General features: G+C 40.5%; 5 protein-coding genes and 1 long non-coding RNA gene across 10 annotated transcripts in view; 3 read left to right on the forward strand and 3 right to left on the reverse strand.

Annotated features, from left to right (window-relative positions):
* Positions 1–587: 587 nt before the first annotated feature.
* Positions 588–5,306, reverse strand: LOC131106296 (WD repeat-containing protein 82). Of its 2 annotated transcripts, none has more exons than XM_078798547.1 (9): positions 5,248–5,306; positions 4,159–4,256; positions 2,970–3,036; positions 2,787–2,886; positions 2,607–2,723; positions 2,373–2,528; positions 1,609–1,678; positions 1,226–1,368; positions 588–804 (listed from the first exon to the last, which is right to left on the reverse strand). In XM_078798547.1, exons 1-9 carry the CDS (start codon positions 5,289–5,291, stop codon positions 775–777), a joined length of 825 nt encoding a protein of 274 aa, XP_078654673.1. In that variant the 5' UTR covers positions 5,292–5,306; the 3' UTR covers positions 588–774. The 2 variants fall into 2 exon arrangements, with proteins under 2 accessions (XP_078654673.1, XP_057911202.1); XM_058055219.2 differs by lacking the exon at positions 5,248–5,306 and adding an exon at positions 4,540–4,925.
* Positions 5,307–5,802: 496 nt separating this feature from the next.
* aurka (aurora kinase A) lies at positions 5,803–11,318 on the forward strand. The gene is made up of 9 exons (XM_058055217.2): positions 5,803–5,978; positions 6,166–6,231; positions 6,489–6,852; positions 6,925–6,967; positions 7,042–7,233; positions 8,267–8,405; positions 8,528–8,676; positions 8,751–8,925; positions 10,832–11,318. The coding sequence occupies exons 2-9, from the start codon at positions 6,169–6,171 to the stop codon at positions 11,000–11,002; spliced, it is 1,296 nt and encodes a 431-aa protein (XP_057911200.2). The 5' UTR covers positions 5,803–5,978; positions 6,166–6,168; the 3' UTR covers positions 11,003–11,318.
* A 1,177-nt stretch (positions 11,319–12,495) lies between these two features.
* Positions 12,496–18,428, reverse strand: slc32a1 (solute carrier family 32 member 1). 2 transcript variants are annotated; one of them, XM_058055216.2, is made up of 3 exons: positions 18,270–18,428; positions 17,519–18,195; positions 12,496–15,021 (listed from the first exon to the last, which is right to left on the reverse strand). In XM_058055216.2, the coding sequence occupies exons 2-3, from the start codon at positions 17,909–17,911 to the stop codon at positions 13,834–13,836; spliced, it is 1,581 nt and encodes a 526-aa protein (XP_057911199.2). In that variant the 5' UTR covers positions 17,912–18,195; positions 18,270–18,428; the 3' UTR covers positions 12,496–13,833. The 2 variants fall into 2 exon arrangements, with proteins under 2 accessions (XP_057911199.2, XP_078654665.1); XM_078798539.1 differs by having other exon boundaries at positions 17,519–18,428.
* Positions 18,429–39,765: 21,337 nt separating this feature from the next.
* On the reverse strand, positions 39,766–64,136 carry arhgap40 (Rho GTPase activating protein 40). 2 transcript variants are annotated; one of them, XM_058055545.2, is made up of 15 exons: positions 63,886–64,136; positions 62,039–62,265; positions 59,148–59,356; positions 58,971–59,052; positions 57,405–57,541; positions 55,467–55,632; positions 55,163–55,254; positions 54,090–54,164; positions 53,451–53,610; positions 52,949–53,031; positions 49,212–49,418; positions 49,000–49,143; positions 48,775–48,926; positions 47,991–48,046; positions 39,766–42,020 (listed from the first exon to the last, which is right to left on the reverse strand). In XM_058055545.2, the coding sequence occupies exons 1-15, from the start codon at positions 64,020–64,022 to the stop codon at positions 41,914–41,916; spliced, it is 2,034 nt and encodes a 677-aa protein (XP_057911528.2). In that variant the 5' UTR covers positions 64,023–64,136; the 3' UTR covers positions 39,766–41,913. The 2 variants fall into 2 exon arrangements, with proteins under 2 accessions (XP_057911528.2, XP_057911527.2); XM_058055544.2 differs by having other exon boundaries at positions 58,971–59,055.
* Positions 64,137–74,944: 10,808 nt separating this feature from the next.
* Positions 74,945–81,776, forward strand: LOC131106461 (uncharacterized). 2 transcript variants are annotated; one of them, XR_009120081.2, is made up of 3 exons: positions 74,945–75,248; positions 75,753–76,094; positions 81,723–81,776. It is a non-coding gene; the product is annotated as an uncharacterized LOC131106461 (long non-coding RNA). The 2 variants fall into 2 exon arrangements; XR_009120080.2 differs by having other exon boundaries at positions 81,727–81,776.
* Positions 81,777–88,997: 7,221 nt separating this feature from the next.
* The window catches only part of ppp1r16b (protein phosphatase 1, regulatory subunit 16B), a 69,230-nt gene continuing 14,048 nt past the window's right edge, over positions 88,998–144,179 (forward strand). Inside the window, exons 1-3 of the mRNA XM_058054677.2 lie at positions 88,998–89,178; positions 113,646–114,066; positions 137,083–137,153. Coding sequence (XP_057910660.2) covers positions 113,799–114,066; positions 137,083–137,153 — 339 coding nt within the window. The 5' untranslated portion in view covers positions 88,998–89,178; positions 113,646–113,798. The remainder of the gene's footprint in view (positions 89,179–113,645; positions 114,067–137,082; positions 137,154–144,179) is intronic.

The following is a 144,179-nucleotide window of genomic DNA, read 5'->3' on the forward strand; positions in this document are numbered from 1 at the left end:
AAAATTGTTGGTCTGTCTTCAAAATACACACATTTGGTTGAATTTGGGGTTAAAAATTTTATTTTGGCTCCAAAAAAAGTGGTTTTCATGGCTCTCTCAGAACTGTAGAACGTTACTGCCCTCTACAGCCCACACCCTGAACAGCATTTCAAGTTACACAATACACATTTGTTTCTTTGTTGTTTGCAGATGCAACGGAGCCCATCCATGTGGGCAACGTATGATTCAATTGTTCATGAAAGAAACATGCTTCCCAAATTAATCAACAAATTTCAATCAATAATTAGTCAATAAATCTAATAATTCACACTATTACGATCATGTAATGGCGAGAGCTAAGTGTCTTTTTTCATTCCATCGCCATTGCTATTGAAGTGTTAATAGTCAATAGTACAGGTATCAGTGTAGTACTGGTAGTCAAGGAGATCGATATTGTTTTACTTCTCTTCTATATTTTCGCAAAGATCTTGCATCACAATCCCATTGTTCACCTTACCACCATGTTCTCGCTCATGTGTCCTTTTGACCTTAACATGAAAAATGAAGAATGGAAAATGAATAACTGTAACTTATAAAAGACAGAAGCCTTATACCATTTCCAAGGAATGTTTTTAATGTTGAATAAAAATATATAACGTTTATTTAAAAAAACAAAAACAAAACACCAAGACATAACTCTACTTCTGCACACATCATATTTACATTTTTGTCATTTTGACCTGACAAACACATGAACGTGACGTTCGCTGCAGCGGTGCCCCCATTTGGTCAACTTCAATCATCTATGGTAGGAAGCCAGAATGCCTAAGAAGGGGAAAAAAAGGCATTTCAGAACAAACACAAATAAAACAGTTTTGTGTTGTTTTGAGTTACAGTAACACTTTGTGCTTCCACTTTCACGGGTTGACAAGTTTTAAAAAAATATATTAATGAATCATGCTTTTTTTCTGGTTGAATACAGCCTATTAGTCATAAAGCATGCATATTTAAAGGGAATCTATTATACTAATTTTTGGCGCTTTGTATTGAGTTGTGGATTCCTGAAAAGCCACTACACACAATAATCCGTACAGAAAGATTCTCCATCTTCCAGATTCTGCACCTCTTTCTACAGTTTTTCCATGGACTTCCTGCCTCAATCACGATCAACGTGGGATTACTGTAATGGATTTTAGACTTTTTAAGATCCCGCAAATGGACGAAGATGGTGACACAATCCACCTACCATGTTGGAGCAGGCGCTTGCAAACGTCATGAACTTGGGGTTAAACTGCAGGCAGGTGATGGGCCCTGTGTGCTTGCCGTCTAACACGGCCACCTTCATGCCGCTCTCGGCGTTCCACACGTGGATCTTTCCGTCCTCGGAGCCTACAGTGTGCAACACAACATAAGAGTTCATACTGATGGTGTATAAAGCCCTGCACAATATCAGCGTAATGTCTAAATAAAAAGCAAAGTGATGTTTGGAATATAATTGAGGGTGATGAGCTTTTCATTTACATTTCTATGATTTCAGCAATTTAACAATTCATAATTTCTATAAAAAACTGCATGTTGTTCAGTATCTTAGTCTCACTTTCAAAATAATAAACGATGCAAACAACTTACCGATAACAACAAACTGAGAGTCGGGTGTGAATGACGCCTCCAGCGTTACGCCTTTGTTGTTGTTGTATCCCTGCAGGTACAAGACAGCAGCCTTAGAAACATTAATACTTCAGCAGTTAGCGCGCAGGCCTCACAGCTAGGAGACCCGAGTTCGATGCCACCCTCGGCCATCTCTGTGTGGACTTTGCATGTTCTCCCCGTGCATGCGTGGGTTTTCTCCGGGTACTCCGGTTTCCTCCCACATTCCAAAAACATGCTAGGTTAATTGGCGACTCCAAATTGTCCATAGGTATGAATGTGAGTGTGAATGGTTGTTTGTCTATATGTGCCCTGTGATTGGCTGGCGACCAGTTCAGGGTGTACCCCGCCTCTCGCCCGAAGACAGCTGGGATAGACTCCAGCACCCCTGTGACCCTCGTGAGGATAAGCAGCAGAAAATGAATGAATATATATATATATAAATGTATATAATTTCACAGACAGCCACAAGAGGGCACTCTAGACTTTTGCGCTGATATCGTCTACTCCTACTACTGAAGTCAATATTTAAACAGTAGACTAGCTTACAAAGACAACTGAGAAGGACAGAACAAAAAATGCCCCCCAAAAGAAAATCATATTGACTACAAGGAAGACTACAAGCTGCAAGTAGTGAAATTTGCAGCTGAAAACAATCGAGCAGCAGAAAGAATGTTTGGAGCAAGTGAGAAACTCGAGTCATTTCACTTGCTTATGCAGCCTTAAAACTTGTGTCTTCTCCTTACCCCAAAGGAATGTAGTACCGCCCCCTTAAAGGCATCCAAGATCCGAAGAGCGCCGCCGTTTGTGGAGAGGAGGATGAGCTTTCCGTCGTTGCTGAACTTCAGTCCCGTCCACTCACACGTCCGGTCGTACTGAAGCTTGAAAGTGGCAAAGGGACCCTGTGGTTGACATGGCACAGTATAACATCATTATTATATGTGTATGACCATACAATAAGTGTGTGGTGTCACACTCGCCTTGTCAAATGACCGCAGATCATAAAGTTTAACCATTTCTGAATTAATGCCGGCTGAGAAAATGAGACCCTCTGGATCAAAGGAGCACACTGGCTTCCCCTGGAGGTGCATGAGACCCTGTAGACAATTAAGAGGTTAGTGGAGTTCATTACCAGGAGAAGACAAGCAAGTGATGGCTACCTGGCAGTTAGGTGAGCGTAGATCCCATAGTCTTATAGTTTTATCCAAGGAACCAGAAATAAACGTGTCATCCACAGGAGACATGGAGAGGGAGGTTACCCTGCATAGAACAAAAACATGCTGTGAACTCAGGAAATAGCTTTTAAAAGGGGATTGATGCGATGCAATACGCAGACTCCTCACCTTTTACTGTGGCCAGGGAAGTAGCGGATGTATTTATTGTCATGAAGTGACAAGTATCTGATTGTATCTTCAAAAGTAACAACAACCACAATTAGTGTAAGTTGACACATTGACAAGCAGCGCACAACGGAAAAGTGAAAGGCAAACAAGCAGGCGGTGGAGATGAGAGCACTCAACCATGGGCAAGGCAGTCATTTGTACAGTTAGCTCCTGTATGGGGCACAATCACAGACCCGAAAACTGTACAAACAACTACCTCAGACCAGAGTGAGCAGTACATATGCGTCTAGTTGGAGCATCTTATAGACATAAACACACTCAGAGACCATATCTAGAAGACATAGATAAGGTCTCCATGCATGAAGGTACAAATAAAGTGACATAACATATTTTCTCAAATAGTGGCAGACCCAATCATTACTGAAGCATTTTGCACAATTTCATACTTTCTGCATGGCTGTAAAACTAAGGGGGTCACCATCCCATACTGATATCAGATATTGGTCCGGTACGACTCCAGCAATCCCTTGCCACTTTGTGCTTAGAATTTTGCAGCTTCACCCTATCACGTTTTTTTCAAAAATATATTAATAAACCATACTGTTTCATGGTTGAATATGACCAATTAGTTAAAAAATCTATTTTTTTAGCAATAACATCTATTTTTGCCACATAAATGGCTAAATGATGTAGAATGCAAATATAATGCATTCAGAGGACACATTTAAAGACATTGTTATGATATGTAGTATTCTACACTGGTCGCTTAGTGACAGTAATGTTCCTGTATTGTTGGCTGAGACACACAAGCACCAGAATTGATCTTTCTATTGCTGGTTTGAATGATCACAATAATCCCTAAAACAAGCTACTGCTGTAGCCATAACACACACCGAGCTAAAAAGGGGAGCTGTACTTTTGGGGGGAAATTTTGCCCATTATTCAAAATCCTTATGGGAAACATGAACACATTTCTTTCCCTTTTCTGTGCATTCTAACACAGGAAAACGAGTTTCAGCTAGCTAACAATGTTGTCATTGTGATACACCTATTTGGACTATGAATCCATCAATCCCAATGGCGGTACAGTGGAGGCCACAATTTGAGGGCAAAGTTAGATAACACTCATTAAGTCATCATTAGCAGCAAAACATAATTTGCCCAAAGAAAAATGATAACGTCAACATACCATCGATTTTGTTGGAACTGTAGACCACTGTGTTGGCTGCATGTGTGTACCTGATCAAATCCACCCCATACTTTTTACTGTAAAGGGTCCTCTTAGGTCTGGTAGTATATGAAACAGAGAGATTTCATCAATGCACAATAAGAATACTTAAAAGCTTTAAAAGTTTAAATTCCTGCTAGGCTATCTTAATATTTACCGGTCATCAAAGGTACATCAGAGACATGAAATATTGTGATTATTACCGCAATACTAAAAACCAGTCAATTGATTTGGTTTATATTAACAAGCAATACTCAAACAAAACTACAGGCCCGGCTAACTAGCATTAGCGTTAGCATGTCGCTCACTACAGGAGTCATAAATAGGGTGTTGCGTCCTTACTTTCCCTCTTGGCAGTCGTATAAAACTAGCGAATCGTCGTCGCTGCTTGATATGATTGATTCTCCATTTGAACTGAAATCGAAGCAGTTTATTTTGTCTGAGTTCTCCCGGAAAACCTTCGCTACCCTGAAGCTTCGTAGCACATTGTCCGTCAGCTTCATGGTGGCCTCTTCAGTCCCCGATGGACTTCCAACCCTCTTTCTGCACCTTCAAACTGCTTGTAAATATAGCCTAGGCTTTTTAACTCTATAAACAAAAATAGCGACTATTCATGGATAACCACGGTTGAAATTACTGCATTATTACAGCACAATCGTAAGGCAGCGGAACTTATTACAACGCCCGGGAACGTATACGATGCGCATGCGTGAATGCGACCAACCATTCGGAAACCACGTGACATTGCAAGACATTTGAGTGCTGTAACTCCTAAACAGAGCATGGTCACTCTCTACTGTATCGACAAAATAGTTTAATCATTTTTTTATTTAATTGTATTACATACAATTATGTGAGCAAAAAAGGCAGTAGTGCCCTCGTGTCGAAGAAATTATTCCCTGAGTTTGTAAACAATGTATACATCGGTATGTACCGCATATTTGAGCAACACTAAAACAGAGAGAAAAAACACAAGATAACTGATATCGTTTTCAAAGTTCAATTTTGCACAGTACAGTGCAATTATGAATATTGTCGCCGATGGCTTACCGTACTCTATGTAGGTTTTCCAAGATGGCGGTCAAAATACGCATGCTCAGTATGTGTTGCTGGTAGATTTGGAATGGAAGCCGAACTCTCCGAAAAACAAACATATTCATCATGACATTAAAGTCTCCACTTATTATATTTTCTTGTTAGAACAAATAGCCAGCACGTTGATATTGTCCTGAAAATATCAATGTTGCTGCTCCCTGCTGTTTTAGAATAATTTTCTTGACGTTTCGGCTTATCTCAATCCAATATACCTTTAAAAACACTCTGAATATAACAAACGGAATATGCTTGTATATTTAATCGGCAATATAATGAACCTATTGGAGCTTTCCTGACGTCACGTTTCAAACTGCTGCCAGCCAATTGGAAAGGCGTTAGTGCAATATCTCAGCCAATCGCAGTGCGTTGTGAGTTTAAAGGTTGTGAAGCGAGGGACGTTTGAAATTCAACAAGCTACTATTGGCGTCGTTTGGATCTTCATTCTCGGCTTCCATCTATACCGCTTCTTAATAGTATATATATTATAGACCATTATATATTATATGGTTGAATCGGAATTGCAAACGTCTAAAATCGAGCTGGACTTTTCGACTTGTATCTGATGTACGGCCTCCGTACACATTTTCAAACTATAGCTGCTAGCCACTGAGGCTCGGCTAACGTCACCTCACTTGTCAGCGAGCTTTTCTGGAGTTGTTTCCATCGCAGTGCGATATTGTATTTAGGTAAGTTACGATACAAAATACGTCAAACTAGCTATTTATATGTTGTATTTTCATTGTAAAACTTCCAAATACTGGCGCTTTCTGCAACGCTAGTATTTAGCCTTGCTAATGTTGCTAACCTCTACTAAAGTCAGTGTCCCTTGCTAATGTTGCTAACCGCTACTAAAGTCAGTGTTCCTTTTGGTAGACTATGGAGACTGCTGCTAGGCTGAGAGTACTGAACGAGCCGAAGCCCCAAGGACACGACGTGAAGGTAAGCTAAATAAGTCAATTTATCATACCATGCCAATTATATTTCTCGAGACGTTAAGTTTTTGAAAACCTGTCTATGACCTTCTCAATATGACGTTTAACATTATTAGAGCCCCCTAGACATGAAATAACTTCCCAATATTCATCTTTACACTCTTCTTACCCAATGTAGAAGACAAAATATGAGCTTCTAGCTGGGTACTTGAAATTCTGTATCTCATCATTGAGTGACTTCTCTGTATTTTCATCTAATTGCAGCTAGGTGATGCTGGCCCTATGCGAATTCCCGTGTCCCACCGGACGCAGACAGTGCCAAAGGTTTTAGGTCCCCCATCCCAACAACCGCCACACGTTTTGGGTGTGTCAAATGGACCTCAGCGGATTGTGCAGTCCATGACCCGCCACAAGTCCGCCACTCACATCTCTGTTGCCGCCAAGCATAATTCTTCTGCTGATGAGAATGTCAAGCCTGCTACCACAAATCCAGCAGCCCAGCCCAAACCTGGTTTCCAGTACAGCCAACAGAAGACGAATGAGCCTAAAGTGAACCCAGCAGTGACAAAAGCTGCAGTGGGGCCTGCTAAACCGACAGTGGGACCTGCCAAACCTCAGATGCAACCGAGTATGGTCACTTTAAATATGTCAGTCTGTGCTTGTGGATGTTATTGCTAAAACATGTTCTTTTGTACTTAAGGCAAACCAGCCAAGAAAGATTCTGCAGACAAGACGGCGTCAAAGTACGTCTTTTCAATTCCTGCACGTCCTATATTCCTCTGTTGTTGCTGACACATGTTTGCCTCGCATCATGTAGGAAGCAGTGGAGCCTGGACAACTTTGAAATTGGTCGCCCGCTAGGCAAGGGTAAATTTGGCAACGTCTACCTGGCCAGAGAGCGAGAGACCAAGTTCATCCTGGCCCTGAAAGTGCTCTTCAAGAAGCAGCTGGAGAAGGCTGGCGTGGAGCACCAGCTGAGGAGAGAGGTGGAGATCCAGTCTCACCTCAGGTAATGACAATCTCCAACTGAACAACACATGCAGTCATGCTAATTGATGGGTTTCAACCTCCATGCCACTTTCCGTGAGCAGATGGGGGTCTAACAAAGACTATGACCACATACACACAAATGATTTGCTCGCATCCCGTATTTGAGTAAAATTTAAAATATACCTAAATAAGGTACTACTTATAAGTCACATGCTAAACCATACGGTCTACAAAAAAAAGACAACAGAAGCAAAACGGGGAGTTTAGTTGAACTTTATTCTACTATTTAACAGTAGGCTCACTGTATTTTTACACTCTGTCCATTTTTAAAGTGGGCCTTGTAGTGCGGAAAATACAGTATTATAAAAAGCATGTGACAAATTGCAGTGTAGATTATTTATATAAAGAATTAAAAGGGTCCTAAAATGGAACCCTGAGGCACACAATTAACAGCGTGTGTTAACAACCCATCCAAACTCGGTGTTCTGAGTTCAGGTAGTCACCTGCATTTTCTGCAGTGAGTTTAAGTCTGGGATTGACAGTATCAAACATCCATCCATTTTCTATACCGCTTATCCTCATAAGGCTCGCTGGTATGCTGGAGCCTATCCCAGCTGTCTTTGGGCGAGAGGCGGGGTTAAATATGAATATAAATTTTCCCCATCACAGGGTTCACCCTGGACTGGTGGCCAGCCAATCACTGTGCACATATAGACAAACAACCATTCACACTCACATTCATACCTATGGACAATTTGGAGTCGTGTTTTTCTAAAACACTTTTAGTCTTTAAATTGGTCTTTTGTTTTTCTATCGGAGTGTCCATCTTTTTTACAATATGAGGACATTGTGCCTTTGTCTAATGATTGTTGAACTTTGTGGGATATCTGTATTACATATTCTGTATGCTAGTATGTCTCAAAGCAGAAGACCTCTTGGGGACAAAACATGGTGGTCCTCCCTCACACCAAGGGCATAACTGAAAATGTAATTTTCACTGTGTGTACTTATCACAAGGTTATTCTATACCTTTCTTGAATGCTCCACCACAGGCACCCTAATATCCTGCGCCTGTATGGCTACTTCCATGACCAGTCCCGTGTGTATCTCATCCTGGAGTATGCACCCAAAGGCGAACTCTTCAGTGAGCTGCAGCGCTGCGGACATTTCCCCGAAGTGCAAAGTGCAACGGTAAGTCTAGTTTTGTTGCCCGATTTCCGACTTTGAACAGCTGTGGTGGGTTTGTGTGACTTCTTAACTCCCAACAATTAAGAAAGGCACCCTTACTGTGATCCCTGTGTTGCACTAACTAGTACATCATGGAGCTGGCGGACGCCCTCAACTACTGTCACTCCAGAAAGGTGATCCACAGGGACATCAAACCTGAGAACCTCCTACTGGGGGCCAACGGAGAGCTGAAGATTGCGGACTTCGGGTGGTCTGTTCACGCGCCCTCCTCCAGGTATTTACTTGTATATTTCTCTTTATTCGGTACTTTACTGTTGCGGAAACATGCTGTGTCCTCCTTTTGAGCAGGAGGTCAACTTTATGTGGAACACTGGATTATTTGCCCCCGGAAATGATTGAGGGAAGAACTCATGATGAGAAGGTTGACCTGTGGAGTCTTGGCGTGCTTTGCTACGAGTTCCTGGTTGGAAAACCCCCGTTTGAAACCAGATCCCACGAGGACACCTATCGCAGGATATCCAGGGTAAGGCGTAAATGGCAGTGACATGACAATGAATTTTGACATTTGACAATTCAATTTTTTTTAGTAATGAAATTATATTTTTTTAGATGCACTAAATGATTTTTAAACCACACCTTAGTTAGAGCATGAATCCTTAACCTGAACTCCATAGATGTGTCTGTGAATGTTAGTTAACTGAATTGCTGATAAGCATTCACACCATTCTACACCATTTTTCGTCCATTTATTCCTGGACTTATTCCACCTCTTGTGTGTGTGCAAGCTAACTACTACCACATTCCCTTCTCAATCCATTACTACCTATCCAATGTAAAATGTTCAACTCATTCAAGGCATATTAGCTATCGGACTTAAAAAAAAAAAAATCCTCCATTTTCCCTTTGGAAAATTAATGTGTGCAGTTTGGTGCCCTCTACTGTTAGAAAATCAAGGTTGTTTCGATATTTGATCTTTAAACATTCAACTTATTTATACACTTCAACATTCAGTCTGTATTTTTACTTTCCATTTGAAATCAACACATTTTTACCTTTAAAATTCCACTGTTTGCCTACTACTGCCATCATTCTCAGCTGCTTCTAAACAATCCAACATCAAAATATTCAGGACATGGAGGCTATCTATCAGGACTTTGCTGAAAATTCAGATTTTCTATAATTTGATATTTTCTGCGACATCTTTTCCCGTTTGGAAATTAATGGATTTGAATTTCAACCTCGCCCCCTATTGGAGGAAATTTATTTTACAGTGGTCGTCTAACCTGATGCTCGCTGGTTCGATCCTGAGTCGGTGACTAGATTCCAACACATTTGCAATCACTGAATACTGAAAGTGCTTCATCTAGTTGCATGTTAATTCATATTTGCTATATTTGATCTTTTAGCATCGGTGAGGACCAAAATAGTGTACACTTTCACTGAAGATGACTAAATCAGACCTGCCAACATACACTGTACTCGAGGCATACATTTTGTTCAATTTCAGCTATTTTTTTTTCAAATTCATAAAATGTCAGGTTTGAAAGGATTGTCTTACCTGAAATTGTTGTTGCACATAACTTCGTTCCTCACATGGTGGACCTCCATGCCGTGTTCACACTGTTTGGGTGTCTAGTCCGTGTTCCAGCAATTACCTTTTACTATGAAGTCACTGGATGGATGGAGCCAGTGTCTTCTCACAAGGTTCACTGAGACATCACAGGGAGCTAGTGTCTCTATCTGAAACCGAGCAATCTCGAACATCTTTCACAGCTCACTTCTAAATGTGCAAACCTCATTAGCTGAAACTTTGGCATCGTTTAACACTATATTGCATTTATACGTCAGAAAAGTGGATATGCATAGTGGGTCCCCTTTGACACAAACCCCCTTTGTTTTCTAGTTTTACTTGCAGAAAGCAATGATAAATGAACATTTAAGATAACTTTTATCCTTCACTGAAGACATGACTGTTGACAAAGACACAACGTGACAGTGAGATCAACACAGACACCACCACCTTGTCTTGCCATGAGGTATTCCTTGAATTCAGTAGTGCTTCCACCTGAACTCTCCGCTATTTCGATTACACCTGCAAAATAAGCCACAATGGAGCCAAAGCAAGTTGTGAAGTGCCAGCACTTGATGATGATGCTGGGAAACTCCATTGAATTCAAGGTATAACTCACATTCACGTCTTGTGAATGTTTGGTGGCTGCCGGCAAGTCAGCAGACAAAATGGCAGCAACCCCAGGGCAGCTGTGACTACAGATGTAGATTATCACTACCAGTGACTGAGGAGTTAATAATGGCTTCACTTCATTGTGAAGCACTTTGGCTACCATGAAGGTGAAATTGAGCTGAAATATTCATCTATTCTTTTTAGCTCATGCTCATTCATGCATGTTCCTCCTGAATTTGCTCTCCAGGTGGAGTACACATACCCCGCCCAATCCAACATTGGTGCCGGAGCCAAAGATTTAATCTCTCGGCTGCTGAAGCACAACCCTGCACACAGACTGCCCATCAATGGAGTTCTCAGTCACCCTTGGGTGCTCCAAAACTCCACCAAGAAGCCCACCGAACTCAAAGACCAATGAACGTCTTTTGAGGACGAAGCAACCACTAACAAATCATTTCATGCTGTTTTTTTTTTCTTCCTGCAACTTGAGCTATTGCGCGCACACACACACACACAACTGCCCCCCCACACTCTTGCTGTAAATATTAGAGGATTTGTGTTTATGCATTTGTTGTACAAATTTTTACTGAAATACTATTACTTGAATAAAAATTGTAATTATTCATGGTGAGAGAAGCTGTATGTTGAATGAAATGATACAAATCCTATAAAAGAAATGTTTTGGGTAAATGTAAATTAAAAAGCAGCCATCACATTGCTATACAAGATCAAAAGGGAAAACGCTACAAATGTCAAACTATGTACATGAGGAAATGCATGTTGATGAAGGAAAACGGAAGTTTGCACGGCATACAGAGCCATGTGTTTAACTAAATCTACCCATTTCCTTCTGCATCTTCAGAAGTTAAACGTATTTTCTGGCCGTCTCATCTTTAAAGACCAACATCCTTCAGGTCGCCAGCTACCAGGCAAGGCGACCTGAAGGATGATTGTTTGTGTAGATATTTGGCATTTGTAGCATTTTTCTTTTACATGGTTAAAAATTGCAACATTTACCCATTGCATTTGTTTTATGGTGTTTTTGTATTTCCGACAGTGTAGTTTAGAGTTTGTACAGCAGAGACGGTCCAGAGTTGTGCACCCGGAATCGCTTCTATGCTAATGAACCAAAACACGTGCGTTTTCTTCTTCTTTGGTAGCTACTCACAATTTTAGAACTGAAGACTACAGTTACCATTTCTGTCGAAGCTCATAAAAAGTCACTACGCCTGTCATTGTGCCTATGGTGAGTCGCTTCATTTTCTGATTTTCATAGTTGCTGCGTCGCCAAGTGTATATTTTTTGTCCACAAGGTGGCGGTAGAACGACGCAAACATGATTGAGCAAACTGACGTAAAATGTAGGCCTATTTGATGTTTCCATTGGGCGTTTTGTCTGTAAAATGGTACGTAATTTTGAGGGGGAACACGTCCATTGGTCTTTTTTTTTTCAAAAGACAGCTTTGTTTCTCTGCAATTTTAGCGTTCACAGACAACGTTAGCTATATTTAATGGAGACGAGTGAAGTTGAAGCCTGATTGCCTTTGGACCGCCCACAAGCCTATTGATTGATTTGGTCCTTTTCAAATGCTAATGTGTGATTGGCCGTCCCCTCTGTCACTCAATGAGCGCCTGCAATCGCACACCAGCGTTTTGTTGGAGGTTTAAGTCTCAACCTGTACGTGTTTGTGTACCTCTTAAATGAAATGTCTATAAATATTAGTAGCATATTTACCTTACTGACATTAAACTGCAACTTTCTATTTGTATTACAGGTTATTTATTATACGACACAAGTATTAACTTCAACAGGTAAGAAAACTTATGTTTATTTTGCAGCCATTTCAAGTTAAACGTATGTGTGTGCACCCTGCTGGAAGAAGCGCTTTCCAGATGTTGCTTTGGATGAACAGGTAACAGCAGAAGGAAGCTGGCTCATGCTTGGAGCACAAAATCTGCTTCTTAATTTGAGCGCACGAATTCAATTTCCGCATGCACTGCACATTTTATATTTGTATTTGACTTCCCCACCATTAAAAACTGCCCAAAAAAACTAAGAAGCCACCTAAAAATAAATACATGAGTGCATCATTTTCCGTCCTTTATTACCGAGGAGGTGGAGGGAAAAAATACATCTTCTGACCGTTTTAGTGTTACATAAGACCACACACATTTTAGTTTTACAATATAATTTCACTTAATCTTTATTCTTTAATATTAATTTTCCACGATATATGATAACGACTTTGAGATATACATTCCATCTGTTTTGAAACCACAATAAACACACTACACGTATTGTTTTTTTTAAATAACATTTCCACAGGACCCATTTTGATTGCACAGAATGAAAAATGTCTGTATGCACGTCCCCCTCCCCTCTTGCGCTCTCCTTTTCTCCCCCCTCCCCATACACCGAATTTCAAGACAGAAGTTGTATATCAAATTCATGTTGAGAACAGGCCATGTGTTTGGAATGTGATGACGAAATGTTGCAGTCGGTATTTCGGTATTTCATTTCATCTGCCAATCGAATCATTTTTAAAAATACTAAAAAAAAAGAATCCAATCTACCACTAATAATAATGGATATATAGTATAGTTTTCAAATATTGACTAACGAGTTTTTTTTTCTTTTGTTTGTGTGTGCGAGAAATATCATACATTCAATGCATAGTTTGAAAAGATGCTTAGGTCCAATTTCCTACGGAAATCTTTCATTTGTTTTTAATTTATAATGAATTAAAATGCAGCCAATGATGTTTCTATACTGCTGTTTTGTTTTACATGTTCGCTGACCGTTTCATTTATTGCATGTTTCCTTCAAGAAATTATTTTTTATCATACATTTTAAATAATAATGAAAGTCAAACAGATTAAGGTAAAGTGACAATATTGTTTTGCACTTAACGTCCAATCGGATTCGTGAGTATTTTAATCCTGTGTTTGAATATTTTGACATGTTGATGCAAGGCCTCTCTCTCTCTCTCTTTCACACACACACACACACACACACACACTTTCTCTCACTCACTCACGCACACACACTTTAAATCCCTATGTTATAAGGGCACACTCATGGTGACCTCGCGGGTGCGCGTGGTTTCCCTAAAGCTGCACGTGTATGGTTGCGAGCATGCGCGCATTTTTACGCATGAACTAAAGAAGCCATAAGAGGGCCAGCAGATGTTTGGCTTTAGGTGTGTTTGTGTGTGTGTGTGTGTGTGTGTGCGCGTGCGCGGATCGCTCCTTATTCCTCTATGTTGTATCTGAAAGCCTCTATGAGCCCCTCGGTGGAATGGATAAAGCCGGAAATGCTGCATATACCGCCTATGACGAAGATGGCCACGTCGAAGAAGACCTGGTGCCACTGCAGCTTCCTCCACAGCAGCTTGAGGTGAAAAAGGCTGGGCAGCAGGAAGCACAGACCCGCCCCCGTCAGGCTGCCCGTCAGACCCATAAGCAGGGCGAAGTGCGGCACGTAGATGGCCATGAGCAGCGTGAAAACCACCAGGCTGCAGCGCAGCGTCAGCCCCCAGGACTTCAAGCGTCCGTCGCCGCCGTAGCAGTCCGGGAAGAAGGCGCGGCTCCCTTCCTGGAAGAAGCTCTTCTCTAGGACCTCCACGGCGGCGAAGAAGGGCAGCGGGTAGGAGAGCAAGGCTTTGGCCACCAGGAAGATGTTGACCACAGCGCGGATGCCGGGCGGCAGGTTGTCCGTGATGACCTCCTTGGTGGCGTCGGCCCACGTCAGGTAGGCCACCAGGGCGAAGAGGCCCTTGAGGATGCAGGCGGCGATGTGCGTCCAATTCATCATGCAGTGGAACTCGCTGGGCTTCTGCATGTTGCCCTCCAGCGACGGCAGGAAGATCTGCGACGTGTAGCTGAAGACGATGATGCCGATAGAGATGGGGAACTTCTTGACGTCGATGTAGAACTTGACCTTGTCCCAGGCCCACACCCGAGCCCTGGACAGGCAGTAGGCGATCACCAGGATGTTGATGACGAAGTGGGCCAGGGTGCACAGCAGGCTGAACTTGGACACGGCCTTGAGGTTCTTGAGGAAGGCGCAGGGCAGCAGGGCCGCGGTGGCGATGATGGCCCACGACTTTTGCGAGATGGGCATGTTGGGGAAGCTGTTGTACATCAGGTTGCCGCTCACCACCACGTACAGGATGCACGTCATCACCAGCTCGATGATCTGGGCTACATTCACGATGTGGCCCCCCAGCGTGGGGAACCTGGGTGCGCAACAGGCGTTGGCAATGTCCACGTAGGAGTCCCGGACGCGGACCAGGCGTCCGTCCTCGTCCTCCTCGTACAGACAGGAGATGAGGATTTTGCCCGTGTAGCAGCACACCACGGCAGCGAAAATGATGAGAAAGAGTCCGAGGTAGCCCCCGTGGAGGATGGCGTAGGGCAGCCCGAGCACGAACATCCCCTAGAAAGAACCACGTCAATACAGTCATCGACAATAACTCATCTTGGTCGTTTTTATTTGCTAATTACGGTAGACTACAGTGATTACATCCGAAATAGAAAATCTTATTTTTTTCAATAACATGCCAAATAATATCTGATTTCCTCACAGCTAGGAGACCAGGGTTCAATTCCACCCTCGGCCATCTCTGTGTGGAGTTTGCATGTTCTCCCCGTGCATGCGTGGGTTTTCTCCGGGTACTCCGGTTTCCTCCCACATTCCAAAAACATGCTAGGTTAATTGGCCACTCCAAATTGTCCATAGGTATGAATGTGAGTGTGAATGGTTGTTTGTCTATATGTGCCCTGTGATTGGCTGGCCACCAGTCCAGGGTGTACCCCGCCTCTCGCCAAGAAGAAAGCTGGGATAGGCTCCAGCACCCCCGCGACCCTCGTGAGGAAAAAGCGGTAGAAAATGAATTAATGAATAATATCTGATTTTGTTTGGATCAAGATCCAATCCAGAATAAGATGTGAAAACTATATATATTTAATAAATATTTAAAATATTTAAATTCCTGATGCCCTAATTCACTTGCAGTGCAATATCGAACGGTGTTTGATCCATATCTGATCCCGATTGAGCATTTGAAATACATTTTAAGATGTAGAAATCACTTTTATATTCTGTATGACTCTTGTTGTGACACAATTCACTATTTCTATGCAGGATCAGAAGCTGTCTTGTCAGTTACATCCGGATCGGATCCAAGTCTTGAAATGTGGTATGTGTTATTTTTCTACTTGGAAAATTTCATTTAATGTTAAACCAGAGCTGATCCACATTTGAAGTTATCTGGAAAATCGCATTTGATATGTTTTGCTGTGCAATCATCTCTGCTACTCTGATATAAACCAAAATCACCAAGCAGGGTCAAAAGCTGTCATTTAAAACCAGTTTTGATCAAGATCCAATCCAGAATAAGATGTGAAAACTTGTAAATATTTAAATTCCTGATGCCCAAATTCACTTGCAGTGCAATATGTGCCATTAAACGTTGTTTGATCCATATCTGATCCAGATTGAGTGTTTGACATACATTTTAAGGTATACAAATCACTTTTATATTCTGTATGACTCTTGTTGTGACACAATTCACTATTTCTATGCAGGATCAGAAGCTGCCTTGTCAGTTACATCCGGATCGGATCCAGATTGTAAAGTCTTGGAGGTATGTGTTATTATTCTACTTGGAAAATTCAATTTAATGTTAAACCAGAGCTGATCCACATTTGAAGTTATCTGGAAAATCGCATCTGTTATGTTTTGCTGCGCAATCATCTCTGCTACTCTGATATGAACCAAAATCACCAAGCAGGATCAAAAGCTGTCATGTAAAACCAGGTTTGATCTACATAGGATCCAGAATGAGTACATGATTTTAACATCTAAAATTCAAATTCCTTTCACATGTATGGTAAAATTCACTTGCAGTGCACGTTGTGACATCAAACCTGGTTTTATCCATATCAGATCCAGATTGAGCATTAGAAATCAATTTCTATTTAAGGTGGAAAAAATTCATGCACATTAAACATGGCATATATATATCTTTGATTATGACACAATTTACTATCATATGCAGGGTAAAAAATTGTCTTGTCAAAGATATCCAGATCTGATCCAGATTGCATGGTGGTGTTTTTTTGTGCTTTTTTTACTTGGTGAATTTAATTGAACCACACATTTACAGTCATCATATCTGCAAATCTTAATAGATGGGAAGAAACTCCAAAACTGTGATATCTAACCAAGATTAATTTAGCTTCTAATCCAGATTCAATACATATATTAAATCTTATAAATACTGTATATGATCTTCGTTCATTCATTCATCTGCGGCTGTCATGACTCTTCCTTTTATGAATGTGACGTTTTCGGTGCTATCCCCCCCCCACGTCGTGTGTGGGTTTTCCACTTCGCTTTGAGCGCGTCCGCCCGCTCTCCCGCTTCCGACGTCACTCGCACGATGTGACGTCATAGCGAGCGGCGCGGCCTTAATAAAAGGGGCTCTACGAGCGAGATTTTTGTCGCAGAGCTGAGCCGCATTGTGACCGTTGGAACTTCCTTGCTGTCGCACGAGCGATTTCAATGTTCACGCCCACTCTTTCCCATCTGGCTCGGGTGCGCAATTGTTGTGCGTAATTGCTCACGGAATGCTTTCGTTTGTGGGCTTCATATGCAATAGGCAGCGTTTTCATTTTGTCACATTTGACGTTTAAATGTTTTATGTTTATGACTGCAAAAAGCTTTTAATTGATATTTATAGAGTGTCAAAATATCTTTAATGAGTCAGACAAAAGATGTGCGTATTGTGTGGGAGGGTACGTGGACTATCTCCGTTTACTTCATTATTTACTACATACACAACTATTTTTTATTAGTAATATGCTTCAATAAAAATGCATTTATCATTTATCGATGCAAGGTGTGTGTAGTCCCAATTCGAGGCGCGTACCTGGATAGCGTTGGTGACGTTCCATCCCGCCTCCCAAGCTGTGATCTTGGGTCTGACCTCCGCCAGCTCGTCGGTCGGACCTCCGTCCTTGGATGCCGATCGCGACGGCCCGGTGCCGTCCCTCTGGTAGTGGCTGTCCCCTTCCAACCCGTCCCCGTCCCCGACGCCCTCCCCGGGCTTGTCGTCGGTCGTCAAGATGTCCATCTGCATGCCCTGCCGGTGGTCGTAGTCCAGATCGTCGCAGGCGGCGAAGCCCAGCGCCTCCTCGTCGGTCGCGGCCTGGAAGCCCATCCTGGCGAACATGCCGCTGACTTTCGCCTGCGATTTGTTGGTGACGGTCGTGGCCGCGTTCGACAGTTTATTCGACAGCTTGCTCCTAATTAAGGTCGCCATGTTTGCGCGCGGTCTTGCAACTAAATTTCTGCTTCTCCCCTCCCGCCGGTGGCCAAAAAAAGACAGGCTACTTTGGGTGTGAGCTTTGCATCCACGCTTGACGTAAGAGATGAGGGGAAAAAAGCAGAATAGCGGAATGAAGACACTGACGGTTTTTTTTAGTTGCTATCTCCACTTTTTTCTCAGTGTGCGTCTCCTCAGGTTCATTTCACCTTCAGACGTCGCTGCTCCGCTTCTGCATCTTGCTCCCTTTCTCCTCCTCCTCCTCCTCGAGCTCTGATGCTCTACGAGAGAGAAAAAAAATCCCACTTCACTTCTTTTGGCTCCAAATGCTGTGCGTAAAAGCTTTTTTACGCACCGTCGTGTGGGCCTTATGATATCCTTTTCATGCAAGATGGAAGGTGGTGCTCAGGTGCCTTCACTGATGCCAATGCGGTACCGTGGAGCCCGAGGGGGAAGGGGGTGGGGGTTGAGTGGGTGTATGGCACAAGCCACGTGTCCTCTTCCAGCCTGCAAAGTAAACCCACCCTCGCTCCGACCCACCCACCCTCACTCGCTCCTTTTAGTAGAACCCCAGCACGAGAACACGGGAGAGATTTGCTGCATTTCTAGGGGAGGTGCTTGCGTACCCCTACCACCCCCCTCCCGGACTCATAATCTATAACCCTTCAGCCCGGCATCCAATGGCATTCCGGCGGCCTCAAATCTTGCCTAACTTTCGGCGTATAAAAGGAAAGGCTGCGAGGTTTGTCGCAAAGCCAAGCTCTTTGGATGTTTTTATTGTTTACAATTTCAAAGAAAGAATGTATATTTTCTTTTTTTTTTTAAGGACGTGTATGGAGCAGCTTTGTAGTAACTGTTCTCCCTGGGATGTATCGCTATAGTGCACACGCAGCTGCGTTAAAATACATTTTGGATGCATATTTTTTTAGTAACTCGGGCTCTTATTTATTTTGTTTTATACGGCGTGTTTTTTTCTTTGAGGACGAATGTCTTCCATTCATTCATCCATTCATTCATTCATGCATGCATGGGAGTGTCCTGTTCAAAAAAGACTACTCATGATATTTTGTTAATGGAAATTATTTTTTAATGTGGTCTTATTTTTATTTTCCATTGAACAGACACTGTTCTGTTTAATTATTATAGAAATCCACGCTTTTTCGTTGCATGGCTTATTTTATTTTACAGTTGCAATTGCCTATGATTTATGCAATAATTTAAAAGAACTATATTACAAATATTCTCCCAAGCTGGAACAAAGCGGCCTTACGGGCTCGACTAAAGGATATATATTTAATGTACGTATATATCTGTACAGTAGTTTTTGACCTTGTTCTTATATAAATATATACAGTACAATAAATTAGCCTACAGACAGGAGAACGGCCATTTGTGGTGCATGGTTGCACACAACAGAATCGACATAATTTAAGTGTGATAGCTTTTTCTCACTGCATAAATATACACTCTTATTTAAAAATACTGGTATTTAAAAGTACTGAAATAAAATAATATTTACATTTTTCCCTCTTTTTGCACCACCCCATGCAAAGCCCTTTCACTACAACAATTAAATCAATCTAATCTTGTTGCACATAAGCACACGTTAGCACTGTTTTTTTTTAAATGGCGGTGCTGCTCTTATCAGCCGCATGCAGGCTGCACGGAGGGGGGGTGGGGGGGGGTCACAACACACGCTGACCACCATCATCGTCAATGGAGTGATTGTTTTTTTAAATCTTTATTGGGTGAAATGCATTCCACTCTGCACGTTTGCTGCCGCCTTATCAGTGTGAGCAGAAAGTGATTTTCTCACACACAGTCACGATCGTGACGATGACGATGATGATGATGATGGGTGGGTGGGTGAGTTGAGTTGAGGGGGGCGGGGCCAAGTCCCTTGGGGATTCACGTCGCAGTCGATGTACATCCGACCAATCAAAGCTCTTTATCCGCTTCAGGGCCAATTTAGGCAAGAAGACGGAAGCACCCTATTTCAATTGGGTCCTTTCACGTGCACACTCGAGGCATTTTTTTAGGAGCCCCCCCCCCCAACCCCTCCCAACCCTCCTTTTTCGCATTACACACATGGCTGAGCTGGCTGGATGCTATACCCCATATATCCCACCCCTCATCATCATCATCATCATCATCACATTGCAGAGTGTAACCCCCACTCCATCCTTTTTCACGGAATCCTAAAAAGTGAGGAACAAAAATATGTGCTCCACATAGCAACTATTCACGTATGTGTGTGTGTGTGTGTGTGTGTAGCACCATGTTTTACACCCCTATTGTAGCCATGTGGACATTTTGTGTCGTTCATTTTGTACAAAATGGTGTTTTCTATTTTGACTGTTTCATTCTATTAGCCATTTTGTTTTTTTGAGGATATTATGGTCTGTATCGCACACACCACACACACAAACACACAACTCGATGTGCGCGTGTGTGTGTGTACGTGGTCCTTACACACCACATAAGAGGGAGCACGTGCTCGCGTGTGTGTGTATTTCTTTGTGTGGCACCATTTTGATACATTTATGATGAATAACATTATTCGATGTGGAGACATTTTTCTCCCTGTGGGGTCATTTTGGATGGACCATAAGGAAATTCTACATTGAGCTTTCCTTACAAAATATGATATTTGTATGTGTGTGTGTGTGTGTGTCATAGCGGGCATATTTTGTCTACAGTAATCTCTAACAACTTACACTTTGAATTGCATGACATCAATTGATCACAATATATATTTTAACTAAGAAATATGTCTAGTTACTAACATATTTCTTAACATATTTCTTAATTATGCTTGAAAATGAAGCATTTTCAAGCATAATAATAGCGAAATGAAAGTCTATACAAATATAGGGCATTCAGAAGATGCATTCAAAGACACTGTGATAATATGTAGTATTCTACACTGGTCACTAGTTGTCAGTAATGTTACTGTCATGTTGGGTAAGACACACAAGCGCCACAGTTAATCGCCAGGAACAACAGGCTTTTATTGTAGGATGGAATAATCTCACAATATAGGCACATTCATTCCTAGCACGGGCTACTTTTGCGGCCATAACCTTCTCCTCTAAACTTCTGACGTCACATGCTGTTTGGCCCTGTTACAGCAAGTTTGATTTTTGTCACAAATGTCCTATTTTATATAATTATGTTGACTATATACAAGTGCAAGGGTGTCTGTAGGGATGTTATTTAATATCTAGAGGGCTCAAATAATGTAAAAACGCATATTTAGAAGGTTATAAACAAGCGTTCTATACTCTAACTACAAACATATTCCATTTATAAATAAGGAATCCTATAGGCGGAAATTTACTTACCACAATCAGGTCTGGAACTGTGATAAATGAGGGCTTTCTGTACCACAAGCTGTGTTATGTGTGTGTGTGTGTGTGTGTGGAAATAGAGGAGATGAAAGAGGGGTGTTTTGCCGCCCCCTAATCAAGCATTGTCTATGAAATACCCGCTTTGAGGTGAATAAATGCAGTATTTTATCTAAATGGGTGTATAAACAGCAGAAAGTTGTTATGGATGGATGGATGGATGGAGGACAGAAAAGGCACTCGTGTCTCTCTGGGGAGTGTGCAGGAGGATGGAAATGAGTCCATATCAAGCTAATCACACGGGCTCACTATCCAGTCCATTATTAACATTTGCATGACAATGACAGCAGGTAGAGTATAACACACTGTTGTGTTGTGTTCCGTCATGCATCTTTCAACAACACGGATGTGCAGTTTCAGCTAGTAAATATGTGTATTTGTACATGTTGACTTTCCATATACACCAATTTCCAGATAGCAATGCTAGTATTTCTAGTATTCCAAAATAAGCTACACAGACCTTGTTTATCAGCGTGTAAAGAGAGAGAGACAAATCCAGGAAAAACACTAAGAGCCTTTTCATTACTCCTAATGTGCCTGTTTAATGGCTTATTATGGCTTCCCAAGGGACCGACTCTCTAAGGGCTTTGTCCGTGTGCTGCATGATCTTAGCTTAGCTTATTTTATCTTGACAACTAGATGGAGGAGATACATATTTTTTTCCATCCACACCATTGTCAAACATCTACAGAGACACACATTCGTCATTTCAGCAGCAATTAAGGCACCATTGCAGAAAAGAGGAAAAAGGTGAGGAATTTTGCTGCATGCTTTGAACGGAAGTAAGTTATTATGGTTATTTTAGGCTAATTTAAAGAACATTTGTTCCTAATGTTTTACTAAAATATAAAATATTGACTGGCTAAAAAGGCTTGGAAATGAAAAATATGACTGGTGAAAAATGTCTCAAGGATTTCTTCAGGTTGAAGGCATTTTAGCATAGCTTAGCCTAATCTTGACGGAGTTGAGTTGATCTTAATTGATGGTATCGAAAATCTTATCATACAGACTTTTTTGTTATCTTAAATCTTTAGATATATTATATATTTGATATATTATAAATATATGTGTACATGTATTTAGCTTAGCATAGGCAAGCCGAGCTTTGCTGACGTTATCATAACTTGTTATTTTATCTTATAAACATACAAATGTTATTTTGTTAGCTTTGTTTCTTTGCAATTGCATATCGTACCAGTGAGGTGTTCAAAGTGTTGCCTGGGGGCCGTTTATTTTATTTTATTTTCTGGCAGCACATTGTGGAATTAAAATTAAACAAAAAAAGTCACAAAACTGGGCCAAAATGTCCAGTCTTTAAGTATGTATAATTTTTTTTCCAAAAAGTTTGGACACCCCTGTTTGACCATATCTTAGCTTATATTAACCTATGGTAACATACTGTATCTGCTCTTATATCCTGTTATCTTATTTATCTTACGGTATTTTGACTGCACTAAATAAAAGAGCGCCATCCATATGTGCGCTTATTCCTCAGCATGTTGTCGTTTGCGATGCCAAACGCTCCCCAGACGGCGTTTGGCTGTTAACCCACGTTGACTCTGAGCGCTCTCTCCATCAAGCATTTGACATGCGCCTTCTTTGCTCTCCTGCTGCGACACATTAACATTGTAATTGCCTTTTTTTCGAGCACAATAAACTCAGCCGCTCCACTGGGACCTGCGAGAGGGCCCGCGGCGGGGGCACAAAGGCTAACGCTGTCTATTTTTCACACATACTGCAAGCTACCAACACAATGTTTTCTTGTACGAGGGAGGAGTGGAGGGCACGTACTGAATACTTGGGAGGCTGGTATTTCCTCTGAATACTGTGGATCCCTGCACATCGAGATTTAGCGTTTATGGCCACCAACATTTGCAGATTTTGTTTTTCCTGAAAATAGGTGTTTTTTTTACCTCAGAAAACATATCTCATAGAAAACAGGAATACCATGTGATGTCATTCACCCAATAAGCAAAGAAACTTAGTAATACTAATGAGGAAGCCCAATGAAGTATTATAATCTTAAGTGATACTGATGCACAATTTGGTAAAATTCAATTGAAGCGCTGGAAGTCAAAATCCGATTTTTTTGCAACCATATCCTACACAGTACACATGAGGGACAGGAATTGCGTCTCCTGTCATGTGCTACTCACTAGACAGATATTGTGCAGTCCAGCCATTGGCTAGTGGGAGTTACAGCTAGCGATCGTGCCAAGGAGAATCCAGACCTTGAAAACCCTTTACAATCTTTAAAAACATTCCTGTTTCTGCCATTGCTCAGTAGACATGGGAAATGGGACGACAAGCTGGAACTATTAATTAAACCCTTAAGTAATAAACACGAAATTCCTAATAGTAATTCAGACTATTCAGTAACCAGGGGTTCTCCGATTGATTGTCCACTGATCGCTATCGGCTGATATCAGTGGAAAAAGCATGGTATCGATATCGGCCAATACTTGCTTTATAACACGATCATCCATCAGGCAGTGGCTATAAAGCCCAGGTCCCAACTCGCTGTACTTGCGAGTGTGGGCAAAATTTAGGGAAGTGTATGTAGCAATTTTAGTGCAGGAGGAACTTTTGTTGTGTGCGGGGCTGAACCGGGCTACACATGTCGTGTTACACGCGCATTAGTCCTCTTCAAGCACTTCTGAAGCACTTCTAGGCCCTTCCCCAGTTCGACTATCCAATGAGCAATCACCGTTTGAATGGACTGTGACGAGTGAGCGTTTGTGCTGCCCTTGAAACGGGCTTCCATTCGTAATTTACTTCATTCTAGTTGAGTGGTTAGCGCGCAGACCTCACAGCTAGGAGAACAGGGTTCAATTCCACCCTTGGCCATTTCTGTGTGGAGTTTGCACGTTCTCCCCGTGCATGCGTGGGTTTTCTCCGGGTACCCCGGTTTCCTCCCACATTCCAAAAACATGCTAGGTTAATTGGCAACTCCAAATTGTCCATAGGTATGAATGTGAGTTTGAATGGTTGTTTGTCTATATGTGCCCTGTGATTGGCTGGCGACCAGTCTAGGGTGTACCCCGCCTCTCACCCGAAGACAGCTGGGATAGGCTCCAGCACCCCCCCGCGACCCTCGTGAGGAAAAGCAGTAGAAAATGAATGAATAGTCTTCTAATTTTAATTAACATTTGTTTAAATATGCATATTTTTAGGACAAGTAGTAGGCCGTATTAAACCATGAAACAGCCTGATTTATTAATGAATATATTTCTGAAAACCCGTGATAGAGTGAAGCCGTGAAATTTGAAGCATGATGAATTATTGTATATAGGGTAGTATTCAGAGGTATCACAATACTGCATTTATGTGCGATTATAAAAATACATTGAAAACAGTTGCACATGCAGTGTATTAAGAACGCAACAAGAAACGCTATATTGTACTGTGAGGGAGCTGCCAATCCTCCCTTACTGATCAGGTGTATGCCCCACCTACACTGTCATGTTTCTATTTGTGTATATAGTTGGCTTTTGTTATTTACATATATTCTGGTTAGTACTTTGATTATATTTGGTTGCCATTTAAGTTGTTTAATTGCCACTTCAGTTAGTTTTTCATTTACAAGTCATTGGTTTTGTTCCTAATTTCTCAGTTTCTCCTTTTTTTTTGAGGTGATTGGTTGGGGCAAAAACATGGAGGCGCGCCCATGGGAGTGCAGGCCAGAGGCTGATCGCCTTAATTGGACTCTCCCAAGTGTCACCTGGAGGAGGGGAGGGATTAATTGGGTGTTAGTTTGGTAATCTAAGTTGTAATGTTTAATCGAGTGCTTAAATGTATACAGGAAGCGAAACGTTAGGGTGGGACTCTTGAAAGACTTGTAATATAAAAGAAGGGTGGTATAAATGTAAATAGGGTACCTTTTAGACGTATTGCCTCACCCTCTCATTGGGAACTATGGTTGGCCCTTCACAGGTAAATGGGGCTGGGTGAATTGTTTGTGAGAGGCCTGTTGTGTGTGCTGGGGGAAATGCTGCTGCACGGTCTTGCGAAATAAACTTGAAGAGCTCTCAAGCTCATGTCTGGTGTACATTTCAGCTGCTATGGCTATCCCGGGCTAGTAAGAGGCCATTTTTTTCCAACTGAAAATCTTACATGTACACTAACTGTATGTATGCAAAATGTATGCAAACTGAGGCAAAATTTTTTCATACATTTTCGTCATTAACCAAACAACACTGGTGTTAGTTCAACTGTACAATGTAACGCTGCACTCATAATGGATGCCATATAGTCCTCCCTCGTTTATAGAGCTTAATTGGATAAACGATAAATGAACATCTGCCATATAAGATTCAATGTTTCTTTAGGTTCAATGTGTTGTTTTTCTCCAATATCTACACGTATATCCACTTATTTTTAGCAAGCTGTGGTTCCCATTCGAAGATGAAGCGTGATAGAAAATAGATGGATGTCTCAGCAAGTAAACAAACCATTTCACTGGCTCACTTTGAGTGACATCACCGCATTTACTGTCCCCGAAATGACTGAAGTAGTTATGCAATTACGCAAACTGCTGCTGCGATCAGTCTGTGAATCATGATTCTATGTTATTAGACTGTATTTCCCATTCACTTTAATTGTTCCCAGGTCCGTAAAGGCCATCGCTGGGTCTGGATCCGGACCGAGATCGATGGCTTTTTCTCACGTCTGGTGTTCATAAACAGGCTCTAAGGACACATATTATACACTTACACACTTGTGTGTGTGAGAAATCAATAAATGATGAGATCCGAGCGGCTCTTTAAGCGACTTGTCTCAGCTTAGTTCTCATGAAAGTTTAATGCTCGGAGACGTCATGTAAACTCTCACTGGGACTGACTGCTTGAAGCAGAATACATTGACACCGCTACTACTTATTACTACTACTACTACAAGGACTGGCAGTCTCTGACCTTTAACCTTGACCTGGAGGAGTAAACACACTCAGGATCAGTGAATACAGAGACATATAATAACATGATCTAATCTGCCCCATTCAATTTTATAAGTAAAACTAATGAAAATAACTAAAGTAATAATTAGTAACAAAATCTATGTTAGCATCCATATGGCTTACGGATGACACTCCTTTTTTTTAACACACACACAGGGAGCTTTACTTTGCTAATACCAAGACTGATACTTGTAATGTAATGGTTTGGGAATAAATTCTCCTTAAATGCATGTGTGTGTATCAAAATATCGATATTGTAATCTGATGACTCAAGTGACGGAATAGTCGTCTCCCGATCTAAAGTTTGCTGGTTCAGTCCTCGGTGCTTCCATGATCATGTTGAAGTATCCTTGGGTAAAACACTGTTCTCCCCCACCCAGTTGGTCATTTGGTTATCAGTAGGTAAACATGGTAAGACTGTCAAAGCGCTTTAAAGGTAGAGTAGCTCAACTAAGTCAACTTAGCATTTCCATTGAAAATCCATACCAGTATCTAAAACCTTGATCATTCATTATTAGGGTACCAGTACCAGTACGCCACAATCACGTTTACCTTCGCTTTAAGGCCCCAATAAGAGTTTGTAGAGTGTAAAATATTATATTCCAACCATCCATCTTCTTCCGCTTATCCGAGACGAGAAGCCCAGACCAGCTGCTTCATCCAGCTCCTCCTGGTGCGTCCTAAAGTGTTCCCAGGCCAGTTAAAAGACTCTATTTCAAATTTGTTTATAAAACATGTTTCAATATGAAAGGATGCATCCTTGCTTGGTTTATCCTCAGGCATCCCTATGTTTTTTTTAATAGAACATTTGCTTTCATTGAAATGCACATCTTGAAAATCTTCACAACCTGCTGAAAGCTTTTTTGTCGTCTTCCAAGTGATGTGGGCAGGCCTTCAAACACTTTGACTTCATTTGCAATACTTGCTGGTGGAGAGGGCTCACATCTTAGCAAAAGCCATAATGCATCTAGGCTAATGAATAAATACATGAGAAAAAAAAACATGTATTCTTTTGAAACCGCTACATAACCCCCTTCGTCCCCCCCACCCCCACAGCCACTTTGTCCTGCTGACAATAGCAGTTAATAGCAGCCCAATCAAGAGTGGTGGTGGGGGACGTAGCAGTCATCATGAGCTTAAAAATAGCACTTACACTCACTCGAGTACAACACACATAAAAATCCACACATACAGGACAGCAGATGTTGTTATTGATTTGTGAGCTGATGTGCGAGACAGTTCACAAACACACAAGCCAAGAGTACAAAAGGTGTTTTTGTCTTGTGAGAGCTATAACAGTCCGATAATGACGCCTTGTATTTGTAGGCAGCGGATCAATACAGAACAGAACAAACCATTTGTTTAATCCCCTATGGTTTTCAGTGCACGAGAAGCTTCAAAAAGTTTTTAAAAAACCTATATGGAACTTATAAAACAAGATGCCGCAAATTTGTGTCATCTTACAAAACCAACTTCAACCCTAACTCTAACCATAATCCTCAAACCGTAGCCATAAACACTAAACGCGAACGCCAAGCCTAGCCTAAACTCCATTTGTAACCCCAGATGTCAGGAATGTCCCGAGGAAGAAAGACAACACTTGTATTCTAAGTAACATGGAACAGGTAGACCAGGGGTCTTAAAAACGCGGCCCGCGGGCCAAATAGTTTGAGGCCCCCGCCTTGATATGAAAGTTTAATGTTAGTGCGGCCCACGCAAGTTTGATATGGATGCTGTATGGTATCATGTACCCAGAAAAAATTATTACGTTTGATTAATGTTCATGTTAAAGGTTAAATAACTGTTAATAGTTATCCTCCCTATCCGTGTGGAAGTGGTAAGTTTTTGGCTTTTTAAGTTTAAAGGAAATAACTTGGAGGCTACCGTTTAGGTCGCTAGCTCTCTAGTTTGCGAGTTAGCATGTGTCACAAGACCCTGCAGTTACGCAATATGTTGTAAATAAAAAGAGTATAAATGTGACTATAGTCGTGTTTTGTCATGTCTACAGGGCTCTAATAATGCTTTGTTCATTTTAATCTGAAAAAATAATTTGTCTACCCACCAACTATATGTGGTTTCTTAAGTTTTTATTATTTGCCGTTTTATTATTATTATTATATTTATTTATTTATTACCGATTTATTGATTTTCTTTATTCTTGATTTGTTTATTTATTTTTCATCTTATTTTGTATAGAAAAATAAAAAGTAAGATCTTTGAGAACAGTGGAATGTTTTATCAGAGCTTTTATTGTAGAAAATCGGAACCAAAGCAAAGTTCATTTTTCTGTTTTTAATAAGTGAAACCTAACCCTAAACCTTAGCCCCAGCTCTTAGTCTTAGGTCTTCCTCCTGACAAGGTTCCCTGACATATCAAAGGTGACCTGTCCCTCCCCAGCCAATAGCATTGTAGAATTGTAGTGTTGAGCTGCATCTCAGGGGAGATGCTGGTCCCACCTCTGCACAAGTCAGTCAATATTCCCTACTCTTTGTCACTCAGATCAACACTAACCCTCAGGCTGCCTTCACTACATGGCCACCATTTTACACTGATTGCTTTCTCATACACTCTATGCTGGAACACATGCAAGTCCTGCGGGCCAGGCACACACACACAAACACACACACACACAAACACACACAAGTAATGGATTTTTGTAGTGACTTTTTTGTTGCTTTTTTTCTTCTTATGGGCCTGCAAGCAAAGGGCAGCATTTTATTATTTATTAGACTTTAGTTACGGGCCGCATAGTGGTTAGCGCACACGCCACACAGCCAGGAGATCGGGAAGACCTGGGTTCGATTCTCTCTGGTTTCCTCCCACATTCCAGGTTAGGTTAATCGGAATGTGAGTGTGAATGGTTGTTTGTCTATATGTGCCCTGTGATTGACAGGCAACCAGTCCAGAGTGGACCCCACCTCTCGCCCAAAGACAGCTGGGATAGGCTCCAGCATACCCACGCGACCCTAGTGAGGATAAGCGGTAAAGAAAATGAATGGATAGATAATTTAGTTACTCTTCGTAAGTTCGTTACTGATAACAGTGAGCTGGCATTGTTCAACTACAAGCTGGAACTATTAATGTTACACCCCTATTGAAAAGCCAGCATTTCAAGAAATGCTGCAAATGTTTGACAGACAGTGCAAATTGCCTATGTAAGTACATGTCTCAAATGCCAATTTCACAACTTTACAAAGTGAAAGATGACACACTGAAGGATGTATATCATTATTATGATGTATATATTATTCATTCATTCATTTTCTACCGCTTTTTCCTCACGAGGGTCACGGGGGTGCTGGAGCCTATCCCAGCTGTCTTCGGGCGAGAGGCGGGGTACACCCTGGATTGGTGGCCAGCCAATCATAGGGCACATATATATTATATTATATGTATTTATATTATTATGGAATCATCCCAACCGTGGGTTAAATGGTCTCAAAAAACTTACAATACTTTTGTTTAATTTGTGGCACAATAAACATTTCAAAACGCACCTGCATTGTTTTGTGACTCAGTTAAATTTAAAAGTTTGTTTGTCTAGTGGGTGATTCAGCTTGAAATTTAAATTTTTTTTATGAATCCACACACAGGACACTATGAAATTATTCTATTCATACTCAACAAGCAGGATCAAAACTAGCAAATTGCTGTCAGTGCTGCTCAATGTTTTCCTAGAATGGTGCATTCAGGTGCATCACATAACTCCTGGGGCACAAGTTGCAGCTGCATTTAGGGACACTTGTAAATGACAGTGAACACACCCACACATGCACATGCAGCCCAAAGTATGTGATATCAACAAAACCATTGTTGTTACAGAATGTTTACTTCTAACAGACATCAATGTTAAACAAACCTTTGAACCAATACAGCTTTATCATGATTGTTCAACTTACCCTGTATATTTGGTATGAAATGAATATGCAGACATAAATAAACCAGTGGAGACACACAATTAAATCCTATTTTGCACATTGTCCAAGTGTGCTAATTGAGTCCATTTCCAATGGAAAGCAAGTAAAGACTAGTATTAGTATGTATGCGCTGACAGTGTTGAATGTATTTTATCCTATCTGCTTTTTTCCACGCTAAGGTAGCCCAGATACAATCTACATGGTGTGTTTGCTGCAGATAAACAGCCCACAATATAAAACACACCTCCATATCTAAACCTTTCATCCACCCGCCCCCACACCCTCCTAGCACCGCTATTTCTCACTTATGACATGAGGAATTATAAATAAGCACATTTATATTTGATACCCGGAGAAAGGCTGCGCGGTGTTCGAGTGGTTGGCACACGGACCTCACAGCTAGGAGACCCGAGTTCAATTCCACCCTCGGGCATCTCTGTGTGGAGTTTGCATGTTCTCCCCGTGCATGCGTGGGTTTTCTCCGGGTACTCCGGTTTCCTCCCACATTCCAAAAACATGCTAGGTTAATTGGCCACTCCAAATTGTCCATAGGTATGAATGTGAGTGTGAATGGTTGTTTGTCTATATGTGCCCTGTGATTGGCTGGCCACCAGTCCAGGGTGTACCCCGCCCCTCACCCGAAGGCAGCTGGAATAGGCTCCATCACCCTTGCGACTCTCGTGAGGATAAACAGTAGAAAATGAATGAATGAATGACCCGGAGAAAGGCTGTGTGGTGTTCGAGTGGTTGGGGCGCGGACCTCACAGCTAGGAGAGTTCAATTCCACCCTCGGCCATCTCTGTGTGGAGTTTGCATGTTCTCCCTGTGCATGCGTGGGTTTTCTCTAGGGACTCCGGTTTCCTCCCACATTCCAAAAACATGCTAGGTTAATTGGCGACTCCAAATTGTCCATAGGTATGAATGTGAGTGTGAATGGTTGTTTGTCTATATGTGCCCTGTGATTGGCTGGCCACCAGTCCAGGGTGTAAGACAGCTTCAGCACTTCAGCATCCCTGCAACCCTTGTGAGGATAAGCAGTATGAAATGAATGAATGAAGCCTAAAAATGGGCTAGATGAAATAAAATAGAAATTTAAGGCATCCAGAAAACGCATTCAAAGACGTGAATGATATGTAGTAATACTGGAATGTTGGATGAGACACACAAATTGTCCATAGGTATGAATGTGAGTGTGAATGGTTGTTTGTTTATATGTGCCCTGTGATTGGCTGGCCATCAGTCCGGGGTGTACCCCGCCTCTCACCCGAAGACAGCTGGGATAGGCTCCAGCACCCCCGCGACCCTCGTGATGATAAGCCCTAGAGTTGGAGAAGGCCAGACCTTTCCCATTGGTGGGTTCCCAGGCCAGTTGAGAGACATGGTCTCTCTAACATGTCCTTGGTCTTGTGTGTGTTTGCTAGTCTTGAGTGAGGATTGGCATTCAGCAACACTAAGTACCTCAGCTTTTGTTTCCTGCTGCTCATTTTCTCTGACAGCAGTATGTCATGTCAGTAAAGCCCACATAGGGAACATCAACTGTCAGGCTTCCAAGCTCAGCCAAGTGGCGAGCACACCTCCATCTCCACCTGATCATCTCTCCACAGTAGAGAAATGGAAAATGGAAAGAAGACTTTTTCATCCGCCGCCACAGCTGCAATTCATTGTTAGCTGCTGAAACGGAGACTAAGCGGGTGGGGGGGCGTTCTGAATTAATTGCCCCCGCTCCTCTTTTAAACCCCCTTTATCCACCTCCACTTTCACGCTTTGGACGTTTGAATGTCCTGCTTTACAATTGGTGGGAGCAGCAGCTGAAATTGATTCTTTTGAAGGATTCACATGAGCTGCTAACAGCCACAGTCAATATGAAAGTCAGCGGAAACATCATTTTTGTCATTAAGATGGACGGAGGTATCACCGAGGAATTCATATGAAGTTTTAATAAAAATCCAGTATGAGTTTATTTTTATATTTTAAAAGCAGTTGTCTTCCTGGACTGCATGGCATATAAAGCGTGTAAATGAAGCATCAAGCTACTGGAGTGAGAATTCATGCTAATGTTCATGCTTGAATGTTTCAGCAGCTGCCATTCTTCTTCTTCTTCCGCCGTCCTCCTTTGGCCTATGATGATCACGGGCAGCCAATCAGCACGCTTGTTGCTGCTGCTGCTCCACCACCACTACGCCACGCTATTATCTATATGCTATACACACTGTGTGCACATTGCAGAGACTGGGATGCTGGTTTTTGAAATTTGTGTCACGTCCAAACTGGAAGAGGGAGCCTTTTTTCTGTTTAGTCCACCATCATAATACTAATAATAATAATGTGGCTTTTACTGTCTAATTCATGCTATTACTGAAATTGCCTCCAATTTGTTGCCATAGTTACTGCAGCTCTCCCTTTTTGAAGGTCTGTGCCTCCTCAGGGGCTCATGATTACTCTGTGTGTGTGTGTGTGTGTGTGTGTGTGTGTGTCAATGGGCTGCCAGGCAGTGACCTGCTAATAGTAAATGTAACCACAGGCCATATTCCAAGATAGTTGCCATGGTCACAATAATTGGCAGGCAGAGCAGTGAAGTGGTCTTTTTTTTAAAGGCAGTGGACAAAAATGATGTGAAACTATTTATTTATGTCAATAATAACAATGTTTCATACCACTAGAAATCACTAGCTATGTGAGACAAAGGTAATAACGACATCTACATAAGAATTTCTTAGGAAATAAATACATTTGACGTTTATTATCCAGTGAAGTCATTTATTATATTTATACTACCTTTATATAGTCATAATTCATTCATTCATTCATTTTCTACCGTTTTTTTCCTCATGAGGGTCGTGGGGGGTGCTGGAGCCTATCCCAGCTGTCTTCGAGCGAGAGGCGGGGTACACCATGGACTGGTCGCCAACCAATCACAGGGCAGATATAGACAAACAACCATTCACACTCACATTCATACCTATGGACAATTTGTGTGTCTCATCCAACAGGGAGAACATGCAAACTCCACACAGAGATGGCCGAGGGTGGGATTGAACCCTGGTCTCCTAGCTGTGAGGTCTGCGCGCTAACCACTTACCAGCCGTGCCGCCCCTTAGTCATGATTGCAATGTAAAATTATGTAAGTATCTAATTAACATATCCTTAATTTCAACATTTCCTTTAATTACGATTTAAAAAAAATTGGTTAGCGTGCACCCTGGTTAGCGTTGAAAACCAAAATGTTGCCTTGGTTTATGTACATTATCTGTCCAGCACTGTCCAATATCCAGGTACACTGGCTCAATTTCTGGGTAAAAAGTTGCTGAATCGTTTGGCATTGTATCGTTGTAAATGAACCAGTATCGTCCTGGAATGGTTCTTGAAACAGATCATGACACCCCTCTTTATATGCATTTAGAATTGTTTCCTACATGTAAAACTAGAATTTTAAGAGATAGCAATGCAATGTAATATTATATCCGATAATTATTGATACTGATAATTATCACCGACTACAGTATTAATTGGCCCTGTACCCTTGAAACCGCCCATGAATGATACGGGAAAAGGCCAAAATGATACTGTGTCAAAGCCCAGGGAAGTGATACTGATAAAATATAGAGTTTAACCATGTCCAGTATCAGCCCCCGTAGCTGTCCACTCAGAGCGCGCTGCTCTGGTATTGTGCCCGTGAAACAACCAATCAGAGAACAGCGCACGAGCGTGAATACACAGCATTTGTTTTGCTGCCGTCTGTGCTCTGTCAACATGTCAGCAGTTAAATAGTAAATAGTATAGTAAATATTAGTATAATAGTAAATATTAAATAGTACGTGATAATAAGCTCATGATTAAATAGTATGTGATAATAAGATCATCACATGGTTTGTCTGGTATCAGGCCCAGCATCATGCCCCCGCGTGCCAGTATCAGCCCTCGACCTGACACTTCGGGGCATGATACCTGGCCTGATACCAGACAAACCATGTGATAACCTATAATTATCAGCCCGATATCAGTATAAAAATGCAATAACAGTATCAGATTTTTTTTCCTGATCATGAAAATTGATATTTAAAAAATGCTGTGTACAACACTTATGTGTTTATTCTACCACAGGAGATATGTCATGTTACACATACCGGTATCGGTATTGGCTGGTATCGGTATCGGAAATTGAGAGCTGGACAATATCGTTTTTTCAGCAAAAAAGCCAATATCAGACATCCTTAATTATAATAAATATTACTATTTAAATGGAGTGCGCAGACCTCACAGCGAGGAGACCAGGGTTCAATTCCACCCTCGGCCATCTCTGTGTGGAGTTTGCATGTTCTCCCCGTGCATGCGTGGGTTTTCTCGGGGTACTCCGGTTTCCTCCCACATTCCAAAAACATGTTAGGTTAATTGGCCACTCCAAATTGTCCATAGGTATGAATGTGAGTGTGAATGGTTGTTTGTCTATATGTGCCCTGTGATTGGCTGGCCACCAGTCCACAACACTCATGAGGATAAGCGTAAGAAAATGAATGAATGAATGAAAGATGAAATGAAATAGATAGTCTGAATAAGTTGTCCCTTCACATCCACACAGCATCTTTGTCTTTCTTGGTGGTCTCCCTGTCACAGCACAGCATCATCATCCTCAGATCAAACACACACTTGGCCTGCAGCGTCTTACTGTCAAGTCCTTTGTTCCACTTAAAGAAACTCCCCTGTGATGTCATGGCTGTTTGTGAACATGCAGGAAGTAGTGCTTGATGACGTACATATTTGTGGTTTGGATTATGATCCGGCAATGCTGGCAACACTCATACGTCTATTTGTCAAACACAAACTGCACTCAACTTGTTTGGTGGAGCATGGTGAGGCTTCTGAGGGTAACACACTGTATGGTCTTGGTCACTGTGCTGCAGCTCACTTTCATAGGTTGGCATAGCCTACGACATCATTATGTAAAGCATAAAGATATTAAAGTAATGTCATTTTAGTCACTTAATGCTGAGATATGTATAGGAGAGATTTTTTTTCAAAACAATGTAGAAAATGTTGGGGAAATTAGATTTCGGAAAAAGCCATATGTTACCAGAATAAAGTCAAAACTATGAGAATAAAGTCAAAATCTGAACAGAATATTTACCAAAAAAAGGAAAAATTGGTGAAAAAGCAGAAAAAAACAGCTGTAATTTTATGACAATAAATATGTAACATGAGGAAAAATTATTTTGAGAAGCATAAAGCTGAAATATTCCACAAATAAGACAAAATAAAACAAAATTAAGTTGTAATTTTGGAAAAAAAATAGTTTTGGGGAAAAAAGTAAAAAATATGAATGGAATTATTATTATGAATAAATAAAAAAGTATGAATAAATAAAAAAATATGAAAAGAAAATGTACAAATATTATTCAAATAGTAAAAAAAACAGCAAAAATGGAGAAAAGGAGACCAAAAATCCAAAGAAAGAATGAGCAAAGTTGATACTAATACGCTTTTTCACCAATATCACAAAGCCAAGATGCAGTATTTTCTTGAAATACAGTATATTGTAGCATACATACAGTACATGCTTCAAAGTGGCTCAACTTGCAGTGACCAGCAAAAACACTACACACCTGCTCCTCTTTCACATCCAAGAACTTGGAATGCTAATGAGTCACATGACACCAAAAGACAAAATCGGACATCCCTAATTATAATAAATATTACTATTTAAATGAACCGAGTTTGTCTATATGTGCCCTGTGATTGGCTGTACCCCGCCTCTCGGCCAAAGACAGCTGGGATAGGCTCCAGCACCCCCCGCAACCCTTGTGAGGAAGCGGTAGAAAATGAATGAATGAATGAATGAATGGGAGGAGTGGTTAGCACGATGGCCTCACAGCTAGGAGACCTGAGTTCAATTCCACCCTCGGCCAGCTCTGTGTGGAGTTTGCATGTTCTCCCCGTGCATGCGTGGGTTTTCTCACACACACACACACACACACACATGTGGAATCAATTAACATTGAAATGAATGAAGCTGGTAATGAAGAGTGTGCTATCTGTGATTGTGTACGCAACATCAAACATACTGAAATAAAGACGCTCTTTTTAAAGACGCCACCTTTTTAATAAAATCCCATTTCCATATAAAAAGTCTCCTTGGGCAGAGTCGTAATTAAAGATAAAATGATGGCAGCTTTATCATGCAATCTCCATCACAGCAAAGATGTTTAAAGGAGGCGGCTTCCGCTGCAGATGACCATCACTGATGGACTCATTCACGCTATTATGCTATTTTAATATCATACCATGGATATTATTATGGGTCTGCTTACCGAGCAAAGCAATGCAGCCCCTCTTATTATTCTTTATACTTATTCTTTATCTCTTAGTATATATTTTCTTAGGATTTTTTGTCACAGCATGCAAATACTTTCCTCTGCAGTCCGATCATCCCAAAAAATGATGTCACCTTACCTGTAAACAAACAGCATTTTGACCAAGAAAATGATGGACAGAGATGACGAAGGTCAGACTCACATGCCTAAACACCCAAGGCTGTTTGAATCAGGTGATAAGCATGTGGAGGACTTGTTATGGAGACAAATGCATGTACATAAAACATTATATAAGTGCAATAATTTCTTTTTGTATTTTACCTTTCATGAAAAAAGTCATACCTTCAAAATAAAAGTACACCAGTAAAATAATACAGTTTCATCTTGTCTTCAGACCAGAAGAAAATGTGTGAAAAACATATTTGTTGTGATGGATATTGTAAGGTAAATTCGCCATCATTTTATCTTTAATTACGACTCTTCATAAGGAGTCTTTTTATATGGAAATGGGATTTTATTAAAAAGGAATATCTTTATTTGAATATGTTTGATGTTGCTTATACAATCATGGATCACAGACTCTTCATTCATGTGTGTGTGTGTGTGCACTACGACATGCTGACAGGACAACTCCCCTGCTTGTCTGTGTGCCCCCAGTAGGACACCGATAGGTGGAAAAAACACCCCTGGGGACAGACAGACATGTGTGATACGGACAAGTTTGAAGGGCCAAAAAGACGACAATAAGAGTAAAAAAAAAGGCAAAGCAGATGATGAAGAGGATGCTGGGCTGCTTTGTTGCTAGGAGACCAGCATGGCTGGATGCTGGAGATAAATGCTGGGGATACACTCCCCCTCTTGGGGTGGGTGGGAGAGGAAGGGGAAATGTGACAAAGACAGAGAGGAGACATCTTGTGATAAGATTTTTTTTTTTAACTCTGCCAAGGAACTCATCTTTTATTTATTCCTTGTTTGATTTGTGTTCCCTTTATTTGATTATTATTATTATTTCATTCATTCATTTTGTACCGCTTTTTCCTCAAGAGGGTCGCGGGGGTGCTGGAGCCTATCCCAGCTGTCTTTGGGCGAGAGGCGGGGTACACCCTGGACTGGTGGCCAGCCAATCACAGGGCACATATAGACAAACAACCATTCACACTCACATTCATACCTATGGACAATTTGGAGTCGACAATTAACCTAGCATGTTTTTGGAATGTGGGAGGAAACCGGAGTACCCGGAGAAAACCCACGCATGCACGGGGAGAACATGCAAACTCCACACAGAGATGGTCGAGGGTGGAATTGAACCCAGGTCTCCGAGCTGTGAGGTCTGCACGCTAACCACACGACCGCCATGCCGCCCATTATTATTATTTGATATGTAGAATTCAGTGAAAAAGCATAGCTCCATCTGGGGACAAACATGGTTGCGTTGTCTTCTGATGACACCCCTCCAGTGGACCTAACATTGAACCTTGAGGCACACCACTCCAACAGTCCAACCTGATGTCATTGACATGTTTTACTGCAAATGTTTTGGTACTGTTTTTAAACAGTACAGTACAGTACAGTACAGTAGTCCCTTGTTTATCGGCATTCATTGGTTCCACACCCGGCCGTGACAAGTGAATTTTCCATAAAATAGGATTCCATATTCATAAATGGAAAATGTGTCAACTACGTCATAGTTGTATTGCCAGTGCAAGTGACATGATATACCACAACCGAAAGCTTGAGCATTCACGTTGAGCCCTCATGTGAAGCACGTCATGATTACTCATGAATGGGAGGTAGCGGAGTTGGGGGGGGGGGGGGTCTTGGTCATGTTGGTGCCAGTGGCTCATACAAGGCTGCTGATTGCTATTCATCCACAGATTACACTCATTTCATCTGCAGCCGGCTGGCTGGCCTGAGAGGTGGGAGTGAATCAGGGGTTTGGAGGGGCTGGGGTGGGGAGGGGGGGGACATGTGCCTGCAGGCAAGATGGCTGCTCCAGATCTGTCTGGGAGGGGGGGGGGGGGTGTAGTAGTACGCCTGGCAAATCATAGTCAGAAATGAATTGAGGCTGAAAAGAAGCAAAAATGCAGCTACCTTTTTATGCAATGTACACAATCCATACCAATAATGCTTTCTATAGTTTATTTATTATAAAATATAGCAAACTATACAAATATATTTACCATGTTATTTTAATTTTAATTTTTCAGAAATATTTTATTAAATACTCAAATTACGCATTTTTTTGTGTTTATAATTTTGTAACAATTATAAAATTATACTATATAAATTATGTTTATATCGTGATTATACGAAAATATATGAAAAAATCCTGCTGTTTTGTGATTGAATACGTTCCTATAATTAGTCCAAAATATGCAAATTTAAGCACATACTACATATTGTTTGCCTAAATGAAGTAAAATCCATTTATAAGGCATTCAGAAGATGAATTCAAATGCATTATGATGTTATGTAGTATTCTACACTGGCCACTAGGTGTCAGTAATGTTACTGCAATGTTGACTGAGACTCCAACAGGCTTTCATTGCAGCTTTGAATGACCTCACAACAACCCCTAACACGGGTTACGTTTGTGGCTTGAACCTACACCAACCTAAAATCAACGCGGAACCCCTGACATTACTTCTTGTCCGCCCCGTCCGGCTCCCCTAAAGAACACATTTACATTAACGCACCAAAACACAAGTCTTATTTTCAGATATTATGTCTACTATATTGGGTAAAAGGAGTATAAAGGTGACCATAGGGGTGTTATTTCATCTCGAGAGGGCTCTAATGTATTTAATGTATAAAAAACTGTATTTAAATGCTCTACTTACTCAAATATTTCATTTATAAATAATAAATTCTACTTTGCGTATCACTGCCAAGGAACTCATCTTTTATTTATTCCTTGTTTGATTTCTGTTCTCTTTATAAATTATTATTATTATTTGATATGTAGAATTCAGTGAAAAAGCATAGCTCCATCTGGGGACAAACATGGTTGCGTTGTCTTCTGATGACACCCTCCAGTGGACCTAACATTGAACCTTGAGGCACACCACACACGGTCGGGCCTGGAAGTAATTAAACACCATAAAGAGGGATTATTGTACTAGAAGAGAACAGTAACGTCCAAGCAAGGAGTGTGATTCATCCTTTTGTTGTGCACCATTGCAGCCTTTTAATGTGTGCAGATGTAAATGATGAATGTTGCTCCGTGGTGATTCCATCTTGACGCCATATTGAAAATAATAAATCATGCTTAACATGAGAATCATTTATTGACAGAGATGACAAATCTTCCAAAAGCCCTGGTAAAAAAAAGCTGAACTATGCCATTCTACAAAACATTGTATAGAACACATATATATATACAGTATATACGTCGTAGAAGTAAACAAAGATGGCGGCATAGTGTATAGCGATGAGCCCTGTGGGATGCCACCTCAGAGGTGACCTACTTCTCCTGAGTGTTGGCAGAAGGGTGCTCCATCAGCTCGCCTTTGTACGCAGCCGCTCAACTGTGGCAGCGTGGGACGGCCCAATTGGACTCGGCGTAATGAAGCTCATCACACACATGCGTGCACACACAACACACACACACAACACACACACACACACGTGTATACACTGCTGTCATGAAGCAAGGGGGAGTCAAAATTGATAACAGCTATTTATAGCTTCCCCCTTTATCAGAGAGATGCCTGACTGCAACCGGCGGCCATTACACAGCGTGACGAATATTGCCACAAAATGGCGCCGATGACACCAAACACGGCGGCACACAAACACTCTTAACGCTATCATAAATATGTACATGGAGATATGAGCAAAGGAAGACCAGCTTCACACAGCTTTGTGTCCTTGAGGAGGTGACATGGCGTTAGATGACAGGAAGTGCCTTTGTGCTCCACGGTGCACAGGTTAGAGACGTCTTTTGTTGTTTATAAGGCCCGTGAGAGCGCCGATAAGGAGATAGCCATCAGGAGATCTCTTTGAATGGCACACTCACACACTCTAATAAAAGGCGGGAGGAGAAATGTTGGAGCCTGTCAACAGGGAGAACACTTGTGTAAAGATGATTCATTGACTTGGTCCAGACCAGGGGTGTACAAACATTGTCCAACCACAAAATTATATGTTTGACATCATAACAGTTACATGCAGGTCCAAATATATCATGGAGGTGACAATATGAATATGAACACTGGTGTCAAACCCAAGGCCCGATGTCTGGATTTGGTACGCTATACATTTCATGTGGGCCGCAAAAGCCTGGAAATAATGCAGGCAAAAATACGCATTTTTATTTAAATTTAGTTCAATTTATTTTTTATGTTTTTAAATGTTTATTTAGCAGATATATTTACATTTTTTAAATTATTTATTCAATTTTGATATATTTTTTGGTCAATTTAAAATTATTAATTCATTCATTTTCTACCGCTTTTCCTCACGAGGGTCGTGGGGGGTGCTGGAGCCTATCCCAGCTGTCTTTTTGGGCGAGAGGCAGGGTACACCCTGGACTGGTGGCCAGCCAATCACAGGGCACATATAGACAAACAACCATTCACACTCACAATTTGAAGTCGCCAATTAACCTAGCATGTTTTTGGAATGAGGGAGGAAACCGGAGTACCTGGAGAAAACCCACGCATGCACGGGGAGAACATGCAAACTCCACACAGAGATGGCCGAGGGTGGAATTGAACCCTGGTCTCCTAGCTGTGAGGTCTGCACGCTAACCACTAGACCGCCGTGCCACCCCACAATAAAATTGATCTTATTATACTTACAAAACAGTTGTTTCCCCAACTCGTTTAGATTAAAGTGAAAATGCTAATAATAGTTAATAACCATAACTGCGACGTGGCCTACAGTGAAAACAAGTTTGATGCCCTTTATTATGAAAAATTTCGAAAATGGACTTTGAGCACGCCTGTTCTAGGTGATTCTCGTCTTCTTCGCAGTGTTAATTAACTCCAGTAGTCAAAAGGGACACAAAAACGGGCGTAGTTGCAGGAGTTGTCTTTAAGGTCCTTGAGCAAGGCACAAAACTGTCCAGAATGTCCATGTCCTCTTAACAAAATAAAGTGCATTGAAGCTTGTGTGTGTGTGTGTGTGTGTGTGTGTGTGTATGCATGGCCAGAGGTGCTCTGCATGGCCATCTGCTCCATTCCACTGCCCATGATCGGCCATGTGTCCTCCCTCTCCCCCTTTTATCAGCAGGAAGTCATGAGTCACAAGACTGAGGGGCCTACAAGGCCTCCAGGAGATGGAGGGATGAAGATTTCATTTGAAGATGGTCTTACTGGCAGATTCTTCATCCTCCATCTTCTGGCCTTGTTGATGTCACCATGAAATGATGCCCCACCAATCATCCATCCGTCCTTTCATGGCCTCCATGTCACATTCCTCGGCTGCCATTGGCCTTCAGCCTGATGATCCACTCCCCTGCCGAGTTGCTCTTGTATAGATCTAGTAGGTGGGTGTCGGGGTCCAGACGATGCTCGCCTGCAGCAAACACACAAGGACACACATTAGGGGACACAATTGAATGAGATCCCAGTGCAAGACATGCTGTTCCAACACACAAGTAAAGGAGTACTTGCACTACCTAGCGGTCATGTGGTGAATGACACCCTGCTACAGAACGTGAAATTAAAGATATGTACATGTTGCTTTAAAACAGAGGTGGCCCAAGTACAACCCAGGGTCCACTTGTGGCCCACACGTTGCTTTTTAGTTTTATTTTAGAATAAATGAAGCACACAAATGTCATATTAAAAATTATTTGACGAATGATTGGCTGAGATGTAGGTTTTTCTTTCATTATATTTTATTGTTTAGGTTTTTTTCCCCATGTAATTATATATCTACTGTGGAAAAAAGGGAAAAAAATACAGTGGGACAAAGCAGTTTTCCATTAAACATACAAAAACTTGCAAAGTGAATATTATTTTTTGAATACAATAATGACCCATATTTCTAAAATTTTCCAAGCAGTAATGAAGCATTTACAGTCATCTCTCACCACTCACAATCACAGTTTTTCAAAGATATGTATATTAATTTTAAAAAATCATACTGTTTCCTGGTTGAATACGGTCTGTTAGTGAAAAATATGCATATTTAAATTTTTTTTTGGCCTGAACAAAGAATTTAAAGATAAAACTAAATATACAAATATGAGGTATTCAGAAGATGCATTCAAAGACACTGTGATGATATGTAGTGTTCAACACTAGTCACTAGGTGTCAGTAATGTTAACCCAAGATCCACTTGTGGCCCACATGTTGCTTTTTAGTTTGTCTGTGGCATTTTCTGAAAATTGAATAAATGAAGCACACAAATGTCATATTAAAAATTATTTGACAAATGATTGGCTTTTGATGATTGTCACCTGAGACGTAGGCTATGTTTTTCTTTCATTATATTTTATTGTTTAGGTTTTTTTTCCAAGTAATTATATATCTACTGTGGAAAAAAGGGAAAAAATACAGTGGGACAAAGCACAGTTTCCATTAAACATACAAAAACTTGCAATGTGAATATTATTTTTTGAATACAATAATGACCCATATTTCCAAAATTTATATCCCTTAACATGCAATTTTATGTACTCATCGAATCATTTACCACAAAGAGATTTACATCTGTGAGGGATCTGTCAATCCTCCCACACTGATCAGGTACAGTGAAGAAAATAAGTATTTGAACACCCTGCTATTTTGCTATTTCGACCACTTAGAAATCATGGAGGGGTCTGAAATTTTCATCGTAGGTGCATGTCCACTGTGAGAGAGATAAACTAAAAAGAAAAATCCAGAAATCACAATGCATGATTTTTTAACAATTTATTTGTGTGATACAGCTGCTAATAAGTATTTGAACACCTGTGTATCATCTAGAATTCTGACCCTGAAAGACCTGTTAGTCTGCCCATTAGAAGTCCACCTGCACTCCATGTATCATCCTGAATCAGATGCACCTGTTTGAGGTCGTTAGCTGCATAAAGACACCTGTCCACCCCATACAATCAGTAAGACTTTAACTTGTAACATGGCGAAGACCAAAGAGCTGTCCAAAGACACCAGAGACAAAATTGTACACCTCCACAAGGCTGGAAAGGGCTACGGAGCAATTACCAAGCAGCTTGGTGAAAAAAGGTCCACTGTTGGAGCTATCATTAGAAAATGGAAGAAGCTAAACATGACGGTCAATCTCAATCGGAGTGGAGCCCCATGCAAGATATCACCTCGTGGGGTCTCAATGATTCTAAGAAAGGTGAGGAATCAGCCCAGAACTACACGACAGGACTTGGTCAATGACCTGAAAAGAGCTGGGACCACCGTTTCCAAGGTTACTGTAGGTAATACACTAAGACGTCATGATGTGAAATCATGCATGGCACGAAAGGTTCCCCTGCTTAAACCAGCACATGTCAAGGCCCGTCTTAAGTTTGCATATGACCATTTGGATGATACAGAGGAGTCATGGGAGAAAGTTTTATGGTCAGATGAGACCAAAATAGAACTTTTTGGTCATAATTCCAATAAGCGTGTTTGGAGGAAGAAGAATGAAGAGTACAATCCGAAGAACACCATCCCTACTGTGAAGCATGGGGGTGGTAGCATCATGCTTTGGGGGTGTTTTTCTGCACATGGGACAGGACGAGTGCACTGCATTAAAGAGAGGATGACTGGGGCCGTGTATTGTGAGATTTTGGGGAACAACCTCCTTCCCTCTGTCAGAGCATTGAAGATGGGTCGTGGCTGGGTCTTCCAACACGACAACGACCCGAAGCACACAGCCAGGAAAACCAAGGAGTGGCTCCGTAAGAAGCATATCAAGGTTCTAGCATGGCCCAGCCAGTCTCCAGACCTGAACCCAATCGAAAATCTTTGGAGGGAGCTCAAACTCCGTGTTTCTCAGCGACAGCCCAGAAACCTGACTGATCTAGAGAAGATCTGTGTGGAGGAGTGGGCCAAGATCCCTCCTGCAGTGTGTGCAAACCTGGTGAAAAACTACAGGAAACGTTTGACCTCTGTAATAGCAAACAAAGGCTACTGTACCAAATATTAACATTCATTTTCTCAGGTGTTCAAATACTTATTAGCAGCTGTATCACACAAATAAATTGTTAAAAAATCATGCATTGTGATTTCTGGATTTTTCTTTTTAGTTTATCTCTCTCACAGTGGACATGCACCTACGATGAAAATTTCAGACCCCTCCATGATTTCTAAGTGGGAGAAATAGCAAAATAGCAGGGTGTTCAAATACTTATTTTCTTCACTGTATATGCCCCGCCTACACTGTCCGGTTTCTCTGTGTATATAGTTGGCTTTAGTTATGTTATATTACATATATTTTGGTTAGTGTTTTAATTATATTTGTTTGCCGTTTAAGTTTAAGTGCCACTTTAGTTAGTTAGTTTTTCATTCAGAAGTCATTTGTGTTGTTCCTAATTTCTCATCAGTTTCTCCTTTTGTTTGAGGTGATTGGTCATGGCCCAAACATGGAGGCGCGCCCATGGGAGTGCAGGCCAGAGGCTGATCACCTCAATTGGACTCTCCCAAGTGCCACCTGGAGGAGGGGGGGGGTTGACTGGGTGGTAGTTGGGGAATCCAAGTTGTTAGGTGTACGTGAGTGTTTATATATATATACAGTGAAGAAAATAAGTATTTGAACACCCTGCTATTTTGCTATTTCTCCCACTTAGAAATCATGGAGGGGTCTGAAATTTTCATCGTAGGTGCATGTCCACTGTGAGAGAGATAAACTAAAAAGAAAAATCCAGAAATCACAATGCATGATTTTTTAACAATTTATTTGTGTGATACAGCTGCTAATAAGTATTTGAACACCTGAGAAAATGAATGTTAATATTTGGTACAGTAGCCTTTGTTTGCTATTACAGAGGTCAAACGTTTCCTGTAGTTTTTCACCAGGTTTGCACACACTGCAGGAGGGATCTTGGCCCACTCCTCCACACAGATCTTCTCTAGATCAGTCAGGTTTCTGGGCTGTCGCTGAGAAACACGGAGTTTGAGCTCCCTCCAAAGATTTTCGATTGGGTTCAGGTCTGGAGACTGGCTGGGCCATGCTAGAACCTTGATATGCTTCTTACGGAGCCACTCCTTGGTTTTCCTGGCTGTGTGCTTCGGGTCGTTGTCGTGTTGGAAGACCCAGCCACGACCCATCTTCAATGCTCTGACAGAGGGAAGGAGGTTGTTCCCCAAAATCTCACAATACACGGCCCCAGTCATCCTCTCTTTAATGCAGTGCACTCTTCCTGTCCCATGTGCAGAAAAACACCCCCAAAGCATGATGCTACCACCCCCATGCTTCACAGTAGGGATGGTGTTCTTCGGATTGTACTCTTCATTCTTCTTCCTCCAAACACGCTTATTGGAATTATGACCAAAAAGTTCTATTTTGGTCTCATCTGACCATAAAACTTTCTCCCATGACTCCTCTGTATCATCCAAATGGTCATATGCAAACTTAAGACGGGCCTTGACATGTGCTGGTTTAAGCAGGGGAACCTTTCGTGCCATGCATGATTTCACATCATGACGTCTTAGTGTATTACCTACAGTAACCTTGGAAACGGTGGTCCCAGCTCTTTTCAGGTCATTGACCAAGTCCTGTCGTGTAGTTCTGGGCTGATTCCTCACCTTTCTTAGAATCATTGAGACCCCACGAGGTGATATCTTGCATGGGGCTCCACTCCGATTGAGATTGACCGTCATGTTTAGCTTCTTCCATTTTCTAATGATAGCTCCAACAGTGGACCTTTTTTCACCAAGCTGCTTGGTAATTGCTCCGTAGCCCTTTCCAGCCTTGTGGAGGTGTACAATTTTGTCTCTGGTGTCTTTGGACAGCTCTTTGGTCTTCGCCATGTTACAAGTTAAAGTCTTACTGATTGTATGGGGTGGACAGGTGTCTTTATGCAGCTAACGACCTCAAACAGGTGCATCTGATTCAGGATGATACATGGAGTGCAGGTGGACTTCTAATGGGCAGACTAACAGGTCTTTCAGGGTCAGAATTCTAGATGATACACAGGTGTTCAAATACTTATTTGCAGCTGTATCACACAAATAAATTGTTAAAAAATCATGCATTGTGATTTCTGGATTTTTCTTTTTAGTTTATCTCTCTCACAGTGGACATGCACCTACGATGAAAATTTCAGACCCCTCCATGATTTCTAAGTGGGAGAAATAGCAAAATAGCAGGGTGTTCAAATACTTATTTTCTTCACTGTATATATATATATATATATATATATATATATTCCTGTATATATATATATATATACAGGAAGTGACCCATCAGTGGGGGACTCCTGACTTATATTTAATATGAAGGGTGTTGGGAATGTAAATCGGGTACCTTTTGGACTTGCTTCACCCTCTTATTGGGAACTATGGTTGGCCCTTCACAGATAAAAGGGGCTGGGTGAAATTGTTTGGGGAAGGCCTGTTGTGTGTGCTGGGGGAAATGCTGCTGCACTGTCTTGTAAAATAAACTCGGAAAGCTCTCAAGCCCTGGTCTGGTGTACCTTGCAACTGCTATGGCTATCCCAGGCTAGTAAGAGGCCATTGTTTTTCAACTCAAAATCTTACAACATCCTACTAGGGCCGATATCGGTGAAAAAGCACGGTATCGATATGGGCCGATACTTGCTTCCTAACACCGATCCACTCCACTGATCAGCAGCGGTGCCAAGCTGGCGTACGAGTGTCGAAATTGTCTCCTCTCCGGGATGCCGAGGGCACAGAAGAGGGGGTCGGCTGTATCTGGGGTTCAGAAGGCAGCGGATGTGGGTGGTGTGGGGCCCAGCAGAGGGGGTTAAACCTGCTTTTAATTCAGGTTTTCAGTTAATAATGTGGGAAGATTAGAAATAAAGGTGAGTTGTGGATACCACCATTTTGTTCATGTTGTGGTAAAACAAGCATATTAGCTTTGCTTGGCTCGGAATAGAATAGAATAAAATAAATATGAGTAGCTCTTGGCCATTTTCATTTGGTCAAAGTAGCTCTCACAAGAAAAAACCTTGGTGAGCCCTAATATAGCCAGTAGTACACTGTGATCGGCATCGGTGCTTGTATTGACCGATTTCACTCATAATCATCAGGATTGGTATCGGCAGCAAATTATTATATTACAGAAAAAAAATTTAATCTGCAATTTAATGCGATTAATCACGAGTTAACTGTGGGCCAGATAAATTAATCATGATTAAATATTTTAATCGAGGCCTAGTTTCATTGGTTAATACACCTAGAAGCTATTTAACATGAAAAGTCACTTAAACATGAGCAAATATACAGGCTGCAGGTTTGCCATGACAAACTCCCCTGTGTGTGTGTGTGTGTGTTCTGATGAATGCACATGATGCATGTCCATTACATAAGAGCCTGCTGCCCCCCCATCATCAGCTCAGTGGGCAGAATGACACTTCCACTTACCGATATTTCCCCCCACCTCGAATAGGGCGCAGTCCGAGAAGGACACGGAGCCATTCCTATAGGGAGACAAAATGTTTTGTTACTAAACTAGATTCATTTTCATTATTTCATTATTCATGATATAACAATGGTGGGCGTTACCCTGGGAATAAAACAATATTGTATATTATACTACTGTAAAGGGCCGACGATTGAAAAATAAATAAACAAATCAAGAATAAAGAAAATCAATCAATCAGTAATAAATAAATATAATAATAATAATAAAACGGCAAATAATAACAACTTAAGAAACCACATATAGTCGGTGGGTAGACAAATTATGTTTTTCAGATTAAAATGAACAAAGCATTATTAGAGCCTGTAGACATGACAAAACACGACTATAGTCACATTTATACTCTTTTTATTTACAACATATTGCGCAACTGCAGGGTCTTGAGACACATGCTAACTCGCAAACTGGACAGCTAGCGACCTAAACGGTAGCCTTCAAGTTATTTCCTTTAAACTTAAATAGCCAAAAACTTACCACTTCCACACGGATAGGGAGGATAACTATTAACAGTTATTTAACCTTTAACATGAACATTAATCAAATGTAATAATTTTTTCTGGGTACATGATACCATACAGCATCCATATCAAACTTGCGCGGGCCGCACTAACATTAAACTTTCATATCAAGGCGAAATGTGGCCCACAGGACATTAGTTTGAGGCTCCTGTCTTAGACTAAGAAGTAGAAGCTATAAGGAAGTAGAATAGCAGCGAGTGACGAGTACCTTCGCCGTTGGCCTTTCCCGTTTTCAGGGCTGCGTAGGAACTGCTGGTAAAAGTGGTTTAGCACGTCTGACGCTCTGGAACTGGTGTCAATGTGGAACTCCATAGTGCCCTTCACCTGATCCCCGATGTGGACCTTGACTGTGCGCCGAGCCTGAACAGAGCGCAAGTTATGATAATTTATTGGGAAGACTTTTTGTGTATTTCATTGTGTGGAAGCTGCTGACCTCTGAGACGTTTTTATCAGCTTTTTCCCGACTGTCTGTGTGGATCTTCTTCAGCAGGTTCTTGAAGCGGCGGTCGTAAAACTGGTAACGCTTACTGCTGTGCTCGTTCAGCTTTCGTACTTGGCTCATGACAAACATTGGGATCTGTGGAGTGAAAGGGCATCATCATTATCATGAATGTCACCATCAGCTGGTTAGATTCATGCACGTACCCTCCACAGCAGGTCCTGATAGCGGATGAGGAGCCTCATGACATCGGCGGCCTTCTCCACCTCGCCTATTCCGGCCGCCTCGGTCATCTTGCTGGGCACGGCCTTGTGGAGGAACAGATTGGGAGCCATAATGGTCGCTACGGCCCACAGGTTCATTCTGTTCCTCTTCTCCCGGGACACCACCTTACTGAGAAACTCCAGGAGAGCCTGAGGGAACACACAAATTCATGAAATATATCTTTGGAACATATTTAGAAATCTCTCTCAAGAGCTCAATTGAATCATCCCGAGCAGATGCATTCGAGCAACACATCCCAGCTGTCTCCACTGGAGTCAGATTCATTTGTTCAGGTGGGTTTTCACGCTCGGGGAGGACTGCACACTGGTGTCAATGAGTCATGCTTAATGCACGTTGTTACATAACGCAGCAAAATGCTTCCAATGTGGATTAACAGCACGGTACATGACCAAACATTTTGCATTGTGAGCGCAAAAGGATCTTTGCAAAACTGTTGCAACTAAGCTGGAATTACACAAAATGGTTGACCTAATTGAAGAGTTAAGATGGAGGGGCAAGTAAGCAGTTGATTCCAACTCTTGAGTGGAATGGTACATGGTACAGTCAACCCTGGTTTATCGTGGTTAATCAGGACTACAGTACTACTCTCAATAAATATGAGGCATCAGTAATACTGTCTACTCTATATTACTGTTGTTCATGTTATGCTTGCTCAGCTATTAGCTAACTGTCATTAGCAAACTGTAGCTAGCTAATGTTAGCGACAGTAGAGGCAATGAGTACTAAATACCTAGAAATATGACTACAAATCATTCAAATTACAAATACAAAACCACAAATTTGCTAGTAATATGTAATAGGAGTATAAACACCAACAAAAACATAAAGATCACCTTAGAGTTCTTGAGCTGCAGTCTTTGTTGACCTCAAATCTCCATGGCAACCATTGAACTGTTCACTACTTTATTCCACAAAAACAGATGTATGGTGGCACCCCCTAAATAATCATGTATTGGAAAAATATTTTGTATGTGTTGTTTCTACATATATTGGAACACTTTTAGTACCCAGCCATAACAAAATCAATTCAATAATTGTGTTTTTTGATGCACCCTAATATATATTATATATATATATATATATATATATATATATATATACAGTAAACCTCGGATATATCGGATTCAATTGTTCCCACTGGTTTTGTCCGATATAAGCGAAATCCGTTATATGCGTATACCGGAAAATTACCGTTTTACGCATATATCGGATTTATATCCGGTATATGTGTGAATCGGATTTTATCCGTTATAAAAAGGCACTTCCTTGACTATGTTTCCAATGTACCTGTACTGGGCAATGAAAAGAGACGTAAGGTAATGAGAATTTAACTTTATTGGACTCTGAGCATAACAAATTGTTAATGAAGCTAGGCCCTGTTACGCCCGTCAGGCCTACGTTATTTCCAATAGTGAGGTTAAGATCTCATTCACTGCTGTGCTAGTATTATTGACGTCACTCACTTTTATATTTGTCCTAAATCTGGAGCCAGGAGAAAGACACGATGCGGCCATCCGATATATGCGAGGGAAATTGGAACGGGACTGGAGATTTTGTCCGAAATAGGCGAAATCCGTTATGAAAAATCCGATATATGCAATGAATTTTTATTGGAAATGCATTACAGAAAAATTGGTTCTTTTTTATCTGTCCATTGTGAGCGAATTTCCGATATATCCGAGTCCGATATATCCGAGGTTTACTGTATATATATATATATGGTTTATTGATTCCTTCTTCCACCAAAAACATCCATATAATACACATGGTGCCTTGCAGTTAACAGCATGTGTCCACACAAAATATTGATACTTTGGACACAATTTGGACATTTTCATCTTCGGGGTGTACTCACTTTACTTAAGTCAACGTTTGTCAAGTGAGCGGGCTCTTTATTCTCCATTCTTTCATCATGCAAATATGGTAACTGCTCTCTGCTAACTTTCACCCAGAAAGCGTGCCAAGCCTGTGAAGTGGCATGATGGGGCTCCAATGTTCTCATCTAATGCACCTGCAGAGCATTAGGCAGCCACTCTGCAGCCTCTTCACCTTCCACAGCTGTGCCGGCCCATTCCCAATCCTTGCTTTGCTGTTTTGTTTCACTCTTGGTCCATTTTAGCCCATTTTAGCCGCTCAGCTGTAAACCAGTGAATTGTCTCTAGAGCAAGGGTCCCTAAACACCAGCTTTCAGGTGTAATGATTTCAAAACATAATATACAGTTGCAAATCTCATAGATTTTGCATGTATATCTTGTTTGTTGCGAGTGGTGGCCCATCCCGCTTTATTCAACGGTTCTTGAACACACCACTGTGTGTCTGTTAACGTTCTCCCGCGTATCACTGTTGGATGTATCCGTTATTGTGAGTTGGTTGGTGGCAGCTAGTTTTGTACAAACGATGGTAATGGTAATGGTTTCATTTTATTTGAACATGAATCACATTAATCCACATGTCCAAAAGGGAGTAGGAAGAAGCAAAACTTATTTCTGATTGAGAACAAATTTTGCTTTGTTCAATATTGAAATATTTCTAGCCACCTTTTGTTGTATATTTGTAATATGAGAAATGTATTTTCCTTCACCGTTTCAATGTCTACATTGTCTATTTGTACGTGTCCTTTCTGCTGCTACCAAACAGCATGATTTTAGTTTTACTTAAGTTCAAGAACAATCTATTATTATCAATCTTTTTAATATGACCATTTCTTTTCTGAACTTTTTACTGATTTCTTCTGTGCTCCCTCCGGAACAAAAAGCAGTGGTATCATCCGCAAATAATACCAGCTTTAAGTGTTTTGTAACTTTGCAGATTTCATTGATATACAAGTTGAACAGTTTTGGTCCCAGTATTGACCCCTGGGGTACTCCACACGTAATACTTAAACTTGCAGATGTGTATTCTCCTAGCTTTGGTAGCTTTTAACCCAGTTCAGAACTAATAATCTTACTCTGTACCTTTCTAATTTAGTTATTAGGATGTCATGATTATATCAAACACTTTTGTCAGATCCATAAATACTGCAGCTCAAAATTTAAGATGCAGGATTCCCTTGCCGCTCAGCACTTTGAATTTTACGGTTAACTATGTCACAGTTTACAAGCCTAAAACAGCTAAGTAAAATACAAATATAAAGCACTCAGAAGACGCATTCAAAAATGTTTTGATGTCGTATTGTACTCTGGCCACTGGGTGTCAGTTGTCAGTAATGTTGGGATTGGAATAATTCCAAACAAAAACTTAGTTCTGAACCCAACTTCCTGTTTGCCCTCCACTCAGCTCCAGAACACATTTACAGCAGCATACCTCTATACGCCTTATTTTCTCTTATTATATCTGTTATATTAGGTAATACAAGTGTAAAGGTGACTATGTCTACAGGGTTCTAATGTTCATTCATTCATTCATTTTCTACTGCTTATCCTCACGAGGGTCGCGGGGGTGCTGGAGCCTATCCCAGCTGTCTTCGGGCGAGCGGCAGGGTGGTACAACCTGGACTGGTAGCCAGCCAATCACAGGGCACATATAGACAAACAACCATTCACACTCACATTCATACCTATGGACAATTTGGAGTCGCCAATGAACCTAGCATGTTTTTAGAACGTGGGAGGAACTAATAAAATGTTGTACCATGAAATGTACTAAAGTGGGTGGGTACCTTCAAGGTGTTCCTGTTAGACTCTGGCAGCAGCAGGATGAGCAGGTTCAACATGTGAAGTTTCTGTTTCAGCTCGGTGATGTCTACACAAGAAGCAAACAGCAAAAGGCGAGGGTGAGAGACACACACACACACACACAAACACACACTCATTTCCTGCTGTGTTTGTGGATAAATAATGGGATGTCCAAAGACAGATGGTGTTGTGACAGGAGGCCATTAAGTGTGAGCTTATGTGGTCGTTTATCACATTCCTCAGCAACTATACATCAGTGAGCCATTAATCAGATGATACTATTATTGATCCATTTTTATTAAAGTGGAAACCACAAGGAAAACACATGATTCTTGTGACAAGACGATTTCAAATGGAGCTAATATAATAGTGCTTCCTGTAACAGTCCCCACTCTTCTGAGTGTCTTTTGTGACCTAGTTCAATTTTGATTTAGTCGTGAAATATGCTGTCACAAGACTTTTGTCTACAACGTCCAAAAAGCTGACCTCTGACGGCACTGAAGGTGTTGAGGTACTCGGCGGTGAGCAGAGGAGCAGGAAGTTCTCGGATGAATTTCTTGAGAAGAGCGGCAGCATCGTTTGGACTCACTTCATCCCAACGGAACTGACCCGAGGAGAAGTTGGCTTCCAGGTTCTGCTGCAGCAGCTGAGAGGGAAGGGTACGTTTGTATTTCATCTTGTATGTTAAGGCTTACAATGTCCACATATATATATATATATATATATTTATGTAAACATGTTTTTCTTAGCTGTAACATAGTGTCTGAGTAAATGCCCAAATCATTTCTGCATGGGCTAACAAAGCCATAATCCATGACAAATGGACAATTGGCGCCCTCTTCTGGTAGCTCTACTCACCTGTCATGTCACTCATAACCTCATGACCCCCTTTATTTATCAGCCATAGATTCACTAAGCTGAAGCTGGCGTTTTCAGTTGATTTTTCATTCATTCATTCATTTTCTACCACTTTTTCGCGGGGGGTGCTGGAGCCTATCCCAGCTGTCTTCGGGCGAGAGGCGGGGTACACCCTGGACTGGTCGCCAGCCAATCGCAGGCAATCATATAGACAAACCAGTTGATTTTTAACTTTTGAAAAAAAAAAAGTTTTTGTTTCCATCTTACCTTGATTCTGGACTGAGACCCTGGAACCCGCAGGATACCCTCTGAATCTACTCCCTTCTCCAAAAAGGTCAAAAGCTGCAGAGGAGAGCAGAAGGAGATTATAGAGGCGGCTGGTTATTCTCAGCAACAGTAAATATTGCCACTATAGCGCATCTGGAAATGTTCACAGTACTTCACATTTTTTTTAATGTTACACGCTTATTCTAAAATGAAAGAAATACCACTTGATAAAGTCTCTTCAGTTAATTAAATAATGCAAAATGAATTGGTTCCAGATCCGAGCGTCATAAATGAATTTCCGCAAAGTAGGATTCCTTATTTATAAGCATAAAAAACTGCTTACGACCTTGTACATTTCATTTTTAACATTATTAGAGCTCTCTAGACATGAAATAACATCCCTATATACACTCCTATTACCCAATATAACATATCTCTCCATGTATCTTCCATGCTGCTTATCCTCACTGCGGGGGGGTACCAACATCCATTCACACTCACATTCATGCTTATGGAAAATCTAGAGTCGCATATTTTTGGAATGTTGGAGGAAACTGGTGTACCACAAAACAGCATGATTTATTCATTCATTCTGCTGGAGCCTATCCCAGCTGTCTTCAGGCGTGAGGCGGGGTACACCCCGGTCTGGTCCCCAGCCAATCACAGGGCACATATAGACAAACAACCATTCACACTCACATTCATACCTATGGACAATTTGGAGTCGCCAATTAACCTAGCATGTTTTTGGAATGTGGGAGGAAACCGGAGTACCCGGAGAAAACCCACGCATGCACGGGGAGAACATGCAAACTCTACACAGAGATGGCCGAGGGTGGAATTGAACCCTGGTCTCCTAGCTGTGAGGTCTGCGCGCTAACCACTAGACCGCCGTGCCGCCCAGCATGATTTATTGATATAGTAAAAAAAACTGTGTTGGAATGACTCCCAGCAGAGAGGCAGCCATTGTTGTTTATACAGGGATTGGTAGTATCAGTGGTAGGTGTGTTTAAACAGACTCAATCAAAGTGATTGCATCTGACAAGTCGAATACATGTGACGTGTGCTCTCACCTCTTGGAGGAAGCGAGGAGTGGCAGTGCTGGGTGCAACTTTTTGGTCGTTCTCCAGCAGCGTGGCCAGCGGGACACCGAACAATGAGCTCTCTGGTAAACAAATATGATGTCTTTTATTTTGAGTTTTAATAGTAGTGTATTGTGTACACAATTACACTATGATGTCACTTGCAGTAGATAGTTATGGAGCATCATAACGAGATAATTAGCGTTAGTTGGCAGTTGGAATTCCACTGCTTTGCACTGCCCTGAAGAGGAAACACGATGTAATAGTTGTCATTGTGTGTCACCAGTAGTCATACCTGGCATTTTCCTCTTGGATGTCTTGTGCCGCTTGACCTCCAGTTCAAGGAGGTCGCACAGTGCCGTCATGTCGATGAGAGCCAACTGTCGCACCTTCTTCATGTCGCCGTGGGACAGATCTTGGACTCGAGTGACTCCTAGGCGGCACTTGGGGCAGATCACCCGCTGGCGAGGTGATCGTGGTGGACAATCCAATGACACAGAGAGGATGATGATTGACAGTGAAGACGCAAATAAAAAACAGGTTTTGCACCAGGTAGCTTGGCATGTTTTTCCCGCCCTGCTCGAGCATTTTAATTATACTGTACGTCAAGCTGAAACTGACATTACAGTATTAGCATTTGAGTGTATGATAATACACTATACTGTATATAGTTGTTGGAAAATATGGGTTAAAAATTGACCGTGGTGGCTGGAACTTTAATAGTAGGGAATTATTTAGTATAACCCTACTTGTCAGTGGCTGACAATGTAAACAAAGACTTCTCATTGGGACAGGGTTCCTTTCATCTGAACCCTGGTGTGCATCAAACAGGCATGTCGGCACTCGAGGCTGCTTGAGGGATGCATCTTGGTCCACTTGCAAGTGAACTATACTTGAGCTCAACATGGTATCATCACCAAAATGTCATATTAAAAATAAAAAGCAGACAAAATATGTTAGTGCTGTATGACAACAGCGCCCTTGAAAAGCACACCGACAGTCAATAGAAACAAGTCTGTATATTTCTACTTGTAGGATGCTTGTAATTAATTGACTCTGGTAATTGGGATAATGATTAGGTGTTGTCATGTTGTCACGGGGCGGCACGGCAGTCCAGTGGTTAGCGCGCAGACCTCACAGCTAGGAGACCAATTCCACCCTCGGCCATCTCTGTGTGGAGTTTGCATGTTCTCCCCGTGCATGCGTGGGTTTTCTCCAGGTACTCCGGTTTCCTCCCACATTCCAAAAACATGCTAGGTTAATTGGCGACTCCAAATTGTCCATAGGTATGAATGTGAGTGTGAATGGTTGTTTGTCTATATGTGCCCTGTGATTGGCTGGCCACCAGTCCAGAGTGTACCCCGCCTGTGTTGTCACGGTTTATGGGTTGGTCTCTGTGAAAAAGTGGACCAAATACACATTGTGTCATACTCAGTGGGTGTCTGTATCATTTGAGGAGTGAGTTGGAGTTTGATATAGAGGCCCAAAAATGGCCAGCGAATGGCAACATGCTACGTTCATCTATATCTACATCTTCGGGAATTGGGTACAGTGGAGGCCGGTTTGATAAACAGTGATATAAGCAGGCATATGTGCTATTCCCAACTAACAATCACAAGCCAGCATTAAAGCCACAACAAGACAGGCTGTGTTGACAATGGCCGCGTCCAAGGCGAGAGACAATCAGGATCGCTACAACCGGTCGACTGGTTTCGCCGTGCCAGTCATACAGCACCAAAAACACCCGGCAGGAAGAACACCCGGATCAGCAGCCCAACTGTGTATCGACCTGGTATTGACTTTTGTTCCGCTTTTTTGTTTATTCTTGAAAAGTTTGATTTTTGTTTTTGTCTGTCAATATCCTGAACATATGATTCATATCATTCAAATCCAGTTTCTATTGACTGTCAGAGTAAATTTTAGAACAGAGATGTCCAAGGTGCAGTCCATGACAAATACCAGTGTGAACGCTAAGCGAAACGCACCTTAGTGGGTACCAAGTCTGGTCCCAACCAGAATACTGAACTACAAGTGTGGAAATAGCTCTATTCTCAAATCTTAAGTAGGTGACACCAGGTGACTCCTGCATAAAACATGTCTGCATAAAATACAATTGTTTTGTTTAATCTAGTGTAAACAAAAATATATATTTTTTAATTATATACAATTAAAACTATATAAGGTGATGTTTGAGGCAAAAATTCCCAAAAGAAGCGACGGTTCAGATGCTTACCGGCAGCGTGCCGTCCTCTCTCCTCCACTGCATGTTGCTGTGAGGAAGTTTGTCCAGTTTGGCCTGTTCACAGTAAGCCACGTCGGTTTTGAACTCTTCTTCTTTGGCAACTCTTCGCTGGTGCTCCGGGGTCACAACTGGTCCAGAAAAAAAACACATTGCAGTATCAAGGTATTAATGTGTGCATTGAATACTGTAGTAGAAGCGGCTTATTTTGATGCCTCTCAGACAGGTCGATGTCGACATTGGAGGTTGTCAACATCGTGAAAAGCAAATACTTTACACCAGAACATACTTTTTTTCTATTTTATCTTGATTCTTCTGTGACCTTATTGCTATAAGGTTCTCTTTGGTGCTCTTTTTGGAGACACTTTACACATATTCCGGTCTGGGAATCATTTAATCATCTTTATCGTGTTTATTTATTCATAAAATGCACACAGAACGATGAACAATTTCTCCTTTCTTGAGTGTTTGAGGAATCTGTGCTTTGATGGCTGCACAAAAAAACTTGCAAAGAAATGAGAAACACTAATGAATTCAAGAAAGAATTAGTATGAAGGTAGAGTCTGTGCAATAGGACTGTCATGTAAAGGTTCCTACTGAACAGCGGTTGCTGGGGGAGAGGTTTAAAGCAGACACATCGTCTTTAAGGGAGAGCCCAGCCACCCTACATAGGAAACTAATTTTGGCTGCTTGAACCCGTAAATCTTGTCCTTAGGGTCACGACCCAAAGGTGAGGTTAGGAACATACTGTAGATCGACCCATAAATTGAGAACTTTGCCTTTTGGTTCAGCTCCTTCTTTACCAACGAACCAGTACAGAGTCCGCATCACTGCAGACGCTGCACCAATTTGCCTGTTGATCTCACATTCCATCCTTCCCTCACTTGTGAACAAGACCCTTAAACTTGAACTCCTCCACTTGGGACAAGATCTTATGCCTGACCTTTTTGACTCTGACTTCGAGGTGCTGATTCTCTTTTCGCCTGACCTTTTGAAAAGGATTTATAACAAAAACCAAGGTTCCATTGTACTGTTTTCATAGAAATGAACCCTTTGGTCATCTTAATCAGGTACTTTTGTAGACCACCCACTGGTAATGGTAATGGTAATGGTTTTATTTCATTTGAACATGCATCAGATTACAATTGAATGCATCACATAATCAGTTCACAGTTCCACATGTCCAAAAGGAGTAGGAAGAAGCAAAGCTTATTAAATCCTACCCGTCCATCTGGTACTTTTACAATCAGTAACTGTTACATTTGTTCACTTCCTGCTTTCCATAATACAGTTTAAGGTTTTTTTTACCCCACTGGGTCCAAAAAACCTTGGCATTAACAGCCATGGCAGTAGGCAAACTTCGTGTGCTCGTGTACTCCAAATCATTTTTAAAGTTTACAATGTAAGTTGTTTAAGTAAGTAAAGTTTAAGTTAAACTTTTAAGTTTAAGTTAAAGTAAGTTTAAGTTGCTGGAACAGCTTCTCTCCACACCCATCTTCTTTACGGTTGAGATAAATAAACACCCTGGTTCTAAATAGAGCATTCAGGGGAGGCTCTCACCTGACAAAGCAGCTTTGGAGACCGATGCCATGTTGTTTTGAGGAGATTCTTCACCAGGATGAGAGTCAGGCATACTCAAGTTCTGCTGAAGGAAAAGATCTATTATTAGGACTCAATATGCTTGAATTGGACTGACTTTTTATGTACAGGAATAGCAAAGCCACGCAGTCGGCTCACCTGACTGAAGACGTCACGGATGTGCGGCGGCGCCGTCTTGTTCCTCTTGCGCAGAGACTTTGTGTAGGAAGCCACTCTACGCTGGACCGCCTCCGCCTGAGTGCGCGTTAAGGTGGACATCAGCAGCAGGTTGTCCACATCCTCGCTGTCGTCACTAATGAGGGTGGAAAGACCAGCGTCGGCAAGCCACTGCTCCTCTTGCTCCCCCTCTGATACACAAACACAGATGTAATATGTAATTAAAAAAACACATATGTAATATGCAATACATTAATTCATTCATTTTCTACTGCTTTTTCCTCACGAGGGTCACGGGGGTGCTGAAGCCTATCCCAGCTGTCTTCGGGCGAGAGGCGGGGTACACCCTGGACTGGTCGCCAGCCAATCACAGGGCACATATAGACAAACAACCATTCACACTCACATTCATACCTATGGACAATTTGGAGTCGCCAATTAACCTAGCATGTTTTTGGAATGTGGGAGGAAACCGGAGTACCCGGAGAAAACCATATGCAATATACTCATCTTTAATTACTAGTGAAAATATGCATATTTAAGCAAATGTTTTGACTAAATTAAGCATTTCGTAATTAAAAGACACAATTTTGATGATTTGCCAACACCATCAAAGGCTTGCAACTGAACTTGAACTTCGACATCAATGATTGGGACATGATGCAGACTTTCGTCTGATACTACGTCGAAATACTTGAGATTTTCAGTGAGTGTGTTGAGTAAAATGTGTCCCATTCAAAGTACTAACGTAACTGTTATTATGTAATTTCCAGCAAGACAACATATTTTCCCTTTGAATGTGCTTGATTGAACGCATCTATTAACGTCCACTCTGGTTTAAGAACAAACAACGAGGGAGTGCATTCAGTAAATCCCGAATGCTATGTCAGCACACTTTTTATGTGACTAAGTCTTGCCACACTGGTTAAATGGCATTTTATTTGGGAGACACTAAATGGTGCTCGTGACATATAAGGATTCGAAAATTTCAACCCAGTGACTTTGGACCTTTCTTGCCTACTATACTGGGTAATAGGAATGTCCATCCATCCATTTTCTACGCTGCTTAGCCTCACTAGGGTCACGGGGTATGCTCGCTGGAGCCTATCCCAGCTGACTTCAGGCGTGAGGCGGGGTACAGCCTGGCTGGAGCTCAGCCAATCACACACATATAGACAAACAACCATTCACACTCACATTCATACCTATGGACAATTTGCAGCAGCCACTTAACATATATATTTTTTGAATGTGGGATGAACCTGGAGAAAACCCACCCATGCACCGGGAGAACATGCAAACTCCACACAGAAATGCCAAGCGAAGATTCAAACCCACCACACACCACTTGTCCACCTTGTAAAGGTGACAATAGGGGTGTTATTTCATGTCTAGAGGGCTCTAATAATGCTAATAACCATATTTAGAAGATTATGAACAGTTTTTCTATGCCATAACTACTAAAATATTCCATTTATAAATAATGAATCCAGGAATATAGGAATCCTGTAATTCCTGGAACTAATAAGGTGAAAGATTAGACTGTGTTTTTATATGTATATACCCCTCTAAAAGTTTGAGGAGGCCTGAAGGTGTTCCCAAATATTTGTAAATATGAACATTCGGTACTGGACAGCCATGATCCCATGACAAGCAGATCCCTTCTTTCCAAGACCACCAGGGAATGGCGGAAAAAAAACAGGACCCGAATTTTGGATCAACATTTGTAATAAAAGTGACTAATGTAGTTATTAGATTATGAACAGTTTTTCTATGCCACAACTACTAAAATATTCCATTTATAAATAATGAATCCTGGAATATAGGAATCTTGTAATTCCTGGAAACAATAAAGTGAAAGATTAGACTGTGTTTTTATATGTATATCCCCCTCTAAAAGTTTGAGGAGGCCTGAAGGTGTTCCCAAATATTTGTAAATATGAACGTTCTGTACTGGACAGCCTATGATCCCATGACAAGCAGATCCCTTTTTTCCAAGACCACCAGGGAATGGCGGAAAAAAACAGGACCCAAATTTTGGATCAACATTTGTAATAAAAGTGACTAATGTAGTTATTAGATTAGAACCAGTGCCACAACCCCCCCCCCTTCTCACTTCAATTGCCATCATTCACTTGTGACACAATCCAGATTCAATCCCAAATATGCCTCACTAATAAATGATAATGTTAAGATGATCCATAACTGTGATGCCAGTGCATGGACATACTGTATCAGCACACTATTATGGTACGTTCAAGTACTGCCGAACGGAGAGGAAAATCTCAATGCACAATCTCAAGACACTGTCAGTGAAGCATATACATAAATATGTACATATTATGGGCTTTCTAACAGTGGCACGTGTATTGTATATATATTATTACGTATTCTACATATAAATTATTAGCGATTTATGGTGAATGAAAAAAAAACATACACATTTGACTAATAATCTGCTAGTTTGCTGGGTCTTTGACTGCTGAATAAGTGCAGGCATAGCGAATGAAAGCAGTCACCCTTTAAAGATGTACACAAACGGGATTGTATACCCTTCGCATGGCTATACACACACACACACACACACACACAGACCATGCATGTGACCATGCATGCGGTTGTCTCTAAAACCGCATGGAGCTTTATTTAGACTTGAGAGGGTTTTAAGTCAAACAGGGCCTCTCTTGAACATAACACTCAGTGGGGTGTCTCTGAAGGGCAGAATGACACAATAAAGAATATTTACACACATGGAAATAGACTTGTAAAAAAACACTCTGATCATGTGATCATGCATGGTAGAGTTCTCTCATGTGAATGTTGCCATTGCTAAAGCATCATTTCATCATCTCGTCCATTTCACGTTCTTTTACCTTCTGATTGTCTGGAATCCCTCCTGGCGCTGTCAAGGTCTGCGTAGCCACTCCCCTGTCGAATGGTTTCCAGCTCAGTGAAGTAGGAGTCCACGCAGACTTGGTCCGGATGCTGCTCCTGATCCTGGAAAGGCGGCGAGGGCGGCGTGCGTGGACGGTGCTCAGAGGCGGCCTGATGCTGCGGGCTGGCCCAGGGCTCCACGCTCATCTCGGTGGGGCTGGGGTCTCTGGCACAGACATACACACACGTAAAGAAATCACAGGCGTGCATGCAAACAAAAGGTGGGGATGGGGGTGGGGGGGGGTGTTGAGGACAACGCACACAAAGTCAGGGTGAATGGTGAAGATGGGGTGGAGCGAGGAGGATGGATGAGCCGGCACGGAGATGAAGAGACAAAAGGAGCTGGATGGAGGGAGGGAGGAGATGGGAGATGGCGAAGGAGCGGGGGGGAGGTCTCTCTATTGTTCTTGTAAAATGTGGCCTGGGAGACATACCTCACAGGACCACTAGATGTCACTGTAAGCTCAACTCATCCATTTACTACTACTGAACACATTTGTCCTGAGCAGGACTCTTGTCCGTTGACACCAGCTAATGCTAAGCATACACACAGAGATACAGGAAGTGACCAGCAAATCACCTGTGTGTGTGTGTGCTCACATTCCATAGGTAGAAACTGTAGATGGCATGATGTTGCGGCAATGAGCGAGGAGAGACAACCGATCACCTATCACCAGTCACAAGCCAAGCAAATAACTAAGCTATGAGGCAACCATCAACCAAGTGTCTTTGGCAACTGAGACATGAAGAAACTGACTGACTGACTGATGACTGTAAATACCACAAGTCCGTTATGTAAAATGCGACTCCGACATTTAAGTACATGACATTTACTTTACGACACAGTGTCTCAAGATACACAGTATATAAACCACCCGATAAAAAGAACTAGGGCTGCAACTAACAATTATTTTCTTAGTTGATTCATATTTTGATTAATTGAGTAATCAGTTAGACCATGGACGGAACAAGTCAACATGAACCAAACACAGTTAGCAGTTTTACAAAGTCAAAAGTGATATGTGTGTTGCCTAAAACACAAATATAAGCTGTCTGCTTTCATGGATGACTAAAAACAATAAAAAAATATTCAGATCTGAGGGGCTGAAAATGAAAGATATTTACATTTTAAGTGAAAAAAACGATGAAACAGATACAAAAATAGTTGTGGATTAATTGAATAATCAAATGATCGATTACTTGTTGCAGCTCTACTAAAAATAAGGCAATCAAACATGCATTCAAAGGCATTTTTGTGTCTTGATTCATGATTGTGCTCAAAACATTTTGTCAATCCAATAAAAAAATTATTGCGCGACCCATTTTGGGGCTCAACCCACAATTTGAGAAACCCTGCACAAAGAAGTAGCACGAGGGTCGTTTTCATCGACTGCCTTGTCCATCAATTCTTTTTGTACTTGATGGAAAAAACAAAGAGTCAGAAAAGTCTCAAATTCTTTTTGAAGACATTTTTGGTTCAATACCCAAATGGCTAATATTGCCCATGGTTCAAGACCCAAATGGCTAATATTGGCCAAACTGACCCCTGTCATAGAAACTAATGATAAATAACAAATATTAATTTATGACCAAAAAGTAATCGTGGCCCATTTGGGGTCCTGATGCATGGTTTGTGAAGAAGTATGTATTAGTACTTGTACTTATTTTTATTCAACAACCCTAGACCAACTCTTTTGGTACTTGTTGGAAAACAATTACATTTCTGAGAAAGACAAAGGATTAAATTCATTTAAAGTATGCAAACAACAGCAGCAGAACTTCCTACCTGGATTTCTTCTTGTTTGACGAACTGTATCTGTTTCTGTTGTGTGAAAATACTCTGAAATTGTTGAACCGGTCTCTTGAAAACGGCATGGTGGACGCATGTGGCCTGGTCAACATGACCTCCTCTCTGCCTCCCATGTCCGCAACGCCGAAAGAATCCAGCAATTATGAAAGAGTCCCACACGCAACTATGGAACTTGATCCAGCGCTATCACAAATCTCTCCCAATAAAGGCAAGTTGTTGTAAGGCTGCAAGGCTGAGGCAGGAATGCAGTAGGGAGGGGCGACACCTTGAACATTAACACATCATTCCCACCTGATCCCGCCCCTTAGGTGACACGCCCCCCTCTGTCTGAATGGCTCTGGATTTTTGATTCGTCATCCTCCTTCACTTTTACAATTTGGAAACTTAACTGTACTTTTTTGGCTCTGGGAAAAGTACATTTGTGGGTAGATTTGTGTAAACCGCACTACCTGTATTTCTAGGGGACACTCAAACTTGTTTGATTAGAAAGAACACTGGTGCGTTTGCTCTGCTAGTACAGTTCATTTGGTCTAGTGCAGGGGTCTCAAACACGCGGCCCGCCAAATGTGGCCCGCAGGACATTAGTTTGAGGCCCCCGCCTTGATATGAAAGTTTAATGTTAGTGCGGCCCGCGCAAGTTTGATATGGATGCTGTATGGTATCATGTACCCATTCGTGTGGAAGTGGTAAGTTTTTGGCTATTTAAGTTTAAAGGATATAACTTGGAAGCTACCGTTTAGGTCGCGAGCTCTCTAGTTTGCGAGTTAGCATGTGTCTCAAGACCCTGCAGTTGCGCAATATGTTGTAAATAAAAAGAGTATAAATGTGACTATAGTCGTGTTTTGTCATGTCTACAGGGCTCTAATAATGCTTTGTTCATTTTAATCTGAAAAAAATTATTTGTCTACCCACCAACTATATGTGGTTTCTTAAGTTTTTATTATTTGCCGTTTTATTATTATTATTATATTTATTTATTACTGATTGATTTTCTTTATTCTTGATTTGTTTATTTATTTTTCATCTTATTTTGTGTAGAAAAATAAAAATTAAGATATTTGAGAACAGTGGAATGTTTTATCAGAGCTTTTATTGTAGAAAATCGGAACCAAAGCACTGAAAAAGTTTGTATATTTTTCTGTTTTTAATAAATGCGTTTGGTTTTTTTTTGGAAAACCTGATGCGGCCAAACCTTGCCCAGACCCTAGCTTCAGTGGCCCCCAGGTAAATTGAGTTTGAGACCCCTGGTCTAGTGTGAACGTGATCGTCAGAACCCTGATGTGCACCAAACAGTGTGTGGGGGGCCAAGACCGCTTGAGAGATGGGTCTCGGTCTGCTTTCAAGTGAAGTCTGGTGCGATTCCGCTCAGTTGAGCTCAAATGTGAACGCAACACGGACCAAAGAAACGGGCCCTGCTCTACTCTCGCCCTCTGTGTGTGACAATGACACTACAGTAGAACCCCAGTCAGCATACACCCTAGTTAGCATTTTCTGTTAACTGAATATTATCGGTTTGCGTATATTTCGGTTTGCGTAAGTTAGCATACAATATGACATGCGTCTTGTCATGTTATTAAAACACTAGAAGTCTCAGGGTTTTCTTCCTTCCCTGGGGTTGCAGAGGTATGTTGCTTCCAGGATCTTTTCACAAATATCTCTGCATACTGGATGAAGCACATTCCAGTACCGATTGAGACAGTCAGTCACACACTTAACACGTGTCACGTCTGTGAGTGCTAATCTGGTAGGTAATTGCTGCGCTTGCTAAACAAAGATGGTTAATTGTACCCCACTGAGGCCTTTTAGCTGTCCTCTGGGACTTGTGCATGGAGGGTTAGGGGCATTGAAGATGGGTGGTTACTGACCAACACAGAAAATTCTGCCGAAAACAAAAAAAAAAGAAAAAGAAAAATACACACAAACGTACGACTGGGTAATAATGGTCCATAATCCATAATGAGAACAATTAATGTATAGAAACTGGTATTAATTCTTCCAATGATCAGAGACTGACTTAAACCATATGAATGATAAAAGGGCGCACTAGGAATGCTAGGCCGATATCAGTGAAAAAGCACAGTATTGATATGGGCCAATATTTGCTTTAAAACGCTGATCCCCTTCGCTGATCAGCTCCACCCCTGCTGCAGCATCCAGAACAAGCATGTCTGCCGTTTGTGGGACTTTGTGAGAGTGATATAAGTTTTGCACCCTGCAAAATGTGTCTCAAAAATGTCTCGGCAGGGTCCCAACCTGCTGTACTTGTACTTGGGGTATCCAGACACTATGGAGCAGTTTTTGTGCAAGAGGCACTTTCGTTGTATGCGTGCGGCTGTGTCGGACTGTCGGACGAGTGTGACATGTGACATGTTGAAACAGGAGTTGTGTACATTGATATCACACTGATATTGTATGTCCTGTCTGGGCACAGAAGAGGGAGTTGGCTGCAATTCAAAAAGCAGCAGATGCGGCTGGAGGGACCCAGCAGAGGTGGATAAACCTGCTTTTCATTCATGTTTTCAATTAATAATGTAAGAAGACTATAAATAAGTGCATTGTGAAATACAAAAGGTGAGTAGAGGATACCAGCATTTTGTTCATGTTCTGGTAAAACAAGCATATTGGCTTTGTTAGGCTTGGAATAAGCTGTGAAAATAAATGTTATAAAAATGAGTAGCTCTTGCCCATTTTCATTTTGGAAAAGTAGCTATCATAATAAAAAAACCTTGGTGATCCCTAATATAGCCAGTAGTACATTTAAGCATTTATATTGGATGTAGAGTATGTGATCGGTATTGGTATCAGTCGATTTCAGTCATGGATTATTGGGATCGGTATTGGAATCATAAAATCCTGATTGGAACATCCCTAGTATTAACGTATTGCCGCCTGGACCACAGATTGCCACATCAACGGAATTGAGGAATTGGCCAATAAAAACGGGATTGACTTAAATGCGTAATCACGCAGACAATGACATAATGTGAATGAAATGCTGTCATTTGTGTGGGGAAGGGTTTACTCGGCGGACCTCTTAACAGATTGAAATGGTGATAAGCACCGGCAAAGGTTGGTGGAACCTCCTCTTACAGATCATGAATGTAAGCTAGCGGGTTTAGCTTATTTTAGCACACTAGTGTGGTTGTGTGTGTGTGACTGGATGATTATATTTAAGCATCTTCCTTAATCACAAGCACGGGCAATTAGTTGAAGATTTAGTAGCAATGTGTGCCAGAGGCTGTTAGCCTAAAACTGTATTTACTTACATAGTTTAACGTTTGTAGCTTTTTATACAAGACTGCTCTGAATTTAATCATACGAATGTCCATATCGCTCAACCCTACTTTTTGGTCTTATATTCCAAAGTGACTCACAGAAATAACTTCTTCTATAGTTTTTGGTGTGTCACATGGTTCTGTCTGTGTGTCCTTTTGTGTGTCTGTCTTATGTATTACACCCATTGATCCATTCTCATGTGAATGTGACTATTTACTGATGCACGCCATGCACCAGGAAAGGGAATCCAACAAATTAAGCATGAGCATGTGTGACACGTCTGGTTTGACACAGCCTTAATTTGTTAATTACAAGTTAATAGACAGTCACAAAAACACACGCCTGGCTGCGATGCTCCTCCTGTTGCATACCTGAGCATGACGGCAGGTATGGTGTGCATGAGACATAGAAACGAAAGAAAAATAGAGTGAAAACGTTTCGCAACATACTCAAGTGCAACAGGTTTGTCAGCATTGGCCACCGTTTGCATTTGAATCACTTACGACACCCCCATCCCCACCCCACGCCACATTCTGAGTCATTTTCACTTTTTAATGCTGCTCACTACCACCGGAAGCTAAAGCATCCATTGAATGTAAACAGACGGAAAACATACCATAAGGGGTTAAAGGTCAAAATCTCATGGAGTTTGCATTGTTGCAAATAAACTAATCCAGTACGGTTAGTTGAGAATAGGCCAGTCTCTTGGGATTGTTTGGGTTTGAATTTATATTAGAGAGAGAGATTACAGATTACAAAATCAAATTACAGCCACTGTGGGAGAAGACTAAAGAAAATGTCAAAGTGGCCTGACTTGGTCACAATAATTACAACAAAATAGCAGCACTGTTCTGTCGAAAGAATAATGTAATCCACTATAAAAGATGCATGTGTCACAACAAATGTCACTGCAAATTCCATGAGCCTCAAGAGAATGCATGCTTGCTTGATCAAGAGTTGCTTTTCAGGATGTGGAGACGGATGCTAAAAATACAATCATTTAAAGCTATATAAGCAAGGAGTCAAAATAAGCCAACCTACTAAGGAAGATCTTATCATACCTGGCCTTAGCCCGACTCATGCTTCGGCCCGAGAGCAGCAGCAAGGCCACCGAGCCTCCTCTCCCCCACGGCATCACGGTCAATGGGACCCCCAGCCCCCCAAAAACGGAGGAAGCAGCAGCTGCCTGCCCCTGGCAAGCTGTTTCCTTGCAAGAGCACAAAAACACATTGCTTAGAAAAAGGACAGTCTTGCTGCTTGTGCACGGGAATGTCACGTCATGGCATCCTGGAGCAGGAAAGGGGGGGTCTGCTCGTGGGAGGGACAGATGACTTGGACGGAATGAACAGTTTGACACGCTTGCAAAAATAGGAGAACATATTTCATTTAATGGTTTACTGAGTTCCTAACGCTTAGGTGGAGAATCTGCAATAGACTGGTGTTTAACTTGTCCTCTGACCTTTTGTCCTCAAGGACTTCATTTCTTCACAACAAATTGACTAAACGCAGTGATGTGCCAGATGGTTCTGGATGGTGAGCCACCGACCTTTTATGTTAATAGAGGTTGCTCACTTAGAGGATACCCAGAAGAGGAGATATAATTCCATCCATTTTCTTATGGCAAGACGCAAGGTACACCCTGGACAAGGAGACAATCATTCACAAAATTTTGGTTTTCAAATTCTTTTTGGTCCCATTTAGGACTGTAAGGCATGATGAGGGACACACTCCCTCCTTGGCAACATCATAAGTCTGGGTGTGTGGAGGTCTCCTATGTTGGTAGAAAGGGCACCCTAAGCGCAGTCATTGGCATCCCATAAGCAGGAAATCCTCTACAACTTGATGGAGTGGGTGGTTGTAGTCATTGTTGGCCTTGCGGACCAAGACATTACTGAGCTCTCCATGTGGTTAAGGTGAAGGCAGTGTGCCGCCATTGTTCATTAATATCCCACAAATAAAATAATCTGTTGGGAAAATGTAAAAGTAATGACTATAATGTATTCATTATCAATATCTGTCAATTTCTTTGTGTGATATAATCGTCCCCTCTTAAGGTACTCTCCTGATCCAGATCTTGTGACTCACAAGATACTGTGTCCCTATATAATAGCATCACACATTTTCTCTAGAAGCCGTCCGTTGAAGTTTTTAGCGAGATGGTAGGGTCTTCCAGCTCAGGTTTCTCACTTGAATTTGTCATGATGCCATTTGTCACATCTGCATGCTACTAGCGTTCCTCCCTCTCAGTCAATAGTGTCCAAACTTGCCCAGGACTTCAGTTCCGCAGGGAGCGTCTTCTTGTAATAAATGTAATGAGAAAAGTAGCATAAAATATAATGGAAATTTACGCGAGTGGACCGAATCAAACATTCACAAACAAAATGATTCAATACATCCATGTGAACCTTATTTCTTTTTAATTACTTGTAAAAGTGACTGACGCTGTTTCCACAAACACTAAGCAATTTTTATGTTTTGCATTTTGTTCCCTTACTGTACCAAACTGTACCAAGAATCACTCTACACTGTCCAAACCCACCACAATACCTCAGGTACAATTGCTCTAACCAGGAGGGAGGGCACTGAAAGGGATTACGATTGAGGATTAAACTTTGAAACATGGTGCATTCGGTAAGAAATATCAAAGCATGTGATCAGCTGAGTGATATAAATCAAACTACTACCTAAACAAAATGAAAAAAATGGGCAGGAAATGAGATTTTAGGAAGCTAGGATATATAGAGTGTGTAAACTCTAAATTTGTACCACTAAAGTTTGTACAACTATGCCACAAAATTTGTTCAAAAACTCAGTCATGCACATAATACCATGCAACTTTAGCTTGGTGAGCATGAAAAAAAGTTGGGTGTTTCAAACCGAGGTACAAAGAGCTCCCCAAAAAAATGATTTTCTGGAGCATATTTTGTAGTTTTCTGTTAACCCTAGACAATAAGAAATAATATCAATTAATTTAGTCTGAAATTAAACCATGAAAAAAGTGTGACTTCTAGTCCAGATAATATGCTAGTGGAACACTGGAACCTCGGTTAGCGTAGGCCTTGGTTAGCGTTTTTTTCTGTTTATGTTATCTGGGTCGTGGGGGCAGAAGTGTCCAGAAGCCCTTACCTCCCGATCCCCAGCCACTTCCTCCAGTTCCACTGGGAGGACACCATGGCAAGGGTGGGAACATAGATGGAGCAGAGCTTTGCCTTCTGGCTCAGCCTGCCTTCAAGGACCGAATGGCACATATTAGAGCAGGGGTGGGCAAACTACGGCCCGGGGGCCACATCCGGCCCGCCAAGTGTTTGAATACTCAACATACAACCTGGCATCATGGCCTGAGCCAACCTTTTGATGGTTTTATCAATTTCGTTTTTTGACATGGTCTGTTGTTTACAAAGTGCTCCTGAAAAAAGGGACACAAACACATAATAATAATAATAATAATAATAATAATAATAATAATAATAATAATAATAATAACAATAACAATAACAATAATAATAATAATAATAATAATAATAATAATAATAATAATAATAATAATAATTATTATTATTATTATTATTATTATTATTATTATTATTATTATTATTATTAGATTATTATTAGATTATTATTAGATTATTATTAGATTATTAGATATTATAATAATTATTAGAACTATTATGATTATTATAATTATTATATTAATGCTAATTATTATATTAATTATATATAATATTATTGTTTTATTTGCATATTTTACATAATAATAATATAATAATTATTGTAATTTTATTGTAATTATTATAATATTTTATTTTTTTTATATTTAAATATAAATATAAAATAATAAATAATAATAGCAGATTGCATGACAATTTTACAGATACAATAATACCAGGTGGACTGTTACGTGTAAAATATATAGTCTGCCCCCCCCGTAAATTTTGTCATATCAATGCGGCCCGCGAGTCAAAAAGTTTGCCCACCCCTGTATTAGAGTACCACCAGACCCTGAAAAATTTCTAATGAGGATAAAATATAAAAAGTTCAGAGTGGTACAAAATAAAGAGCCATTTGAGCTGAATCTTTGAAAGGACTGGACCTACTAACCTGTATTTTCCAAACAAAAATGCTGTCTATTAGGTTACATCTGCTCATGAGGGGTGCAAGAATGCCTCCTAAATGTCAATTTATTGTTTACTATCTTGACTTTTGGAAAAACTTTGTATGGGCTCAGTCTCCTGGACTTTAACCAGATCAAGACAGATTCATGAGAGCACAAGAATCTGTTTAGGGATTTAGTTTCCCCGTATACAGGGGGGGATCCAAACTTTATATAGAAAAATGGAAGCCCATTAACTTTCTAGACATTTTAAACCATTTGATTATTACTTCTGCAAATCACCCTTTAAGAAGGCTTTTAGCAGTGGTGGAGCCAGAAATTGTCACAATGTGGGCGTTACCCCCTCGTGACAGCTCTTTTAGTTTCCTTCTTTGCCTCTGTTCTGGTATCCATGCCCTTATTTTGTAGCTACTTCCTTTCTTGTTCCCTTCCATTCTCTCTAGCCCTACTCATTTCACGCACCTGCCTCTAATTTCCTACTCCCTATTTAGTTCAGGTGTGTGCGCCTTCTTTTGTGGTTTCATTGTCATTTTGCTTGGCTTGTTTGGTAGTTGCTGTCTGTTTGCTGGCTGTATTTCTCAAGTATCATTAAAAGACAAATCTTTATCTGCATTTTGGTCCTGCTCTCTGCATCCTGGGGTCTCAACGCAACGCTGATTAACCCGATATCGTGACAGAAATATTTCACTGAGGTGGCTATGGTGAGCAATGCTGCACAATAAACCAGACAGTGTACAAAAATTGAGGCAAAAAGTGAGGGGGGGGGGTCGGAGGTATAGTCAGGAAAATGAAAAATTGGGATGATGATTGGAGCGCAAAAAAGAGGGTTTTTAAAAGGTAACAAGAGCTGTGTTTCAATTTTCACACTTTCATACTAGCTAGCAAGAGCTAGATTTAACAATAAGTCATAAGCATTAAATAGATATTTATACCCTGCCGAAGGAATGAATGAATTTCACTCCCAAGATGTAGGATTATGTACTGTATCCAACAGGAAGTGACCAGACTTTTACTGCAAAGTAACAGAGCTTTTCCTGGAGAAGGATAGCGAGCATGAACAAAAACAATGTGTGCATATGTATGTATATGTAAGTAATGTATGCCTTACACCTCTGTATATTTGCATTTACTGCCTTGTCCACAAAGCCACGTGAGCGTTCTCACTCTCACACCATTTATGACCCAAATATTTTAGACATTAATTTATTGTCCTGAAGTGAAGCTGAACTGGTTCTGAAAGCACAAACAGGGAGTGAGCTGGACAAACCTTTAATTACCCTGGCGTGCACAAAGACAAACAAATATGTCACTGTGCAAGGCCGTATAAAAACGGCACATGCAACAACAATCACTACATCACTGCACCAACTGGCTCACTAAATACCTCCTTCACCCTCTCTTGCCAGACATATCAAGTGTACTCCATTCGCACTTGTGCACTTATAAAATAGTATGGCAATTCACACTAGCCAACACATAGGTGCAGCGCTTGTCCGTCTGAAGCACGTCGTGTTTTTACACGACGCAAAAGGTACTTCAAGTTTAACTGTTGCCCAAGCTTTCACTTAACCCGGCATCATTGCTGAACAGCCACCTGACAACGAGACTGACTCCAACAATGATAAGAGGGAACCCGGCATGATTGCCAAGGTGTTCAATTCAGATACAGAAGATAAGGACTCTGATGGATTTGTGGAAGAAGATTAATTAAAAAATATGGTCAGTGTATTGTTAAGTAGTAGAACAAAGTTCAACTAGACTCACTGTTTTGCTTCTGTTGCCTTTTTTGTAGCGTGTATGTTTTAGCATGCACCTTATAATACAGTGCGCTTTATGGTGCAGAATATACGGTAACCACTGCTCATCGCACAGAACACAATGGATGATGAACGATTCATCTTTGAAGTAGAGAAATTTTACTTTTTATATGACCCAAAACACCAGTTGTTTACAGTAAAACAAAGAAGAAGTGCATATTCTTTTCAGCATTTAAGTGTGCTCAAACAAATCTCATAAAAAAACTTGTATATCTTGTGAATTCAACTTAAATGACATGGTGTCTTTGAACACAACCACTCATTGCTCCAAGTAACACAGTTAACATGTGATTCAAATGTTCTGCTATTATTAAGTCATTCCCTACCAAACATATATTTATTTATATTTATAGGTTTTGTTCAACCCAAACACAAACAAATTTATGAGAGCTTGGAATTCTTCTTTCCGTGTAAACACATTTACTTCCTTTTACAGCAACAAGGAAGTCAAAAAGCAGGAGGTTACACATTGAAGGGAAATTGCAAATGTAATAACTCATAGTTCATGGTGTTATATTAATTCATTCATTCATTTTCTAATGCTTATCCTCATGAGGGTCGCGGGGGTGCTGGAGCCTATCCCAGCTGTCTTCAGGCGAGAGGCGGGGCACACCTTGGACTGGTGGCCAGCCAATCACAGGGCACATATAGACAAACAACCAATTTGGAGTCACCAATTAACCATTAACCACATAAGCATGATTTTGGAACGTGGGAGGAAACCGGAGTACCCGGAGAAAACCCACGTATGCACGGGGAGAACATGCAAACTCCACACAGAGAGGGCCGAGGGTGGTGTTATATTTGTAAATAAAATATTTTCATGGAAAACAACTATTTTTTGTGTTGTTTATGTTGTGGCATAGTTGTTTAGACATTTTGGCTCAATATGTATCGGTAAATTTGAGTTAGTTAGGTATGGTTGAAATGTATCTTTGTTTTTCCTCCCTTTTTTGTTGAAAACTGATATTTTTTTCTCAAACTTACTGCTACTTACTCTACGGCTGATTACTAAAGAACTGAAAAAGGTAGAAACAAACTTTTTTCTGAAGAAAGATGAAGTGTATAGTCTTTCTTTTGGTAGGTACCACGTTTATAGAGTAAAATATTCTGTGTGCCTTGAAAAATCACTCAAAGTCGTCAAAAATGGCCACTACTGAGAGGGATCTCTTTTGAAAAATGACTCCTTACATCACTTCCTGTGCGCTCGGCTTCCCTAGCACCGGAATACATGTAACAGCAACACACATGAGCACAGGCCGGCTTTAACTCTTATTATATAGTAGACAATATTAGGTAATAGGTATGCAAAGGTGACTATAGGAGTGTTATTTCATGTCTACGGGGTTCAAATTATGTTAAAACCTGTATTTAGAAGGTTGTAAACATGTTATCTATGCCTCATGACAATATACCATTATAATTACGCTTGTCAAATAAGCGGTAGAAATGAATGAATGAATTAAATCGGCCTGTCAGGCCTGTTACCAATTAACCGGGATAAACGTGGGATTACTGTAATTGGCAGCAACAATAGTAATACTAATAATAGTAATAGTAAATAATAAATAATAGTAAATAGTAACTACTACTACTAATAATAATAATCATCAATGATAAATATCTGTGTATTTTAGCCCTAAGCTATCAATACCGTACCGTAGTACTCAGAAGTAGTCAAGTGTAATTCAAATACGTGGTCTTTCTGAGCCGATATCCACTCACTTTTAACCACTAGCTAGCAGTAGCTAGCAGTAACCATAGCAACAAGAGCTGACAGTTAGGGAAGTTAGCACACGCGCCGTACTACATTTCTAAAAAGACCATTTCTTACACAATAAGATTATGTTACTTGGGGAGTTTGCAGAAGAACAAACGAGTTAAAAGGGTTAAAAGTTGCGAGTCTTATACCTGGAGAAACAGCGCGGATTCCTCCAGCTTGAGACGCTTTGACTCTCGCGTTCTCCATGTGGGCGTGTTTCTTTTCTGTTGCTTATGTATTCGCTAGTTAGCTAGTGTGCCTGCTTGACCTGCGGTAATGATGATGCTAATCACACGGACGACTACATCCCCCAAACACCCCCACTGACGTCATCAACCATCACCTGGCATGCAGCTGACGTCATCACAAATGAGTATGTACTTCTCCCAGCGACATTAGCCACGTGTGTGAGGAAATAGTTCATTTATAATGTAATGCAGTAGGGATTTGGGAGTCATGAACTCACAACTCATTTTTTTTACTGAATCGGTCCTGCTTGACTTCGTTCACTGACTCACCACTAACATGTCATTAACGGTGCAACTGTTTCTCAAACTGCATTTGCATAAATGTATTAGCTCCATGGAAAAAAGCAACAAATCAACTCTGCGTTCGGCTTCCTGTGGAGCTGCATCACAGAAAAAACAATTCACTCGCCCAGCCTGATCACGTTTTCAGTGAAGTGCAGTCAGGGGGAGGCAGGTGATGATGGAAAACAACTCCAAAGAAGTCACTGGTTTACATAGACCAGCTATGGAGTAGTGGCCCCACCCCCTGCATTGTGTCTACTGAGTCAAGAATGTGATCCTCATGAACACACAAATTCTCCTGACATCCTGTTTTTGTTTTCATTACCCTCCTGTGGGCTTGTCTGCAGGTTGATGAAGAGACAATATAAATGAAGAGAGCTTCCTGCTATTATTGTTTCATCTCAGAGACCCTCAGGAGGCTCCTCACCCTTCTTGTTGCCCACTCCTGGCTCTTTTGTCGCCATGGAGACAAAGCCTTCACAGAGAAGACACTGATGGTCTGCTTGTAGCTTCAAGAGAGGGGATATTGTTTTGTGCATTTGTTTACGTTGGTGGCAACAATTTGCGGTGGTCAGGTTTGACACTGGCTGGCTTCCTATGAGACATGTGTGCATTCAGGAGTCCTTCAAGGCCTACAGCTGCTTTACTGGACCTGGCAGACAGGCCAGACATCTGCTGCCCACGTCACCGTAAGAACCTCTTTCTGTTTTATGATGAACATGTTCACAAAGTTCAATATAATGACAACTTACAAGCAATAAAGTCAATAAAGCAGCAACCTATTTGCCTCAGAAGTCAAACAAATCTAGCAGTGCAAGTCATCAACATGTGAGACTTCATCTGAGTGAGCATCTGAAGCATGGCAAAAATCATAATCAAAGATCATCTATATGACATGAGTATTTTGCTGTTCTTTGTATTGAGTTGTGGACAGGAACAGGAACACCACTTTGTGCCAAATTGCTAGTCAAAGGTCCTCTATTTGGCAGGAGCAATAAGATGTTTTTAACGACCAATTGAAAAAAGAAAAGTCAAAGATCCTCTATAGTACAGGGGTGCTTCGTCGTTTGTAAAGCTCTACTGCAAAAATTATAGTCCAAGATCCTCTATAAACCACGACTGTGTCAAGTCAAGTTTGCTTATTGTAGGAATATACTGTAAAAACTCAAGTCAAGTCAAAGATCCTTGCTGTGACAGGCACATATACTGCTGTTTTTGAGAACCTACTACAAAAAGACCAGTCAAAGATCCTCTATATAACAGAGGTGCTCTGTCATTTGTAAAGCTGTACTACAAAAATGCTAGTCCAAGATCCTGTATGAACCAGGACCGTGTTGCTTATTGTAGGAATATACTGTAAAAACTCAAGTCAAGTCAAAGATCCTTGCTATGACAGGCACATATACAGCTATTTTTGAGAACCTACTACAAAAAGGCCAGTCAAAGATCCTCTATATGACAGGGGTGCTGTGTCATTTGTAAAGCTCTACTACAAAAATGCTAGTCCAAGATCCTGTATAAACCAGGACCGTGTTGCTTATTGTAGGAATATACTGTAAAAACTCAAGTCAAGTCAAAGATCCTTGCTGTGACAGGCACATATACTGCTGATTTTGAGAACATACTACAAAAAGGCCAGTCAAAGATCCTCTATATGACAGGGGTCCTCGGTCATTTGTAAAGCTCTACTGCAAAAATGCAAGTCCAAGATCCTGTATAAACCAGGACTGTGTTGCTTTTTGTAGGAATATACTGTAAAAACTCAAGTCAAATCAAAGATCCTTGCTGTAACAGGCAAATATACTGCTGTTTTTGAGAACCTACTACAAAAAGGCCAGACAAAGATCCTCTATATGACAGAGGTGCTCTGTCATTTGTAAAGCTCTACTGCAAAAATGCTAGTCCCAGATCCTGTATAAACCAGGACTGTGTTGCTTTTTGTAGGAATATACTGTAAAAACTCAAGTCAAGTCAAAGATCCTTGCTGTGACAGGCACATACACTACTGTTATTTTTGAGAACCTACTACAAAAAGGCCAGTCAAAGATCCTCTATATGACAGGGGTGCTCTGTCATTTGTAAAGCTCTACTACAAAAATGCTAGTCCAAGATCCTGTATAAACCAGGACTGTGTTGCTTTTTGTAGGAATATACTGTAAAAACTCAAGTCAAATCAAAGATCCTTGCTGTGACAGGCACATATACAGCTATTTTTAAGAACCTACTACAAAAAGGCCAGTCAAAGATCCTCTATATGACAGGGGTTCCCTGTCATTTGTAAAGCTCTACTGCAAAAATGCAAGTCCAAGATCCTGTATAAACCCGGACTGTGTTGCTTTTTGTAGGAATATACTGTAAAAACTCAAGTCAAGTCAAAGATCCCTGCTGTGACAGGCACATACACTACTGTTATTTTTGAGAACCTACTACAAAAAGGCCAGACAAAGATCCTCTATATGACAGGGGTGCTGTGTCATTTGTAAAGCTCTACTACAAAAATGCTAGTCCAAGATCCTGTATAAACCAGGACCGTGTTGCTTATTGTAGGAATATACTGTAAAAACTCAAGTCAAGTCAAAGATCCTTGCTATGACAGGCACATATACAGCTATTTTTGAGAACCTACTACAAAAAGGCCAGTCAAAGATCCTCTCTACATATATGACAGGGGTGCTCTGTCATTTGTAAAGCTCTACTGCAAGAATGCTAGTCCAAGATCCTGTATAAACCAGGACTGTGTTGCTTTTTGTAGGAATATACTGTAAAAACTCAAGTCAAGTCAAAGATCCTTGCTATGACAGGCACATATATAGCTATTTTTGAGAACCTACTACAAAAAGGCCAGTCAAAGATCCTCTATATGACAGGGGTGCTCTGTCATTTGTAAAGCTCTACTACAAAAATGCTAGTCCAAGATCCTGTATAAACCAGGACTGTGTTGCTTTTTGTAGGAATATACTGTAAAAACTCAAGTCAAATCAAAGATCCTTGCTGTGACAGGCACATACACAGCTATTTTTAAGAACCTACTACAAAAAGGCCAGTCAAAGATCCTCTATATGACAGGGGTCCTCTGTCATTTGTAAAGCTCTACTGCAAAAATGCTAGTCCAACATCCTGTATAAACCAGGACTGTGTTGCTTTTTGTAGGAATATACTGTAAAAACTCAAGTCAAGTCAAAGATCCTTGCTATGACAGGCACATATATAGCTATTTTTGAGAACCTACTACAAAAAGGCCAGTCAAAGATCCTCTATATGACAGGGGTGCTCTGTCATTTGTAAAGCTCTACTACAAAAATGCTAGTCCAAGATCCTGTATAAACCAGGACTGTGTTGCTTTTTGTAGGAATATACTGTAAAAACTCAAGTCAAATCAAAGATCCTTGCTGTGACAGGCACATACACAGCTATTTTTAAGAACCTACTACAAAAAGGCCAGTCAAAGATCCTCTATATGACAGGGGTCCTCTGTCATTTGTAAAGCTCTACTGCAAAAATGCTAGTCCAAGATCCTGTATAAACCAGGACTGTGTTGCTTTTGGTGGGAATATACTGTAAAAACTCAAGTCAAGTCAAAGATCCTTGCTGTAACAGGCAAATATACTGCTGTTTTTGAGAAACTACTACAAAACTGACAGTCAAAGATCCTTTATATGACAGGAGTGCTGTTTTTAAGGGAAGCAACCTCTATTTCTAACTACATATATCAACTATGAATCTTAATCATGATTTTTCAGTAAGATTCGTGTACAGGCACCTGATCAACAGCATTGAAGTATGCACAAGGTGGATTATTTTGCTGCCGTGGTGTTTGACTAAGAGGAGCTTTAATAGCAATTACGTAAATTCACAGACAAAGGGGGCTATACAAGCAAAAAAAGCTCTTTCTATTTTTAACCTCTCAGTTCCTACAATATCCTACTTTGGGATTAAACATGATTTGCAGTGCAGGGTGGCACATGAGCTCTGCAGCACGAGTCCTTGTGACTTCCAAAGAGGGAATTCAATGGTTGACATTTAAAGCATTGTGTTTTCCTCTATAGTATGTAGTGTATTGTATGTGGTGTATTGTGTAGTATGTAATAAGTTGTTGTGTTTGTGGATCCACCCAGCAAAAAACCCAAAAAGGTTTCACCAGTCTGATGTAAACAAACAATTCTTATTAAGTATATTATTATCTTTCATTCAAAATAATTATGACTTGTCATTATTACTTGTCTACACTGATTGGCTGAGAGAAACCACATGGTTGTACTAAATTGTACCATGACCAAATAAGGTTCCTTTTCTACAAATAGGCTAACAACAGCCTGCATTACTGGCATACTTTATATCATCTAAATTTAGGTTATATCACTACTCTAGTTGAGCATTTATTTAGTATAATGACACATCATGGCAACATAAATCATAACCTGAAGATTAGAGACTCTATTCTTCAAGGAACTGTAATTATTCAATATGGCCACTAGAGGGAAGTCTGACCTTTCAGTATCAGCATATAAAATTAAGCCCATAAAGATTTATTTATATCCTGGAGAAATGGCATAAAGCTGTGTGTGTATTTTTATTTGTTGAGTGGGTATCATTTTACTCGAAATGCCACAAAAGTCGCAAAAGATTGTAAAACGTTTTGTAAGAGATATTAATATATTATATAGCCCCATTTTCATTTTCATTTTGATGCAACTGGTATCGTCATCTGACATTAATTCTCAGACTTTATTGAGTGGTGTATTTTTAAGCAGCTCTTAATTATAACAATCAAAATACATATAAAATAACTTGCATTGTTAACAAATATGTAACTTTATTAGTAAGTGTGATCAGCCCTAACAATTTAATTTAATTTAATTTAATTTAATTTAATTTAATTTAATTTAATTTAATTTAATTTAATTTAATTTAATTTAATTTAATTTAATTTAATTTAATTTAATTGGAAAACAGAAGGAATGCATTAAATGCATGTGTAAGAAACAAAGCATAATATAAATAATAGTAACAAATTTATTTTACTTCTTATTTATTTTACTATATGCTTTTACAAAGCATATATTATATATATATATATATATATATATATATATATATATATATATATATATATATATATATATATATATACGTACATATATTTATATTTATATATGAAAATTTATTTATTTATATCCTGGAGAAATGGCATAAAGCTGTGTGTGTATTTTTATTTGTTGAGTGGGTATCATTTTACTCGAAATGCCACAAAAGTCGCAAAAGATTGTAAAACGTTTTGTAAGAGATATTAATATATTATATAGCCCCATTTTCATTTTCATTTTGATGCAACTGGTATCGTCATCTGACATTAATTCTCAGACTTTATTGAGTGGTGTATTTTTAAGCAGCTCTTAATTATAACAATCAAAATACATATAAAATAACTTGCATTGTTAACAAATATGTAACTTTATTAGTAAGTGTGATCAGCCCTAACAATTTAATTTAATTTAATTTAATTTAATTTAATTTAATTTAATTTAATTTAATTTAATTTAATTTAATTTAATTTAATTTAATTTAATTTAATTTAATTTAATTTAATTTAATTTAATTTAATTTAATTGGAAAACAGAAGGAATGCATTAAATGCATGTGTAAGAAACAAAGCATAATATAAATAATAGTAACAAATTTATTTTACTTCTTATTTATTTTACTATATGCTTTTACAAAGCATATATTATAAAATTTTCATATATAAATATAAATATATGTACGTATATATATATATATATATATATATATATATATATATATATATATATATATATATATATATATATATATATATATATATATATATATATATATATATATAATAAAGGGTGTATGTATATATATATATATATAATAGAGGGTGTATCAGTGTAAGGAAATCTACATTTAAATAGCCCTATTCTTATTTATATCTCATTTGCAAAAATCTAAACTGACATTACACTGGACCGTGTTTCTGACGCAGGCTGGATGCATTTGATAATCTGTCTGCGATGAGTCCACAACACACTTTTGGGTCCTGACCCACCAGTTGTGAACCACTGATAAAGCTGGTTTTTGAATAGCGTTTTTACTTTTGGTCCTCAAAAACAGCAGAGCACCTGTGTCGTATTGAAGCAGCAAAGGCAGCACAAAGGGTGTTATTTTGGAGGTGTTGGACAATCACATATAACTTTCTGAACAACTGAACATTTACAACATTAAAAGTGTTCTTTGCTGCAAATGCAGGATGTATCACTCAAGGCCTTGTCTCTCTCTTTTTTTTCAATGGAAAGACAGAGTTTTTCAATCAAGGTCAAGACACTTTCAGGCTTTCATGCTTTTGATGCAAGTAAAGAAGAGAAGGTGTGCTAGTTACAGCAGATGCTGTGGATATTACTGCCAATGTGACGATGGGGGCTAGTGTCAAAAAGTAATGTTGGCTTTTTCCATCAGAGTTGAACAGCTGCCGCACTGTTAATGTCCAAGCAGAGGGTGTAGTAATTCTACATTTGCTACAGCTACTTTTCGCCATAAGCACTATCTGCAGCTGGCACCAGGCTTTGGAATGCCTGTGACTGAAATACCTGGCCAAGCAGTGACTAATACCGGTTTCGGCGCAACTACACCTCGCATCGATCCTAGCAGGTTTGACGTTGTCCTCCAATTTCATATCAACATTTGCAATAATAAGGGACTGTTGTAATTATTAGATGAGATTCAGCTCCAGAAGCCATCCCTTTGCTCTTCAATTGCCATTGAATTGCAATGTATAGATACTCATGGCCAATGAATGATCAGTGAACACAGTGTAACCAGTCACATCACACAACTATGGTGCGTTCAAGGAAGGTGTGAAAAACGATTGATGCCAAAATATTCAGTGAAGTATAAGTCATAAACTTGTAAAACCTGTGGACTGTTTTGTAACAGTGGTACATTTACAGTATGCTGCACACGGCGGGTGAGTGGTTTGCGGGCCACACAGCTAGGAGACCCGAGTTCGATTCCACCCTGCATCTCTGTGTGGAGTTTGCATGTTCTCCCCGTGCATGTGTGGGTTTTTTCCAGGTACTCCGGTTTCCTCCTACATTCCAAAAACATGCTAGGTTAATTGGCGACTCCAAATTGTCCATAGGTATGAGTGTGAGTGTGAATGGTTGTTTGTCTATATGTGCCCTGTGATTGGCTGGCCACCAGTCCAGGGTGTACTCTGCCTCTCACTCGGGGTCAGCTGGGATAGGCTCCAGCACTCCTGCGAACCTCGTGAGGTTAAGCGGTAAAAAATGAATGAATGCACATTTTACTTGTATTATAACGTTTATAAATGATCAATTTACAGCAAATGAGATGTGTTTTCTGCTGGGAAAAAACACCTGATTTTGGATACTTAAAAAAAAAATATATATATGTTTATGTAATATATTTTGACCAAAAATCCACAAATTTGCGGGGTTGCGAATGCTTTTTAAAAGTAACTTTTTAAAAACAAAGACAAAAATATATAAGAAAGAAAAAAAGGAAAATTAGCACAAACATGTAATGTAAGAAGAAAAAGTTCATATTAATATGCTTTATTCTATGGGTAACTGCATTCTTAGATTAGTAGTAGGCAGTACTCCTGGTGGCACCACTGGTATAATGTATAAATCAAGAAAGAAATTGAATGTAAAGTAATGACAGCTGAATGAAATTCAGTATAAATAATTGAAAGTATCGGGCTGCACGGCGGTCTAGTGGTTAGCACAGCACAGACCTCACAGCTAGGAGACGCGAGTTCAATCCCACCCTCTGCGTGGAGTTTGCATGGTCTCCCTGTGCATGCGTGAGTTTTCTTCGGGTTTTCTTCCTCCCACATTCCAAAAACATGCTAGGTTAATTGTCGACTCCAAATTGTCCATAGGTATGAATGTGAGTGTGAATGGTTGTTTGTCTATATGTGTGCTGTGATTGGCTGGCCACCAGTCCAGGGTGTACCTCTTGCCCGAAGACAGCTGGGATAGACTGCAGCACCACTGTGACCCTCATGAGGATAAGCAGTAGAAAATGAATGAATGAATTGAAAGTATCAGTACAGCCTCCTTCCTCCATGCATCTTGTTTTCCACTCTCTGGTACTCTCTCAAACTGTCTCATACTAGTACATTTCGTGCCCAATATTAAGTCACGTCAGCAAAATGCAAATATGACTGAAGCACATCTTTCTTCCTTCTGCAGTAAAAAAAAAGACATATTTTCTTCAGCTCTCATAAACCTACACGACAGAAAAATCCCTGGCTATAAGTCTGGTGTTTTTCGTGCTGTAGTGTGAAATATCTTTCCCTCTGGGTGCCAGAAGAGTGAGAGTTGCCTGTCTATTGTTGGAATTTCCATGTAAGAAGGGATAATAGATATGCAATTATTATCTAGTTCATGTAGTGCTGCTTGAACGTGCCTTTTTCTATTCAGATGAATATTATTGGCTGGGTGAACTGCAGAAGACCATGTGTGTCTATGCATCTGTTATATTGAGTAGGAAGGCTAAGTGAAGGGAAGAGTCAATTTATCGATCAATTCATGTTCCCACCCACACCTATATGGTCATGAGTAGGGATGTCCGATATTGGCTTTTTTGCTGAAAACCCGACATGGCGACATTGTCCAACTCTCAATTTCCAATTCCGATATCAGCCAATACCGATTATGTGCAACATCACATAGTTTTTCTTGAGTAATACACAAAGTGATAAATTGCATCCAGACAGAATGATGCTCAGCTGATTGGCACATAAAGTAAACGGTTGATGATTGAAGCATACTCCATCACTGTTGACGTGCTAATATCTTAATGGGGGGGGGGGGGGGGGTTGAGTGGATAGACACACGGTTGGCACTGATCCACCGAGGCAGCCAGACAAAGATAGATATACTTAAGGAAGAGGAGACAGAGGGCAAAAAGACACATCGAGCAGATTTATGATTCACTTTTCAAAGCCGGAGAAGACAAAGTCATGAATATTTTTTTGTTGTGTGTGTCTAGCGGGCATCGACAAACCTGGCCTCTGTTTATTATGCCACCTTTGTTTGATCCTGAGAAACAAATTGGACAATGCCAGCTGGCTGCATACTGCAACTCCATCAAATATGTAAAGGAATTCACTCAAAGATTGGGGTTAAGAAGACGCAAAGGACAACGAATACTTTACTCCGCCAACCATTAAGGCTGACCCACATTCTCACATCACCGTGCTCCAGCAGTGAGGTAGGACAGGGGTGTCAGTGAAAGGGCCACAAATGCATCTCAGTTTTGTGATGTAGGTGAAAAACCCCATTGTATAAACATGAACTTCTTTTTTCCCCAATTTTCACTGTTTTTTTAATGTTCCAAACAAAATGTGTGACTATTCATGCTAAAATCTTCAATCTTCTTCTTATGCTAATTTTTTGACCATTTGTATTGAGTTGTGGATTCCTATAGAGCAGCTATACACAATAACCAGCACAGAGAGATCTCCAGTTCTTTCAGAATCTGCACATATTTAGGTCTATTTCTTTGGATTTCTTGCTTCCCGCAAAGACGGTCTGTTTTAATGTATTCCACCCACGGCCCACCTCCAGGCATGCCCATTCCACTGTTGGTGGTCACACTCCCAAGTGCTTAGAAGGACTTACATTTTGTGCTACTAGATGCGAACCCAGGACTTGATAAACAGTATAGGAATTAGGAAAGTATAGGATCCTCAATTTATCTTTTAAAAATGTCCGCTTTTAACATACAGCCATATGTGTTGGATCGTGAATCCTATCCAGAAGTAGAGACTGGACAGTTTGAAGTTTCTTAAGAAAAGAGGTTACTTCAAGACGTCTTATAATGATAAGTAGTTTTAGCATTTTAGTGTTTAGTGTAGGTTTTATACAGCATTGGTCATGTCTAATGCGGGAGTGCCAGTTTTTAAAAAACTCGGGTATGAATAAATGAAAGAAAGACAAAACAATATTTTGTTGCAATAACTGCATCAAGCCTGTGACCAATGACATCACCATTCTTCTTTTGTGATGCTTTTCAAGGCTTTCACTGCAGCATCTTTCAGTTGTTGTTTGTTTTTTGGGGGGGGGGGTTACGTTCCTCAGTCCCCTCTTGAGCTGGTAAAATGTCTGGACATTGACTTGGCCAGTCTAAAACCTTCCACTTCTGGCCCTGATGAACCCCTTTGTTGTTTTTTGCAATGTTTTGGGGTCATCATCTTGCTGCTTGATGAAGGATCTCCCAATCAGTTTGGATGCATCTTTCTTTAAATTCGCAGACAAAATATTTCTGTAGATTTCTGAGTTCATTTTGCTGCTGCCATCATGGGTTACATCATCCATGAAGATTAATGAACCCGTCCAAGAAGAAGCCATGCAAGCCCGGACCATAACATTGCCCATCATGTTTCACAGATGACCTAGAATGTGGTGTCATGACATCAGTGTTGAATGTCATGAGCAGATCCTTTCCTTCTCCAATCTTTAGACTTTCCATCACTTTGGTAAAGGCTCATCTTTGTCTCATCAGTCCATAAAACTTTGTCACAGACTTTTTGAGTCTTCTCTGTACTTTTTGCTAATGAGTGGTTGGTATCTTTTGGTGTAGCCTCTGTACTTTTGTTCGTGAAGTCTTCTGTGAACAGTAGATGCTGATACCTTCACTCCTGCCCTCTGGACATTGTTACTGATTTCACCAACAGTTGTTTTAGAGCTTTCAGATGTTCCTGTGGTCAACTTTTCTTGTTTTCCTTGGTCTACCCATTGGACCCATTAGTCTGTTACTTAGTACAACCAGTGGTTTATTTCTTCTTCAGGTCATTCCAAATGGTTGTACTGGCTATGGCCAATGTTCGTGCAATGGCTCTGATTGATCTTCCATCTTCTCTAGCTTCACAACCGCTTCTTTTTCACCCATAAACAACTCTCTTGTTTTCATGTTTATTACCCCCCTGACATCTGCAAAGGAAAAACACAAACCTGAAACGGAGCGTAGACATTTAGTGCTATTTATTGTTTAGATAATCAATGTGATGGGGCACACCCGGGCAATAAAACACGCCTGTCAGTCACATGTTCCAATACTTTTGCTCACCTAAAAATGAGGCGTTCCTTTACAAATCTTCTAAATTGTTTATCACATCCAGATGTAAATACCTGAAAATAAAAGCTGAAATATTATACTATAATAGGGCGGCACGGCGGTCTAGTGGTTAGCGCACAGACCTCACAGCTAGGAGACCAGGGTTCAATTCCACCCTCGGCCATCTCTGTGTGGAGTTTGCATGTTCTCCCCGTGCATGCGTGGGTTTTCTCCGGGTACTCCGGTTTCCTCCCACATTCCAAAAACATGCTAGGTTAATTGGTGACTCCAAATTGTCCATAGGTATGAATGTGAGTGTGAATGGTTGTTTGTCTATATGTGCCCTGTGATTGGCTGGTGACCAGTCCAGGGTGTACCCCGCCTCTCGCCCGAAGACAACTGGGATAGGCTCCAGCACCCCCGCGACCCTCGTGAGGAAAAAGCGGTAGAAAATGAATGAATGAATGAATGAATGAATGAATATTATGCAGCAAAAATAACAGAATTTACCTTATTAAGCCAATACTTTTGGAGGGGGCAGTAGTTGAAAACAAGATGATCAAATAGCCGTAAATGCTTATTTTTCTCATGAGACAGAATGAAAACAATGCTTCTAATATATATTTGCGGTCCGTCTGCATAAATACCTTCTTGTAAGTGTCCTTCATCATTGTCCTTCAAAGTGTAGGCTTCATAACCTGGCTCTGGGATGATAGTCTCTGTTTGCCATTTCAGATAGGATTTCACGCACTATTTCCAGACTGCTGGAAGCAGTAAACCCCAACACAGTTTTTCCTTGGAGCCTCTCTGGGCATGCTTCTAGGCGGAACAACTCACTATTTTAACCGGGGTGCTGCTCTGGAGGCCAGGGACACCTCGCCAGTCCACCTTTGAGCCCTCATGGAGTGGACGCTGTGCATGGAGCCCCTGGCGGATGCAGGCATTTGTCAACAATTGAGTCACAAGTTTGAAGATGTGGTGCAGATTGTCCTCCATATGTTTTACATTTTGTGGTCTTTATTTATGGTGTTTGGTGAATAATTGGGCACTAGAGTTTGAGCATTTATATGAAGCGGTATGTTGAAATGATGAGTCTATAGTTGTCTGCTATGAGGAATTTCCTTTTGCATTTTACATCACTGCAAACTGGAGTGTTCATACTCAGCTCCACTTGACAAAAGCCCTTCTTTGCATCTTTTTGGTTGTTTCCTAAACTTTTTCCCCTTCATGATGGACTATTGCAGTATTAATACTTTCCAAAATTTGTATTTGAACGATTTCCACATGTGAGGACAGCATTTGTCTGTCTGGTGTCACATGACTTCTATTTACGAATAAGCCGAATTTGCCCATCATCTGTTTCAACCAGTGTTGACGTCACATGAAACCCAGCAATCCTGTATTCTGGAAAAGGGTCATGCGAGTTTAAAAGAGTAGGTACGATGCTGTGGAAGAGAGGCAATATATTGTATGCTGTATTCTAGGTAATTGGGAGTCTAGGGTTTTACTGCCCCACACAGATGAGAAATGACAGGGAGAGTCGGCCATATGGTACTATTTTTCATTCATTCATTCATTCATTGCGGGGGGTGCTGTAGCCTATCCCAGCTGTCTTCGGACGAGAGGCAGGGTACACCATGGACTGGTCACCAGCCAATCACAGGGCACATATAGACAAACAACCATTCACACTCACATTCATACCTATGGACAATTTGGAGTCGCCAATTAACCTAGCATGTTTTTGGAATGTGGGAGGAAACCGGAGTACCCGGAGAATGAGATGGCCGAGGGTGGAATTGAACCCTGGTCTCCTAGCTGTGAGGTCTGCGCACTAACCACTAGACCACCGTGTCGCCCGTACTATTTGTCAACATGTCTATTTTCAACACATTGAAAGCTTGCGCCTCCGCAGCCACACAAACTTTTGCGTGGTATCTTTATGTTGAATATCACATATTTATGAATTCATACTGGGCGGCACGGCGGTCTGGTGGTTAGCGCGCAGACCTCACAGCTAGGAGACCTGGGTTCAATTCCACCCTCGGCCATCTCTGTGTGGAGTTTGCATGTTCTCCCTGTGCATGCGTGGGTTTTCTCCGGGTACTCCGGTTTCCTCCCACATTCCAAAAACATGCTAGGTTAATTGGTGACTCCAAATTGTCCATAGATATGAATGTGAGTGTGAATGGTTGTTTGTCTATATGTGCCCTGTGATTGGCTGGCGACCAATGTTGTGAGGAAAAGCGGTAGAAAATGAATGAATGAATGAATTAATTCATACCGATTTATGTTGAATGAGATGCTGTTTCTGCAGAAAAATTTTGGATGATTTGAATTTATTTTTTTTAATAAACTCAAGCTGTAGCTTCTATGCAACACATCAAACAAGCAACTGGTGGTGGGGGTTATTAGGATAGGGCCCCCCCCCAACGTGCACCCTGCCACACACGGCTCCTGCATCAGTCTCCTCCTCCCGCCTCTCAGCCCCGCCCGCTAGGAGAAGGACTACACGCACACACTTTTCGAACACACGCACACACATCATGGCTAAGCGGCTCGGTGAATGTCCATTATAACATAACGGAACAACTTTAACCCAACGGGATTCCACCGACCTCTCTGCGCTTCTCTCGCCCGCATGCGAGCGCCTGTTTCCGGCCTGAGGTGAGTACAGACAAGCGGACGTGTTGCCAGCCTGGAAGTGTACACGAGAAGGGATTTCCTTTAGGAGAGGAAAGAAGAAGACAGGCATGTTTTCTAGCCTCTTTTCTAATTCTTTTCCGAGCAGTTTTAGCTGGTTAGCAACACTTTTGAGCGGCTTGCAAGGCTGCCGAGCGTTTTGAATGGACCGTCTCAGGCGTCTCGGCTGCTCAGCCCGGGTGGAAAGGTTTGGGGATTAGCGGCCAGGCTTCGACATCCTCCCCTCGGTGGAGATGTTACACTGCTGTAACCTTCCACATGGTCCTCCATACTTTGCTTACTGCTGGGACATTGAGTGCAACTACTGCAGTTTTAACTTGTTGGCAGCGTTTGCACTGTTTCTCTTTTTTAGTGGCTAAATGTCGATGTGGTTTTATTGCTTTTACATGTATTATTTTTTAGGCATGACTAGAATTGTGCCTTAGAACCAATTAATGATGTACACGCATCAACCTTATAAGAGTCACGTGGGAGCTGGAGCCTATCCCAGCTAACATTTATTTAGTAATCAAATATTTTTGAATTAAAACTTAAAATGGTGATTATCACTCCTATGTATAATATGATATGAGGCTAAACCTTAATATATTTTTATGCAGACTAAAGTTGGTTAGCGAGTTACAAAACTGGAGTAGTTTCATGAACTTTTTGCACTTCATTATGTCTCCCGAAGCTGCAGTGCGGCAAAGAAAAGGAAAGCCATCGCTATGGAAGTAAAAATTAACATAAAAAGCTTGACTGTTGTGACCATTATTAAGGATAAAGACGATTAAATGATTGAAACACAAAACTCAAAACTAGGTGTTGTTCTTTTACTCACCTATTTAATCTTTTCATTGCTGTATTTTGTATGTACTTCATGTGTTCTGTGTACAGTATGAGTGACATGGGAGTTAATTTTGGTATCATTTAGCTTGATTTACATCACAGACTAGGAACTGAATTCACTCGTAATTCAACTACCTGTATAGTAGTAAAATAACATAAACCCTGCATTATTTTTAAATTAAATATGACAACAGATATTGATTACATACATGTCCATATTAATGTTACAATGCGGCCAAGCCCTATTCATAGTGGAACTGTTCACACATACAGTACATACACACACTACACTGATGGAAACATCATTGTCTGTGTTTCTCCCACTTTGTGATGGTGGGTGCCATTCCCGCCAGGCTGCGGCGGGTCTTTAAATGTTTGATGTGCAGAGCAGTCCTGAGCTCTTTTTTTTGCCAGCTGTTCTTCAGAGAGAGTTTCCGCCAACGTGCATACACATGTTCTGCTTGTACTACTTTTTCTTCATCACCTGCAGCTTAGTGTAGGTATCCTATCCTAACATCTACCAACAAAGCATCCGCATGGTTGTTTAAGGAAGGATGGTGGTAATTCTGAGAGAGATCCATGAGATCCACCAGCTGTGTGCAAGACAAACCATCTGCTTATGAAAAGAATAAACATTTATCATTCTTAATATGTTGAGGATGAATCGTGTATTGTTTTGGGTTGCTAGTAATGTTGAACTGCTAACATTTACGAGGGAGAAAAGCTTTGACACGGTTGAGGAGAAGTTGTTTGGCCTCGTTTATGGTGGTTAATTGCTTCCAGAGCCCACTATGATAAGTGAATTTCCGCAAAGTACAAATCTTTCATTAGAAGACGAACATTTTTGTTGTTGAGGCATAGAAAACCTGTTGATTACCTTCTAAATACTATTTTTAACACTATTAGAGCCCTCCAGACATGAAATAACACCCCTATAGTTGCTTTTACACCCATGTAACCCAATATAGTAGACAATATAGTAGATAGTATAATAAAAGATAAGCCTTATGTGCCAGCAATCAAGTCTGTCTCACCAAACATTACAGTAACATTACTTACACCCCGTGACCGATGTAGGATACTAGGGCAAGGCAAAGCAAGTTTATTTATAGAGCACAATTCGTACACAAGGTAATACAAAGTGCAGGTACTACATATCATGTCTGAATGTGTCTTTTAAATGCCTTGAATTTGTATTTTAGTTAATTTAGCCATTTTTATGCTTGAAAATGCTTCAGTTAGGTAAATACATTTGCTTAAATATGCATAGTTTTTAACTAATATGTCATATTCAAGCACAAAACAGCATGATTTAAAAGGATTTAAAAAAAAAACAGAGTGAAGCTGTGAAATAAAAAATAGGACCAACACTTTTTTTTTTTTAAGAGCCATTTTTGGACACTTTCTTCCAGTGGGTCTCATTTCACTCTCTCATTTGTGTTTGTGTGAGTGGAAAAAAACCTCAACAGTAACTTGGAGAGGAGTTCTTCACTCTATTTGCATATTGCTATTTACATTCTTCTGTTTCCATATATTTCATACTCATACCAAATAGAGCTGTAGTAGTAATTTTGTTTTGTGTCTTGTCAGGCTGAATTAACGATTATTTTCTTATTCGCTTTTTGTTTCAGAGGTAATAGGTCTGATTTTATGGATAAAATAGTCACATTTGAGAAGCTGAAATCAGAGATTATTTGCATTTTTAAGTAAAAAAAATGATAAATCAAACACCAATATAGTTGTTGATTAATTGGATGACTGATTAATCACCAATTTAATTGTTGCAACTGTAATGGCTTGATTACAATGACAAAACTTACATATACAAACTACAAATCTAACAACAAAGTAAATACAGAAAATCAATACAAAAATCTAAAAAAAAAATCAAAAATCCATGATAACTCTGCCATACTTTCATTGTGAAGCTTACTTTGTACTGAACAGGAAGTCACAGTGTGCATGTTTTTATGCTACGTGCCAGTAGGGATGTTGCTGTTTTCGTTTTATGCTGCTCACCGATGATGATGAAGTTAAAGTGACAACATGGACCACTTTTTCAGAGAAATGACCCCCCTGGGTCTCAGATTTTATGTCAACAAAAGTGCTTGATCATCTGTATGGACGTCGGCAACTAGTGATGATTTTCTTAGCCGACTAATTTGAAGTTTGGTGTTTCGATTAATCGAGTAAACAGTAAGGCCCTAGATCAGGGGTCTCAAACTCAGTTTACCTGTGGGCCACTGGAGCTAGGGTCTGGGCAAGGCTGGGCCGCATCAGGTTTCCCCCCCAAAAAACGCATTTATTGAAAACAGATAAATATACAAACTTTTTCAGTGCTTTGGTGCCGATTTTCTACAATAAAAGCTCTGATAAAACATTCCACTGTTCTCAAATATCTTAATTTTTATTTTTCTGCACAAAATAAGATGAAAAATAAATAAACAAATCAAGAATAAAGAAAATCAATCAATCAGTAATAAATAAATATAATAATAATAATAAAACGGCAAATAACAAAAACTTAAGAAACCACATATAGTTGGTGGGTAGACAAATTATTTTTTTCAGATTAAAATGAACAAAGCATTATTAGAGCCCTGTAGACATGACAAAACACGACTGTAGTCATATTTATACTCTTTTTATTTACAACATATTGCGCAACTGCAGGGTCTTGAGACACATGCTAACTCGCAAACTAGAGAGCTAGCGACCTAAACGGTAGCCTTCAAGTTATTTCCTTTAAACTTAAATAGCCAAAAACTTACCACTTCCACACGGATAGGGAGGATAACTATTAACAGTTATTTAACCGTTAACATGAACATTAATCAAACGTAATAATTTTTTCTAGGTACATGATACCATACAGCATCCATATCAAACTTGCATTAACATTAAACTTTCATATCAAGGCGGGGGCCTCAAACTAGTGTCCTGCGGACCACATTTGGCCCACGGGCCGCGTGTTTGAGACCCCTGCCTTAGATGGACCAAATCAATATGAAATAAAAACAAACAGTATAAGAAAAGAAGCAAAAATGTCCATCACTGGAAATTTGAAAGCCTGAAATCCAAACAAGGATGCAAAAAATAGGACTAATTGATTACCAACAGAGTTTAACTGGATAATCATTAATAATTGATGAATTGATTAATTGTTGCAGCTCTAGAAAGGATCTACAGAAGCATTTGCATGAATAATTGTCCAGAGGCGGAGTCTGTGTTCCAGCTTTTGTTTAATCTGCTTCTGCTGTGTTGAACCTGACAGAAAGGAAATCAAGTTCCTGTTCCGTCAATCTCCATCGCCATCAATCATCATTAGCAACACATTGATGACTCGCAGCCTTGCGTCAAGGATGTGTCCGAGGTGTTACCAAGGGCCTGGAGAAAATATGTTTTCCTAGCACTTACATAAGCAATATTTCATCTTGTATTTGAAAAGGTTAAAGCGTGAGGCTGTGTTTCAGCAAAATGGGAATTTGTCTGATGTGTGAGGCAGCCTGCAAGTCCTCACTGCTCTGCTGCCTCCTGAAGTACTTTTTACCCTAACTGATGTTTAATTATTCTGCTGCTCTGATTTGGCTGCTGCCCATAAAATATTGATGCCTGTGCCGCCTCGTGTGTTTACCCTCATGCGTTTGACGACATCTTTTTTGCAGTTAGTCTCCACAGGAAATCCCATCCTTCCATCTGCAAACCTCTTCATTGACCGCCTACCGGTTAAGTCCTCTTGGCTGAGTGGCGAACAAGGCTGGGTTTGCTTGCTTACTATGGAAACACGATTACACTAGATCAGTGTTCTGATTACAGCTCGCAACCAACAGCCACTGCCTGTTAATCTTCCGTTCTGATAGAGAGACAGGAAAATCTCAGGGCAGCTACTCAGAGGTCCTACAACTCCACCAACCTAGTTCCTGGCTATTTGTGGAACGCAGCTCTACACTTGTCCCCTTTATGTTGATTTAAATGTGTGAAGGCCCTGGTGAAGTTTGGATTTGTGGCCTGAAAGCATAGCAAGATAAAACCAAGTGCTTGGCATTTAAAGGACAGGAGCCTCTAAATTACCCCAGAATGTGAGGTATTTGGCTGATTAGGTACTTAAGTGATAAGCAACTCCCTTACTTGTACATTTAACCTTCTGTGTTGCGTGCAGGAGAAAAGTTTGTTGCTTAAAGTTAAAAGGATAAACGGGTCACTGAAGGCGTTGTTGCCATTCCCATCCAATTACTTACTGGTGTTGTATGTTTGTAGGAACAATGGCAGCACGTTGTTTTCATCTTATGCACTCATATTTGTCTGTTTATGGAGGTGAAGTGTTCAAAAGCAGGTGCACCGCACCTTGATGTCCGGGCCAGGTGGCATGTAAGGAGATCCCCTGTGTCTGGGTTGCCATATGAATTTGTTTTTCCCAAATTCTGTATATTCAGTTTTCTTCTTTTTAGAATCCCATTTTTGCATTTTACACTTATTTTTACCAGCATTACAAGTGTGCTTTATGGGTTAATTAATAAAATGTCTATTGGTTATTTGCAAAAAAACTGATATTTATTGATGCAATACATTAATGTACAATTTTGCCCAGTAATTGAGAAATGCATGTAGCCAGGCTAACTTTTCTTATGGGATGTCAGCCTCTGCAAACATTGCCACTACAATATCAACAAAATGTAATGCCTATGCTTGTGATTAAGGAAGATGTAGTCACATATGCAATTCCAACTGCACATGTAATCTATTTTTTATTATTTTGTCTGCACAGACTCAGGAACAATGGCGCTCTTATTTTGAAGGACGGTCATGGAAGTGTGTTCTTGTGTTCTGTGTGTGTGGAGAATGTCTGTTCATCACTAAGACGAGCTGCGGTCAAAATTAAACGTGCTTCTCATATTATTTTTTTTACTCAGAACCTGGATGTCGTCTGCGGACATTGTAAAACGTTCTACATTAAAGCCGTAAAACACAACATGATGAAAATATACTCATCCAGCCTGAGTCGCACACACAACCACACAAACGTGCTTAGGCCTGTTACTGTAATGGATATAAAAAAAAAACCAGTTCAGTAGCTAATGAGCTACCTGTAGCTCCTAAACACTTTTCAATTAGCTCTCCAAAGACTTTATTCATTTATTATCAACTCCTATACCCACTAAATAAGAAAGTGGGGTTCAGCAGTAGTCCGGAAATACGGTACTTAAGAGCGCTTAGGCGTGTGACCAATCACTGCGGAGTGGGCGTGTTCAGAGGCAGGCCATGGGTGGAATAAGTTAAAACAGACTGTTTTGGTAATCCAAGGAAATAGAGCTGGAATAGGTGCAGATTCTGGAAGATCTATCAAGTTTTCTTTGGGGGTTATTGTGTGTAGCTGCTTTATCGGAGTCCACAACTCAATACAAAGGTCTGAAAAATGAGAATAACAGGTCCCCTTTAACAATACACTACATAAATGTGTGTGTGTAGGTTTTTTTTTCCTTAACAGAGACCATCAGGGTCGTGTAGCATCGCTGGGAAAGCGCATCTTTATATATATATATATATATATATATATATATATATATATATATTCTGCATTATATGTTGGTAGTGTATTGTCTGTTTTTATGCACCTGTTGTGTTGCTGTGTATGTGTAGTTCTTTTGACACCGGGACTAGGAATTGTGTGTGACGCGGTGACCTCAGGGATTCCTGGCTAATATGGTATGCCTCACACAGGTAGCCCCACTACACTTGAGTACCATCGAGTGGCTCGATGATGGAACAATGATGACATGACACAATCATTTTTTTCTCAATAAAAAGCTTGAAATTATTGAATATCAGCCTCAGCTTGCTCAACTAAAATAACCCCCACTAGCTTCCATTCACGCTCTATCAGAGATTCTGCCAACTTTTGCGTATATTTATCGCCCTTTCAACCTGTTTAGGTCGGGAGGGGGATGGCTAGTGTTTGTATCCACCATGATTGAAATACTCATTCATGTTCATTCATTCATTCATTCATTTTCTACCGCTTTTTCCTCACGAGGGTCGTGGGGGTGCTGGAGCTTATCCCAGCTATCTTGGGCCAGAGGCGGGGTACACTCCAGACTGGTCGCCAGCCAATCGCGGGGCACATATAGACAAACAACCATTCACACTCACATTCATACCTATGGACAATTTGGAGTCGCCAATTAACCTAGCATGTTTTTGGAATGTGGGAGGAAACCGGAGTACCCGGAGAAAACCCACGCATGCACGGGGAGAACATGCAAACTCCACACAGAGATGGCCGAGGGTGGACTTGAACCCTGGTCTCCTAGCTGTGAGGTCTGCGCGCTAACCACTAGACCGCCGTGCCACCCTCCCACACACGTTTTTATTGGCTAATTCTGGGGAAATATTTCTCCATTCTAATGTTCCTTCTCACTTTTACAGCATTCCATTCACAACAGTGGATTCTGTTTTTATTGTGAAATTCCACAATTCTGTCCGTGATTCCCTGAACGTGGAAATCACAGGACCCTACCTATACTTACCTATATAAGCAATACCAGACAATAAACCACAGGTGTCCATGTCATAAAATGGGATATTTAGTGCACAGAAATACACAGAGTTACACAGAGTTTTTCTAAACCATGTGAGCCAAACCACTAGCTAATAATTTTTTTTGTGTGTTTTGGTACACCCCCCCCTGGAGTGCACAACTTGTGTCCAGTCTTCCTCACATTAGGACTCAAGCATTTCGAAGTTTAAGGAAATGTGTGTTTTTGCTGTATTGAATGATCTTGGCCAATCAGAGACTGGGAGGCTGGAGTGAACAGGAAGTGAGCTCATAGTTTAGGTCCTACATTCTGTTCAGGAAAGTGTTTGAGCGATGGGGGGGCATTGTCAAGCTTTTTTCCTCACATTGTTGTTGGAAAGCTCAGAAGACTCCTGTCTCTCTTTTCCTGGTAGCTCACATTCTCATGGACCTCTCGACTGATGTCCATGGAAACACAAGTTCATCACATTTGAAGAAGACAAAGTGTCGGTCAGCCTGTCGCTGACTTAGTGATTTAGTCTAAATGAATCAAAAGGAGTGTGTTTTCCCCTAAAACGGTAGTCTACAGATTCTTGACATGGTTTAGTTGTGGCGAGGAAGCAGCGCTGCCTCAATCAATGACTCTAAATTGTCACATGGTTACATGAGTTTGAATTAAACTTTCTATGTGCATGGCTGCAATAGCTGATAGCAATAGCAAGGCTGAAATAGCATGACCCAAGGTTTAATAGAGAGCCCTGCTGTTTGTCGTTTGTGCTTATGTTATTATGTAGTTACGTTCCATGACGGTGCCTGTGGCTGCAATTAGTATGTAATGTCATTTGTTGTGTGCACTTTTATTCTATGTATTATTTTCATCTCTTCTGTCATGTGCTTTTATTGTGTTCCCTCATCATTTGCATTTATATTTGATTGACTACAGAAAATAAATTGCTTGCGGAAGGAAAAATAAGCCTGTTATCTGTACCTATCAACACGCAATATTGTATTGGAGGTTGGAAAGGTCAGCGTTACATTTTGACACTTTGTGGAGGAACATTACCTTTTAAGTCTTTTTGCTTTCGATCAAGTTTCTCACTGTCATTGACTCATTGTCATGTCTGGTTTACATCTGCAGCCATTGGTCTACACTTGGTCACATGATCCCGTGCCTGGTAGTGCCTGGTCTGGCCTAAGCTGTTTTTCAAATGTGTGTGTGTGTGTTTGTTTGTTTCGATGATTAGTGGTTGCAAGAAAAACAGTAAAACAGACATTCCTCCTCATAAACACACACTCTGCTTTGTTTCCACCATTTTTTTTAATTTGTGTGTTGAGTGCTTATCTTTTATTTAAAAGACAGGGTGTCTTTGTAACTGCAAGTTGTGTCTTTTCAAATATTGATCACATGTCTGACTGCGTTCTTTGAGGGATTCTTTACTAAACAGGCAGAAAGTACTTTAGTGTCTAGATCAGCGCTTCTTAAAGGGGAACTGCACTTATTTGGAATTTTGCCCGTCATTCACAATTCTTATGTGAAACATGAACACATATTTCTTTTCCCTTTTCTGTGCATTGTAGCACAAGAAAAGAGTTAATACGAGCTAGCTAGCAACGACCGTCATCTCCGTCACGCTAAAGCCCTCACAAAAAAAAACAAAAGAAAAATGCCAACAGTGTTCCATTTACATAACTGACTTGTATATTTTATGTAATTTTTTTGTATAGTGCCGATTACAGAAGAAGTCGTTTAAGGATATTGTAACTAGAGCTGCAATTAATCAATAATTAATTGATTATCCAATTAAATGGAAAAATCAGTACTCATCTTTCAAGAATAAAGTTGGAATATTTAGACAAAAAAAGAAAAAGTTGTAATTTTCCAGGATATAATATAATTGTGAAAATAACTTTATTTTAGTCACATTAAAGAAAAAAGATGTTCTTAAGTCGTACTGTGATGACAACCAATACAACAAATAAATAAGTCATTTTCTGAAATTTTGGTTGTGGATATTGTGTTAATGTTATGAGAATAACGTTTTAAAGATGAATACAATTATAATGTTAGGGGAATGGCAATATTTGGAAAATTACAAAATAACTATAGGCCCCTGCATCCTTTTTATTTTTCATTATGTGGTCTTCAGTGGACACCAACGACACCAATTCCAGTGGGTGTTTTGACAGGTCACTTTTGGCTTTAGTTATGCAGCAGTGTTTGTGAAAAACCGTTGAAAGCATTTAAAAAAAGCATTAATATCACCCGTTTACATTTGTTATGCCAACATGTGCATTGAAAACTCTTAATAAACACCTGATGACAGTCTCATGACAGAAGGCAAATAAAGGCTTGCACGGCACCACAGAAATACTACACACCAGCATGGTGTCGCTACACAGTGATTGATCGCACGCTGACATCTTGGAGCACCTTCTTTCCTTTGTCATTGTAACGAGACAAGGGAAATGGCGTCTGACTTCATCTTTGGGAAAGAGTCAAGACTCCCCGCAGGTTTCAAAGCCGTGCTCTGTTGCTTTGCAATCTTTGCATCTTTGACCTTCATCTTGGAGCGATTTGTGAAGAAGTAGCCATATCATGCATTGTACGTCTAGACTTTTCTTTGCTGCATTTTGCTGCAATAGAAAAGACAGCGATCAATGCGCTGCATTGTGTATATTGAAAAATCTATTGTATTGTCTTGATGCAACATCCCGGTAATACAAGACAGAAGAAATACCTTCCACTGTGTGAACAACACACACAGAAAAAGTCTATGACTATGTAGTCAAAAACATGCTAAACACACAAAATATGTTTTTCTCATGGCCAACGAATCACAAACCTGACTTTCCGTGCAATCTTGCCTTTGTCATGTGACTTTTGGCACTAATCTTCCACCTTGCAGTTCCACACACAAATGCACTCTGATTTACATGGTAATTATCATATTACTTTTGAATGGCAGAGCGTGGATGTGTTTTGAGAAGGTGAGGCAGTGATGCAGCACTTCAACACTTCCATCTCCCATCCTCGTTCCTCTCCCTGGGCGTCCTCTTGGAGGACGTTTTTTATTTTGTCTGGATGACTTGTCCTAGTTGGCAGTGGGCTCGCTGCTGTGGAGTGAATTTATCTTCTCTGGTGGAGCCTCCATTTAAAGAGCTCAGGTCATCTCCATTCTGGGACGTTGTCTCCCTTGTCGCAACGATCCAGGACACACAGAGATGGCATGCAGGAGCCAGGTGTTGAGATATACCAGCAACTTTTACAGCTTCTGTTGACATTCTCCGTGTCCATCAGTTCCTACGTTCCTTCGGATGAATAATAAAACCAGGCTGCACGACATCACGTGTGAGACAAATGCGATATTTGTTGTGCAGTAGACCTCATGCACGGTTGTACTACATCCTGCCTGACACAGCAGCACCAACAGTAGCACCATTGTGCTGTCTTCAATCCGCTATTTAGATCTGAATCCAAGCAGATCTCTGTGCATGCCACAAGGGGACATGATTAGTTGTTGTTAATTATGGTGTGAATGAAACCGCTAGAGCAACACCACACAGGACATTAGGTGCATCTGTAAATGGAATTTGGGGCAGAGGTGTAGTACATGATGTCACAAACAGGTGTTCATTTTTTTTATCACTAGCCATCTAGGGGTGCAGCCAACGATTATTTTCTTAGTTGATTAAGCTGGAACTTGTTTAGATTAAATAGTTCAGGCCACAGCTTTTACTTAAGTTGCTGGGTATAAGGTTTTTATTGGGGGGGCGGGGTGAAAAAGGACACTAAATAATACAAAACCAAGCTGTGCAAAGGCCAGAAAGCATGCATCAATATTTAATATTGTCCAAAAGTTTACGGGTAAACAAGTTTTGAGTAATTCCCACTTCAGCTCAATATGGCAATAAAGATCATTATAGGATTCATTCATATTCATTGATTCAATTGCATTTCAACCAGATGACGTAGCATGCATTATACATCTATCAGTTAGCAATAAAAAGAGGCAATTATTGAAAAGCAAAGAACAGCCGAAATCAAAGTAACACAATAAAAATTTAAGCCAATGACACCACTAGTCATTTATTCATTCATTCATTTTCTACCGCTTTTCCTCACAAGGGTCGCGGGGGGTGCTGGAGCCTATCCCAGCTGTCTTCAGGCGAGAGGCGGTCCATACCTATTGTCCATACCTATGGACAATTTAGAATCGCCACACACGTGGATAACATACAAACTCCACACAGGGATGCCCAAGTGGAGAATCGAACCCGAAATGTGGCCTACATGTTAACCACTCCTGGTACTCTGATTGGTCACTTTTAATACCTGCTGTCTCCAGGTCAGAGCCCAAACTCCTCACCTGAGAATGGGAGAGTGCGTCTCCTCATACATAACAACCAAATACAGTGGAACCTTGGTTAGCACCATTAATTCATTCCAGAAGGTCTGACTCTCACCAAAATGTACACTAACCAAATAAAACAAATATTGTAAATCCAATATTAACTATACATTTTTTTTATAGTTTTATAATTATAGTTTATATAGTTTAACACTAACAAAAATGTCACCGCAATTATAAGAACAAATTGGCAGGGTTATAAAAAAATGAGCAAATGCAACTTTGTGAGGTCACTATTCTTTGGAGTCGCCAATTAACCTAGCATGTTTTTGGAATGTGGGAGGAAACCGGAGTACCCGGAGAAAACCCACACATGCACGGGGAGAACATGCAAACTCCACTCAGAGATGGCCGAGGGTGGAATTGCACTCTGGTCTCCTAGCTGTGAGGTCTCCGCGCTAACCACTCAACTGCCGTGCCGCCCCACTAGTCATTTAGTCAAGTAATAATAAATCAACAAAAAAGTAAATGAAAAAAAGACATTTCCACAATGGAGTTCATGGCACGATCGGTGCAATCAAACAAGTAACTTTTCCACACAACCTACACAAGATAGCGGCTTTAAATACCATAGGTGGCAATGGTGAAAGGTGTGTGCAGCTTACCGCGTTGCTGTTTTATCCATCAAACACACCGGCGAGCGCTGAGATATCATTGTTGCCGCACATCGTCGACGGCGAATCAGGAGGCGATTGCTACTGTGGTATCTAAGTGTCATGTGCCAACGGATACGCGTCACCGTGTTTAGCCACATTTTCCGTCTGTTTTCCTTCTCTTTCATTGCCGTGTTGCTTGCCTCTTCAATCTACCCGCGTCTTTAAACACCTGCTTCCTTCTTCGTCCTGTGTGTGGGCGGCGTATGTGCGTTGGTCACGTAAACGATTCTTTGAAGCAGAGGAAAAAAATTGAATCGTTTTTGTAATCAAGGTACTCAAATTATTTGAATAATCGTTGCAGCCTTAGTGTCAATGAACGCAGGCATGCAAACATCGGCTTTACCGCCGTTCCTTGATCTTATCCAATCACCTGTCAGTTCTCTGCCAGGATGCATTCACGATCTTTCAAAAAGACGCATTTTCAAAAACGTGGATATTAAATGGGATGACTAAGAAAATAATAAAGTATTCACATTTGAGAGGCTGAAATCAAAAGATATCAAAAAATGATTAATTGAACACCAAAATAGATGTTGATTATTTAGATCATTGATTAATTATCACTTCAGTGATTAATTGTGATTAATACTCCAGGGTATGATGCCCAATTAAGATTTTTGGTTAAAATCTGACCCTTTTTGTGGTTGTTCACATTACCAAAATAATGCGACTTGTAAATGTGAACACCGGGAAGTGATGTGCATGGGAAAAACATTACAAAACACTTATTGTTGTGTATTTACAGAACATGTGCTCTCCTTGTTGTGTATTTTTTGCAACGGGACTCAACCAAATGGTTCCACGGAGTAGATTTAAGAAGAAAGAGAAAGCAAAAATGGAAAGAATTTGGGCTGTGGCAGTTCACAGAGGACTTACTGCGATGTCTGTTGAGAGGAGCGAGTGGGTGGATGTCTGAGCGCAGGAGTGGAGTGATGTGAACCGCTTCACTAACTGTGAGTATCTTTATCCAAGTCTCGCATGGCAAAGCACGCCTTTTGATGACATACAGGTCGGATATATGTGACCGGACCATTTAGACTGCAGTAGGTTGGATACATGTTGGATTTACTGTATATCTACATGCCAAAGAGGCCTGAAAAACATCTGAATTGTACTGTTCACACTGACATGAAGAAATCATACATGTCACGTATAAGCAAAAATAATCATTAATTTGGCTCGGTCAACCATGATTGTGTTTGTGTTTTCATGGCGGGTAGTATATGGCGATGTGGTGATAGGTGTATAGACAGATGTTTTAATGGTGTTAAATCTGTTATTGTGGAATACTTTACTTTGCTCAGTGTACCGGAGTGGAAATGGTACGATTGTCCAGCTTGACACTATGACACTATGGCCCGTAGAAAAGGGGCATGGTTTAAGATGGAAAACACACCCATACATAAACAGCCACCACAGTGTCAACACAAGGTCAAAGGAGACGCCTTGCTTCTGACGAGCAAGCAGTGAGCTTTTAAAGTGGAGCATTTAAAAACACTCACTGGAAGACTGTGTAAGCATCTTGTTTGTTTTTGCTCATGTAAAGTGTACACCTTTTTTTTTTTATAATACATGTCAACCATAATGAGGTATTTGTGCCGCAGGTCAGGTGGTGTTTATGCAGAGATGCTAGGTTGTTCATCCCAACTCTTGCATAGAGAACTGTCTTGAGGTTAGTACTGAAGTGTGAACTTAAATTTTATCTTCCCATTAAGTGTCATAAGAAACAGCAATGCAGCACCCAAGAAACTATAAATACAGCATCTCCATGACTGTAGCTCAACTTTGTATGATTTATGTTCTTCAGACAGCAACCTAGTTGAGACTAAATCAATCAAAACACTTTGATTGTCCCGCCTGTGCCCTTGTTTGATGGCAGCCATGCTTTTCATCCAATCTTGCATACATTTTACACATGTGCTTGTCAGTCCCCTAAAGGTGTTTACCAAATTTTGTGGTGAGTTGCCTAAACACCTTAAAGTTACAGTGGGTGTATTGTAGGGGTGCATTGAGTTGTTTTAGGAATTTTGATTCAGTCTGACTGAGAAGGTTGAAATTTGGGGATTTAATAACCACCCCCACCTTGTAACAAAATAATAGTAGAGTTGAGTTTTAATCCTCAGGACTGCGGAGACTGTTGATATTTAAAAAAAAAAGATTAAAGACACACCTTTTTAATCAGGCTTTTAACTAATACTTTTAAACTTTTCTTATGTTTTCATCTTTTTAGTCCTATTTTATGCTCTTAGTCTTCAGCTTTTAACTCCAGTGTTTCCTCAGGAGGGGTCCTCCACACTGGGGGCTGTGTCGGGTCTGCTGAGGGGGTCCCCATCCTTGGGTCCCTTCGACCGGGCCGGCTGGGGGTTCCTCCCTTTAATGGGTGGGGGTCCGCCCGTCTGTCGGAGTCGGGGGGGAAGGAGGGGCTTTCTTTTGTTTCTTTGTTTTTTCCTTTTAATTGTGGTAATTGTTTTAATTCTGTACAGCACTTTGTGTTGCATGTCTTTGCAGGAAAAGTGCTATACAAATAAAGTTGATTTGATTTGATTTGACTTGGCAAAGCCCATGTTAGGCATCAATAAAGTCCTGTTGTTCTGGCAATCAAGTCTCAAGTGCTGGTATTATTGTTTCTCACTTAACATCTAGTGACCAATGTAGAATACTCCATATGACAATATCTTTGAATGCATCTTCTGAATGCCTTATATTTGTATTTACTTAATTTTGCCACTTCTGTGCTTGGAATTGATTTAGGCAATAAACATGTTGTGTTGTTATTATAACAAAGAAGTGCCCGTTTAAGTCGACATTGATATAAATTTTTCTCAGTATCAAATGTAAGACACAAATGGGACATTTATCATAAAATGTTTCTGCATATGTGGACATTTGTTGTGGCATTGCAAACTTGTGTTGTGTGTGGGTTTGAAGTTTGCAGACCAAGCATTGAAAGAGATCCACAGCTTAGAGTCGAAGCCCCTCAACCTTCTTGGAGAATACACCCACTGATCCTCTTTTCCCTAAACTCTGTCTTCAAAAGGGGAACTTTTTTTTTTTCCCTGCAGGACTTCATTTTCCGAGTGAACAAAAGTCCTGTGGCTGGACTGCAGCTTTTTGCATGTTGAGAGCCTGCTGTCCTGACCTGGGTGCGGTTGTTCCATCTGCTCCACACACGCAAATCCAGCTGTTTGTTGATATTTACAGAACAAAAATATAAAAAATAAACGCCCTGACCTTAAATTACCATGAGCTTCCTGCAGCATGCTACCACTGCCTACTCTTTTATTTATTTTTTGAGTTTAGCTTGTCCTCTCCCTGTCTGGATCCCTTTCTCCCCGTTGAGTCATTTCCCTGCCTAATGATGGTCGGACTGGCCGGCAAAGGCCAGCGCAAACAAGGCTGAGACTCAGCCAGCCTGCAGTAAGTGTCACTTCTAATCGGAGGCGAAAGACGAGTGTGCGGTTTGGCTGCAGTGTGCACTGGCGGAGAAAAAGATGTGCATGATATGAGTTCATATTTTATGACACCATAAAACTAGAAAGGATGAGAGTGTGTTCTATCAAAATTTATATCTTTTTTTCTCTGCAAGACGGCTTCTGCTTGGCAGTGAACGAGGTCTCTCTTGAGGTTTTGTTCACGTAAAATAACGTAGTGTTTCCCTCAGGAGTCCTATGTATCTGTGGCATCTGAGTTACGTATGTGTGTGTGTGTGGGGGGGGGTTATGACATCATTATATTTGCATAATTGGTCATATTTGTGAGTGGATGGGGAAAATGGAGGTTTTTTGTTTGTGTCATAAAAAATGTGAGACATCGTTTAGTTGCCATCTACTGTATAGAGTTGTAACGACAAGTCAGACAGTCCAATAAGCAAAAATAGCCAAAAATGTATTTTTAACAAAAGGCTCACAAAGAGAATGAGAAGGCCATCTTGTCAAAATAATGGAAACTTGTGTCACGTTCATGCAGTCTACACAAGCGTTTCCTGGCAAAGGTGTAATCCTCCCCCTTACACTGTCAGCCATTTGAACCAGACCTTGAAACTGTCACAGACTTAATTTTGTGGTCAATATCAGCACTTTAATGAGGGCATTCGGACACCGACATAGCATCATTTGCAAACAGAGTAGCTTGTACTTAAGCCTCACTTCAACTAAGTGGTACAGTTCGATACATATAGTACTGCACTTCACAGTTTCTGACTCAAACTGTCCCACTTTTCAATACCTCTTTGTTGGGATTAGATTGTAATGGTAAAGGTCGCTTTATGCTCCTGCGTCTAGTCAATGGCTTAGGGTGTCAATAAAGTCACTTTTTGCTCAAGCGCCGTCAGTGTTGCTGAGTTTTGGAACTCTGGTACTCTGATTCCATCCATCCATCCATCCATTTTCTATGCTGCATATCCTCACGAGGGTCGCTGTGCTATCCTATCCCAGCTGACTTCGGGCAAGAGGCGAGGTAAAACCCTGGACTGGTCGCCAGCCAATCACAGGGCACATATAGACAAACAACCATTCACACTCACATTCATGCCTACGGATAATTTAGAATTGCCACACACGTGGATAACATACAAACTCCACACAGGGATGCCCAAGTGGAGAATCGAACCCGAAATGTAGCCTACATGCTAACCACTCCTGGTACTCTGATTGGTCACTTTGAATACCTGCTGTGTCCAGGTCAGAGCCAAAACTCCTCACCTGAGAACGTGAGAGTGTGTCTCCTCATAACGACCAAATACAGTGGAACCTTGGTTAGCACCATTAATTCATTCCAGAAGGTCGGACTCTAACCAAAACGTACACTAACCAAATAAAACAAATATTGTAAATCCAATATTAAGTATATAACAATTTTTTAAATAGTTTTATAATTATAGTTTACGTTCAGAAAACCATATAAATGCATATAAAAAAACAACAAAAATATCACCGCAATTATAAGAACAAATTGGCAGGGTTATAAAAAAAATGAGCAAATGCAACTTTGTGAGGTCACGATTCTAAATCACAAATATGTGAGGTTTTGACTGATTTTTGACTTTTCCCTTGTGACTATCCTTAAAAAGGTATCATTCAACAACCAACTACTGCACCAACAGTGATGCATTTATTAAGCAACAAAGACGGAATTGTGGGACACTGCTGTCACTGTGTTTGCCTTGCAGTGCCTCTCAGACCTCAGAACACAAAGCACCACAACAGTTAACTACAGTACCACGAAACAAAGGGAATGAGCTGTTGATAAAAAACTTTTATATAGGTCATTCACACTGTGGTCAACTAACTTGCAGGAGCAGTTTATTGCTTGTGAAATGATGTATTTTTCCATTTTTTTTTAAATATATGGTTGGGACGTCTAAGTATTCTCAGTAGAAAGTGAGGTATCGCTGCATCACAAACATTTTATATACAGTGGTATTAAAAAGTCTCCAGCCCCAACTTCAACTTTGTCACTGATTCTTGAACACTGTTGGCAAGAATCTACTGATATTGACTGGAATCCATGCCACCTTCAACTTGAACAAGATCACCAGTATCTGCACTGGACATACAGCCCCACAGCATGATAGAACCACCACCAAATGTTACTGTGGGTAGCAAGTGTTTGTCTTGGAATGCTGTGTTCTTCATCCACCATGCATACCGCCCCTTGTTTTGTCCAAATAACTCCATTTTAGTTTCATCAGTTCACAGCACCATATTTCAAAATGAAGCTGGTTAGTCCAAATGTGCTTGAACATTCCTCAAGAGACTCTGTGGCATGTGTGCAGAAAAGGCTTCTTCCACATGGTTCTGCCAGAATAGCTGAATAGTTGAATAACGATGTATAATGACACCATCTGCACCAAGATCCTGTTGTAGGTCTTTGGGGTTGATCTGTGGGTTGAGTTTGACTGTTCTCACCATCGTTGGCCTCTGCTTATCTGAGATTTTTCTTGGCCTGCCACTCCGGGCCTTAACTAGGACTGTCCCTGTGGGTTTCCATTTACTCAACCATGTTTCTCAGAGTGGAACCCGCCGGTTGAAATCTTTGACCTAGCTTTTGTATCCTGCCCCTAAACCATGAAGTTGAACAATCTTTGCTCTCAGGTCATTTCACAGTTGTTTTAAGGCTACCAAAGAGACGATGAAACTTGCAATTGGCCACCTTAAATATTCTTTCTCATGATGAGGCTAAGGTTCAATGTGTTCAATTGTGTTCCAATAATTAGTGCGACGGTATTCACATCAATAAGTGTGCCCAAATTTATGCACCCGCCTACTTTTGTTTAAATAATTATTGCACACTTCCTGTAAATCCTATAAACTTAATTTCACTTCTCATGTATCACTGTGTTGGTCTGCCATATGATATTTAACATTGTTAACATTAACATTATCATTGATATTTAACAGTTAACCAACAACCAGTGATTTATAAAGAAAAAACAGGGGTGTCCAAACTTTTTCATACCAATGTAAATACTCTACTTTTGACTTGAGACAAATGTTGGCCACTTCAATACATCCATCCATCCATTTTCTAAGCCGCTTATCCTCACTCGGGTCACAGGGGTATGCTGGAGCCTATCCCAGCTGACTTTGGGCGAGAGGTGGGGTATACCCGGGACTGGTTGCCAGCCAATTGCATGGCCACTTCATTGAAAGTTTTAAAAGGCATGCGTTAAAAATAGACATTTTTATGGCCCTATCAATTACTCACGTTTTTTTTTTTTACAATTTGCCTGTGGTCCCGGAAGGTAACGACACGAAAAGCCGGACTCTACTGTATATGGTAAATTGCTCTAGGAGCCAAATGACTTCCATAAGGATGATGAAATTTCCCAATGACCTCAATCCAATGAGCTGGATGAGATTTGAGTGATTTGAAGCGGATGCTTGTATGTTATATTCTGACTCTCTCTTTGAGGTTGCCGCAGGAAACATGATGGCGTAGGAGGACATGACAGTTAACAGCAATGCACTGTTTTGATTAAGGATTTTGACACAAAACCTCATTATAGTTTGAAGCCATTTCATTTCCAACACAAATGTAATAAAGTGTTTGGATGGAATAAATAATCTTGTTGTTACCTTCTGGAGGACATCTATGAAGAAATCCATTCGTCCATCCATCCATCCATCCATCCATCCATCCATTTCTTATACCGCTTATCCTCATGACAGTCTTTGGGCGAGAGATACAGGGTACACCCTTTACTGGTCGTTAGCCAATCGCAGTCTATGAGGTAACCTTTAGTTTTATTGGTCTTAGATTACTGAAGTAATTATTTTTTTGCGGGCTGCACGACGGTCGAGTGGTTAGCGCGCAGCCTAGCCTCACAGCTAGGAGACCTGGGTTCAATCCCACCCTCGCCCATCTCTGTGTGGAGTTTGCACGTTCTCCCTGTGCATGCGTGGGTTTTCTCCAGGTACTCCGGTTTCCTCCCACATTCCAAAAACATGCTAGGTTAATTGGCGACTCCAAATTGTCCATAGGTATGAATGTGAGTGTGAATGGTTGTTTGTCTATATGTGCCCTGTGATTGGCTGGCGACCAGTCCAGGGTGTACCCCGCCTCTCACCCAAAGACAGCTGGGATAAGCACCAGCAACCCCCGAGACCATCGTGAGGATAAGCGGTAGAAAATGAATGAATAAATGATTGAGTAGTCTGGTCACTAGGCGTGTTGCATTGATTAGATGTAGATTTAATTACCTTAACACTGCATGTAGTCAGCCACACCAAAAAGTTGTCATCCCATAATGTGTGGAAGTGGTAATTTTTTGGCTTCTTATTTGTCCATCTTTCCCACTTTCCAACAACATGCATGTTGGGTTAATTGGTGACTCCAAATTGTCCATAGGTATGAATGTGAGTGTGAATGATTGTTTGTATATGTGCCCTGTGATTGGCTGGCGACCAAACCAGGGTGTACCCTGCCTTTCGCCCGGAGTCAGCTGGGATGTACTCCAGCATACTTCTGCAAAAATTGGAAAAAAAAAAAATAAAAAAAATAAATGTATGGCAGTATTAATCTGGCAGCCGCAGCTGCTTGGTTAGATAAGAGGATTAAATATTGACATGGTCTTAAAAAGTCTAAAATCCAATCATTTTAATTTAAGGTCCTAAATTCTCTTAAAATCTCACAAAATGTCTTCAATACGATTTTTAAAGGCCTTAAAAATGCACCGTAAGCTGTTACTTATTTTACATGATTTGAACCCTGCGGCTTAAACAATAATGTGGTTAATTTATGGCTGAATTGGTTTCAGTTCAGGAAGTAGTGAAGGGGACACGACTGCCACGTTTTGAAGATGTAGCGATCATGTTTTGACTTGACAAAATATTAATTTTAATGCAATGATAAATGGGTCGTAGTGCAAATAATGACTGGTGTATACAGATGAGTAAAGTCACATATCAGTGTATTGTATTGGGTTGTTAAATAAATAAATATGATTGCGGTAGTAACAGAGGCAGTGATGGAAATATTGCACATTTGCATTACGCTAATGACCGGACACGTTGTATGTTTGATTGCAAGGTTTATAGTGTGTCTTTCTGTGTAAATATCCCACAATACTACGCGGTCTCAACAAGTTCGCAATAGAGAGGCTTCCGGTGCTTCTAGTGTTAAGCATTTTGTATTCCGATCTGAAAGAATTGTGAAGAAATTCAAGTAACCTTTTTTTTTGCCAGCATGGATGTGAAATGGGTCTTAAAAAGTCTTAAATTTGACCTGTAACCAGACTGCTTAGACCAGCTGTAAAAAGTCATCGGTTGATAATAAATTTCTGCAACATTATATTATTGGCCACTAAATTGGATTCATTATGATCTTTAAAAAAGGCATAAAAGTACACACAAATTATGGTCGGTAAAAAAAAAATACTTTTATTAGTAGTCATTTTCCTTATGTCTCTGGCAAAAGTAAATGTGCAAGCAATGATTAGTTTCTGTTTTGAGTTCAGCTACAAGCGCTGATGTCAATATCAGTCAGCGAGTCTGTGGGGTGTGGAGATAAGCGGGTTCCACAGTAATGACTTCCTGTAAGTGTGACCCAATAGTTTTGGTGTTCCAGTATACATCCCTAATGGATTGTCTGGTTGTCACATGAACATACCTTATTGCTTTGACTTTGAAGAGTTATGTACATTGTTGTGATCCATTTTTTGAATGCAAATAAACAGGATGATGATCAGAAAAAGAAAAAAAAGTTTCAGGCTGCAGGAAATGCTGGCACAAATGTTGATGAATGATGTTTATCATTTGACCTGCTTTTTCATAAATAAGCTGAATCCAATGGAGGCTGTTCCTTTCCATCAAAATGTGCAATGCAAAGAGTGAGCATTCCTACGTGCGGCTCGGGAGCTGATTGAGGTCAATCTGTGATTTGCAGCCTTGGCCCCCTGGGGGAGCGGCCGTGATATCACCGCAGGGCTTTAGAGCCCCTCCTGGTGTTCATAGCTTCACTTTTTCTTTGCCTCCTGTGATGACGTCACGGCACAATACTCGCTGCACTGCCGTGGTTTTAAAAAACTTCTCTTAGCAATTTGCAAGTCCATTTGCATGGAGCTAAAAATAATTACTCCAGTTTTGCCTGGAGAGGCGCAACGGGTATTAGGGCCACACTGAAAAGAAAAAAAAACATCCAGCCATCCCATGTTTATTGCGGTTAATTGGTCCCAGACCCGACTTAATTAAATTTCCGCAAAGTAGGATTTCTTATATAGAAAATTGAATATTTTTCTAGTTAGAGCATAGAAAACGTTCTAAAACCTTCTAAATACACTTATGTAACATTATTAGAGCCATCTAGACATGTAGTAACACCCCTATAGTCACATTCACACTACTATTACCCAATATAAATGAATGGTTGTTTGTCTATATGTGCCCTGTGATTGGCTGACGACCAGCCCAGGGTGTACCCCGCCTCTCGCCCAAAGACAGCTGGGATAGGCTCCAGCACCCCCGCGACCCTTGTGAGGAAAAGCGGTAGAAAATGAATGAATGAATGAAAAATTTAGATTTTTTTTCTTATCCACAACTCGCCACTCCCCCTCAAAAACAACGACATGAAGACGGTGATGTGTGAAGTGATTTGTGACATGTGATTTCCTGTTCCGGTGTGCGGCTGTGAAGCGTCTGCACTGTAGTGACGGAAATACATGCATTGATGCTGAGACCTAACATCACATTGCATTATAGGCTGCCTTTTGTTCCATTAGCTTTGCCAGCAGAGTAAGTAAAATTCTAATTTATTGTTTTCAATTCGACTAGAAAGTATAGTTGGATTTGATTTGTACATTTTCTGGCTGCAATGTTAAACAAACCTTATAAAAGAAATGGGCTCGATGTCTGCTTGATGGCATATGCAAATAGTAAAGACTCCTTGTGGAAGTTTCTGCACTCCACTTGATAGTTTTTGTATGGTAATATCTTTTTTCCCCAAGTGTCAGATAAGGACTCTTTTCAATGAAAACCTGTAAGTTATATTTCAAAGTCAAGTCCTTTTTGTTTGTTCCTTCTCTCAGTGGAACTTGCTGTTGTCGTATGGAAAAAAAGACTACATTGCCCCACTTTTGGAGTTTATCTTAGACGTGTCGCGTCCAGGAAGTGGTTAGTCTTTGTGAAGGATGGTAGACGGACGGGGGTGTGTAACACCTCACCAGCTCAATTGAAACAATCAGAAATCATGTTTTCAGAAGAATGGAAACAATATGAGCAAGTTGTGCAAAACTGACACATTCAGACGCATGATTCCAGTAATCCATGCCCTTAGTCTGATGATCTGTTTACAAGCTCTCTTCTTGTGCATCTTCAGAAGAGGCTTCCTTCTGAGATGACACAATGTAGATCAATTTGATGCAGAGTGCAGCATATGATCTCACCCTCCACATCTTCAAACTCGGCACACAATGCTGGCAGGACTCTCTTTGGTGGAGTATGGCGAGGCCTGTTCTGAGCGTAAAGCACTGTACGTATGGTCTTGGCTAACATACTGCAGCTCGTTTTCAGGGTGTTTCAATCTTCTTCTAGCAACATGCAATTGAGGTGTCCAATTGTCCACAGAGGGCCACATAGGTAAAAATGAAAGGAAGCATGGGCCAATGTAATATTTTCATTAATTAATTCATTTTCTTACCGCTTATTCTTAGCCGCGGGCGTGCTGGAACCTATCCCAGCTGTCTTCGGGCGAGAGGCGGGGTACACCCTGAACTGGTCGCCAGCCAATCACAGGGCACATATAGACAAACAACCATTCACACTCACATTCATACCTATGGACAATTTGGAGTCGCTAATTAACCTAGCATGTTTTTGGAATTTAGGAGGAAATCGGAGTCCCCGGAGAAAACCCACGCATGCACGGTTTTTCTCCGGGGACTCTGGAGAAAACATGCAAACTCCACACAGAGATGGCCGAGGGTGGAATTGAACTCGGGTCTCCTAGCTGTGCGGCCTGCGTGCTAACCACTCAGCCAGCTGTTTGTTTTGAACAGCAAAAAAAAAAGTTTTCAACAATGTAAACTTTCTTCTTGTAATTTTTTTCCCTCGTATTCATTACTTTATTCCGCTTTTTCTGGAACCAAGTTTAAATTTGTATTAATTTATTTTTCATAAAATCATGACTCTAAGAAGAGTGTTCCTTTCCTTTGATATTTCAACTTTATGCTATCTCACAATATTACTTCATTCTTAATAACATTCTAAAATCTGTCAAATTCTCAAACTTTCCTCGTCCAATAACATTTTTTTTCCTTTATATTTTGGTAGTTCTTTGCCAGGAAGTGCCATGTTGAACTTGACCGGTATGAAAGCGTGTGACAGCAAAAATACCAAATTTAACATACCCGCTTCTCGGGTTGGCCGATACTTTTTATATACTGGTATATATTCTACCAATGATAAGAAACGTATACCGGTACAAATGATAAACGTAAACAAGCTGGAGTGGATGACTAAATATGAACTATGAATGATGATGGGAGTGGTAATAAATGTAAATAAAGTCCCTCATTTTTCCCTGCTTCCTCAGAAATGCTGCTGAAATGATGATGATGATGAAGAAGCTCCTGACAGGAGGAGGCCACTGCCGAAGGTGCAGCCCTCGCTAGACGCACACTTCTGCAGCGCTCTACACCACAACCACCACTGTCATCACCCCCGCCCCCCCCCGAGTGTCTCCACTATGGCCAACCACTTGGAGCTCATCCAGGAGCTGCAGCAGCTGGACAAGGTGCCCAGTCTGGAGAGGCTGCGGGCGGCCCAGAAGCGGCGCACTCAGCAGCTCAAGAGATGGGCCGTGTATGAGAAAGAGATGCAGAACAAGAAGCGCAAGGCTGACAAGAAGGGACGAAACGCCAACGGTCTCCAGCACGCCGAGTCCAAGAGGCGAGTGTCGTTTGCCGCCAGCGTGGCGCTTCTGGAAGCGTCGGCCAGGAACGACCCGGAAGAAGGTAGACACAGTCACTTACTGTATCTTATACAGAGATTCATATTAGGGCTTTCAAAGATAATACGTTAATAACATTCATTCATTCATTCATTTTCTACTGCTTTTTCCTCACGAGGGTCGCGGGGGTGCTGGAGCCTATCCCAGCTGTCTTTGGGCGAGAGGCAGGGTACACCCTGGACTGGTCGCCAGCCAATCACAGGGCACATATAGACAAACAACCATTCACACCGTTAATAACATTCATTCATTCATTCATTTTCTACCGCTTTTTCCTCACGAGGGTCGCGGGGGGTGCTGGAGCCTATCCCAGCTGTATTTGGGTGAGAGGCAGGGTACACCCTGGACTGGTCGCCAGCCAATCACAGGGCACATATAGACAAACAACCATTCACACCGTTAATAACATTCATTCATTCATTCATTTTCTACCGCTTTTTCCTCACGAGGGTCGCGGGGGGTGCTGGAGCCTATCCCAGCTGTATTTGGGCGAGAGGCAGGGTACACCCTGGACTGGTCGCCAGCCAATCACAGGGCACATATACACAAACAACCATTCACACCATTAATAACATGTTAACAGAAATTTCTTTTAATGGCCCCCATATACGTTCTATTTGATCCTCGGCCCACACCCTAGTTTGAGGAAACGCAGTGCTGAAAGTGGAGCCAAAAGCGGGAACAAATCCTGAGCAGAAATTGACAAATAAATTGTATTTTGAATGGTAGGTTTATCTTCAAATCCCTGGCAGATGGCTGTCACAACAAGACCAACGTTATTTGTATCGACTGTCACTATGAGTTGAGTTATCACGGAGCATGTTGACTGACAGAAAAAAAGTGACGGTACTGGATCAATGCCGGTATTTTTAATTGTCATTTATAAAGTGGCACCTTGGCATACGGGTGTTCCAACTAATAGATGATTTTTGATGCGAGCAGTCTCTCTGCTGATGATTTGTTATGAACTGTGAGCTACATTTTGGATTATGAGCTGCTAGTTACCGGCAGGCATAGCCGAAGACAGCTGTTTGGGGACTTGTGTCAACAGCCACGTATACATGGACCCAAATATTCCAATTCCATTCGGGTTATTTGTTCAAACGGAAAGAATGTAACCTTTGTATACACCTCATTCCGAAAGAAAAGTGCCAATCCGAATGAATATATAATCGGATTCACAGGGGTGGAATATTCCTTTCCCCAATCCGATTGAGGTATTTGTACACGCTCAGGATGCGTTCTTCTTTGTGTTGTTTATTGGCGGTTGGCAAGCAGCTTTCGTGTGCATTACCGCCATCTGTGGAACAGAGTCTAAACCCTTCTATACACCATTCACAAGTCCAGTTTTATTAAAAAAGAAAATATATATCTATATAAAACATGTGCCAAGCTTAATTGTAAAATATTAGCAAGGTTGAACTTTATCTTTTCCTGTTCCCGGGTGCGTTCTTTCAGCGAATGCTGAGATATGACGTAACACGCAGCTCGAGGTGTTCTTCAATTTTAAAAAATGGAGGCGAGCAATCGGCACTGGACTGCTGTGGAAAATTTGTTTTTGATTCAAACTAAATTTCAAGAGTGGATTAACGAAAAACTGGCAATACGGAGTTATTCCAACAAGTGAAAGAAAAACTTGAGGAAGTCGGTATCACGTGATGTTGATGTTTACACTTTACTGCGCATGCTCCATTAAGATTAAGATTAAGATATGCCTTTATTTGTCCCTCAGTGAGGACATTTGTATTGCACAGCAGCCAGAGTACAGAGTCAGTTAAGCAGTATAAAATACACAATATAGAAAAATAAATATAAACAACCCAAGTATTAACAAAATCAACAGTTTTTCCCAGAGGTATATACTATACAGTATTTAGATAATATTAAACGAGATGAGATATATGACCAGTCTATACACTGAGATCTTGTTAGAGTTAATATGAGGCATTATGGAAATACTTCACATAGAACTTAGTATATTGCATTTAGAGCCCTTAATATTGCACATGGAGGTTGATCCTGTAACATGGAGGTTGATCAGATAACATGGAGGTTGATCAGATAACATGGAGGTTGATCAGATAACATGGAGGTTGACTATTCTGGTTGATTATAGCGGCGCTTGTAGAAACGCGATTGGAATATTCCTTTCCATGTATACCATTGCTTTCGGAAAGGTCCTTAGGAAAGATTCCATTTGTAAAGAGAAAAACTGTTGTGACCATGAAGAAGACGAGAATGGCTGTAAGTAGCATTAGCAGCACTAGCATTAGCAGCGTTAGCTAATCTAATTGATCTTATTATCTATTGTGTGATAACATCATATTAAAAATAAATACACACCCACCTTCCTCCAGTATGACGACCCAGATCGGTCAAATGTTTATGTTATTACTCAATAAGGTCATCAAATCTTACCTTTATGCATTCCCACATAGTATCAGTATTTGGGACCAAATATGAGGTGACAGAAAGAGGGGGGAAATACAGTATAGTAGTGCAGCATGGGTAATGGTGCATTCAAAGGCCGTCGAACAAAGTAGTAAACATGAAAAAAATGTGGTTTTATTTGTTGAATAAAATAATGGCCCATATTTCCTAAATGGATCTGCCTTTACATACAATTTTTGATGTTATTTTATTTTGTATTTTTTTTTTTGTATATCATTTCCCGCAGCCCGATTCTCTTATTATGGCTACTATATGGTAATGGTTTAATTTCATTTGAACATGCATGAGATTACAATTGAGTGCATCACATAATCAGTTCACAGTTCCACATGTCCAAAAAGAGTAGGAAGAAACAAAGCTTATTAAATACTACCCCTCCATCTGGTACTTTTACAATCAGTAACTGTTACATTTGTTCACTTCCTGCTTTCTTAATATAGTTTACAATCAGTAACTGTTACATTTGTTCACTTCCTGCTTTCTTAATATAATTTTTAATTTTTAATTTTTAATTTTTAATTTTTAATTTTTAATTTTTAATTTTTAATTTTTAATTTTTAATTTTTAATTTTTAATTTTTAATTTTTAATTTTTAATTTTTAATTTTTAATTAATTTATTTTAAAATTTTATTTTTGTCAAATATTTTATATTGGGTAGGAGGAGTGCTAAGGTGACTGTAGGAGTGTTATTTCATGTCTTTAGAACTGTAATAATGTTTAAACAGTGTTTAGAATGTAACAGGAATTCACTTATCACTGCCGGGTCTGGAACCAGTTAACCGTGATAAACAAGGGATTACTGTACAGCATGCAGTATAGATTTATATCTGGCAACACAAGTAAGTCTATATAGATTGCTATACAAGCTGTGCTACTTCAACTTTACTGTACATTAAACTAGTCCCTATGCATTCCCTTCTGAACAAGCCTTACTGTAGCTGATCCTGGCCACTTGAGCTGCCAGTTAATGAGTTGAATTTGTTCTGCTAGGGCGATGTTTTATCACCAGGGGAATAATGGAGTTGTCACAGCGAGCAGAAACTCTGCCAGTCTTTTAATTAAAATTTCTCACGGATGGAGCGCCATCCTCTTTCCAAGATAACTGTTTTTTTTAAAGGCGGGGGGGCGCAAACACCAAACTGTTGCAGCGACTCGAGGGAGATTACAGTCGACTTTTAGATATGACTGTCATTTAAATTGACTTGACTGAACTCCTTGACCAAGTAGCGGATGTGCATTCTGTGCTTCAAAGCTGTCTTTAAAGTGGACTGTACATGCAAACATATGCACAGGGAACGGCTGCTTCCATTATTATGTTTAAGCCTATTGCCGCCTCATTGCTTTCACGTAATTAAGGCTTGTCATGTGTAACGTTTTCATATGTAAATCTACCACCACGTGGGTTTAATTAAACATAGATGTCATTGATGTTTTGTGATCTTGCAGGCGTATTTTTTCCCCCCTTTTCATTACACACTTGAAGCCTTTTTCTCTAACCTTTTTTTACCCCCCACGTTTTTGGCTCACGTTCCAGACGATTCAAGCCAATCCAAATGTTCATCTCATTCAGGACACGCTGCCTGTAATTTCATTCATTCATTCATTTTCTACCGCTTTTTTCTCACGAGGGTCGCGGGGGGTGCTGGAGCCTATCCCAGCTGTCTTCGGGCGAGAGGCGGGGTACACCCTGGACTGGTGGCCAGCCAATCACAGGGCACATATAGACAAACAACCATTCACACTCACATTCATACCTATGGACAATTTGGAGTCACCAATTAACCTAGCATGTTTTTGGAATGTGGGAGGAAACCGAAGAAGCCGGAGAAAAACCCACGCATGCACGGGGAGAACATGCAAACACAGAGATGTCCGAGGGTGGACTTGAACTCGAGTTTCCTAGCTGTGAGGCCTGTGTACTAACCACTCGGTCACCGTGCAGCCAATGGGGAAATAATAATATACGTATGTATTTTTTCATGTTATAATTTTTTGTTGTTTACATTTTTGCCCAACCTGCCTCTCCTGACTGCACATGAAGACTTGTTGAAGAAGTACTGTAATTCAACCCAAATTAACACATCCAACATCAAGACACTGATCAGGGTTCTTTGCATCTGCCTAAAACTGATGCTCATTCTCCGCATGTCTCCCTGCTGCCGATGGCACGGCGCCATTGATCTGTTTGCTATCAAGGAGGCTGCATAATGAGGCCGAGCGTATGAGATAAAAGACAGAAAGAGATGCAGCGTGCGTGCCGGCCCACAGACTCTGCACACTCAGTGGCAGCTGGATGCTCTCAGGGGGGGGCAGGGGGGGCTACATTACATCGCCTCTCGTCCCCCTCGGGTCGCTTCAGGCAGATTTGGCCGTCTGGACTCAACAGTCTCTTGTGTACATCATCACAGGGGTACTTACAAACTGTACCACAGTTTTACTCATATGCTTTTGGATTTACTCAAAAACATGATTAGCAAGATTAGCAAGGGGTTTATAATTTCACATTTAATGTATTCAAATGCAATTTTTCCATTTGTTTTTTTTGGAGGTGGAGGAGGTGGGGCTACGCAAGAATGTTTGTTGGCAGGGGAGTGAGCCCTTGTAGTGTCCGTTGGTGCCTTGAATAGGTTTTGCCTGTGTTGACAGCATTTAGAGGTGAAAACAACATGAAAACCAGCAAGCAGTCTATGGGTGAAAAGCAAGCAATTAAGAATCTAAGAGAAAATGGAAAAAAAAATCAGCAGGTGATGACAGAAACATTGTGAGCGCTGTAAAGGAAGAGCCTAATACAAGTGTTAGTGACATCATCAACCTTCACAGGACAGGAGTGAAGGTATCAACATCTACTCTTCATAGAAGACTTCATCAACAAAAGTACAATGGCTACACCAGAAGATACAAACTATTTATTAGCAAGAAAAATAGGAAGTTTAGACTTATAAGTCACATTTTCTGATGCATTCAATGATACAGATTCTGTGGGAAAATATGTTGTCTTGCTGGAAATGATAGCATGATTACGTTAGTTGAATACTTTGAATGGGGACACATGAAAATCTCAAGTAATTTCAAGTTATTAAACTAAAGTCCAAGTCAGGTCCCAAGTCATTGATGTTGAAGTCCAGGTCGAGTTGTAAATCTTTGACGATATTGTCAAGTTGAGCCTTTTTCCTTTTTTTCTGCATCTGTCTCTCTCACACCAACTACCCTTATGTCCTCCTCCTCTACATCCATAAACCTCTTCTTTGGTTTTCCTCTACGCCTCCTAACTAGCAGCTCTAAACGCAGCATCCTTCTACCAATATATTCACTGTCTCTCCTCTGGACATGTCCCAACCAAGGCCTCTCCAAGGCCACATATAGTTGGTGGGTGGACAAATTATTTTTTTCAGATTAAAATGAACAAAGCATTATTAGAGCCCTGTAGACATGACAAAACACGACTATAGTCACATTTATACTCTTTTTATTTACAACATATTGCGCAACTGCTAACCTAAACGGTAGCCTTCAAGTTATTTCCTTTAAACTTAAATAGCCAAAAACTTGCAAATTTCCCCACTGAGGGACGAATAAAGGCATATCTTATCTTACCACTTCCACAGGGATAGGGAGGATAACTATTAACAGTTATTTAACCTTTAACATGAACATTATTCATTCATTCATTTTCTACTGCTTTTTCTCACGAGGGTCGCGGGGGGATGCTGGAGCCTATCCCAGCTGTCTTTGGGCGTGAGGCGGGGTACACCCTGGACTGGTCGCCAGCCAATCACAGGGCACATATAGACAAACAACCATTCACACTCACATTCATACCTATGGACAATTTGGAGTCGCCAATTAACCTACCATGTTTTTGGAATGTGGGAGGAAACCGGAGTACCCGGAGAAAACCCACGCATGCACGGGGAGAACATGCAAACTCCACACAGAGATGGCCGAGGGTGGAATTGAACCCGGGTCTCCTAGCTGTGAGGTCTGCGCGCTAACCACTAGACCGCCGTGCCGCCAACATGAACATTAATCAAATGTAATATTTTTTTCTGGGTACATGATACCATACAGCATCCATATCAAACTTGCGCAGGCCGCACTAACATTAATCTTTCATATCAAGGCGGGGGTCTCAAACTAGTGTCCTGCGGGCCACATTTGGCCCACGGCCCGCGTGTTTGAGACCCCTGCTTGAGAATGTTTTTAAACATCAAAACAACACACATTTACACTTCCTCTCTGTTTTATCAGGACAAGACTCGGGCTCCTCTTCAAAGACAAAATACTATACATGCATGAGAATGTTGTGTGCACACTAATGTGATGTTGTGAATGTGCAGCGTTATGACAACATGCTAATTACACTTCACACGCCACCGACCATTACAACATTTAACTTTACGTTGGAGAAGTCTCAACCTCAAAATCATCATCCATTTTTAGACACACACAGATTTGCTTCGGGTTGACCGCATTCTTTTCTTTCTTTCTACCATGTCATTAGCATAAAAAGCACACATGAGGAGCAAGTAAATTTTAGACTCCGGCAGTGAAAGTGGAAGCTGCCTCTTGGAAGAAGAGTCCTTGTGTAAGATTCTTTGCGTTCTCTAAGTTATTTTGTGTGCAAATGAGCTCTCACAGGAGCTTTACTCTTCTTTTGTTGTATTACTGGAGTGGAGCGTAGCAGACGGCAGTATGAGCACCACTGAAGCAGCACCAAATGAGTCCCAATTAAAAGATATCACAGGAAATCAGACTTTTTTGGGAGAGAGACGGCCACACTGTTGACATTTGTAGGTATTTTTTTTAATATAAATACACTGGAGCCCTGCTTATTCATAATATAATAATATAAGGTAAATGTACTACAGTTAGAAAAACCCTCAATTTTGAAGTAACCAGTGTACAGCTTCCATAAACAGTGTAAATTTACTCTCTCCTTTTGAAGTCGCCACACAATCACGAATGTCTTAACTATGTTTTTTTTTTGGGGCCGATGCTGATACCGATTTTTTTCCATCACCCTTAGCCGATGGCCGATTTTGCTTGGGCCGATATTTGTGGCCGATACTGCTTTTGATCCCTCAATTTACATGAAAAAATTACCATGAAAACAAATATTCCAGGTCCCTTGTATCGATACAAGGAAAAAAACGCAAATATCAGCCCGATATATCGGCTGGCCGATGTATCGTCGATCCTTAGTCTTAACCTCTGGCAAAAAAAAATAAGTAAGCCTGTGTTAATGGCGCCCAATTTGCAATTTTTCTCCCTTGTTTTCCAAGAACTTTTAGTGTTGCAAGGTGTTAGGTGGTCGTGGAGTGGTAAGCAGATGTGTTGAATGTTGGGTTAGCGCTCTCACACACTCTCATACATGTCACTGAAAGTTCAACATGGCAAAGAACTCTCTGAGGATGTGGAAAAAGAAGAATAGTTGATTGCCATCATCCTGAAAGTGTGACCATACAACACCTTACACCCAGAACAGGTCTCATCATGCTGCACCAAAGAAGTTGAGTGTATGTGTTCAGCATCATATCCTATGAGGCTATGTTTTTAAAATGGACATATGGGTGCTGCCAGCATTGCCGCAGAGGTTGAAGGGGTGAGGTGAGGTGACCACAGTCTGCATCAAATTGATCTGCATGGCTGTAATCGCAGATGGGGGCCTCTTCTAGATGATGCACAAGAAAGCATCAGACTAAGAGCCCAGATTAGGGAAAGCATGTCCTTACTTGGTTCAGATAGCGTCAAGCGTGTGTTGAGTACAAAGACGAGTGTATCTGTCTACACTTAAGCATGGTTAGGGTCAGTGGGAGTGTTATGGTATGGGGCCGCATGAGTGCTGCCCGCCTTGGAGAGAACTGTTCATTGAGGCAAACAGAATGCCAGCATGTATTGCGACATACTGAATCAGAGCACGATGCCCTCCCCTTGGTAAAGTGAGGCGAAGGGCATTATTCCAACATGATAATGATTCCAAACACGTCCAAGATGATTACTGCCTTGCTAAAGAAGCTGAGGGTAAAGGTGATGGATGTAAACCCTATTCAGCATCTGTGGGGCATCTTCACATGGAAGGTGGAGGAGTGCAAAGTGTCCATCATGTCGTCACAGAGGCTTGAAAGAGGATTAACTCCCAAGAGTTAAGGCAGCCATACTAAATAGTCACTTGGTCACAATTTGGACATTTTCATGAGCGGTATATTTACGTTTATTTTTTTGCCAAAGGTTGAGACATTAATGGTTGAGGGGAAAGCAAAATGACGCTGTTATCCAAGCTGTACACTAAAATGTGAAGTCTGTATTCAATTTTGTGACAGTGGAATTTAATGTAATAATAACAGTCACATTTATTGCAAATGTTGATTCAGAATCAGAAAAGAACATCAATGCAGGAGGGATTGTAGGGGTAAGAAGTATTTGTCTCTGGTACTGGACTGCAATATCTCATGAGGTCGCAAAAGACCCCACATCAACATCCACAAAAACCGCAGGCCTCATTTGTCTCAGTTAAGGCCAGTGTTCATGACAGGACCAACAGAAAGACACAGGGGAAAATGGCAAGAATCAATCACTTTGTCACATAAGGACCTTTTTTTATCCCTTAATAATAAAAAAATGCATTTTGTGTTGAGTTGTGTAATAGTTAAATTTGTTTGATGATCTCAAATATTTAAGAGTGACAAACATGTAAAAAAATAAGCTTTCCATATTGTAGCTCAGCTAACTAGTGATATGTGACAGCAACCCGTTGACTCACACGCTCCACTAAGCACATGTGACATCTGACCTTTGACAAATGTAGCGTAAGCTGCTGCAGTGCATGTGTTGCTGGTCAGAATACTGGCCGGCCGAAAGGACCCCCGGAAGAGAATGACAGCCGTGGCTCTTTGTCAGCAGTTCAGAAAGTATATGAAGAAGCCATTATATGAACTGAGACTGCAGTTTGCATGGATTTGAGTAGCTTGAGTTCAGTAGCTGATCAAGTATATCTCGCATTTCAAATTTCAATCTATCACGGTTTTTCAAAAATGTATCAATTCATAAATCATGTTGTTTCATGGCTGAGTATGGCCTATCATTAGTCAACTTGCTTAAATGAACAATTTCCAAGCATAAAAATGGCAAAATGAAGTAAAATACAAATACGTTGAGTTGGGATTAAGATGATTCATTCAAATTGTGATGTCATTTGTGATCAAAAACAAAATCCTAATTACAAAATTAGAAAGACATGAAGGCAGGGGATTAGTCTAGAAATGGCTTAAAAGATATCAAACAGGAGGCAATATGTGAAACTAGGAGAATAAACATCAACGGGCTTGAATGTATCGTGTGGTGTACCCCAGGGGTCAATACTGAGACCAAATCCAGAATGCATTTACTGCAACATACACGAATACAGGCATAAATGAGGGATTTTTACTGTACTTTCATTCTGGCTTCTTCTCTATTGATGTAGAGTCTAGCGCTGTAACAAAATATATTGCTCTTATTTTTTAAACACAATAGGAAAACCTTTTAAATTGATTGATTTTTGACTACTTCTGTAATAGCAATGCGGTATAAAAAAACAGGAAGAAAGGCTAAAGAGAAGGAATAGCCTTTTCAATACTAAGTATTTATACTGTAGTTTAACAAGTAAACATACAAGATAGCTTCTTAAACTGTAGGATATTGGTTTGTTCTTTCCATATTAATGTAATCACAAAACTAAGGGTGGTTGGCGTTGAAGCACTCCTCATGTGGTTGTCATTGAATGCAACATTATGCTGCAGATGATTGCTCGAGTGTCATTTGTAGCTTGAAGCTCTTCTGCAACGTCACCACAAGGACTTGAGGATAAGACGTATCCTTGTGCCTGTTCCATCCATCAAACATTATCATCAGGACTTACCAGTCTTACCCTGCAGACGGCTGTGGGATATAGCAGCTATGTTTTAATTATGGTCTGTCAGCTTTGCCACTACTGTATTTTCAGCTTTGATTCCCCCCACCCTCACTTTTTTTTTTCCCCATCAGCCATCTGTGATTAGCTTCATTTTTCATGGCAGCCTTCAGGTCAACTTAACTATTTTCTTTTTGCAGCTCTTTCAATCTTCCCTGCCACCCCTTCTCATGCTTTGTCTCTCTAAATTAACATTCGAGTAAGGACTCCTGCAGACGTTGCCGCTCTACTGACTGGCACTGCCCCCCCCCCACTCCTCGCCCACAGCTCCACCATATTCTCAGGTTTATATGCCTCAGCTTTGGCAAAAGGACACATTCTGGTCACGAAACGTCATTTTGGATTAGTGAGAGCGGGCCGAGGGAAGAACTGACATTTTTGCTTATTCAGTCGCATCATTTAGCAAATGTAAGTATGACACATCAGTAATGGGCTGTTTATTATACTTCGCTGATCCCTCCATCGCTGTGTCCTTCACTTTTACTCTAATGCAGTACACATCTTTGACTTGGACTTTCAATCGCTTCTGTCCTCTGAGAAATTGTTATGATGATGGAAAAATGTTTTGTTTATTTGTTTGAGTAAGTTTGTGCAAAAACAACATAACAGAAGAGTGCTAAACAAGAACACATGACATTTTCGATTGTTGAGATGTTTAGCAGCACATGATGCAGGAAATTATGGTGCTAGGCAAATGTAATACATTACCCACTGTAAAGTGAAGTACATCACAGCATAAAGTCATATTGCAGACTATGGTAACATGTTCCCAATACTGTCTGACATCTTAGAGCTCCACATCAGTCCTCTCCCGGGACTTTAAGTGGACTTCAATCTCCATGGCAACTGAGACAAACATGGAGGTCCAGTTAACCGTGGCCCAGAGCGACTCAGCTCCAGAGTTTCTATCTGGCTGTGTGTGTTCCGCAGTTAAGTTGCAATTGGTTGGAGAGGATAATCAAGCTGTCTAAAATGCTGATATCAGTCATGGGAGGGGGGGGCGGTCTGAGTCGGAAAATTATCTGAACCGGTGATAAGTCCTACTGCAGTGTGAAAGGAGTGAATGTGGACTATTGTTGAGACGGAAGCAGCAGACAATGGACACCAATCAGGTCTTTTAGAATCTACCAATTAGAGTTGGAACGACATGGTAGACATTAAGTGAGAAACAGGAAGTGTACCTGTGTCCACTCCGAAAACAAATAGAGTAATCCCTCGTTTATCACAGTTAATTGGTTCCAGACCTGACCATGATAAATGAATTTCCAAGAAGTGTGACTTCCTGTTTGTAAATTAAATATTTTTGTAGTTAGAGCATTGTTTATGTTACACCTGTTTATGACCTTCTAAATACTGGTTATTTTATTATGATTATTACAGCCCTGGGCTGCACGGTGGTCGAGTGGTTAGCGCGCAGACCTCACAGCTAGGAGACCAGCGTTCAATTCCACCCTCTGCCATCTCTGTGTGGAGTTTCTATGTTCTCCCCGTGCATGCGTGGGTTTTCTCCGGGTACTCCGATTTCCTCCCACATTCCAAAAACATGCTAGGTTAATTGCCGACTCCAAATTGTCCATAGGTATGAATGTGAGTGTGAATGGTTGTTTGTCAATATGTGCCCTGTGATTGACTGGTGACCAGTCCAGGGTGTACCCCGCCTCCCGCTCAAAAACAGCTGGGATAGGCTCCAGCACCCCCCGTGACCCTCGTGAGGATAAGCGGTAGAAAATGAATGAATGAATGAATGAATGAATATTACAGCCCTGTGGACATGAATTAACACCCTGGCACTTGTATTACCCAATATTGTAGACATCCATCCGTCCATCCAACAATTTTCTATCCCAGCAGACTTCGGGCGAGAGGAGGCGTAGACCCTGGACTGGTCGCCAGCCAATCACATGACACATATAGACAAACAACCATTCACACTCACATTCATACCTATGGACAATTTGGATATTAGGGATTACTCTGCCTGTTGTTAGATCATTCAAAGCTACCATGAAAACCTGTTGATAATAAATGATGGTGATTGTGTGTCTCACCTAATATTACAGTACCTTTAGTGACACCTAGTGACCATATACCAGAAAACTATATATCATCATGTCTTTGAATGTGTAATGATAGTCCCGAGGAGAAACCAGAGAACCTGAAAACCTGCATCTTTCATTTAAGTCTCCTGTTTGAGAGCACTCAGCCTTCCCGGTGAAATATGTGGAAGATGAAAGCAGTGTGCCACCATTGTTCGGTAGGGAATAGGGAACTACTGATGCTACTGATACTGCACTTCACCCAATGAGGAACTTTCATTCATTCATTTTCTACTGCTTATCCTCACGAGGGTCGTGGAGGGTGCTGGAGCCTATCCCAGAGCTGTCTTCGGGCGAGAGGCGGGGTACACCCTGGACTGGTGGCCAGCCAATCACAGGGCACATATAGACAAACAACCATTCACACTCACATTCATACCTATGGACACTTTGGATTCACCAATTAACCTAGCTCGGAGAAAACCCACGCATGCACGGGGAGAACATGCAAACTCCACACAGAGATGGCTGAGGGTGAAATTGAACCCACGTCTCCTAGCTGTGAGGTCTGCGCGCTAACCACTCGACCGCCGTGCAGCCCCAATGAGGAACTTCATTTTCCTAAATATTAAAGAATAATTGACACTGTTCAAACTATTACTAATGCACTATTGCATCATTTTTCATGTATTATATTACTTAATTACAAGTTTATTTAAAATAATTAAAGCAGTTTACACAAAAGCTGAGCATGTTTTGCACTTAGTTCCCTTAATGTACCCAAAAACAGTGAAAACCCCGACTTTAAAAAGGTGATTATGACATATGGTTGCACCCCTAAATCCAGTCAGAACCTCCCTGTCCACCAGTCTCTTAAATTTATGAACATCATTGTCTGCTTATCCTGCCAGAACACCACGCCCCCACCCTCCTCCCTCTCATATGGTGAATGAACAGCCCCATCGTTCCATAATCCCGGAATAGGATTCTGGATTATCTGACAAGGATTAGGCCTTAGCAAACCAAACCAAACCAGAATGCCTCATTAGTGTAGTGGCGTTAAACACTAGAAGCCCAGTACAGAACATTTCTCAATTGCATGCATTCATTTGAAAATTACATTAAAAAAAAATGATTTCAAATTGACACAATTTAAAAAGATGAGGAAATTGATTACAATGCTGAAGTAATTATGTGTTTACTTTGTCTCTTGCAATCTTGACCTAAATCTTTGAACAAGAGTCGTCAAAGCAAGTCACTCCCCCTGACGGTTATCAATGATAAGCAGCACTTTGCAAAATACAGTAAACCTCGGATATATCAGATTCAATTGTTCCCATTGGTTTTGTCCGATATAAGCGAAATCCGTGATATGCGTATACCGGAAAATGTCCGTTTTACGCATATATCAGATTTATATCCGGTATATGCGATGTAAGGTAATGAGAATTTAACTTTATTGGACTCTGAGCATAACAAATTGTTAATGAAGCTAGGCCCTGTTACGCCCGTCAGGCCTACGTTATTTCCAATAGTGAGGTTAAGATCTCATTCACTGCTGTGCTAGTATTATTGACGTCACTCACTTTTATATTTGTCCTAAATCTGAATAATAAACATGAATATAAATGGTGCAGGCAACGCTGCAAATGACGTCATATAGCGACCTGTCACGATTCGGCGAATCGGAGCGCCACGATGCGGCCATCTGATATATGCGAGGGAAATTTAATGGAAATGCATTGGAACGGGACTGGAGATTTTGTCCGAAATAGTCGAAATCCGTTATAAAAAAATCTGATATATGCAATGAATTTTTATTGGAAATGCATTACAGAAAAATCGGTTCTTTTTATCTGTCTGTTGTGAGCGAATTTCCGATATATCCGAGTCCGATATATCTGAGGTTTACTGTAGAAATAAACAGAACATAACATGAACATAACAGAAAGTCAAATGTATGAACACATGAAGTAGACGTGTAAGAACGAATTCTGTATCTTTGCACAATAGAGATTAAAAATACAGCTGGAAATAAGCCACAAATTCAAAAAAATTGGAGCAACAGTGTTGTATTATGAAGTGACGGTACTTACAAACATCCCCTTGAGTGAAGAAGTGTGAGTGAGCCCTAATAGTTGGCTTTTACTCCCTGCTGGTTTCCAACCAAAACATTTGTCTATAAGGTTTTTTTTAGCACTGCTTATTGTTTTTTCAGCAGTCTAGACCGGACTTGGAAGCATTATTATGTGGTGTCATGGCTTGTGTGACACAACAAATGAGTCGACTTATTTTGGAGCTGCAGTTTTGGAAGACTGCTTGAGGAATGTGTTGTTCTTTGTTTTGCCTTTTTAATCCAACACAGTAATTGAAAAGTGTTCTCCAGTGGCCGCCTCAGTAATACCTCATCCAGTGTTTGGTACCACCAGGAAATAAATCTCATATCCACACTGCTAATAACGCCAGGGTCTGCGTCTACAACATTACACCGCCACTCCATGTGTTTTCCTGATAATGACATCATCACGGTTTCAGAGTGAAGTCCAATCACACGCAACGATGTTATGTTTTTTCTACTTCAGTCTTAATTTGCTGGCAGATGCCAAATTTATGTCTACTCCAAATGTTGTTAGCGTCGTCGCTGAGCTACCTGACCATGTCTACAACATACAATTAAAGTGTCTTACTAGTTCGACACGCAGAGGATAATTATAACACGCTGATTATATCAGCAATCTGCTCCCCAAACGTCCTACCAAAGTCATTTCTGGAATAAGCCGAGTGTCCTACTTTCTCCGCAGCTGGCAGCAAAGCATAGAGGAAGGATACCTTGGTACAAGACGAGACAATAAGATGCACTGTTTTTGCTTTGTTTTGCTCTTGTCCTGAAGTTAAGCAGGGCTTCTTAGTGGGAAATGATGCAATGTAATGAGGAAGGTAATGAGAGCACAATATTAGCTTAACCCTAATGAATTAATTTACCACTGCAAGCGGATTTATGAATATAAATTTGATGTCAGTATAAGTATTAGCAGCATATCAAGCGCAGCCTTGAGTAATGTAAATACCTTAGCAATTGTATTTGCTTCCTGGCATGAAAGGTAGCATTATAGCATACTATGCACTGTCGTGACTAATGTTCATACCTTACGAATTGTATTTGCTTTCTGGCATGAAAAGTAGCATTATAGCATACTATGCACTGTCGTGACTAATGTAAATACCTCACAAATTGTATTTGCTTGCTGGCATAAAAGGTAGCATTGTAGCATATCATGCACTGTTGTGACGAATGCAAATACCTTACGAATTGTATTTGCTTCCTGGCATGAAAGTAACATTACAGCATATCATACACTGTGGTGACTAATGTAAATACCTTAGCAATTGTATTTGCTTCATGGCATGAAAAGTAGCATTACAGCATATCATGCACTGTCGTGACTAATGTAAATACCTTAGCAATTGTATTTGCTTCCTGGCATGAAATGTATCATTATAGCATATCATGCACTGTCGTGACTTTCGTAAATACCTTAGCAATTGTATTTGCTTACTGGCATGAAAGGTAGCATTGTAGCATATCATGCACTGTCGTGACTAATGTAAATACCTTAGCAATTGTATTTGCTTACTAGCATGAAAGGTAGCATTGTAGCATATCATGCACTGTCCTGACTAATGTAAATACCTTAGCAATTGTATTTGCTTCCTGGCATGAAAGGTAGCATTATAGCATACTATGCACTGTCATGACTAATGTTCATACCTTACGAATTGTATTTGCTTTCTGGCATGAAAAGTAGCATTATAGCATATCATGCACTGTCGTGACTAATGTAAATACCTCACAAATTGTATTTGCTTGCTGGCATAAAAGGTAGCATTGTAGCATATCATGCACTGTTGTGACGAATGCAAATACCTTACGAATTGTATTTGCTTCCTGGCATGAAAGTAACATTACAGCATATCATATACACTGTGGTGACTAATGTAAATACCTTAGCAATTGTATTTGCTTCATGGCATGAAAAGTAGCATTACAGCATATCATGCACTGTCGTGACTAATGTAAATACCTTAGCAATTGTATTTGCTTACTAGCATGAAAGGTAGCATTGTAGCATATCATGCACTGTTGTGACTAATGTAAATACCTTAGCAATTGTATTTGCTTTCTGGCATGAAAGGTAGCATTGTAGCATATCATGCACTGTTGTGACGAATGCAAATACCTTACGAATTGTATTTGCTTACTGGCATGAAAGGTAGCATTATAGCATATCATGCACTGTTGTGACTAGTTTAAATACGTTACGAATTGTATTTGCTTCCTGGCATGAAAAGTAGCATTATAGCATATCATGCAGTATCGTGACTAATGTAACTCCCTTATGAATTGTATTTGTTCCCAGTCATGTGTTGAGGACATCACAGCTCTGCTGTGACCAAATTACTTATGTTCTTTATTTGCCATCAATCATGTAACAAATGTAGTCCGTTGTCCGCATCGTGGCATTTCATGCACTGTTGTAACTACTGTAAATCTCTTGGGATGCCTGATGAGTTGAAGTCTTTGGAGTTTTTATGAATTTCTTTGAGTAGAAATGTGTGGTTGAAGTTTAAATTGTATCATAAAAATACCGACATTGAGCTTCTGTGTATCTCCCATCACTCTCACAGGGATAATAAAGCACACTGACGTTTCTGTCGTACCACAACTACAACACAACTCCCAAGTACGGTTTAATGCATTTGATTTAGGGGGAATATATAGCAGATGTTATTGCCGCACAACACAGATTTACAGCTCCAATATCACAGGAATGTCGAATCTTGGGCTTGTTGTCCTCTTGTATCCCGCTTGTTACTGGATGCTAACATAGCCTTGCTGCTTATTATCTGTGAGCTATGAACCCCGGAGACACTGGCATCCTGGCAGTGAGAACATCCATGCTATAAAGTGTCCTCTACTTCTACTTCAGTAGAGATACGGAATGGCACTACAAACTGAAACTATAACGGTATTTATTGGAGAATTACCTACCAGCAGTTTGCAGTTTTTTGTTTAATTTAAAACAATCATGCATGTTTGCATTGCGTTCCCTTACTGTACAGGAAATGAACCGAACCATGACCATTGTAGATTAGTAGTCGAGAGTTCTGAAGCTTGTGGTTTAGATTAATGGAGTAATTGGTTGGGTCTGGATGGATCAAATCATTCATTCATTCATTCATTTTCTACCGCTTTTTCCTCACGAGGGTCGTGGGGGTGCTGGAGCCATCTTTGGGCGAGAGGCGGGGTACACTCACAATCACAGGGCAAATATAGACAAACAACTATTCACCAATTAACCAATTAACCTAGCATGTTTTTGGAATGTGGGAGGAAACCGGAGTACCCGGAGAAAACCCACGCATGCATGGGGAGAACATGCAAACTCCACACAGAGATGGCCGAGGGTGGAATTGAACCCTGGTCTCCTAGCTGTGAGGAGACCGCCATACTGCCTGGATCAAATCAATATGAACCAAACAAAATATGTCCATAACATATTAGGAAGGGGGCAAATATGATCACTGTTTTCTAATGTCAACGCTGATGTCTGTGAATATTCCGATTAGAACAGAAAGATAGTAAGTAAGCTTTCAAAGATGACTTACACAATTAAACATTTTCAAATTTCAGCGTCTGGAATTAGAGGATATTCATTAATTGAATACCAAAATAGTTGTCAATGAATTGGATAATTAATTCAAAACACATTTATTTTTGATTAGTCAACAGATTACAGGGCTCTACATTAAAAACCAAAATGACTTGCCCATAGGGAATCCTTAAGGTGAGAACTACTTGCCCGAACTTGCCCCATGTAAAATGAAAAGACTGCCATAATGATATCATCTAATTTTTGTGGCATCACATGAGAATCTCAAATAAAGATGAAATGATTATCATTTCTTGGTTGTTTTCCTACATAGATCATGACGTTGCATGCAAATCTGGATTGTCAAGAGACTTCTAGGCACTTTGCCTTTTTATAAGTTGTGCACCACAATGAAACATTATTGAATAGACGCATTTGTGTACTAGTGAAGTGTTTTTAATCCAGAAAAAAAATGCTCAATGGTCAAACAATAATTTGTGAAGAAAAATCCCCAGAGAAATGGAAGCGCTAGATTTTGTAGCTTGTGCAAAATCAGCACTTGGTATTGGATCTAATCGCTGGTGTTTCATTGTGACCACTTCAAATTGTCACAGCAATGTGATTCACTCACCTGTGCCATCATTTGGTAAAATACTTGTTTTGGAGGCACTGGTTCATCACTTTTTGCTGTTTCCTTCAGAAGTTGTTGAAGAATGAGACGCCATGATGGATGTTTTCGTAGTCAAACGATCGCTGATTGGTTGATCGCGAACAAGAAAGGGTATGGGTAAAACGCAGACTGTGGACTACGGACCGCGGTCTAAATAAACTGATTGTTCCATTTCAAGATTTGCAAGGATTGCTTTGCAAATTACCACCGGAATTACGCAGTCCGTGTTTTACCAACACCCAACAAGAACCGCTTTAAAAAAAAAACTTGGCATGCCAAAGTGTACTTGCCCGACGGGAATATCACTGATTAGATTTACTTGCCCGAATTTTATTTTAACTTGCCATCTGTACATCGTTATTGTCGAGCCCTGGATGAAATGTGTTTTCTGCAGAATAAACTGCACAATTGTTGAGAAAAAAACTATTGCAATTCTGCAGGTATCCACTGTATAGTATTGAGTACATAGCAGTGTATCATATGCTGATGGGACTATTCCATAGTACCACAAACTGCCAAGAAGAATCCTGTTATACTAGTTATGGCATGTATTATTTGACCGATTATTTTGCACATTTTGGTCAAAATCAACTAAATGTGTAGCTATTGGCCACTATGACATTGCTATTGCTAACATAAGCATGCAGTATTGTCAGCGCAACTGTCAAGATAACAGGAAGGAAGGGTGTGTTCTTTTTTTTTTCCATAGCTCCTGTTTGTTTATCTATCTTTCTTTTTATCATTTGGGAAGCATCTTGTCCACCTCCCGCTTGTCTCTCAGCTGGAGCGCGCTCAGGAAGTCATGTACAAGATGTGTGCGCTGATTGTTTGCGACGGGAGATAAGACCCTCCCATGTAATGGATTGCTTTTTAAAGACGGATGGAAACAACTCACTGCTACTTTTTCCCCCAGAGTCAGTGACCCTTTTTGGGGACTTTTACCGACTTTACTTTTCCTTATTATGCCAGACATGGACAAGAAGAGGTTCATCCTTTTAGATGAGTTCAGGTGGCATTTAGGTGGCGGTATATCATGTACTATTATGACAAATCCCATCTGTTATTTATTGTCAACCAATCACATATGGCACTGACTGGGGCTATATCTAATACCTTCATTTTATGACGCCAGTCTTTTCGTAGGGGTTACTCTCCCAGAGAATGGCAAAAAAATTTGAGTTTTTGATATGGCCATAAAAATTTTTGACACTTTTTGACACATGGCTCACTCTCCCCTGCTTTGATGTTGATGTCCTCCTCAAATTTCTGATAATAAAAGTGACAATAAAGTCGGAATGCACAACAATCCTCTCTTCAATTGCCATTGTTCACTCAGGACACAATCCCGTTTTAATCTGTGAATATTCCTCACATGCTTATTAAACACATTTAAAGTATAACATCTAGAGCAGGGGTCTCAAACTCAATTTACCTGGGGGCCACCGGAGCTAGGTTCTGGGTGAAGCCGGGCCGCATCAGGTTTTCAAAAAAACAAAAAAAACAAAACGCATTTATTAAAAACTGGAAAAAAAATCAATAATAAAACTATCTTCAATGCTTTTGCTTCTGCTATACTCTACACTTTTTCAGTACTTTGGTTCCGGTTTTCCACACCAAAATATCTGATAAAACATTCCATTGTTCTCAAATATCTTAATTTTTATTTATTTATTTTATAAACAAATTAAGAATAAAGACAATAAATCAATCAGTCAATAATAAATAAGTAAAATAATAATAAAACAGCAAATAAGAAAAACATAAGAAACCACATACAGTTGGTAGAGAAATTATTTTTTTCAGATTCAAATGTACAGTATTAACAGTTATTTAACCTTTAACATGAACATTAATGAAACTTAATCATTTTACCCAATTAGCAAGTTAGCATCGTACTCAGTTCCATCTGGGAGCAGGGTAACAGGGTAGGGTAACAGTATGGGCGGGGCAAAATCATGTTGTGTCCGGTGTGCACACAGCTTTAAGCTGTCATTTCAACATTAAACTTTGGTATCAAGGTGGGGGTCTCAAACTAGCGTCTCACTAAATGCGGGCCGTGAGTTTGAGACCCCTGATCTAGAGCTACTCACCACTAATAAATGATGATCCATGAATACATGGAATCAGAGTCACTGTGTAGCCTTTAGCCTGGTCGCACACTGTGCTGCGTTCAAGGACACGTCAAAATAGCTAAACAACAATTTTCTACACCTCAGTAAAACATCTGATTGATCCTATTTATTATATATTGTGTAAAACTATGGCAGCAACAACATCAAATGAAAAGCACTAAATGAATACAGAGCCACCATCCCACTTGGTGGACTTTGTTGTTCTTTTTCAGAGAGGAGGTGTTCCACAATTATGCACATTAGCACTCAATAAAGTCATGAACTCTTACTTTGCATAGCAAATATGAGGTGAAAAAAACAAATAAAAATACATCCAGACAGTTGTGCTGTCTGTGCATGGGAGAATTGTACATGGTGCGTTCAGTGACCGCCACTGGGGGATTTCTAACTAATAGTTAAAGTATTGTAATGCAAAAATTTTATGACTGTGTTTTAAAAGAGAAATGAAATGACATTGACTTTGCCATTTTAATTAAATGTTTTGTGACTATTGCCTTGTGTATTTTTATTTGTACATTTCATGAAGGAAAGGCGCATGGTGGCAAATGTTTCATAATAACTGTTTCTGAATGTTTCTTAATAGGCTTTTCAAATTTAAAACAAGTATCATAAACAAAAAAATCTTATTTAGAGCTGACACTTTAATTAAAAAAAACATGTTTGTGTCAGTGTGAGTGGTCGCTCGCTCACTCACATTTGGTATTTACTGAACCTTTGTGGGCGAGTGTAAGAGCTAATACGCTGATATTAAAGAAAAATGGTAATTGAGGTGAGGTACAACCTGGATCTGGACATATAAACAAACAATCATTCACGCTCACGTTCATACTTATGGACAATTTGGAATGTGGGCGGAAACCGGAGTACCCGGAGAAAACCCACCCACGCATGGGGTAAATGTACAGGGAGATTCAAACCCATGTCTTCCGATGTCCTGACTTCGGCCAACATTCTAACCACTCGACCACCGTGCGGCTTGCTGACTATATTATTTATTATTATTTAGGGGTGCGTCGAATTGATTGGCCACTGATTAGTATTGGCTGATATCAGTGAAAAAGTGAATTTCATTCTATGGTTTAAGGTTTTTATAGATTTTTATACAAGACTCCTGATTTTAAATAAATCATTTTATATAGTGATACATCCTAAAAATATTGTGATATATTCTAAAGTCCATATCGCCCAACCCTACTGACTATAAAACCATCAAATTGCTCCCCCTCCCCACCACCACCACCACCACCACCACCACCGCATCCATTAGATTTTTCAGTCTAAACCAATGACTGCCAGATCAGTTCCATCACACTCAGCTCTCTAATTAGCTTTGTGTATTTAATTGTGATGATTTCCTGTGTCCATGTGTCCAGAATGTTATGTCTTGAGTGAAACTAATCGTGAATGAAAGACGCCAGTTTGTTTGTTGCTGTTTGGACAGTTTGAATATGGGCTTTCTTTCCCTTTTTAATTAGCAAACATCAGTGTGATTGTGTGTGTGTGTGTGCGTGTGTGACTTCATCTCATCTTGTCCTTGCAGATATTTACGACACACTTTGACATGATAGAGAGACTCTTGTCATTCCAGCTCCAATACTGTGGAACATACAAATAGTTCAATGTCATTACATAAATAGAATGGAAATCTATGAAGTGGAAAAATAATAAGCAAATAAGTCCAGATAAAAGGGATGCATAATTTCCCTGAATGCACACATAAGGTCAATTTGTAAAAAATACACGTGGTTGTGATGGCATGCAAAATGCATATGACTGTCACAAAAGGACAGACATGTTTGTTTTGGTTTTGGCACGCCTGCTCAGTGTGAAGGAAAGTTGGCGGGGGATCGGCATTTGTCGATCACATGCTTTTTCATGGAAATCGTCCAATTTTGATCAGTGGCTGATTGAGCGTAGCATCCCTAATTTACATATAGTCATGTTGGTAACATAGCAGCATATCGTGACAATGCATTGCTACAGGAAGTTAAGCAAATGCACCAACTGTAGCATCTCTTACTAGCATAGCCAATGTGTAAGATATTAAAGCCAATAGAAAGAAACCCTGCATTTAAAGAGCAATTTCCTCGTTGTCTGCTTGCATTAATGCGTCCGTCTTCTTTCTCAATAGTGCGCTACCTGCTGAAGAACAACGTGAGCCCAGACCTCTGCAATGAAGATGGCCTCACCGCACTGCATCAGGTGATTTGCTCAGATACCAGCTCCTCTTCTTTAGTTTGTTGTCACTGCAAGCTCCTTTTGTGCTCTATTGCTACAACCTAATGACTGCATGTTTGATATTTCACCCCCCCAAAATAAGACCAAGATCCAACTTTATTATTTTGAATCAACAATCATCATGCATTCTCTTATTTAGTCTCAGGCAGTAAAACAACTTTTACTTGCTTAGCTCCGTGGAGGTGACGCAACAAAGGGAAATCAGTACAATTGAAATATGCTTGAAAATGAAATACACTAATTCCTTGTTTATGGCGGCTAATTGGGTCCAGACAAGACTATGATGAGTGAATTTAAACAATGTAGGATTCCTTATTTAGAAATTGAATATTTTCATAGATACAGCAAAGAATAACACACCTATAGTTACCTTCACACTCATATTACCAAATATAGTAGACATAATAAGAGAAAATAAGACATAAATAAGACTCGTGCTCGCTTGTGTAACAGTAGCCCGTGTTAGGGAGTATTATGCCTGTTGTGAGATCATTCAAACCTGCAATAAAAGCCTTCCACAATATAGTCGACATAACAAGAGACATAATAAGAGAAAAGAAGACATCTAAGACATAAATAAGACTTGTGCTCGCATGTGTAACAGTAGCCCGTGTTAGGGAGTATTATGCCTGTTGTGAGATCATTCAAACCTGCAATAAAAGCCCATCCAATGTAGTACACATAATAAGAGACATAAGAGAAAATAAGACATAATATAGACTCATGCACATATGTTTGACTAATAATTGGTTGTAGTCAATCACGAAAAAGCATGATTTATTGATGAATATATTTTACAAGGTAGACATAATAAGAGACATAAGAGAAAATAAGACATTTAAGACATAAATAAGACTCATGCTCGCATGTGTAACAGTAGCCCGTGTTAGGGATTATTATGCCTGTTGTGAGATCATTCAAACCTGCAATAAAAGCCCACCCAATATAGTAGACATAATAAGAGACATAAGAGAAAATAAGACATAATATAGACTCATGCACATATGTTTGACTAATAATTGGTTGTAGTCAATCACGAAACAGCATGATTCATTGATCAATATATTTTACAAAGTAGACATAAGAGACATAAGACATTTAAGACATAAATAAGATTCGTGTTCGCATGTGGAACAGTAGCCTGTGTTAGGGATTATTATGCATTTTGAGAGATCATTCAAACCTGCAATAAAAGCCCACCCAATATAGTCAACATAATAAGAGACATAATAAGAGAAAATAAGACATCTATGACATAAACAAGACTCATGCTCGCATGTGTAACAGTAGCCCATGTTAGGGATTATTATTCCTGTTGTGAGATCATTCAAACCTGCAATAAAAGCCCATCCAATATAGTCGACATAATAAGAGACATAATAAGAGAAAAGAAGACATCTAAGACATAAAAAAGACTCGTGCTTGCATGTGTAACAGCAGTCCGTGTTAGGTATTATTATGCATTTTGTGAGATCATTCAAACCTGCAATAAAAGCCCACCCAATATAGTAGACATAATAAGAGAAAATAAGAAATAATAAGATAAAATAAGACATAATATAGACTCATACACATATGTTTGACTAATAATAGATTGTAGTCAATCACGAAACAGCATGATTTATTGATGAATATATATTTTACATAGTAGACATAATAAGAGACATAAGAGAAAATAAGACATTTAAGACATAAATAAGACTTGTGCTCGCATGTGTAACAGTAGCCCGTGTTAGGGATTATTATTCCTGTTGTGAGATCATTCAAACCTGCAATAAAAGCCCACCCAATATAGTCGACATAGTAAGAGACATAATAAGAGAAAAGAAGACATCTAAGACATAAATAAGACTCGTGCTCGCATGTGTAACAGTACCCATGTTAGGAATTATTATGTGTGTTGTGAGAGCATTCAAACCTGCAATAAAAGCCTTCCACAATATAGTAGACATAATAAGAGAAAATAAGACATAATATAGACTCATACACATATGTTTGACTAATAATAGATTGTAGTCAATCACGAAACAGCATGATTTATTGATGAATATATTTTACAAAACAGAGTGAAGCAGCAAAACTGTAAACATGAATTGGCGAGGGATTACCGTACAGTTGTTTTATATTGAGGAAACAATTTCCTCAATCGTGTTGCAGGCAATTGAAAGTAGCTCGAATTTCACTTGTTACTGAAGCCATTAGTGGCGCTAATATACCGCTAATGTGCAGTCCAATCACTTCTAAACAGGCCGGTTGTTTAACTTATGACTCAATTATGCGCCATATTCACATGGCGCCTCATTTCATCACAAATCAAGCTACCTCACTTTACAGTCATCACTAATCACTCATTTTCCTTGAGTGTGTGTTACCGATAATTACACTTAACGATGATATATCATATCATGGCCATTTAGGTTGTGGGATTCTTTTTTTACCCAAAATATTTAAGTCACGCCACACTCCAGTTCAATGACTTAGTGCAGCACGACACAAAACCAGCATGTGGCCCACTCAGTCTGCAGTACATACAATATGATGTGCCACTTAGAAAGACATCAGAAGCTCCTTCCTGCGGCCTTTTCATGCCCATTCTTTTATCAGGGTGCTTGAAGGCAAATGTATTGAGCCAAGCGCGGGCGTCCTGGGGGGGGGGGGGCGGCGGCTGTCGTTCCGTGACTGCGAATGCAGACAAGCACATCTTCTCCCAGAAGAACAGGAAGAGCAGAAGAAGAGAGAATGGTGGAGATGGAACACAAATTCTGTCTTTACAAAATATATTATTGGGTTTGAGTTGTTGAGGGGCGGCACGGCGGTCGAGTGGTTAGCGCGCAGACCCCGTGCATGCGTGGGTTTTCTCCGGGTACTCCGGTTTCCTCCCACATTCCAAAAACATGCTAGGTTAATTGGCCACTCCAAATTGTCCATAGGTATGAATGTGAGTGTGAATGGTTGTTTGTCTATATGTGCCCTGTGATTGGCTGGCCACCAGTCCAGGTTGTACCCCGCCTCTCGCCCGAAGACAGCTGGGATAGGCTCCAGCACCCTCCGCGACCCTCGTGAGGATAAGCGGTAGAAAATGAATGAATGACCCTTTGTATTGAGTTGTGGACTCTTATAGAGCAGCTACACACAATAACCCGCACAGCAACATTTTCCAGAATCTGCACCTATTCCAGCTGTATTTCCTTTGATTTGTGCTTCTTGACAAATCGGTCTGTTTTAATTTATTCCACCCACGGCCCCTCCGCTGTGATTGGTCACACACCCAAAGTGCCCCGCCTCTCACCCGAAGACAGCTGGGATAGGCTTCAGCACCCCCGCGACCCTCGTGAGGAAAAAGCGATAGAAAATGAATGAATGAATGAGTTGTTGAGTTTGAACTTTCCTGGAAATATCCACCACAAACTAGTCTGGTAAGATGATGCCCCTTGCACCTTTGGCACAGGATTGGGATGGGATAAAATTTCTTTTCTGTGAGTCAAAACTTCTAATGTGAATATGATAAAATATGAGCACTTTTGAGATGGACGACAAAGTGACTGATTTTCCACATTGATTAGTCCTAGCTCCAACAATCACCTGCTTAACTAAAGCTAGTCAGTGGCAACTGTGGTTGCTCCGACGGCGTGAGAAGCTTTGACATAGTGACAACGCTGTAGCATAATGAAGCCTTGAGAGGGCGGCTGGAGGGTTAATGGCTAAGGTTATAGTGGAGGGCCCCGGAATACATCACAGCCATGTCAATCTCTGTAACATCCGTGTGTGTGTGTGTGTATGCGTCTATGATCATTGAGCTCAGAGGCAGCTGAGATAGATGTGACATCTCATTTCAAGAGAGATCACCTTCTTTCATTTCCAAGTGTGTGTCGTTAATGGATGACAACACAAAAGAAGTGGATGGTTCTGATAGAGGCATGACTTTCACTAGTCTACTTCCATACTACCAGCCGGCAGCCGCTTTTGTTTAGAACTGCTTCAGTCTTGAAGAAAAAATGTGCAGACTGATCGATCGGAATGGAAAATGATGACACCCACAGCTATCGCCTAAGGGTCATTGCTGTGATGTGTTTTTTTTCGGCAGCCCATATTTACAGGACTCTGAAATAGCAATCATGCCGGAGGGGATTGACAGACTTGGACTTCTCTCGGTTTGTGTTGCTTACCTGTCTCAGCAGGAGGGTCGCTGGAATGTCTACAAATAAGCCAGGATAGAACAGAGCTTGACAGATGAAAGAAAGGGATTCAATGAATATGCATCATATCCATGACAAATTATATTCTTTACTCTAAGGCCAGGGGTCTCAAACTCAATTTACCTGGGGGCCACTGGAGCTAGGGTCTGGGCAAGGCTGGGCCGCATCAGGTTTTCCAAAAAAAAACGCATTTATTAAAAACAGAAAAATATACAAACTTTTTCAGTGCTTTGGTTCCGATTTTCTACAATAAAAGCTCTGATAAAACATTCCACTGTTCTCAAATATCTTAATTTTTATTTTTCCTGCACAAAATAAGATGAAAAATAAATAAACAAATCAAGAATAAAGAAAATCAATCAATCAGTAATAAATAAATATAATAATAATAATAAAACGGCAAATAATAAAAACTTAAGAAACCACATATAGTTGGTGGGTAGACAAATGATTTTTTTCAGATTAAAATGAACAAAGCATTATTAGAGCCCTGTAGACATGACAAAACACGACTATAGTCACATTTATACTCTTTTTATTTACAACATATTGCGCAACTGCAGGGTATTGAGACACATGCTAACTCGCAAACTAGAGAGCTAGCAACCGAAACGGTAGCCTTCAAGTTATTTCCTTTAAACTTAAATAGCCAAAAACTTACCACTTCCACACGGATAGGGAGGATAACTATTAACAGTTATTTAACCTTTAACATGAACATTAATCAAACGTAATAATTTTTTCTGGGTACATGATACCATACAGCATCCATATCAAACTTGCGCGGGCCGCAATAACATTAAACTTTCATATCAAGGCGGGGGCCTCAAATTAGTGTCACATTTGACCCGCGGGCCACGTGTTTGAGACCCCTGCTTCCAAGGTGTACCTCAGCTAGGATAGCCTCCAGCTCACCATAATGACTACAGGATCTCACAAAAGTGAGGACCAAATCAATGTACGTCTGTCCGACACTGGTGGCTTTGTATGGCCGTGCATAAGTGCTGCCGGCACGGGGAAGCAGCAGTTCATTATGGGAAACATCAATTCCAACTTGTACTGTGACATTGTGAAGCAAAGCATGATCCCCTCCTTTGGGAAACATGATAACTAACCCAAACACACCTCCAAGAGACGCTTTTCTGAGGAAGATGAAGGTGAGATACTACTTTAAGAGATACTTCATGGCCAAGGAAAAATATTTGGAAGTATTTGATGGGCCCCACATACAGTAGTATAGGGCCCTATGAAAAACAACTGTTTTTTTTACATATTCATTAAATGCAAAAAGCCTTAAATTTATTGATGCAATAAATCATTGACCAATTTTAAGTCATGCAAACATGAAACATGCTAACATGAAACCACTGTTTATAAAAGTTTATACTATATACTGAAAATTGATCTATTATGTCATTTTTTTACCCTTTGTATTGAGTTGTGGACTCCTGTAGAGCAGCTACACACAATAACCCATACAGAAAACTTTCTAGATCTTCCAGAATTTGTACCTATTCCAGATGTATTTCTTTTGATTTGTGCTTCCTGCCAAAACGATGTGTTTTAATTTATTCCCCAATTTATGCCGACTCTGCTGTGATTGGTCACACACCCAAAGTGCTTCCTAACTATGAACCATGCAAGGAAGTCCGCCCCTCTGTGACATCACAAAGGAGCAGTTTTACCACGCCTTTTGAAACTGAGCGTTTTGAGCCATCCCAAACTTCTTTCAGGGCTCACTTCCAAATGTGCAAACCTCATTATCTGAAACCTTGGTATGGTTTAACATGAGAATACAACATTCTAACTACATTTATAGGTCAGAAAAGTGGAAAAAGACCCAGAACACATTGGAGAACACATTGTCTCTCAACTGGACTGTGAACACCTTCACTCTGTCACAGTTTTGAAAAGCATTTTGAAGCATAAACATTTCTATGAGCTATACAAATGAATGGCATTCAGAAAATGCATTCAAAGATCATACACAGTCATGTCATGTTACAGTGATGCAACAATGGTCACTGCAGGAAGAAACTGAAAGTAAAAAAGAAGGCTAGCATGTGTCAGTCTTATTTATGTCTTAAATATCTTATTTTGTCTTATTATATTAACTATATTGAGGGTGATTAAGTATATTAAGGGTAATCATGGTGTGTTATTTCATGTCCAGAGGGCTCTAATAGTGTTCAAAAACATATTCATATAAATAATAAATCCTTTCGGGCGGCACGGCGGTCTAGTGGTTAGCACGCAGACCTCACAGCTAGGGAGACCAGGGTTCAATTCCACCCTCGGCCATCTCTGTGTGGAGTTTGTTCTCCCCGTGCATGACGGGTACTCCGGTTTTCCTCCCACATTCCAAAAACGACTCCAAATTGTCCATAGGTATGAATGTGAGTGTGAATGGTTGTTTGTCTATATGTGCCTTGTGATTGGCTGGCCACCAGTCCAGGGTGTACCCCGCCTCACGCCCCCCGCGACCCTTGTGAGGAAAAGCGGTAGAAAATGAATGAATGAATGAATGAATGAATAAATCCTTTCTGGAACCAATTAACAACACTAAACGGGATTGCTGTACTAACAAACTTTGTCGAACAATCTTCATGTAGAAAAGCAGGTTCACATACATCAGAGCATGGTCGTCTTTAAGAACATTAACAGATATGACAAATCAGTTTTCACAGTTCCTCATTAACGTTGGCTCTCACAGCTGCGTAGTAAAGTTAGGGAGAATAAAATGATATGCAACGCTGGTTTACACGTTCCATAAATCAGGACCGAGCTCACAATT

The sequence above is a fragment of the Doryrhamphus excisus genome, linkage group LG18 (assembly GCF_037039965.1).
Source record: "Doryrhamphus excisus strain RoL-2023G ecotype Guam linkage group LG18, RoL_Dexc_Guam_v1.1, whole genome shotgun sequence".
Lineage (NCBI taxonomy): Eukaryota > Metazoa > Chordata > Actinopteri > Syngnathiformes > Syngnathidae > Doryrhamphus > Doryrhamphus excisus.

Coding starts and splice junctions, on each gene's coding strand:
- LOC131106296 (XM_058055219.2), bottom strand. CDS start 4,700: ATGAAGCTGACGGACAATGTGCTACGAAGCTTCAGGGTAGCGAAGGTT. Junction 3,037..4,158: donor CAGTTCCAACAAAATCGATG/GTATGTTGACGT, acceptor TTACTTTTGAAG/ATACAATCAGATACTTGTCA. Junction 2,887..2,969: donor TTCCCTGGCCACAGTAAAAG/GTGAGGAGTCTG, acceptor TGTTCTATGCAG/GGTAACCTCCCTCTCCATGT.
- aurka (XM_058055217.2), top strand. CDS start 6,169: ATGGAGACTGCTGCTAGGCTGAGAGTACTGAACGAGCCGAAGCCCCAA. Junction 6,232..6,488: donor CCCAAGGACACGACGTGAAG/GTAAGCTAAATA, acceptor ATCTAATTGCAG/CTAGGTGATGCTGGCCCTAT. Junction 6,853..6,924: donor CAAACCTCAGATGCAACCGA/GTATGGTCACTT, acceptor TTTGTACTTAAG/GCAAACCAGCCAAGAAAGAT.
- slc32a1 (XM_058055216.2), bottom strand. CDS start 17,911: ATGGCGACCTTAATTAGGAGCAAGCTGTCGAATAAACTGTCGAACGCG. Junction 15,022..17,518: donor ACGTCACCAACGCTATCCAG/GTACGCGCCTCG, acceptor GGTTCTTTCTAG/GGGATGTTCGTGCTCGGGCT.
- arhgap40 (XM_058055544.2), bottom strand. CDS start 64,022: ATGGGAGGCAGAGAGGAGGTCATGTTGACCAGGCCACATGCGTCCACC. Junction 59,056..59,147: donor TCCGTGACGTCTTCAGTCAG/GTGAGCCGACTG, acceptor CTTTTCCTTCAG/CAGAACTTGAGTATGCCTGA. Junction 54,165..55,162: donor CTCCTCGCTTCCTCCAAGAG/GTGAGAGCACAC, acceptor TCTCCTCTGCAG/CTTTTGACCTTTTTGGAGAA.